Source organism: Poecilia mexicana, unplaced genomic scaffold (genome assembly GCF_051168715.1).
Source record: "Poecilia mexicana isolate PSO_F unplaced genomic scaffold, ASM5116871v1 scaffold_14, whole genome shotgun sequence".
NCBI lineage: Eukaryota > Metazoa > Chordata > Actinopteri > Cyprinodontiformes > Poeciliidae > Poecilia > Poecilia mexicana.
In genome coordinates, this window is record NW_028263383.1 from 25,446,203 (window position 1) to 25,586,900 (window position 140,698).

The window sequence follows — 140,698 nt, forward strand, 5'->3', positions numbered from 1 at the left end:
AACTAATACTATCTCAAGTGAACTGATTCTATCTGACCTGAACTGATTCAATGTGAACTGAACTGATTTCTCTCTGAACTGATTTTATCTGAACCGATTCTACCCCAATTCAGCTGATTCTATCTGAACTGATCATATATGAACTGATTTTATCTGAACTGAATTGATTCAATTTGAAGTGAACTGATTCTTTCTGAAGTGAACTGTTGAGGATGTCTCGCCGCCTGTCCTCTGTGGAGGTCGTCCTCTTCGTTGTCTCATCCCTCCTCTTCCTCTGCTGCGGTGGCCTCTGTGTCGTTTCTTGGCTCAGCCTGACTTCTGAAGGTAAGTGTTCCGGTTTCGCTCATGTGACGGCAGGTTCAGCGCTGATGATGCCATCAACGATGCGTCCAGGTGCAGATGAAGCCACGCAGCTGTCGGGTCGGTTGGTGATCACAGGAGTCAAGTTTTCTGAGGAGCTCCGAAACTCCAGTAGTCACCGGTTCAAATCCCTGGCCTTTGATATTCAGCAGCTGGTGAGGCTTTTATTTTGAAGGGTCACCTTAACACTTACCAGGGTATTTTATTTTGAAATCCTGGAGAAAGCATCCTGTTATAAAGTTGGCTTTTAATATAAAAACCAGGAAGTTTTGTTCAGCTTCAGGAGAGGTAAGCTGACGGCAGTGTGGCCTCTGATTGGTCGGCAGGTTTATGAGGCGTTCAGCATCAGCGACCTGTGGCGGTTCTACCAGTTCTGTTGGGTCCAAGACTTCAGGTCAGACTTACGATCAATCAATGACCAGTCACTGATCAATCAGTCAATCACTGATCAATCAATCACTGATCAATCAGCCAATCACTGATCAATCACTGATCAATAAATGAACCAACTTCTAATTTTTATGTATATAATGTTTTAAACAGGAACAGATGGAAACAATCTGTTCAGTTTCAGCAGAGTAAAATCTCACATTTACATCAAGCTAACCAAACTAAGCAGCATGGCAGTGTTTCCATGGTGACTGCAGGAAGCGGTCCAACAGATGGCGGGTCTTCCCCGAAGTGATGAGCTGTAAAACAGAGAAATAATTCATGGCAGGAAATCATTTCCAGCTTGGGCTTAGACATCAGAACAGAAAGAAATACACAATTCACAACATGAGGAACCTCAAAATACTATTTAATACATGAAAATAACATTTAATACATGACAATGCCATTTAATACCACAGTAGAAAACATAATCTTGGATAATCTTGGAAAGTCAAAGCATCTGAAGAATAAAACCCAGCAGAGAGACGAGTGCAGCCAGGAGGTTTGTGGGTTTTGTAGTCCATATTTGTAGCTATGGGCTCCAGGTTTCCAGCAACAGGTGAACAGGTACACATGGCCAAAACTATGGCATCATCAAGATAAATGTTTGAAACTAATCTGACCTCATTTTGAGGGAAACTTGAACATTTTTAGTTTGAACTTCTGACACACCCACAGAATGAATCCAGAATAATTTCAGCTGCTCATCAGAAAGAGATTAAAACAGGAAATGCGGAACTGGACAAATTCATTGATCATTGATTGTTTCATTCACTGTGATTATTAATCATCTGGTGTTTGGTTCTGACCTCCAGTCCTGGCAGCGTGGTGGTGACCTTTGAACTGAGGTTCAGTAAGCTGATTGACACTAAAGAGGTGGAGCAGCAGCTGAGGGCGGGGCTTCAGGTGGCTGGGGGTGGGGCCTTGGTGATTGACATCAACAGCATCCAGATTACAGGTAAGTCTGTGATGTCACATCCTGATCAGGGGTCAGGAGACACGGCAGTTTTCTGACCCATGAGACTGCCGTGATGTCATATCCTGATCAGGGGTCAGGATGTGACATCACAACATGAGCAGAACATTGGATTAGATTAGATTAGATTAGATGTAATCTGGCCATTCAGAAAGAAACACTCAGCTGATGTCCACCATGAGTTGATCCAGCGGCGGACCCAGCTGAAAGCAAACAGTAGGAACCAGAACCGGAACCATACCGGTAACAGCCAGATGATCCAGCCAGGAGGGGATGAAAACAAGAAGCTTTTAAACTGGGAGAACTGGAAACCAGTGAAGCTTTCTGGAGCTCCCAGTCGATCTGAAAGATTATGAAACAAACCAGAGTTGATCTGGTTTTTCTAGATCTGGACTGGACCGGGTTTGGAAGAGGACGGATGGACTCTGAATCAGATCAATAATTATCAATAGTTATCAATAAGGATCCTTATTGATTGGTATTGATGAATGTTGAGCAAAAGGCAGTTAACCCAGTCAGGTTTAATTGGATAATCTCTGTTAATCCGGTTTCACTTCTTTCAACCAACCGGCAGCTCTCTGTGTTCCTGCAGAGAAACTTGAGAAGACAACACCTACAGCAACCAGCAACAAGCCTGCAACAACCAGCAACAAGCCTACAACAACCAGCAACAAGCCTGCAACAACCAGCAACAAGCCTGCAGCAGGTCAGTTTTCCTCCAGGCAGAAGTTCAGTGCAGAGTAACCAGGTTCTGGTTAAAAGTCGACCTGCAGGTTCTGGACATTCTAACACTGACTGATCCATCTGATCCTGTCTCCACTTTCTATGAGCTCTCCTCAGATCGAGGTCCGATCAGGTTCAGAACCTGAGTGGGTTCAATCAAACTCAAAAACTCGTTTGGGTTTATTGCTCCAAGCGTTTAGCTGTGTTTCCTTTAACCATAAAATAACACAAATAGCAATTAACATAGGGTTCTTTCTGTCATGACCCAAAGCTCATGACCATAGATGAGGTTAGGAACATATATTTAAATGTAAATCAAGGGCTTCACTATTTGACTCAGCTCTCTCTTCACTATGATGGACCGGTACAGTGCCCTCTTCACTGTAGACGCTTCGTCAATCCATCTGTCAATCTCCTGCTCCATTTTTCCCTTATTCATGAATCCAGAGATACTTAAACTCCTGCACTTGGGGCAGGAGAAGGCACTCTACCCTTTTCTGGCTTTTTGGCTTCAGGGTGGGGCCCCGGTGACCCGCGTCCAGGCAAGGGTACACTGATTCCAGAGGTTTTATTCATCACAATGGGTCTTTGGGCTGCGCTTTGTCTGGTTCCTCCCCCTGTAAGCCTTGAATGATCCTACCAGGGGCATGAAGCCCCAGACAGCATAGCACAGGGATCACAGGGACACTCAAATCCCTCAACCATGATAAGGTGGCAGTCCACAGACAGATGGACACAGATCAGAAACAGAAAAATTGAAGGGGGTTAATAGGAGGAGACAATGGTTCCGATTGGGTTCTGATCAGAACCTGACTGGGTTCTGATGGTTCTGTCTCTAATGGGTCTGTGTTTTGCAGTGACGTGTCCTCCTGGTCAGACTGCGTGTTCTGACGGGTCCGGTTGTGTTCCAAGCAACTGGTTCTGTGATGGAGTCCCCCACTGTTTGGATTTGTCTGATGAATCTCCCTTCTCCTGCGGTCAGTGAAGAATCCCAAAGGGCAAATAAACCAATCAAAGCGGTGCATTTTTTAACCAAGAGGGGCAGGGTTTATTTGGGGATGGTCATGTTGCATTCAAGGACCTGTTAACTGCTAGGCACTCTCAGATAACAACAGGCTGCAGTGATTGGTTGATTTACCCTGAAGGGTTTTGGGTTTTGGCAAGAATATGATGCATTAGTTTCTGGAAATGAAAGGTGTTCTGGTAATGAAGGACTGTGATGTCTCTTCCTGTGTCTCCATAGCAACGCCATGTGATGGAAAGTTTGTGTTGGAGGGGCCGAGCGGATCCTTCAGGTCGTCACAGTCTGACGCCTACAACAACAACGTCTTCTGCCGTTGGATCATCAGGTCAAAACACGGTTCTGAAGGTTCTTCCTCACCCGGTTTCCTCTTTAGGTCCAATGTTTTCCTGTTGCGATGTGTTCAGGGTGAACAGGGAACTTTCGGCCCAGATAACCTTCCAGCAGTTTGAGACGGAGGCGAACATCGACGTCCTGAGGCTGTACGAAGGAGTCGGACCCAACAAGGTTCTAACAGGTCAGAACTTCTCGGTTCTAGAGGACCCTGAATGCCTCACGGTGTGTCCAACACATTTAACTTACAATTGGTGATTTTATTGGTAGCTGAGCTCTCAGGCTCCGCCCCCCCTGGTACCGTGTGGCTGCTGACCGACCAATCAACAGTGGAGTTTACATCGGACAGCTTCAACAGTCTGCCGGGCTTCAGAGCATCTTTCAGAGCTGCCGATACTGCTGGGCTGTCCAGTAAGAACCGGGCGGGGTCAGAACCCCATCCTACAGTCAGAACAGAGCTGGGTCAGAACTGGCTGCTTTCTGGTTCCAGACCCGGAGAAGCTCAGCTGTAGCTTCGAAGACGGAGTGTGTTTCTGGAGGCAGCAGCAGGACGATGAAGGAGACTGGATCAGAACCAGTGGCCCCACTTTCCCCTCATCAACAGGTCCAAATTCTGATCACACCCTGGGGAACAGTTCAGGTGAGTGGACCAGTTCATTTGAATTGACCCTTTAGAGCGGTTCTGACGGGTGAACACTGATCTCTGATAGGCTTCTACCTGGTCACCCCTATGAGTCCTGGCCAATGGGAGAAGAGATTCTGGCTGCAGAGCCTCCCTCTGACTCCGTCCCCTCACCCCACCTGCCTGAGCTTCTGGTAAACAACAAACATGTGAAGATCTGCTGTTTGATGCTGGGTACCAGGTGTGTGAGCATGTCACCTGTCTGCAGGTATCATATGTTTGGTGTGGACGTCCATCGTCTCAGAGTCGTCCTTCGTCCCTCACTGCCAGACGCTGATGCCATCGTGCTGTTCCAGAAAGACGGTAACTATGGTGACACCTGGAACTACGGACAGGTGACCCTAAACCTGACCTCAGACGCCATGGTCAGTGACATCACCAGGCAGTCCACATCCCAGACAGTGTCAGAGGTCACCTGACTGATCAAGCGGCCTGTGCAGGTGGAGTTCGAAGCTCTGAAGAAAGGAGGCACGTGGAATGACATCGCTCTGGATGACATCACACTGACACCTGAACCCTGTGGCCCTACCCCTCCGGAGCCAACCAATGTCCCACCTCCCACCACTATAGCACCCATACCACGTGAGTCAGCCATGCCCCCACACTACCTACAAATCAGGTCACACTCCCACGCTAGCTAAACATCAGGTCACACCCCTACGCTAGCTAAACATCAGGTCATGCCCCCAGGCTAGGTAAAAATCAGTCATGCCCCCATTCTGGGTAAATATCAGGCCATGCCCCCAGCCTAGGTAAACATCAGGTCACACCCCCATGCTAGATAGACATAGGCCACAGCCCCACATTGGGTAAACATCAGGCCACGCCTCCATGCTGGGTAAACATTTATAATCTATAATCTATAATCTAGTTGAACTCCAGTCAATCAGAACTCTGTACCTGAGGAAGGCCATGTTCACACCTGTACACCTGACCCCGTCCTTTTCTCTGATTGGTTCAGCTGACTGTGGTGGACCTTTTGATCTCTGGGAGTCTAATTCCACCTTTAGCTCTCCAAACTACCCCCATTCCTATGGAAACATGGCCAACTGTGAGTACATCTGTGTTTCCATCTGTGTTTCCGAGCCTCGTCTACCTGCTAACCTCACCTGTCTGCTCACCTCTGCAGGTTTGTGGACCCTGCATGCGTCAGCAGGTCAGAACATTCAGCTCCACTTCCTGGACTTTGATGTGGAGGCAACCTATGACATGGTAGAGGTGCGGGACGGGACGGGGTCTAACTCCACCTTACTGGGTAGGCTCCAAGTTCACCTGTACCGAGTCTCCAGGTGGGTTTGCTCTGACTCAGGTGACCTGTTACCGTTTCCTCCCAGCCGTCCTCACTGGCAGCGCTGGCCCTGCCCGCGACCTGTTCTCCACGACCAATCAGATGATGGTACGGTTCTTCACAGACAGCAGTGGTGACGGCCGAGGATTCAAAGCCAACTTCACCTGTGGGGTGGCACTGGGGTCTCCAGGTGAGAGCGGGCCTCAGAGGTCCAGAATCTGGCCCGGCTGGAGGCCCTGATCACCGTCTGCTTGTGAATAGCTCCGTGTGCGGTGGCTCAGTTCCAGTGTCAGACGGGAGCCTGTATCCCTGGCAACAGCCAATGTGACGGCGCACTGGACTGTCCCGACGGTTCTGATGAAGCCGACTGCGGTACGTAACCGGGTCAGAACGGGGAGGGGTCGGGTCCAGGGAATCCCAAAACTGAGCCTCGGACCTGGTTCCAGTAGGATTGGGTAGACGATCTGGTAGGAATCAGAACATCCCCCAGGCCCCACTCCCTAGTTTCAGGTGTTGGCACAAACAGGAACTGATGCGTTAACCCCTCCCCACCTGTTGCTGTGTCAGTCAAGCTGCAGGTAAACGGCTCCAGGCGGCTCCAGGTCCAGATAGGCTCCACTCCGCACACCGTGTGTTCTGACGGCTGGACCTCTCACCTGTCGGACTTCACCTGTCTGTACCTGGGACACAGGTACTCCTGATCTGCAGACAGGTCCGGTGGAACCAGAACCAGTTCTGAGTTCTGACTGCTTCCAGGTCCGGAGACGCATCTCTGCTACCAGCTCTGCCTCAGGACTCTCCGTTCGTATACATCAGCCTGACCAGAACCAGAACCGGTAACGGGTCACTGGAAACCAACGTGAGGTAAGCAGAAGCAGAACCAGATCTGGTTCAGAGGAATCTGCTGACCTCTGACCTATGACCTCCACAGTGAGACATGCAGCAGCGGGGAGGTGGTGTCTCTGAACTGCACCAACCAGCGTGAGTAAAGCCGAACCTGAAGCAGAGAAACGTTGTAGCCTGAGGCACTGACTGCTGCTGTTCACAGCCTGTGGGCGCCGGCAGGTAACCTGGGACCAATCAGAGGCTAACACACTGGACCAATCAGAGGGCCCCACAATGGACCAATCAGAGAGCAGAGGACCTGCAGATGGTGAGAACATGGATTCTGAGTTTAACCTCTACTTGACCTTGTCGGTGTCGTTGGGTTCAGTCTAACTGTTGCTGCCAGGTGAGCACAGAGTGGTGGGCGGAGTCAATGCAGCGAAGGGGTCGTGGCCTTGGATGGTGTCTCTGCATTGGAGGGGTCGCCATGTCTGCGGCGCCTCGTTGATCGGTAGCGACTGGCTGCTGACGGCGGCACACTGCGTCTATGGGTGAGAGACGCGGCTGAGGCTAGCAGCAGGTGAACCACTGGCCTGCAGGTGGCACCATGTCCCGTGTTCTTCTTCTCTATCTACAGGAAGAATCTTCACCTGGAGTCCTGGTCGGCTGTCCTGGGGCTGCACGCTCAGTCACAGATATACGCTGTGGAGGTTCAGACCAGACTAGTCGATCAGATCATCATCCACAGAGAATACAACCGGCTGACCAAACACGGCGACATCGCCATGATGCGTCTGCAGCAGCCAATCAACTTCACCCGTGAGTTACACATCAGAGTCCAAGTTCCCTCACCTGACACCTGCATATGACTGTAGACGTAGAGCTACAGCGCTCTGTAAACCCAGAGCTCTGTCAACCCAGACAGAGCCCTGACTGTTTTTACCATCAGCCAAACAGACAAGACTCAGGGTTTGCCATGAGTCTTATCTGTCAGGCTGATGGTGGCCCTTGGTGTGTTGCAGAGTGGGTTCAGCCTGTGTGTTTGGCTGCTGAAGGTCAGAATTTCGCTGCAGGAAGGAGATGCTTCATTGCCGGCTGGGGCCGAGAAGCAGAAGCAGGTTAGAGGCGCGAACGGCCAGCAGTTCTCACCTGTTACAACCCCCTCCTTCAACTGTCTCACCTGTTTGAGTTGCAGGTTCTCTTCCTGACGTCCTCCAGGAGGCGACGCTTCCTCTGGTGGAGCAGGCTGAGTGCCAGCTCCTCCTACCTGAGTACACAATCACCTCTAGCATTCTGTGTGCCGGTTACCCTGAGGGCGGAGTCGATAGCTGCCAGGTAAAGGCTCACCTGGTCTTACCTGGACATTCGGTGCAGAATCACCACAAGTTAAACTAGTTCAGGAAGCTGGTCCAATAACTGACTGAGGGTCAGAAAAGATCGTTCCAGCTTTTCACTGAACTGGGAATATTCTGTCTCTTTGCAGGGAGACTCTGGAGGTCCACTGATGTGTGAGGAGGACGGACACTGGACTCAGATTGGTTAGTCTCTCTCTCTCTCTCTCTCTCCCTCTCTCTCTGTCTTTCTCTGTAACTTGCTCTCTGATCTCCGGTGGCTCCTGACAGGTGTGATCTCATTCGGCGTTGGCTGTGCACGACCCCAGAAACCTGGAGGCTACGCCCGAGTGTCAGCCTTCGCCTCCTGGATTGCTCAGACCAGACGCTCTTCCTCTTCCTCCTCCTCATCTTCCTCTCCGTAACATGGAGGACTCGGGGGAAGTTTCTTGATCAGAGCAGTAAACTTTTGAAATGTGATTAAATCTCAAAAATGTAATTGAAAGAAATAAAAAAGTGTCGATATCTTATGAGTTGAGTTCTGATTTCTGACCTGGTCGTAACAGCTGACAGCACCAGGTTTCCTTCCTGGTTTCCCTGGGTTTCCATGATAACAGGTGGACTGGGGGAGAATCTGAGCTAAAATGGAAGCTGATTGGACCTGCTTCAGATAGTAATCATTTCCTGTTTATTAATATGCTTCATGGAAGCTCTGCCCACTGTGGGAGTGTGGCCAGGTGCGACATCATCATCTATGATGGGAAACTCTGGTTCAGTTAACTGCCGATTATTTCCACAGAGCTTCAGCCATGATGGAAACATTCACCGCAGCATGATGATGCCATTGGTTATGCTGCATCATGGACCTGATATGACCCGGTCCAGACCAGAAGCTTCATTAATCAATCAATCAATCCATAAATCTTTATTTATACTTCACACACCCAGAGAGACCAAAGTTCTCTACAAGACAATAAAATAAAACGTGACCAATAAAACTCTTACAATAAATAAACAAATAAATGGATCACTAAAGATCAGAACATCCTGATCATTTTAGATAATCTGGATTATGAAAGAAAAGAGGTTTTAAAACCAGGAATTGATGTGTTTTCAGTCACTAAAAGCAGGAAATGTCGGTGAATTGGAAAACTAAAAAAGCTGTTAATCAGATCAGGCTACACTTAAACAACATGATGTTATGTTTCTGTTTGCTTTATATAGACATGAACTGAAACAAGCAGCGGTCTGAGTGTTGAAAACTTAAAAACCAGAATTAAAACCTAAAATCAAATCAGAAGCATCCAGGCAGGTATATACTTAAATTAAATATTTAATTTACTACGTGTGCATCAGGTAAATTTAGATAGTAAAAATATTCACATTTTAGTTTGTTTTTTTGGAAAACAAAGATAATTAATAAAATATGATAATGTTTGTAGCCCTGCTGGACTGGCAACCTGTCCAGAGTGACCCTACCTCTCGCTTGGTGACCTCTGGAGACAGACACCAGCTGACCTCTTGACCCCACTGGGATGAAGGGGGGAAGAAAATGGATGGATGGATAATGTTTGTATAAATTCATGTCAGTAGGTGGCGGTAATTACCATTACGTTTCTTGCCAATAAAAAAATAAATCAAGAAGAAGAAGAACCCGGAAGTGACGTCAGCCTACCCGGCTGTCTGTGAGGTGTTTTCAGGTGAGACGGCGTAAAATCATCTGCTTTTAATATTTAATCGTGTGCCTTGCTGAGAGACGTTATGATGGCGTCACTCTGATCCGGATCGCTTCAGCCCACTGACGTCACAGGGTGGCTTTTCAGTAACAGCTAGCTCAGCAGCTAACTGTTAGCGTGTAGCTGATCTAAGATCTCCGACCTGCTGTATCACGTCATCACGCTCAGGATGATGAAGATGATGATAATGGAGGTTTAAACTGGTTGTGGTGTCTATCTGAGGTCCAGCTGGAGGGTCAGAAGGTCAGTGAACGTCTCATTTCAGCTTCAGGATGAGCACCCGAGGAGCTCAGAGGGAGGAAGAGGAGGAAGACTTCTACGACTGTCAGGATAGCATGGAGACGAAGGAGGAAGAGCTTCCGAAAACAGACAGAATATGTGGGAGAGGAGACGCAGAGAGGGAGCGATGGACAGAGGGAGAAGGGGAGGAAGAGGACCGTCAGGAGGAAGAGGAGCGTCAGGTCCTTCAGGATTCAGATGAAGAAACGTCCAGAGTGGAGTTTGACGATGACTACCTGAGGGAGGTGGAGAAGGAGCTGACGGAGGAGGAGAAGGAGGTAACACCAGTCTCTGCTCCACGGTTCCCCATAGTTTAAACCAGTTAAACCAATTCAAGCTAGTTTACACCATTACAACCAGTTCATAACAACTTAACCAGTTTAAACCAGTTCAGGTCAGTTCACACCAGTCTTGGAGCTTTCAGGCATCAGGTTCTGGGTAGTAAATCTGAGCTGTGTGTGTTTCTGTTTCAGAGTCGTCGGCAGCAGAGCATCGCTCTGAAGGAAACTGGAAACGGCCTATTCAAAGCCGGAGGTGAGTTAAGTTCTGCCCAGGGTTCAGGTCATGATGCGTTCAGGCGCCTTGTTCCCCTCCGTGTAACTGTGTTTGTGTTCCTGCAGACTGGAAAGAGGCGGAGCTAAGCTACACACAGGCCTTGGCTCTATGTCCGGTTAGCTGCAGCAGAGAGAGAGCGGTGTTGTTCTCCAACCGAGCGGCTGCCAGGCTGCACCTGGTAAGGCTAACGTTATGCTAACGCTATGCTGCTCCTGGTAAGGCTAATGAGATGCTAACGTTTTGCTACACCTGGTAAGGCTAACGTGATGCTAACGCTATGCTGCACCTGGTGAGGCTAACATGATGCTAACGCTATACTGCTCCTGGTGAGGCTAACGTGATGCTAACGTTATGCTACACCTGGTAAGGCTAACGTGATGCTGACGTTATGCTAATGCCATGCTGCTTCTGATTAGGCTAAGGTGATGCTAATGCTATGCTACTTCAATAAAGCCTGTTGGCCCCTATGTTTTTAAATATTCTAAATGTTGGTTTCTTTGAGCTTTCTTGGCTTTGTTGCTTTGCATCTAGTTTTTGATATGAGTGGACTCAGCTAACCCAACTCTCCTGTTAAATAACAATGTTAAGTGTATTAGCATTATGCCAACAGTTTGTACTAGCAGAATGCTAACAGCTTTGTGTCTTTTCAGGAGCTGAAGGACGAGGCCATCTCAGACTGCAGCAGAGGTGAGTCATCACATTATTTTATCATCTTTTACTTTAAATAAGCTAACCAATCAGCACACTGGCTCTGGTTACCATAGCAATAGACCTGGATCCAGAGTACCTGCGGGCGCTATTGAGGAGGGCGGAGCTTTATGAGAAGTCAGAGAAGCTTGATGAAGCTCTGGAGGACTACAAAAAGGTTCTGGAGCGAGATCCGAGCCACAGCGGAGCCCGGCAGGCCTGCATGGTGAGTTCACTGACTGCTGGGACCAACGAGTGCTGAAGTCTGGTTCCGACTCCATAAGGAAAATGGGTCAATAAATTCACTGTTTCAGATTCTGTACACCAAATTTGATCCAAACCCTCAGTTAAGCTTTCAGTTTAAAGTCCTTTTGTCCCCGTCTCACCTGTGCCCACCTCACCTGTGTGTTCCTCAGAGGCTGCCTCAGCAGATTCAGGAGCGAAACGAGAAGCTAAAGGAGGAGATGATGGGTACGTACTGCTCTTGAACGCACCGCATCTGTGCTATGAAGACCTGGTCCCTGAACGTGTCTCCTGTCCAGGTAAGCTGAAGGACCTGGGCAACCTGATCCTGCGGCCGTTCGGACTCTCCACCAGCAACTTCCAGGTCAATCAGGACCCGTCCAGCGGTTCCTACTCCATCAACTTCGTCCAGAACCCCAATAACAACCACACCGGATGATGTAATCATGACATCACAGAAACAGATTATCAAACCTATGGTTGAGGTTCCTGATTGGTTAAAGCTACAGGATACTTCAGGTACCCCAGGACATTGCATCGCCAGACTTCAGACCAATCAGGAGCTTGCTTTCTGATTACATAATGTGCTGTATCAGCTGTTAATAAAGCAAACAAGAAGTGATGCAAGCATGCTTTTGTGACATCATCAAACAGACGGGAAACGGGGCAGAGCTTAATGAGTTTATTATGAGTAGGAAGTGAGTCTGATTGGTCAGTGGGCTCGCCGGGACAGCAGCATCTCTCTGATGTTGTCCTCCGCTTCCTTGACACTGCGCTCCAGGTACACCTTCTTCTGCTGAACACACACAGGTCAGAGGTCAGAGAGGCCCATACAAACACAAACCAGGCTGAGTGTGATGATGTCTTGGCTTTGGAAGAACCTGATAGGCTAACAGTAAATCCTCCAATTTCTTTCAGAACAAATGTTAAAAAGTGAGTTTCTGCTTTTTGAGTAAATGATAACGTCTGAGCCGCCTCAGGATGATGAAGGTCACAACTCAGTTCTGCAGAACCAGACCTGCCGCGCCAGCTGGACCTGCAGCAGAACCGTGTTGTGTTCAGGGCGTGCAGTAAATCTCAGCTCTTTACCTCCAGCTCTTTGATCTTGTCGTCGACCGTCTTCTGTTTGTCCGTCAGCAGGTCGTCAATCTCCTCCTTGGACTGCAGGACAAACCTGAAATGGCAGACAGTAACCAACTGCCCCCTTTGCCAATGATGTCACGGCTCAGGGTGGAGCCACTCACATGCGGCCGACGCCCTCGTAGAGCCGTGTGTTGGCAGGCAGAGTGGAGATCTCGGCTTGCGTCAGCTTGGTGTGCTTCTGAACCCGACCGAGCTGCTCAATCTGCAGGTCGGCCAGCTTCACCTTCTGCTGCGTGTCGATCATCTTCACCTGCAGCTCCGAGAAGGCCTGCAACGACAGGAGGCGTCACTCTGAGCTAAAAAAAACAAAAAAAAAAAAACAGCCCCAACAACAGGACGGGACACTGTGAGCTAAAAAACAGCCCCATGACAGGAGACGTCACTCCATCTGCAGCTTCAGGGCCTGCAGTGGAGTCTTTGCTCCAGTCATTGAGGGACATGTCCTTCAACCTATGGATGTGTCCCTGGTCCAACACATCTGAGTCTCCTGCTGAGTTCTGCTGTTGACCTCATTATTCTTATGTGTGTTGAAGCAGAGAAGCCTAGAAGCTGCAGAAAACCTCCAGGCCTGGAGGACCTGGGGCCTCATGTATAAAGCGTGCGTATGCACAGAAAATGTGTGCTGCCATATTTTACGTACAAGTCGGCATGTATAAAAATGAACTTTGCGTCAAAGTTTGCGTAAATATTTCTGTTTTTCCCTGGCGTGAAAATGTGCGGCAGCCACGCAAATTTTTTCTACAAAACGTCAAAACTCATCTAAATACACTGAAATCTGACTACATTTAGTTATTTAGACCAAGAAGCATCAAACCTGATGTTTTTTTTTATTTGAATATGTTATAGTTTAAATGTAAACAATGAAACTGAACCGCATTTATCCTCAGGCAATAACACGCACACAAAATAAATAAGATAAAAATAAAAGGATGTGAAAACCCCACTCCAATGTAAATGGAACTTTTCCTCAGTTTTTGGCTCAAAGATGTAACGCATCAGTCTGTGCATCGAAGCGCATGAAATGCATCTATGGGGTAATTTCATTCTCACTAAAAAAAGAAAACGGGGTTGGATCAGCAGATTAACTCCAAACATGTTCTGGCGATGTTCTCCATCAGAGCACTTTGGCTCTGATGGAGAACATCGCCAATGGAAGGATTCAGAGGGAGTGTGCGTTCAGAGATCATATTGATCTGCCGGGAAATGTTGATGGTTTATACGCATTTAGATTGACCAGACTGATCATCCTGGAGCTCTGAGCAAAACTTAAAGAAGGAGGCATGCAGTCATCCTTCAGTCAGCCATGCCCGCTCTGTGAATGTGCCTTTATGGACAGAAAGCATCTCTATTCTGTAAATGTACAATTTATGCACATGATTCCACTATTTAGAATAAAGGTCCACATTCCCCATTCAAATGACTCTGACAGGCTGCCTGTCTTTAAATCCCGGCTGAACACTCTGCTATTCAAATAGGCATTTGCACAATCTCTTTATTGTCTTTTTAAGTTGAATTTTCTTCCTTTAAAATGCTTTATTTTTGTGAGGGAACTTAAGTGCCCTAAAAGCACCTTTTAAATAAATCTATAATTATTTTTATTATAAATGCTTGCTACAAACAAGGACCGTCGCCATGGTTATAACTTCACGTGGTGGCAGACTTCCGGGTATTTAAACTAATTTACATATGTATTTATGGGAGGCGACAGGGCGGACCAGCAGCTGCGCTCTATTTCCCGCAAATTGGGATTTATAAAGGCAAAGTGCGCAGCGTGCGCACAGCTTTACACATCCGGATTTTTTTTTTGTGCGCCACACTTTCCAAAATTTGTCCGTACGCCAAGTTTGTTTTAGTGTGACAACTGAGCACTCTTTTATGCACTCTCAACTATGATTCAGAGAAGAGGCTCTCTGGGTTCTGACCTTAACAGAGCGGCTGCATCATGAGGAGAGCGGGGCGGAATCTCGCAAAGAAAAGCGATAATGATCATCATCATCGGTTCAGAAACAGAAGAGTTCTCCGGGTTCTAAGGAAGGTCCAAACCCGACTGCAGAGGAACCTGGAACCGCTCTAACAGAACCCCGAACCTTCCACACTTATCCATAAATGAGGTTCTGGTTCCGGCTAGCTAGATGCTGCAGGCTAATTACTAGCTGTTAGCTTTCTGCATGGCCGGACCGGAAACAGGTGAGCGAAGAGAGTACCACTTAGTACCAGACAGAACCAGAATCAGAACCTCGGTACCTTCTTCAGTTCCAGATCCACGGGAGCTGCCATCATGCGCCTCTTCTTCTTCTCGGCTAGCAGCGGCGTGGAGGACATCCGGGTGCGTCACTGCCCCCGGCGGTGAACGGAGAATGTTTTTCAAACAAACATTGAACAGATGGAAACAAAACCAAGGCAGATGGAAACAAAACCAAGGCAGACATGTCTGAACACAAAACATGAACCGGATCATAAAGTTCAGAGTGGAAAGAAATGAGAACATAATGCAGGAATAATAAAACATTTAGATCCATCAAAGGTTTTCAACCATTCTGATTCACTCTTTAAACTGCTTTTATAAAATTTGGTTTAGATTTAAACAATGAAAAATTACCTGTTAAAATATTAATTAGAAAATGTTCTTGTTTATTGAAAATATAATGAATAAATATTCAAAATAAAACACCATATGTAATGATTACTCAGACTGAGGCCATACGATGTGAAACAGTTGTATGGATTACAGTTGTAATCCATTTAAATGGATTAAATCTCATTTTCAGCTGTCGACCTTTAACCTTCATCAGGTGGATTCGTGAGACCCAGATTCAGGATCGTCCTCTGGGTTTTTATGGTGGAGGAAACACACACACTAACCAGTATGTGGCGCCATATCGTTGCTTGCAACATCAATGAACCATGATCCTCAGTGGAATAACAGTCACATTGAGAAGAAGAAAATGTGTTTTTATGGAGGACTGGGCTGAAATACGTACAGGAAGATTTTAATGACAATATGGAGCTGAGAGTTCAAAGGAAGTAAAACAAATGACCTGGTCACTTGTCTATTGTTAAGGATAGGGGGTTGTTCTTTGCTAAAGGGGGCAGATAAGTTCTGGGTTGGGCAAGGACCTAGATAGTCTCCAGGATCAAGGACATCCCCTGCTGTTATATGGCACTGTGGAAGTCTATAGGAGAGCAGCTTGATCAATCTCATGATAAGATCATGCAGACACGTGATCTCATCATCTAAAGAACAAAAGGGGGTGAGGAGCACATCATAAAATTTTCCATTACAGTCCCCAGTTTTTAACATTATTTTATCTGAATTCCAGTTATATTTGAAATCTCTGAAATATATTGAAACATATGAAACACGCATGTTAATCCTAAAACGTTTATCTCCTTGTTGTAGTTCTCCGTAGTATTTTTATTATTATTTTTTAAATCAGCTATTCTTTTGCAGTCCCATGAGTCCGCCTCTGCAATGTCCTTTATAGAGCTACACTATTGTGATTTGGAATAATTATACTTGTTTTGATAAAGTTAAAAAATAGAAGAAGAAAAAGAAGATTTGATTTTTTGATTTTTAACAAAACATTTATTTATACAATCATTTAACAAGACACAATTAAATACATGATGAGGACATACTTACAGCATACATACTTATAAATAAATAAATAAATAAATACATAAATAAATAAATAAATATTTACATAAGCAGCTTATTATATAGTAGCTGTCTCTGATTACAAATGGTGCACAAAACCCTCTTAAAACCCCACAGTTGTAAAAAACCCTTAAAGTCCCCGGTGGCTCTGTGAAAGAAGAATTATTAAATTCCCTCTGAATATCATTGTAGACCACACTCCAGTCCGGTAGGTGGCTGTAAATGCACCTTAAGTTAGTTGTCATCAGCCAATAAAACACATAGGAAAATGAAGCCCCGCCCTGGAAGCAGAATGCTGTGAGCGCGGAATTTAACCTGTGAAGCGAGTCGCGCGGTTTTTCACAGTTTCAGCGCGCGCGCTCAGAGAAAGACCAGCTGGACAGATAAACATCCGCAGCCTGAAGAAATCCTCCCGTGATCACCGGTCAGACATGGCGACTCCTCCGAAGCGGCTCCGCGGAGCTCCGACCGGTTCCCCGCTCTCCGGCTCCCCGCTCTCCGGCTCCCGCAGACACAGGAAGATCTCCATCGAGGGAAACATTGGTGAGTTCCACCTCAGAAGCTCTGGACTCAAGAACAGAACCTGAGTCAACCAGAACCCGTCCGACCCGCCAGAACCGAAGCAGGTGGTTCTGCTTCGGTTCTGGCAGAACCACCAGCGGATCGAGGGTCCGGGCCGGACTGCGACAAAAAGGCGGCCCGGGCGTTTTGGACCGTTTTGGACCAGACAGGCCCACCAAATATAAAGCCTCCATATTTATGATTTTTAAACTTCTTTATTTTTGAAACATTGAGAAAATTACAAGAGCTTGATTGTAACCTAAAGGTCACAGTTACAGTCTGTGATAAATTTCAGAATTCCTTCTCTAACATTTTCATTTCCAAATAAATGGGAAGCATAAAAATAAAGACATTTCTTTTATATACATGTACCATCTCTTATTAATCAATCCCACATTGTTGCGTTGTTTGGACACCCATTGAGCCCAGAGGACGGTGAACTGGTTCAGCTGGACTTGGACTGAGAATCTTCTGATCCGTTTCATTAATGTTCTTCTGCAGCGTCTGCTCACAACTTCTTCAGGCTTAAGATTTGATAAAAAATATTTTGTAATGTCAGGTAGAGGTTCTGTGTTATCCAGAATAAAGGTGGTAGTTTTAAAAGTTAAGACTTTATTGATCCCTAGAGAGGGGAGTTGGTTTGTCCCAGCTTAGCACACAATAAAACATAAAATAAATAAAGTTATAAGAATAAACATACAACAATAACAAATAACAATGAGCAGTGATAGTCTTAAGGACACACATATTGCTCAGTACATTACTAAATGTATATTCAACATTTAAAACACTCTAGAGACTATGAATTATAAGGATCTTTGACCTCTCTGGATGTTTGACAGATAAAAATGTCCAAGATTAAACGGCAAAGTTAGGAGGGACGATGGCGTGTTTACGAAGAAGAGAAATGGTAGTCCGTTTTCCACTAAGCATCACATTGCACTTCATCACATCTCACTACATCACTCCCTGTGGCCGGCAGCTGAACTGTCGGCTGGATTCTTGTTTTTCGGTTTGTCGGGTTCAGTAGGAGAGGAGCTGATTGATGGGTCCTGGTTTAGTCAGTGGCTGCTGATCAGCTGATGAATCATTGCTGATCAAGTGCGTGTGTGTGTGTATGTGTGCGCAGCTGCAGGTAAATCCACCTTCGTCCGCCTCCTCCAGGCGTCTTCCTCAGACTGGGAGGTGATCCCAGAACCGATCGGGAAGTGGTGCAACGTTCAGAGCGACGGCGACGATGTCTACCAGGTGAGCAGCTGAGGCAGCCAATCAGAGGCTGTTCCAAAGTGGGAGGAGCTTCCTTTTGTAGATCTGTAGAGACCAGAATGGACTCTTTGTGATGTTTGCTTCATTTCATGTTGGTGGTTCTGGAGAGAAGTTATGAAGAAAGTTAAACGTTCATAAATTCATTAATGGGTTCAAGGATCAAACAATATGAAGCAGCAGGAAAAAACTGCAGCTGAAAAATAGAAAGTTATGTTGACATTTTGGTATTTTGAAGACTAATATGAAAGTTGAGCTTCAGACTCAAGGATGAAAGTTTCTCCAAACTGATCAGCAAGACAACCTGACCTCTGTCCATGCACCTAGGAGCTGAGCTCCTCCCAGAAGAGTGGAGGGAACCTCCTGCAGATGCTGTACGACAAGCCGAGCCGCTGGGCCTACACCTTCCAAGTAAGTGCAGCAGACTCCGCCCCCTGAGGCTGCGCTGCGCCTCACCTGTGTTTCACCTGTGTCTCATCTACTTCTCACCTGTACAGAGCTACGCCTGCCTCAGCAGAGTCCGGTCTCAGCTTCAGCCTCCATCAGCCAAGCTGCAGCAGGCGGAGAACCCGGTTCAGTTCTACGAACGCTCTGTCTACTCAGACAGGTACTGACCAGAACCAGAACCTGATCTGGATTTTCTAGACAAATCAAACTGTTAAGTTTCTGTGGCTGAGTGAAAGGTCATCGTCATGGCAACACCTGGCAGGTTCTGTCAGGGTTCTGGTTCAGCTCGAGATTCTGACTGAAACCCAACAGAACCGTTTCCCTCTCCACCTGTCTCAGGTACGTCTTTGCGTCCAACCTGTTTGAGAGCGGCAACCTGCTGGACACGGAGTGGAGCGTCTACCAGGACTGGCACACCTGGTTGCTGAACCAGTTTGAACCTGATATCGCCTTGGACGCCATCATCTACCTGAGAGCCCCTCCCCAGGTAAACGACCTCTTCCTAACCTCCCCCGCCAGGTGACCGTCCTGGTTCTGAGAGCAACACCGGGTCAGTTGCCTGGCTGGGTCTGAATAACTGATATAAACAGAGCAGCTCTTCAGAAGGCGGTGCCTTCAGGGTCCTCTGTGTGTGTGAACCTGCTGGCGGTGCCTTCAAGGTCCTCTGTGTGTTGCAGCGCTGCATGCAGCGGTTGCTGCACCGCGGCCGGCAGGAGGAGCAGGGGATCCCTCTGGAGTATCTGGAGCAGCTGCACTTCAAACACGAGGCATGGCTCTACGACAGGAACCTCAGGTAACTGAGCATGCTCAGACGGCTGCTGCTGCGTTCAGGGTCAGTGAGATAAAATATTTTTTCTGTGTGTGCAGGCTGGACTTTGAGTACCTCAGTGAGCTTCCTGTTCTGGTTCTGGACGTGAACGAAGACTTTCAGAACGATCGGATCAAACAAGAAGACATCGTTGATAAGGTGCTTTTATACTGAAAGTCTGATGGAGCTTTTATTCTGAAAGTCGAACACAGCTTTTATTCTGAAAGTCTGCTTACATGACATTCATTTGTCCTGCAGGTCAGGGAGTTTCTCAGCACGCTATGAAGCTTCTCCAATCACCTCACAGAATGTCAACAGCAAGGCAGCTGATTGGACAGCAGCTCGTTATGATGTCCCCCCTATTGCGACTTTGTAAAATTTTGTTAAATTTTTATAGTGAAAATGCTTCAGTGTGTGTGTGTGTGTGTGTGTGTGTGAGAGAGAGAGAGAGAGAATGTGTATTTATGCTTCAGGATTTTTTTATGGCTCTCAAACACTGGAAATGTTCCTGTTTCCTACACACTGAGGTGACAGTGAACACATCACTTCCTAGATTCTGTGAATAAATGAAATTGGACCCAAACTGCTCTGAGTCTGTTATTGGTTCTGGTTCTTGATGGAAACGGCCCGGTTCTGCGCCGTTCTGAATCCGGCTCTGAATAAGACGCTGATAGATCTTAAAAATCTGAACTTTTTTTGCCTTTTATGTTTATTAACCTGTATTTTCTGGTTGTCATGGAGGCATGAAGCTCTCCAGTCAGCGTTCCGATAATGGATCTGAATGTTTCAACAGTTCCAGACATTGCCGCTCAGAAATCGCTGAACCGAGTCTGATCTGGTTCTGGTTCTGGTTGGGTGGGTGGACCAGTAATCAGTAATGGACATCTGTCCAGAGTGGGTCCATCAGTTCTGGTCCTGTGCTGTAATCTAAAGCATCAACAAATTACTGTTGCTAAGGAAACTGGGTGAGACTGCTCCCCCGAATCCCCTAACCAGACCTGGATTTAAACTTTCACCAGTACTGGGTTAAAAATCCACAAAAAACTGAGTCATCCTGACTCACTGAGTCTGACCAGAACCCAGACAGCAGAGTCGTAGAGGTAACAGCAGAGGACACTCCAAGAGCAGAGGAACACAAACTGGTCCCTCTATGGGGCCCAGACCTCCAGCTCTCTGAAGAGGTGTGTGGCCCACTCTGACTCCATCAGGAAGTCCTTAATCCAGCAGCAGGTGGAGAAGGGACTTACCAGATCTTCCAGTTAGTACACCAGTCAGTCAGGAAGGGTGGTACTGGAAGCAGATCTGAAGTGGACCGAGTTGAGCTCCAAGTGGAACTCATCATGGAGGACAGAGGGAACCGCATCTCCAGCTGACCTGCTACAATCTGGTATCACAGATGTGACTGAACCAGTTTCAGAACATTTCCTCACCAATGAGGTGAGAGCCCCCATCACCTATCAGAAAGGTGATGGGGGATTTTACAGGAATGTGAATTAATGTGAACATGAGCCAGGAACAGACTAAAGATCTAAAGACCCAGCCATCAGGAACACCGTCAGATCCAGAAATGCCACCAGGTCCAAGAACGCCATCAGGTCCAGAAATGCCATGAAGTCCAGGACCACCGTCAGGTCCTGCTGCCTTTCTGGGTTGACGGACTGCAGTGAGCGTCTCGCCTCACATTGCATCACCTTGAGGATAGAGCTGCTTCCTTGCACTACATAGGCTGAGGGAGTGAGAGTGTAGGATGGACGCAGTCTGACGTTACATTTGTCATGGTTCAGCTTAGGAAAGGTTTGGTGGATGGAATGTAAAGGTGAAAGGTCTTCTGTATAGCAATGAAGATTGAGGCCGAAGGGAGATGCTTCCAAGAGGGAGAAGGTAGAGGATGACCAGAAGAGCACCGAGCCCTGGGGGATGCCTTTAGGCCGGAGCAGTAGAGGAAGAACTACTGTTGAGGTATGACCTAACCCAGGTTGGAGCAGAGCGGAGGTCACCTGTTGGTTCATCAGGTTCCCTAAGCTGGACTTCATGCTACTGTCCGGTCCCTGGGTGTCGGTGATCTTTATGAATAGAAAATATTTATATTCTTGTGATTCTCTCATGCGTCTCTGGACAGGTCATCAGTTCATTACGGAGACAGACAGGACGAACAACCACACACACACACAAACACACTTGAGGTGTGTGGGAGGAAGCTGGAGTACCCAGAGAGAATCCACCATGCAAACTGAGACCCGGCCCAGGTCTCAGAATCAAACCCAGGATCTTCTGGCTGCAAGGCAGCAATGCTACCATGAACTGATCATATTCTCTAAATTTTACTTTGTTTTTTCTTTTTTCTGTTATGTTTTGTAAGGAGATCCTGTGAGTCTAGAAAGATGTCTTTTTTAGTTTTTGGACTTTACTGGTACTCATGAGGGGAACATTGTGTGTATTTATGTATTTGTGGGCGGAGCCAGGGCGGTCCTCGCAGCACCTGCAGCTCTGCTTCATGCAGATCAGGATGAATGGAGGAACGCAATGCGACCTCATGCGGGTTCATGCTTCAGGATTCCCTCCATGCTTTGTGAGGGAAGCATGAAAACTCAAACTGTCAACTCTTACTCATGAGGCCCACGCTGAGCCTCCAGCAGCTTCATCATGTCTCCTCTTCTGCCTCCTGATTGGCTGAGCGGCTCTATGTGACAAACTATGTGACCGACCACAGATGCTGCGAGGCTCGGCCGAACTGCTGGGATGTTTGTTGTCTGGGACTCAGCTGGACCAAGAGGAGCCCAGCGAGGAGCCGGGTCAGTGAAACAGACGGAGGTGGGGGGGTGGGACAGAGTTGGGACACGGTGTTCTGGACCGACCAGGGTCAGAGCAGCAGGTGGACTGGTGAAGCTAGCCATAGGGTCAAAGGTTAACCTTCTGGACACTCATTGATTCGAGGCTGTTGGCATCAACCAGAGTGGCTCAGTGCTGGACTCAGTCCTGTTTCCTCGTCCAATCATTAACCTCCTGCAGTCGTCCTCTGCTGCTCCACTAAGCTCCGTCCTCCAGTCCTCCAGCAGCCTGCAGACGGTAAGTACAGCCAGAAAATCCTCTTTTCTTTTTCTGTAATCTTTCAGGAATTTCCCCAGACTGTTCAGATCTTTCAGGTTTTGGGTCCCAGGGAGACAGGGTTTTGGACGGTCTGGGATGCTAGCGGGTAGGTTTTGGGTTGTTGATGAGTTTTACTGTGACGGACCTGCAGTTCGGACCCTGACGTGTCCTGGCCACTCCTGACTGTCCCCATTGCGTTGCTGGGATGGGCTTCACCGACCTGCTGGACCAGGTGAGTCCGCTCTCTTCCTCTGTGGCGCTCCTATCACCTGATGAGTAACTTTCCTCTTCTCTGGCTGCCATGGTGAGGTGGGTGGCTTTGGCAGGTACCAGTGGATCCATGTGATCCTAATCAGTTTACCTGGTCTGATGACGGCGAGTCAGAACCTGCTCAACAACTTCGTCTCAGGAATCCCGGTCCACCACTGCAAACCAGTCACCAATCAGACTCTGCATGACCTGGGACGCATCTACCAGGTAACTGTCTCTCCTCCAGGTTCTGGAAGAGCCGCTCAGCCAATCAGGAGGCAGCAGAGGATACATGATGAAGCTGCTGGAGGCTCAGTGTGGGCCTCATCCATAAGAGTTCACAGTTTGAGTTTTCATGCTTTCCTCACAAGGCATGGGAGGAATCCTGAAACATTCAGCTGCATGAACCCACATGTCTTTCCAGGCTCACAGGGTCACCTTACAAAACATAACAGAAAAATAAAAAATAAATTATCAATTCCAGTGAAAATGTTTCTTCAAACTCAGCAGAGAATCCTCCGGAATGGTCGGGAGATCAATTATTGCTTCATATGTTTTTGTATATCAGGCTAAATGAGCTCCAGTTTCATTATCATTGACTGAAAAAGTTTGTGTGGCTGCTGCGCATTTCCACAGCAGGAAAAGTTTGCTCGTGTTTACGCAATATTCTCGTTTTTACATGCATGAAACATCGCAGTATTAATGAGTGACTGAGAGCTGATGCAGTCTGATTGGCTGTTCTAATGCGGGGCTCTGATTTGCTGCTTCAGGTGGACGAGCAGCAGCTCCTGAAGGTCTTCATCCCTCCAGATCCTTCAGGAAATAGACTCGACCGCTGCAGGAGGTAAACTGGTTTCTGCCCTTTGTTCTCCTTTGTGGTGACATCTCTGACATCACTTCCTGTCCTAACTCAGGTATGTGGAGCCTCAGTGGCAGATGTTGAGCCTGAACATGTCTCTGAACGCCAGCGAGCTGCAGACCGAAGGATGCGTGGATGGATGGATCTTCGACCAATCAGAGTTCTCAGCCACCACCGTCTCCGAGGTAACAGCTGTGATTGGCTGATGGAAAGCAGGAGATGATTGGTTTGGATTCAGCCTCTGGCGTCTGAATGACAACATTAATAACAACATTAACAGCATTAATAACATTACTAACTGAAATAATAGCATTAATAACATTGCTAATAGTATTAATAATAGCATTACATTCAAATTCAAGAACTTTATTAGTCCCAAAGTGAAATTAAAAGTTGTTGTAGATCGTAATGGCTGTTGGGAGGACAAATCTCCTGTAGCAGTCTGTGTTACAGCGAATCTCAGCGAAGAAGCCTCTGACTGAAAACACTCTGATGAAGAGGATGTTCAGGGTTGGCCAGAATTTACTTGGTTTTATGAAAAATCCTTCTTTGCATCGTCATCTATTCAGGTCCCTGGTTTAGGTTCCCATGGCGCTCTCACCAACAGACTGATGTTAGATTCAAACCTTGAAGGATCTTGTCTTCCTTCAGTCGCTCTGTTCTTCTTCTAGAGAACCGCATCTCCAATCTGTTCCTCTGGGTCTCTTACCAGTAGAACCTGAACTCCTCACCAGGGAGTCTCCATCCTAGCCAGATGCTGATTCACCTCAACTGGCTCCTCTCAGTGTGAAGGAGAGTGGCTCTACTCTGAGCCCTTACTGGATGACTGAGCGTTTCTCTCTAAGGGAAAGTCCAGACACCCTGCAAAGAAAACTCATATCAGCTGCTTGTATCCGTGACGTTTTCCTTTTCATTCATGACCCACGACTGCCTCACACTCGGCTGCGAACCGCTCCAGTGAAAGCTGTAGATCATGAATAGCCAATAGATATTGGCTTATCTATTGATAAGCCAATAGAATGACATCATTCGCAAAAAGCAGAGATGGGATCCTAAGGCCACCAAAGCAGATCTCCTCCACACCTTGGCTGATCTGGAAATCTGTCCATGAAAATAATGAACAGAATCGGTGACAAAGGGCAGCCTTGGCAGAGTCTCACTCTCACCGGAAACGAGCCCAACTTACTGCTGGCAATGCAGACCAGACTCTGACACCGGTCATACAGGGACCTAACAGCCCATATCAAAGGGCCCACAGGGCTCCCCAAGGGACGAGGGGTCGAACACCTTCTCCAAGACCACAATACACATGTGGACTGGTTGGGCGAACTCCCATGCAACCTCCAGGATCCTGTTGAGGGTCCTAGATCTAGTCCAGGGCCCTGCTACCAGGAAGCTTTTTAACCACCTTGGCGTCCCCAGAGATTGGAGAGCCCGACCGAGAGTCCCCAGTCTCCACTTCCTCAATGGAAGGCATGTTGGTGGGATTGCGGAGGTCTTTTAAGTATTCTGCCCACTGGCCCACAGCGTCACGAGTTGAGGTCAGCATAGCAGCACACCATCCCCACTATAAACAGTGTTGGTGCCGTACTGCTTCCCCCTCATGAGATGCTGGATGGTGGGGTAGAATCGCCTTGAAGCTATGCAGAAGTCTTTCTCCAGGGTCTCTCTGAACTCTTTCCACTCCCGAGTTTTTGCCTCAGCAACTATCCCTTGGACTGCCGGTACCCGTCAGCTGCTTCTAGGGTCCCGCAGGCCAAAAAGGCCCGATAGGACTCCTTCTTCAGCCTGACAGCATCTCTCACCGAAGGTGTCCACCAGCGGGTTGGAGGGTTGCTGTTGTGATAGGCACTGGCAACCTTGTGGCCACAGCTCTGATAAGCTCCCTCAACAATGGAGGCGTGAAAGTCCCCTGGAGGGGCACTCTCCAGTAGCCCTTCCAAGGACTCCAAAAAGGGAGGATAATTTGAACTGCTGTTCGGCGCATAAGCACAAACAAATTTCAGGGGTTCCTGAAATGTGCTTGTCTGCTTCATATTAAGGGTGACGTTTTAAGCAGAACCTGACTAGCTCACATACTTCATGGACTCCATCGTCTATCAGAGGTAGGTGGAGGAGAATTTGAGACCATCTGTCAAAATATTACAATTGAAGCCAAACTGGATCCTGCAGCATGACAATAACTCCATCCTCCTAACAGGAAGTTGACGCCTCCTTTTCAACTCCTCCGGGATTTCTGGCTTCAGCTGTGGTATTATTTCAGCTTTTACTCCAGAAAGGCAAGAATGAGAGTTTGAAAAAGAAAAAAATGTCAATGAAAGTTCAAAGCTACTCCAACATGCTGCCACTCTGAGTGGCCCAACTCTTATTAATAACATTAATACCAACATTAGAAACAGTTTTAATAACCACAGTAACATTAATGACCAAATTTATAACAACATTAATCTCATTAATTCACTTTAAGATAATAAATTGCTTCATGTTTCAGAGCTTCTAATGCACCATCCTGACGTTATCTCTAAACCTGTCTGTCTCAGTGGGACCTGGTGTGCTCTCTGCGTCCTCTGAAGCAGATGATCCAGACCATCTATATGGGTGGCGTTTTAACTGGAGCCATTGTGTTTGGTGGCCTGTCGGACAGGTGAGACTCACCTGGTCAGAGTTTCACCTGACCCATCAGGACTGTGGGAACCATCAGACACATGTTCTATATAAGTCTGAATTCATGTCATTTCTACCAGCCATGGGTATTTCTTAACACACTGTGTGTCTCTCAGGTTTGGCAGGAAGTCTGTCCTTATATGGTCATATCTACAGCTGGCTGTGCTTGGCTGTAGCTCCGCCCTCTCTCCATCATACACCGCCTATTGCATCTTCAGGTTTCTGAGCGGGATGGCCTTGTCTGGAATCATCCTCAACGGAGTCTCACTCAGTACACATTTACCTGTTTGCATGTCTGACTGGTTACCTGCTTGTTTGTCTCTTCAATAGTTTAGATATAGAGCTTAGAGGTGTAACAGCATTTTTCCCCACTAGGGGGTGTCAAAATGTTTTATGTGAAAACTTTTTCTGAAGAGCTCTTCTTCTTCTCCTTCGTTGAGAAAATTAAACCAAATTTTCAGTCATTTCTGTACTGCCCCCCTTTTAAATGTTAGATTATTGTCTAACATTTATTCTAATTATTGTCAGAAATGTGAACATTCTTTGTTTACTGTTGGATAAAACAGAACAGCTGCGATATCTGTGCTCACCTACTGACCGTCTTCCTTCCTGTGTCTCCTCAGAGGTGGAGTGGATCCCAACCAAAACACGGACAGTAGTGGGGACTCTCACCTCCTTCTTCTTCACCTTTGGTCAGATGATCTTGGCAGGCCTTGCCTATTGGCTGAGAGACTGGAGGAAGCTCCAACTGGTCGTCTGTGCGCCTCAGTTCCTGTTCTTCACCTACAGCTGGTCAGTGAAGCCCTGGTACAGTGGATCCCCGGATTCAGGGGGGTTAGGAACCACAGGCGCCCGCCAACTGCTAAAATCTGTAAATACTCGAGACCACGTCTGAAAATGCTTCTAGCTACTGCTCTTAATAGTTCGTACACCAAATATACCTTCGTACTAGGGATGGAGTCGAGACAGGTTCTTCCTACACCAGAACGGGGAAAAACAGGCCGAGACCCAGACCACTCTGGAGCGCTCACCCCCGCTCTAATACAGATGCTAACATCAACAGTCTCCCTTATGGTCGCTCTGGGGGGAACCACCAATCAACGCCGAGGAAAATGAAAGTCGCTCCTGGATTGGCTGCTCTGGATAGGATAGTTAGAGTATTTAAGATGTGATATATTCAGAAATCTGCAAATAATTTTAAGTTCTGAATTGGTGGGGCGAGGAGGGAGGTCCACTTTACCTTTCCCCAATTGGTCATGGTCTGTCCTTGATTGGTCAGGTGGTTGAATGTCTGTGCTGTGATTGATGTTATGGAAATTTCATTTATAAAAGACTGAGAATTTGTTTCAATAGTAAGAGAAAGATTAGTCTTTGTCTTCAGGTTTCTTTATTTGAAGGCAAAAACGTTAGAAGACCCGTCTCACTGAACGCAGTCAGGAGAAGAGCCCTGAATGCAGTCACATCACATCGTTATATAGTCATAGCAAGGAATAGACCCACACAATGTCTCTTATATTTATTGCCAGATGGACCACAAACACAATCCTTAACCCCACCTCATGAACTGTCCCTCGCCTCTTGGAGGGGAGGACTTTTTTGGCAGGAAAGAGAACCGATAAGGATTTCAAGTGAAACTTCTAATTCTTCTTTGTCAGTTAATCATGGGTGCAAGGTCAAACTACATTCCACACATGTCAGTCCTTTAAGACAATTCCCATTTTACACAAGATGTCTTCAGGTCTTTTATACTGTCACAGCTGCAGAAACCTCTAGGCATTATGTGGAAACTTCTTTAATGGAAAAAACACATCTTGCAGAAATACAAAAACACAACAGATATAATTAGTAAATAAATGGTAAAAAGTATCATGATTTCCATCAAAGATGAAATAAGGCTAAAAACTAAATTTTCTGTTACATTGATCAGGTGGTATGCAGAGTCAGCTCGTTGGCTGGTGCTGAACCGTCGGTCTGAGGAAGCCTTAAAGGGTCTCCACAGAGTCGCTCGGATCAATCGGAGACCAGAGGTCATCAACAAACTGACCTTAGAGGTAACCTCTGACTACATGTACAGGTGTACTCTGACCAATGAAGACCTGACTTTGGCACCATGTGAATACAGGTACTTCACTCTCACATGAGTAAAGAGATTGAGTCGAGCCACTCATCGTTTACAGCCTTCGATCTGCTGAAGACCAGAAGAATAAGACGCATCTCCATCTGTCTGACAGCCGTCTGGTGAGACATTCACCTGTTTTAATCAGTTTCACCTGTTTCTAGCCTTCATGTTGCTGTTCCTGTTGGGGTTAGGTGCTCATGGTGAATCTCTACCTGTGCAGGTGTTTACTTGTGTACCTGTCTGCAGGTTCTCCACCAGTTTTGCTTACTATGGTTTGGCGATGGACCTGCAGAAGTTTGGGGTGAGTTCTCTGATTTCTGCTCACCTGTCTGTCCTCTCACCTGTCTTCCTTGTTTCTGGAGTGAACTGCATTCTGATTGGCTGTGGGCCGTTCCAGGTAAGTATTTACCTGATGCAGATCATCTTTGGAGCCGTAGATATTCCTGCAAAGTTCTTGGCTCTGGGCATGCTCAGTTACCTGGGGAGGCGGGTCACCCAGGTGTCGTGCCTCTTCCTGTCAGCTATCATCATCTTTGCCAACATCTTTGTCCCCACAGGTACGGAGGTTCTGGTTCTGATTCTGATATAACCCTAAATCCAGCCCTGAAACTCACCCTGATTCCAGATCTGATCTCTACCCCATCTTTATTGGGTTTCCAGAATTATCTCCAGTTCTGGTTCTGATCCTGACTCCATCTCTAATCTTTGTTCAGATTATGTGTTAAATTCTAACTCGACTCACTGTGTGGTACTGATTCTGACCCAGGCTAAATCATTGGTTCTGATCTGGATCTAATCTCTAATCTGTGATTCTAACGCTGATCATTCTGTGATGTGTGTTTCTTTTTTTAACCCTGTCTGTTATCCTGATCTGGTTCTGGTTCTGGTCTCTGTCCTGCAGACATGCAGAGCCTCAGAACCACACTAGCCTGTCTGGGTAAAGCCTTCACATCGGCCTCCTTCACCACTGTCTACCTGTACACCGGAGAGCTCTATCCCACTGTCATCAGGTGGGTCCAACAGGCCCGGTTCCATCCTCATCAGAACCTCTGACCGGCTCACTTGAACATGTCATGTGCTGTACTTCCAGGCAGACGGGAATGGGCTTCGTCTCCACAATGGCGAGGATTGGCAGCATGGCGGCGCCTGCAGTTCTGATCCTGGACGAGGTGAGCCCGACTGGAACCAGAACCAAAATCAGAACCTTCTGGTACATTTTATGGCTAAATAGCAGCTGGTCCACTTGGACACGGAAGTATTTATTCAGCCTTGGTTCAACAGATTCAATTGAGATGATCTCTACCCCATCTTTATTGGGTTTCCAGAACTATCTCCAGTTCTGGTTTTGATCCTGACTCCATCTCTAGGTTCAGTTTTGGCAATCATAGTCCAGTTGTTAGGAAACTAACATCTGGTATTGATTAATTATTGATAATAAAGGTTCAATTAGAGCGAGGCTAATGTTAGATTTTTGGACCTCCCTGATTAAACATACAGTATCACATCATCACCCTAGCAACTGACCCACAAAGCTGTTCTTCACATTGCCAGGTGTTTCCTGCACTACCCAGTGTGGTCTATGGGGGCGCTGCAGTGCTGGCCAGCGGTTTTGCCTGCTTCCTGCCGGAGACGCTCAACAAGCCGCTGCCTGACACCATCAAGGATGTGGAGGAAAACAGGTGAGCTGTCTGCTGCGACTTCAGTGTTCTGACCCGAATCCTAAAACAGAGAGCGGCACCTCAGCCGGTTCTGATGAAACGACGCAAACATCATAAACAGAACAACTCAAATAGTGCTGAGGTAGGTCCCACTGCAGAAACCTGCAGTGGGATCCTGAGGTTAGAACCGGTATCTGGACCCTGTGATCGTGGTTCCTTCTTCCAGGTTCTGGGAGGTTCTGATGGACCGCATCCAGAGCGCTGCTCCTCCATAACCCTGGAGCTCACTGATTAGTTCTATCCTCTTATAAATAACCTGATTGGAATCGTTAATTATTCTGTGTGTTAAGGTCTGAAGGAAGCTGTGGCTCCCACCTGAAAGAGGGCGTGGCTCTGAAAGAGGGCGTGGTTTCTCCTGATGACTGGGACGTGGTCACAAAGGAAGGCGTGGCTTTAAAAGGACTGAATGAGAAAGAAGGGAGTGGCCTCAGTGCTCTCTAACTAATCACAGGATGCTACATCATAGTATCTGGACCCATCACAGTGTCTGGACCAATCACAGCAGGCCAATTAGACATATGGACAATTTTAACAGTAAAATTTAATCTATAATCAATAAGCAGGTGATTGTTTAGAGATGAGAAGAACATGAGCTGACCAGATGATGAATGACGTTTAATGTCTAGAGTTGAGATATGAATAAATTGACTGAAGACACTGATTATTGATCACTGGTTATTGATTACTGATTATTGTCCGAAGCACTTATTGGCTGCCGTCAATAAACATATTGATAAACTGAGTCTGATCTGTTTCTTTTCTCAGTCATTATAATAATAATAATTATTATTATTATTATTTATAATAAGAATAAGATTATTATGCTCCCCATTACATCTTGAGATATCAAAAGGGTACGTTGTGACACTGAAAGGCATCAGAAGAATTAATAAATCTGTTTTTTCATCAGGTTCTGGTCCATGTGAACAGAACTGTCCACTTACTGTCTAAGATTAGAATAAAGACTTTAGACCCTAAGCTTTGTTTTAAACTGAGCTGCAGTGACCCGGTTCAGGTTCTGTTCAGTCATCATCTGTGTTTTGATCCATTCAGGATTCATTCCCCTACAGTTAGCTGGTTGATGGCCCAGCTGGAATTGATATTGAGTGGTGTGGGAGGAGCTTGCTTTCTCAAACAAATTCCCTATCTACCTAGAGCCAGTTTCCAACAGCAATTCACCCCGAGAGACAAACAAACTCGTCTCTCGACGATGTACAAGAGTGCCAAAACACATCAAACAGACTGAAATTAATCCTGGTAACTTCACGTTACATCAAGTTCAGGTTATGATGGTGAGTAAACCAGACATTTACTGGCTTAAACAAGTGGCAGTAGAAAGAAGTAACTCCCATAAAACAGGAATAAAACCTCCTTCAGGACCAGAACCTGGATTAGCGCAAGCAAACATCTTCTACAACCAAAGCTTTGAGAAGTCAGATGCTGTCAGAGAAAACATTGACTTTCTATAGGGAGAAGCAATACATGAGTGACTCCTTCATAGTTGAGAAACAGTGAAGCAGATAAACTGTGAGACTGGAAGAACATATCTGGATGGAGAATAGAGAATATGTGGATGGTGGCAGCAGTGAAGGAGGAGTCACAACATCTTATCTGCTCAGATGAATCCAGCCTGATTGCATCAACAACAATTAATAAAGTGGAACATTTTAATATACAGATGAGATGTAGGTTTATGATCAGCCTGGAGTTCTTTATTCAGTTATTTAATCACATCAGTCACGTGATCCTGCTGCTGGATCCTAACGGGTCGTCCCGCCGGAGATCCGGTGGGTTTCATAGAGAGAAGCTCCGACCACAGGATGCGCCGCCTGTTTCACCGGCTGACAAACGATGCGAAGCCATAGAGTCTCGCTGAATCAGCCAATCACAGATGGCGCTCTGCCCCGCTGTTATTAACTGACAGGACATCGGACCAATCAGAGCAGCTCTAGGCGAGAGGCCGCGGAGCAGGAGGGCGGGGCTTCATCGCCACTCAGTAGATCAACGGAACAAAATGGCGGCCGTGGCTGCGGAGCCAGGAGCTGCGGTTCCGACCACAACACTGTCCGAGAGTCCGCCGGAACCCGGACCGTACAGCCCCGCACATCACGAGATTCCGGCGGAACCCACCGACGGCCCAGAATCAGGACCAGGCGGGAACCCAGACAACGGAGAATCCAGGGAGAGCCGCCATGTTGGTCCGGAGCAGAACCCCGGGGCGGGACCGGTTTTACCCGCGACAGACAGAACCACAGAGGGTCAGCTGGACCGGAGCGGGACCACAGAGGATGTGTTGAACCGGAGCGGCGTCCACCCGGACCAAACCGCGACCACAGGCCTTTCGAACCTCCCGGTGGACTGCAGCGGTTCTGAGAGGGTCTTTCCCGGACTGCCGAACTCAGACAGTACCAGTACCTATCAAACCATTCCCCTGGACCCGCAACCCCCCGCAGTTTTTCTGCACTCGGTTCCGGACCCCGCTCCGGTCTCTGAGGCCGGTCTATCTCTGGCCGAACCGGCAGAACCTACCGAGACCACGGAACTGGACCGGTGCTACACGATTCTGGAGCAGGAGGAGTTGGTACCTGGACCTGCGGAGGATTCAGTTTTGGATGAGAACTCAGAACCTGCCAACGGGTTCTGTAAGAGCTCATCGGGACCGAAGCACGAGGATAGCTCTGGGTCGGAACCGAGTTCTGTGTTGGACCTGAGTCCTGGTACCGAGGTCCGAGTTAGCCTGGAGCACGTGATCGATGACGCGCTGGTGGTGTCGTTCCGGCTGGGGGAGCAGGTCTTCTCTGGGGTTCTGATGGACGTGTCCAAAAGGTACTGATCACACCCACAACACCCACAGCAGGTTTCGTATTGTTGTGACCAGAACCCAACAGGGTCAGAACAGAACTTCTGATGCCATGTGGGTTTAGGATCAGTGGTCAGAACCGACCCGGTTAGTGGTTGGTCTTGAAAAGTTCTGTTGGTTTCTGACTGGATCCATCCATTCATCAGTGGAGGACCTTCTTCTTCTCTGGTGTTTTTCCAGTAGCTGAGCCAGTGTCGGGTTCTCCACATCATCTCCAAGTTGTTGTCTCTGCATGAGGATCTCCTCTGATAGAGCTGGTTCTGAGAGAACCGGATCGCCAGCATTGTTTTGGTTCTGGTTTCTACATGGGTTTAAAGGTCCAGAACCTTCATCAATTGTCCTCAGAGCTTACAAACAGAACCAACATGGTGTCCTGCTGAGTTTTGGGTCATATTTGATGTTCTTGAGCACCAGAGGCAGAACCTCCACAGCAGAGGTCTCCCAGTCCAGTCCTCAAGGGCTACCATCCTGCAACTTCTATATGCATCTCTGCTCCAAAATGTCTGAATTCCCTCAGCAGCGTTCATTCAGCTCTGCAATAGGCTGGGAACAAGCAGGTTATTTGATCCAGGTGTATTTGAGCAGAGATGCATCTAAAAGTTATATTTTGTAGCCCTTGTGGACTAGACTGGGAGACCCCTGATTGACAGAACCTCTACAGACCTTGGTCTCAGTAACAGCTCAGCCAGCGTGGTCTCCAGAGAGAGACTGGTTAAGGTCGGCCATCTATGGGTCAGAAAAGTTAGGTAGGTAGTTTATTGATCATGAAGGAAATTATCTGGCCCATTCATACAGACAATAAAATTAAAGAGCCACTAGATACAAATGAACTATTAAAAAATAAATGATGATGCCAGCTTTGGCTCTGATGGCTCTGGTTGGTTCTAGTTGGATTCCTCTCATCCAGCGCTGCAGGAATACTCGTTGGGTTAGGGTTTTGACCCTTCCAGACCAACTGATGACTCGGCAGGTTTTGGTTCAAAAGTTCTGGACCAAAAACGACAATCGGATTGGAAGAGAGCTGAGTCACAACCATTCAGACTCTTCAAAGCTTGGTGTTGCTTTCTCGGTTGTCATAGGGTTTTGACCCGGTTCTGATCCAGTCGATTCTATTGATCAGATGTTCTGGTACCAGCTGTTGTTCTGGTTCTAACAGTACTGCCCTGTCTCTGCAGGTTCGGACCTTTCGGGATTCCTGTCACCGTGTTTCCCAGACGAGACAACCGCTGCCGTCCCGCGGCGTCTCTGCAGACAGCTGCCACTAGCGATGGGCCGCATACTGAGCTGGATGAGGCAGCTGCCCCCCAGCCCTGCGGCCCCAAGCCACCGCCGCTGTTCCAGGAGGGGGCGCCGTACCCACCGCCTCTGTTCATCAGGGACACCTACCAGCAGGCCTTACCTCAGCCGCCGCCTCGCAAGATCAAGAGGCCGAAGCGGCGCTACCGCAGCGAGGAGCCCACCTCCATCATGAACGCCATCAAGCTCCGCCCCCGCCAGGTGCTCTGTGATAAGTGCAAAGGTGTGGTGGCGTCAGGCGGCCACCGGGAGGCGCGACGGGGGGAGGAGGCGACACGGCGGCGCCGACCAGCGGACGCTCCCATGTCCTCGGAGTTGAAGCGTCTGAAGATGGACGACAAGTCGGGGCGCAGTGCCGACAAGCGGTCGTCAGGGTTACCAGGGCCGCAGTCCTCGCGGCGCGTCCTGAGAGGCGTGGTCTCCTCCTCTTCCTCGACGGCGGCATCCGGCCGGATGCGACTGCAGCTGAACTCTAAGAAGGTTTTGACTCCGGCGCCAGACCGGCCCGACGCCCGCAAGGTCCTCCAGAAGTTGGCTCCACACCGCCGGCCCAAAGACCAGAACCAGGACCGTGGCAAGGCGGTGACCCGGGCTGCGGCACTGCAGAACCACGGCCAGAAGGTCCACTTCACTCGCCGCTTGCAGAACCCGGGCGGTGCCGCCGTCCCTGCGCCGCTGCCACCCAGAATGCGCCTCAAACCTCAAAGGTATCGTACCGACGACCCAGCGCCGAGCTCCGCCTCTGAGGCGTCGCCTCGACCTGCCGCAAGCCCCACCCCCTCGCCGCCAGCTCCTCCCACCCCGCCCCCGGCCGTTGTCGCCATAGAAACGAGTGACGGAGAGGCGCAGGAAGGAGCTGGCTGGCAGGAGGCGGAGCCTCCCCTGCCGTCCTCCTGCTCCCTAGACTCCTCCCACTCAGAGTGCAGCTCCACAGAGACCTTTGACCTCCCGCCCCCTGGGGACCCGCCCTCGTCTTCTTCTGCCCCTCCCCCAGCCCCTCCCTCCTCTTTCGTCCCTCTGTGCACCCCGCTGGCGGGCGAGGACGAGGAGGACGGCGACCTGAAGCGCCGCAGGAAGTCGTCCACGTCCTCCTCCTCCTCGTCTTCGTCCTCGTCGTCCGTCTTCTCCAAGTCCGTGTCCAAGTGTCTGCTGCCGGATGGCCGCACCGTGTGCGTCGGTGACATCGTCTGGGCCAAGATCTACGGCTTCCCCTGGTGGCCGGCACGCGTGCTGGGCATCACGGTGGCGCGCCGCGGCGACACGGGGCTGGCGGTGCGGCAGGAGGCGCGGGTCTCCTGGTTCGGCTCGCCCACCACTTCCTTCCTGCCGCTGGCGCAGCTCTCGCCCTTCCTCGAGACGTTCCAGTCGCGCTTCGACAAGAAGAGGAAGGGGCCGTACCGCCGCGCCATCGCCGAAGCCGCTAGCGCCGCCAAGCAGCTGACACCCGAGGTCCGCGCGCTGCTCACTCAGTTCGAGACGTAGCATAGGCCCCGCCCCTATTACACTTGGCCCGCCCCTTTCGTTCACTGGGAGGAGCCAACCCAGACTAATAAAGACTGTTTCCTGTGTGGAGAGGAGGGGAGGAGCCTCAGATGGCAGGGGGCGGTGCTTAATCTACCACCTGGTCAGGTGGCAGCATTTCAGCTCGCTGATGTCATCATTTATCAGGAGATTCAAAGCGATGATTGGCTCACCAGGCTGACATCATGATGACATCACTCCTACCTGACCTGTTGTAAACACTAATCTCTCATCAGGCTTCATAATGGTGAGGTCATCGATCAAAATGGCTCACAGTTTTATTTTTGTATCTTTTGATGACGCTCTGGCGCCCCCTTCAGGTCCTACTGGGGCTTGAAATGCTGACACACTGACATCACTTCCTGTCGAGTTTGACTGAAATTATTTGTACTTTATTTTGAAGTTCTGTTTAGACGTTTAACTGTGAAATTGAGTGTGGTCCAAACTGAGGCTGGGGGTCCAGAACATGGTCGGGAGTCACACACTCCAGTCCCTAGTGTGCTTACATCATCGCAGCTGCGTTTGATTGACTCCAACAGTCAGTTCAGTTCATTGGTAAACTGGGTCCCTTTAAACTGGATCTCAACTGGTTCCCAGTAAGGTGGGTTCCAGTAAACAGGAAGTAGTTTTAGCCAATCAGATTGTCCGATGTAGCTCTTGGGTCCTCCTGGTTTACGTTCAGAGACGTTTTGTTTTGACGTCTCACTCGTTCTGTGTTTGGAGCCCTGAGCCTGAGTTCATGGACCGGGGACAGGTGGGACATGTGGGACAGGTAGGACACACTGACTGTTAGCCAGACGAGGATGATGAAGGTGGATCTTCTCTCTGCTGTGACTGTCGGACTCTTTTTACCGTCTGTTTGCAGATCAGAGACTCTGACCAGTGTACATGTCTTTCTGTTTGAATCTGTTAATAAACTGTCCAACTGCTCTTTAACCATGGTGGGCGTCATCATTTCCGCGGGCGCCATTACTTCCGTGGGCGCCATTACGTTCCCCTCTGTTTGACTGCCGGTGCCTTGCTCATGGGCACGCCTCAGACTTTCTCACCTGCAAACAGATGTTGGGTAAACTGGTCTGCAGAGCGGCTTCAGAGTGAGAGAGTCCCAGCAGGCACTGGCTGAATCAGTCTGTAGAAAGTATTCATGCCTCTTCCATATACTTCTGAGGGTTTCAGATCATCAACTCATGTTAGCATCAGAGAACCTGAGAAATTAGCAGGTTTTCTGTGTGGAAAAGTATTCACACCCTGATTGCAGTCCCATCAAGTGTTTCCAATGGGAACGAGTTTCCCATTGGAAACTGGGTGAACTCTGAGCCCTGCTCTTCTGGAGGCTTTAATTCAGACACGAGGGTTTTCCAGCTGGAGGAACTTGTTGGGAGTCAGGCTGCAGCGTCTCTGGTTAAATACCAGGCTTTTACTAGGCCACCCCATATAAATATGTCATAGTTAGCTCTGTCTGTAGATTCCTGATGTCCCTCAGCTGATCCGCTGTAGATGTTCCAGACCTGCAACTCCTAGACATGTCCCTGGTCCAATTTTCCTGTGTCTTATTTACTATGTCAGTTCCAGCAACAGACGTTCCTCAGCGATGTAGCAGTTAGCACTTAGTTTAACTGTTAGAGGTTAGTTGTTAGTATTTAGCTGTTATTGTTTAGCTGTTATTGTTTAGCTGTTAGCTGTTATTGTTTAGCTGTTTGAGGTTAGCTGTTAGCTGTTAGGGGTTTTTCATGTTCTCTGGAGGTTTTGCATGTCAGAGCTGCTTCTGGAACTCTTGTGGCCTACTTCCTGTTGTCAGGCAGGTTCTGTGACCTCTGGGTTGCGGAGGTCAGGCTGGTTAACTGAACCTCAGGCCCAGGTTGGTTTTGAGCTTTTTCCTTCAGGGATGAAATCACGATTTAAAAACTTTTAGCTTTTATTCAGGTTGCTTTTGTCTGAGATGAGTTGATGATCTGAAACAGCAGCGAAGCTCACACCTGTGTCAGTGGGCGCAATTTATTGTGTGACCTGAGCACAGGATGGAGAGCAGCTTTACCTTCGGGAAGCACCTGGTTCAGACCGAGCCAATAATAAATGAATTGATGATGTGGATAAAGTGTAAACAGCCTTTCTGTGTCTCTGCAGCGCGCCGCTGAAGAGCTGCTGACGCTGGAGGCCGGCTTCACGCAGGGGGCGGGGTCTGAACACACATGGACATCAATAATCAATATTTAAGGCAGAGTTTATATTTATGAAGAAAAATCAATGTATTGATCTTACTGCTGTGTTTCCATGGATACTAGGTTCAGGTTATAGGTTCTTGCGTCCTTCAATCAGAAATTGATCAGTTGATCAATCAACCAGTGAATCAACTCAGCTCGGCCTGGATGGAGAGTTTCCTCACCTGCAGACACCATCTTCAGTTGGAACCAGCAGGTGAGGCTCCGCCCCCAACCCCTCACCTGGGTGTGGCTCCAGGTGAAGCGGTGGGCGGGCCGAGCAGCGGCTCCACGCTGCACAGGTCAGAGAAAACAGTCGAACGAAGTAATAAGTTTTTTGTTTTGGTTTTGAATCGGATACAAATTATTAAACTGTCGGACCAGATGTGATTTTCATCTTTATTGATCGGGTTTATGTGACCTAGAAATATTTCTGCTCGAAATGCCAGAGGCTTAGTGACATTGTGGAGGCGCTGGGGCCAAACACGGACCTGGCATGGTCAACAGCGATCTGAAACACGCAGACGCTTCCTTCCTGCTGCGGCTGAAGGATTTTCTGCTGCGGCAGAAGGACTGTCTGTTGTGGCTGAGGGACTTCCTGCTGCGGCTGAGGGACTTCCTGTTGCGGCTGAGGGACTTCCTGTTGCGGCTGAGGGACTTCCTGCTGCGGCTGAGGGACTTCCTGTTGCGGCTGAGGGACTTCCTGCTCAGAAATGAGCCGCAGAGAACAAGACGTCGAATGCTGGGTTTGGGTTGAAGTCAACACAGTCTGTGATGTACTGGGAACCAGCATTGGAACCAGTCTGGCAGGACCATCCCTCACTCCCCTGAATGATACCCTGGGCAGGAAGACCGCCTGCTTCCTGTTCCTCTCAGTTTCTGGTTCTGATTGGATGCTTCAGGCCACGTGACCAAGGAGTTTCTTCCTTCTTCACGTCCTCATCCTCGCTTCATCTGATTCTGCTGGTTGTTTTCAGCTCATTTCAGTCTCATGATGGTTCCTCTGGTCCAGTTTGGTCCAGTTTGCTTGTGCCTATTCTGTTCCTTTTCTCTGGTATGGTTGGATCTGGTCCATTCTGATCTGGTCCAGTCTGGTCTCTGTCCTCCAGCTCCTTGTCTGGAGGCGAGGCAAAGCGTTGGTGAATTTTGGTCCCATGAGTCAGTTCTCCAAATCAGCCTATCAGAGAACAGGTTTTCTAGCAGCTGATTCTCCCAGTTACTTGTCAGATCTGCCCAGTTCCTGGTCCAGTCAAAGTATTTCAGTGGGAATTTCAGAGTTAATGGATTTAATCGGGCCAGAACGGATATTTAAACTGGTTTGGTCTGAAATGGTTTCAGTGTCTGAATTTATTTCAATATTATCTGATTAAAGCTGCTATGTAGTTTCATCTGGTCTAACCTGGTTAAAACATGTTTAAATTGGTTTCAACTGGTCTGAACTGGGTATTAATGGTCTGAAATAGGTTAAATCAGTTGGAACTGGTTCCACAAAGTTTAACTGAACCAGTAAACAATCTTCTGAACTGGTGAGAAGTAGATTAAATGTGCCTGACATGGTCAGAACTGGTTAAAACCAGTTTGAACTGGTTTAACTGGTCATAACTGCCTGACCTTGTTAAAACTTGTATAAACTATTTTGAACTGGACTGAAGTATGTTGAGGTTAATACTGGTCTGACCTGGTCTCAACTGGTTTCCACAACGTCTAAAATGTTCTAAACATCTCAGCATCCTGTGATTGAACCAGTGGGAACTGGTCTGAACTGGTTTTAACTGGTTGTCTGATGACTTTTTTTGAAGGTTTGATTTTTTTCTTATTTTTGTTTGAGTTGAAAATGATGCAAAGAGGAAATTGTTTTAATATTGTTTACGGATGGAAATGCAATAAAAATGCTGCATGTGTGAAACATTTTCCTGTGTTGGTGGGTTATTGATCAGGGGTCAGAGGTCATATCCTGATGATGTTTCCCACCTGCTGTCCACGAGGTTTCAGACTCACTTTCGATAAAGAAAGAAATCAACTTAATTAACTTCACCAGGATGATGATGAAGATGCTGTCTGAGAGACATCAGCGCGACAGTTTCCTGTCCTTCACCGTGATGTCACACCGCCGTGGTGTCTCGGTGGAGTCGGCCATGATGAAGGGAGGCGGAACCAGTGAAGAACCAGTATAGAACCACCTGAAAGCTGCCTCCAACAGCTTCCACACCATTCCAACTCCAGCTGAATCCAAGTCCATCTTTTGTTCTTCATGTTGATCCAGGAGGAAGACCTCTCTGCCTGACGAGTTTCCTGGTCCGACTATCGGGCCATGACAGAACCCTAAGGTCAGAGGTCAACAGGAAGCCTTTTGTCTGCTGAAGCAGTTTCAGTCACAGCTTCCTTCCAGGTCTCACAGCGAGAGCGGCTGGTGATGAATGTGTGCTGCTCTCAGCTTCTTCCTGTCCTCGGGGCTGATGATTGGCCCCCCCAGGTGAGCTCAGGTGTGAGATGGGTAAAGGTTTCTGTGCTGATGGTTAATAATCTGTTAATAATCTGCTGGACTTTATCCTGAAGCCTAGAGTTCCTTCAGACGGACGACTGCAGCTCAGATGGAGGACGACACCAAGGTAAGGTATTCACGATTCTGATCCTGGTTCTGGTCCTGATTCTGGTCCAGGTTGGGTGAGTTCTCAGAACTTGAGGTGAGGCTTTCAGGGCTCAGAGTTAAACTTTGTTTAAGCCTTTCCAGTTTGATCAGATGACCACTCTCATTCAGAAACAGCTTCTGTGAAGAAATATTAAATCTGTGACAAACAAAACCTTCAAACCGTCCAGCTTCAGGTGTCAATGCACCTCTGGACACACAGGAACACAACACCTAAAGCAGGTGTTGTGTACCTGTCCATTCTCAGAAACACGTGCGCCTTCCTGGAAGTGGTACCGAAGTTTGTTTGCTCTGAATAGGGTCACAGTGACACAAACAGCGGTTTATAGTCCATGCCAATGATTTACACAGTTACTGCATTCCTCAGTCAGTTAGAATCACCTGGAATCACAATGAGAACCAATCATTTCCTTCTGTTAGGTGAATCACAACAAACAAGCATCTCCTTCCTGCTTTTAGTGAAGAGGTTGAGTCAGAACCAGGAGCTGCTAGTTAGCTACTAAGGGCTAACTGCTAGCCAGCAGGTCATCATCAGATTCCTGCTCTGCAGAATCAGGAGTTGTTAGCACAATGGTACAGTGGAAAAACTTAGCAGCAACTGTTGGTTCTCTAAGGGTCAAAGGTTATCTCCAAACAACCTAAAATCCATCGTTCTTCAGAGGAAAACACCTCTGTCAGTAATTCTTCTCTTCTGCAAAGGTTTGAACCAGCACCTTCCTGCAGTTGCTGTCGGTTTTATTCCGACATTTCTGTTCTTTCACAGGGAGCTTCTTGCTGTTTCTTGTCGTTTCTGTCCCCACAAAGGCGTTTCTGGACGTTTTTGGCCATTTCTCTTTGTTTCCTGCCGTTTCTGGGCATTTTTGTTATCACACAGGCCGTTTCTTTCTTTTTTTTTTTTGTTCCTGGCCTTTTCTGGCTGTTTCTTGTCGTTTCTGTTCCTGGCCATTTGTTGGCATTTCCTTCCTCAAACAAGTTGTGTTTGGCCATTTCTTTTTGTTTCTGGCTGTTTCTGTTTTCACACAGGCCATGTTTTTGTTTCTGACCCCTTCTGGCCTTTTCTGGCTGTTTCTTGCAGTTTCTGTCCGGCCACAGAAAGCTGCCAAGCTGATTTGGAGAACTGATTGTTTCCATTTTCTGCTCTTGCAGCAAGGCAGACTCTGGAAGAACTCTGGTCAGAACATCAACAGCGACTAAACGTTGTTCAATGTTTGATTGGCAAATAAAAACATAAAACGTATTAGTTGTGTTAGGAATGCATTCTTGTTTTCTTCTGTTTCTTGTTGGACACAGGTAGATTTTACCTGCAGCGCCATCTGCTGTGAGGGTTAGCTGAGACTGGCTGCTGATTGGCTACTGCCTCTCAGGCTGGGTTTTTATTGGTGAGGAGAACCAGCTAGTGGATTCATACTGATATGTTTATCCTGCAGGGTGAATTTAAAGGCAAAGTTCTGCTCATTCAGCTTCCCTGGGTTTCTCAGACAGGAAAAAACTCCTTACTTTTAAAAGTCTTCAAGGGAAGCTGAACAGAGAGGCAACTGCTCCTACTTTCCGAATTATCTGGCCTCAGTGTTTTGGACCTGGAACAAAACTCTGGACCATAAGAAGTGGATTCAAAACTGCTGATGTAGAAAAATCTGTTTTCTCAGAACTAAACCGTTTCTTCTGCAGTCAGCATTTTATTCTCACTAAATATTCCTGAACTCCATCTGTTAAACCTGAATACTTGGTCAGGCTGCTGCGTCTGTGTCCAAACAGAGCCGGGATCACCTGGAAGATGGACGAGGCCGCAGGCCGAGCAAGGCCGACTCATCCATAAACCAGCCAACCAGAGCAGAGAAGGCGGGACTAGACATGATTTACACCATTGAAGACGTCCCACCATGGTACCTGTGCATCCTGCTGGGACTACAGGTGAGAATCGGACTAAACCGGTCCAGTTCCACCCAGAACGGTTCTGTCAGAACTCTACAGACCATAAGGGGTCAGGTGGGATCTGACTGGATTATTCAGTTTACTTTGTCTTGTTCTTGATGAATCCGTCACAAAGCAAAGATGTTCTTCAAACAGCCTAAAAATGTTCAGTCCATTTAAATCCTGTTCAGGAGTCTGATCCAGTAAATCTGGAGGTTCTGACAGAATCCTGCTGGAGCCGGCTTTCCCTAAAATAACTTCTAATTATTCTTGGCAGCAATAATCAAATAACCAATGAAGTTGTGCAATATTGAAGAGTTTTAGGTTTTCCTCCCCCAGAGTTGATTTCCAATCAGTTTTATTTGGGGCGTTGCCAAGGAGACCCTGTGGTTGGGTAGCGGATCAGAAGTGCCTTCCTGTTCGCGAGGCTGAGTCCTTGATCCTTGACTGGGAAGCAGCTCCATCACAGTGGGTCAGAACCGAACTGTAGCACGGCCAAAACTACCAGCGGTTGATCAGTTTCTTGAGACCAGAGAAGTTTCTGAGTCTGACATTGGTTTGGCAACGTTGCACACCGGAGCAAAATTCATTTTAGAGACAGCTGGTTACTTGGATCAAAACTGCTCATCAACTGCCCATTGGGGGCGGAGCCACCATTTGGGTCGCTGAACTTTCTGCTGAGACTGAAGGGTGACTCTTTTCTCATTGGTTCACAGCATTACCTGACATGTTTTAGCGGCACCGTGGCAGTCCCATTCCTTCTGGCTGAAGCTATGTGTGTCGGACAAGACCAAAACACTGTGAGTCAGCTGATCGGAACCATTTTTACCACCGTTGGAATCACCACACTGATCCAGACCACCATTGGAGTCAGGTAGGTCTTTGCTGAAGCTTCAGGAGAATATGACAAGCTTAAGACTAAAGTGAGTCTGTGCTTCCAGGCTTCCTTTGTTTCAGGCCAGTGCTTTTGCCTTCCTGATTCCTGCTCAGGCCATCCTCGGCCTGGACCGCTGGGCGTGTCCCAGTGAAGGTGATGCTTCATTTCTGAGCACTGATGCTTTGTTTCTGTAAGTAAACATGGTGAGCCTGACATTTATGGGTTTTATTTCCAGATGTGATTTATGGGAACTGGAGTCTTCCCCTCAACACCTCCCATGTCTGGCACCCTCGGATCAGAGAGGTATGATGATAACCCAGGTGGTCAGGCATCTAGATGTGGGTCAGGATTAATGAAATTCCCGTTTTAAGGGTTCACACTGAGGCCAAGTTCACTTTTGACTCATACCTTGGTAGAATCTCTGCATCAGGAACCGTAAGAACAAAAACAAAACCCATCAAAACTCTGGTCTCTTCAGACAACTTCAACAAGTCCTTAAAGAAGACTAAAGTCTAAGGGCCTGAACCTGGTTCAGACAAGGTCATGACAAACTCTAGACTGGACCAGAACTGGACCTCTGCCTCTCTACTGGAGCCTGGTTCTCTTCTATTGATCAGAGTCAGAAGTCGCCAGGTTCTGCTGCAGGTCTGATAATAGAAGACATTACTCAATCTTGTCAGACTTCAGTTTAGTTTAACACTGCATTGTTAAGGTAGTTCTGATCCATTTAGTATTTTATGGCACAGACTCTTGGTGGAGTAGAATGTCACCTCTGAAACCCCACAATGCCCTCCTGGCCAGCCTGCATCTCCTCAGCTGGGTCAGAGGCAATTCAGTCTTCAGGGTCTGAAAGATTCTGTGATGTTTCTGTTTTCTATAGGAGATGTTTTGTTTTGTTTTGTCGTTTGCTTGTTTACAGATTCAGGGAGCCATTATCATGTCGAGTCTGGTGGAAGTTGTGATTGGTTTCTCTGGATTACCCGGTCTGCTATTGGAGTACATTGGTCCACTCACCATCACACCAACCGTCTCCCTGATCGGTCTGTCCGTATTCACCACCGCTGGAGACAGAGCTGGGGCCCACTGGGGCCTGTCTGCTTTGTAAGACACCTGTCCACCTATCAGCATCTCTCGACTTCTCAGTTTGAAACACGTAACCCTTAACAGACATGTCTGTTTCTCTCTACAGGTGTATGTTACTAATTGTGCTGTTTGCTCAGTACCTGAGGACAACATCAATTCCTGTTCCTGTTTACAGTAGAAGAAAAGGACTGACGTCCACCAGAGTCCAGATCTTCAAGATGTTTCCTGTAAATGAGACTCCACAGAGGCGGTGAAGTCAGCGATGACGTGATGTAGTGATATTATCCTCTGAATCTCGTCTCAGATCATCCTCGCCATAATGCTGGTCTGGCTCGTTTGTTACATTCTTACTTTGACTGACCTGCTCCCTAACGACCCGGATCGCTATGGACACAAAGGACGGACCGACGCTCGTGGGGACATCATGGCGTCAGCTCCCTGGTTCAGGATGCCCTACCCATGTAAGGGATTCGCCAAGGAAACGCCCCTGATGTAATGAAGACACAGGGCTGATGATGATGATGATGATGGTGATGTCCCATAGGTCAGTGGGGGTTGCCAGTGGTGACTGTTGCTGGCGTGTTGGGGATGCTGAGTGCCACCATGGCGGGGATTGTGGAGTCCATTGGAGATTATTACGCCTGCGCCCGTCTGTCAGGTGCCACGCCGCCACCAGTTCATGCTATCAACAGGTGAGTCTGGAAGTTGGTGGCTGACTCCGCTCCTTTGCTGTTCAGGTTGTTGATTTGCCTCATTTCTTGTTTCAGGGGGATCTTCACTGAGGGAATCTGCTGCGTCATTGCTGGTCTGTTAGGGACAGGAAATGGATCGACCTCCTCCAGTCCCAACATCGGAGTCCTTGGAATCACCAAGGTGAAAATCTTCACCAGGATAAATGAGGCCCTTCTTTATCTGGTCAGATTACTCCAAGTTTTACTGGTTCCAGATTAACTGGTGCAGGATTTACTGGTACTGGGTGGTACTGGCTACTGGTCCATTTATTACTTGTTCTGGGTTATTGATCATAGGGTTTAATGTTCTGCTCTATTTAAATGCATTTTGTTTATTTAGTGTCAATTGACGTCACGTCACCATGGGAGCAGAGTGTCTTGTAGTTTCTGGTCACCACTAGGGGGAGTGTCTTAGTTTCATGTGCTGATTCCAACAAAGGCAGCTATGCGGTTATTTAAGGCCAGTGGGTGTTGCTGATGAAAAGGGGAAACAATTTTGTATTGTGCTTAAACAGTTATCTGGCTTGTTCTTAATAGAAACGTAAAGATGAACGTTCTAGTCTTGGTCAAAAATAAGACTGAGGTTCTTTATTACTGGAGATGAGGTGAGTTTATGTTTTGTAAACTCTGGATCCACAGACATCTTCTGACTTCTTGAAACAGGTCGTTACTATTTAAATGCTCACATACTTGATTAACAACTATTTTCTCAAGAATTATAGATTAGAAAGGAAGATTAGATATAGGTCTCCAATTAAGCCATCTTAACTGAGAGAAGATTTCTAAGTAAAAGTTAAATTACAGCTAGCTTAAAAACTGGTGGTCCATGTACTAAGGAGAGGTTCATCATATCTAAAATAGTGGCTGGAATCAAAGAAAAACATTTTAAATAATTTAAAATGTGTGCAGGTGGGCAGCAGACGGGTGGTGCAATTTGGAGCCGGGATCATGTTCATCCTGGGAACGGTTGGGAAGTTCACGGCTCTGTTTGCCTCTCTGCCGGATCCCATCCTGGGAGGAATGTTCTGCACATTGTTTGGTGAGTCACAGGTTCTTTCAGCTCAGGTGAGTTGATGAGGTCATATTAATCCTTTTTTTTTTTTTTTTCTTCATCCGTAGGTATGATCACAGCTGTTGGTCTATCAAACCTGCAGCTGGTTGATTTGAACTCTTCCAGAAATCTTTTTGTTCTCGGGTTCTCAATGTTTTTCGGCCTCACGCTGCCAGCATACTTGGACGCACATCCGAAAGCCATCAGGACAGGTGAGTGTGTTTACCTGAGAATGTTGGTGTTCATTAGAGATTTTTTGTCATTGTTTTAATATTTTCCTTGATTTGCTGCTTTGAGTCCCTCAATTTAAAAGATAACTGCTGAGCTGACTCCCCCTGCTGGTGGATAATGAAATGACACCAGAGTTACACACTGCTAGCAGCTGCAGCTGCATCCATGACCTCCAGTCACCTGTCCTACTTGTTTTCGTTACCATGGCAGCTGCATCTTGTGGCTGGCCAGGCGGGTTCAACTGGACTTCCTGACCAATCAGTCGTTCTACAGACCAGAACTGGACCTCAAGCCAGTTCTGATTTGGAAACTGATTCAGTTTCAGTGTGAATAAAATCTGGAGTCCTCCTAACTGAACGTTAGAGATACTTTTGGTTGGCTGTACTGGTTTTCATCTGGAGCTGCTGATTGGTTTTCATCTGACTTTAACGATTCTCTCTCTTCTGGTTCAGGTGTTGTAGAACTGGATCAGATTCTGACAGTTCTTCTGTCCACTGAGATGTTCGTTGGAGGTTTTCTGGCTTTTTGTCTCGACAACACAATACCAGGTGAACAACAACCCAACCATCTGTTGCCAATAGCAGCAGCTGATCAGGAGCATTTTCAGCTCTAGTCTTCAAGGAGAACTTTCTACAGAATGTTTCACAGAATTTCAGTTTTTATATGAAGCCTCTACAAATACATAAAAGCATTAAGTGCCTTTGATTAAATTTATTTCTTAAGAAAACCAATCCAAAAATATTACAAGAATGGAACCCACAAAACCTAAATATTGTGGAAAGATGGAGCTGGAGTGATATCACACACCTGTTTTCTTCTTCTGTGTTCAGGAACGAGGGAGGAGCGAGGACTTGTGCAGTGGAGCTCCTCAAGCACCGCCCCCACATCAGGCCCCGCCCCCTCTCCAGGCTCCACCTCCTATGACTTCCCTGTGGGGATGGGCGTGGTCAGACGGACCCGCTGGCTCCGCCGGTTCCCCGTCTGCCCCACCTTCACAGGTTTCAGGGTGCGTGAGGAAGATCTGCCCCCGGAAGGGGAGGAGATAGCGGGTCAGGGAGAGGAGCTACCAGATGCCCCCCTGCCAAGCACCAAGGTGTGACAGTGATGTCATCATGCTAAGCCAATGAGGTTGAATTTAATCAGATTAAAAATGCAGGTTCTTCCGGATAATTGAGCAGAAGGTTCATCTATCAATATTATTGATTAAATTATGGTTCCTGGAGCTGGACTCATGACAGCTTCCTGTTTCCTTTCTGCTGTAGCTCCAACTCCTCCTCACCTTTATTGTCAGAACCGGTACTAAATGTTCGGGTCAGAAGATTGTTAGGTTTTCAAATAAAATGTATTGAACTGTGTTTCTGGTGATACTCTAATTGAACTTTACAAATAGCGCCCCCTACTGGTCAAAAGCAGCCAAGTTACTCAAGAATCAACAAGTTCTCATCAGGATCTACATGAGCCCGGTTCTGTTTGGACCGGCCATGTTGACAGTTCCATAGAGTTCTGATGCTTTAGTGGAACCCGGTTTCAGAGGTTAGGTCTACTTTCTGGAACCACGACTGAACTCTGACCTTTGGGCTTCCTAAAGGTCAGGAACCATAACCCTTGATTCACAGAGATTCAACTTTCACCATAAGAGCCTCTTCAGTTCTGATCGGTGGAACCAGACTGCCCACATATCCAAGAAACAACGAGTCCAGTTCCACTACCATGTTAACTTAAGAATGTGGCCATCTCAAACAAGATGATTATCAAATTTAAAACGTAAGAATCTTGAGCACAAATTTGATCACAATGGTTAATTTACTCAAACCTGCAACTTCAAAGATTGACATTGAAAGAATGAAAATCTGACATTTTTGATTTCAGCACAGATTTCACATTAAACAAAGTTTCAGGCTTATTTTATGAACTCCACTGCTTTTCATGTTGAAGTTTTATTGACATTTGATAGAAATGAAGGAGTCAGTAAAGCTCAGAAGCAAAGGGTTAACCCTAACCCTGAAGTCCTCCTCTGATCACATTACGGTTTGTCAACAGAACTTGTGATGAACTTTGACCTCCTGAGAAGGAAGCTGCTGCAGCAGAGACGGCCTATTTAAAGTCCTTTGGTTTCCAGTTTGTTCTTGTCACTGACATTAAACATTAATTAGAAAACTAAAATCTAGAGGAGCAGCTGGAGCTTCAGGTGTGATGAAGGATCATGGCGACATCATCATGAGGTGTTGTCATGGTAACAGGTAGGTAGGGGCCACCGTACAGCAAGGGCACGCCCATCACTGGAAACTGAATGACTGGCAGGACTGTTGGGTTGCCCCCCAACATGGGGGGGGCGGAGCCTGCAGGTAGGAACACCTGGACAAAGCGTCCAGTTTCCGGGTCCAGCAGCAACTTCCTCTGAGCTGCTGGACCGGCGTCCATGTAGAAGCCACGTTGACTGCTGGCGTCTAACACGAGGTGACAGGAAGCAGGCGCACTAAACAAGACTCCCGGTGCTGCAGTGGAAACCAGGTCCTTGCATACCTGGCCAAGTGTGAAAGTCTGTGAACTCACAGGTAAGGGCTGCTGTGGCGGTTGAACCTGTTCACATCTCCCAAAGCTCCTGCGGTCCGGATCTCCGCTGGTTTCAGTCCGATTTGAAGAGTTATCCCTGACTTTGATTGGACTTTTGTCAGGGTTCACCAACAGGTGGGGAGGAGCTGGGGGATGGTGGTGGGATGGCATGCAGGTCAGAGGAGGGTGAATAAAGGGGATGCTTCTCAGGTTGGGTTGCAGCCTGTAAAAACAGGGATGGAGGAGCTGGATGGGAGCCAAGGGAGAAGCTTCACATCGGGTGGAGCGCTGACTCTGGGTGGAGCATGGACGGAAGTGGAGCTCTGGGGCAGACTCAGAGGACTTCTGTTTCTGGAGATCGGGTGGTGAGCGCTGCAAGGGGGCAAAGGAGACTGCAGCTGTCTCTGATTGGTTCAGCTCTGAAGGGACATGGCGGACAGGTTGGACATGGTGGACGGGTTGGACATGACAGACGGGTTGGATGTGGCGAATGGATTGGACATGGTGGACGGGTTGGACATGGTGGACGGGTTGGATGTGGCGGACATGGTGGACGGGTTGGAAGTGGTGGACGGGTTGGACAGGGGGCGTGTCTTCAGACTTGTCCATTGGATGACTGTTTTGTTTCTCATTTGCTGCTGGACGGCTGTCAGCGTCGTCCTGTTGCCTGTTCTGTGATTTGCTGAGAGATGCCGTAACCATGGCAGTATGATGTTTACCCTCTGCAGCAGGGTGACGTGAGACGCTCTCCTCCTGGCCAATAGCGTTGCAGCTCATTGAGTTCATGCTAAAAGCTTTGCTGTTGTTGAGGCTGTTGAAACTCTTCACATCTCTGACCAGGTGCAGTGGAGCTTTGGATGCACCTGTCTTCCCCTGCTGTTCACCCTGCTGCCCTGCAAGGGGGGCAGGTGGAGCGGGTGGGGCAGGTGCTGCCTCCAGCTTCTTCAGGCTGTTAGTTGTGCTGCTCTGCTCCACCTGCATCTTCTTGGACAAGATGTTCATTAAGAGGCTTGACGCCATCTTTGTTTTACTTTCATCCAGAGAATAAGATTTCTGAAGGCATCGCCGGCTTCCTTCCAGCGGGAGACCTGAAAGATCAGAAAACTGGATCAGAACTCAGTCTGGCACCAGATCAGGTCACGTCTGAACAGGGAAGCAAGTTTAATCTAGTTTACATGAAATAATGAGCAGCAAAAGGCTTTGAGGACAAATGGCTGATCAGCTTCACAACTCAGCATGGAAACCTGATGACCAACCAACCAACCAACGAATCATCCAATCAACCAATCCATCCTAAGTCATTGTTGTATTTCTCCTATGTTTCAGTAATGACCTTGGATGAACTGCTGCTGTGTTTTAGGATTACATTGAAATTATTTTCTAAGTATCTGAACTCCATCAGTCTATAGACAGAGAAGCTTTTACCGCTATTGGCCCCTGCGATGCGGCCTTTGTAGACCCTGTAGCTGGCAGCCTCGCCGCTGGCTGTGGGATGCGTGTGCAGCGATGCAGGCATGCTGTTCTGGCGTAGAAATGAAAATGGACGGGAATGTCTTTCGGTAACTCCTCCCCTCTCAGGAGGGTCGTCCTTCTTCATCACCTGTTCAGGTAAGCAGACAGGAAGACAATTGTCATGGTGCAGGATCCAGTTTCTACAAAGACCGTATTGTAAGTTTTCTTTTTCAAAGCACCGGCTCTAAGGATCAGTTTCATCTGATCTGCTCTGCAGGAACTCCAGCAGACTTACCTGGATCTATAAACAAATACAATAAATCTAATCTAATCTAATCTATCTGATCTACATCTATGGCTGCCTTGCTAACAGACTGAAGGACTGAGGGTTGACCCAGGAGGCAGCAGGAGTTCCTCAGGGTTCTGGACTCTCACCATTCCTTTCTCTCTCTGCTCTTCAGACTTCCAGTAGTCTCTGGTTCAGAAATGGACCAGAGGACTGAGAGCTGCTGGACGCTTGGTGGCATGGAGGGAACAATCAAATAATCTCGGATGGAAACAAAACAAAAGAAATGATTTCAGAAGAAACAGGGTCAAAGGTCACATTCTGTTTCCATCACTGAGAAGAAGTGGAGGAATATAAAAACCTCGGAGTTCATTTGGACAGACAGGAGACGCAGCAGAGAAACGTCTAGAGGAACAGAACGTCTGCTGACAAACTAGTTTAAACCACGACATAAAGAAAATGTTGACAGATGGTCAACGTGTTCTAATTCAACCAAATATGATTTAATGTTTGACCACGACAGGCGAAAACCAAAACAATTACAGCTGTAAGTGCATGACTTTGGAGTAACTGTACCCGCTGGTCTCTTAAAGGGACAGTGACCACAAAATGACAGGGTGAACAGGAAAGTCAGGAACTTGAACAAATTATGGGAATGTAAAATAAACCTTGTGATGGACGGGTACATGTCCAGTTGTCCCTGCCTTTGGCCCAGTGACTACTGGAAATGGATGATGGATAAATATCTAAATGTTTGAATGTTTTGTCTTTTAACCTGTTTGGAATCAGTGTGGCCATAAAGAGGGAAATGGCAACAATGTGCATTCTACCTGAGATCTGCAGCTCTGCACTAAGACGTGTGTAAATATTCAGGCATTATTTCCATAAAACCACATGATTCTGTAAAACGTCCTCTGGACGGATTTTAATGAGAACAGCAGAGTGATAGGTACTTTTTCTCGAACCTATATAAAGAACCACAGACAACGTATATGAATTTTATGACAAAGCTTTTGCAAAAGGAGAAATCTCCATCAACAACTTCTTCAAGCCGTTCACAGAGAGTTCTGATCTCCTTCCACACGAGCCCCTGTTTTATTGTCCAAGCAGAACAGCCAAAAGGGGCAGTCAGGAAGAACAACAAAGGTCGTAAAACTTCTAACCTAAACAAACCAGCCAGGTGTGATATCTGATCTACGGTCTGAGCTCAGTTCAAATCTCGGTCAAGCTGTTAGCAAAACAAAATACAACTGCTCACAGGCAGTTAGGAGGTATTCTGATTGATAAGAATTTAGGGTCTGGGAAACACAGAGTTAACTGTTTCACATGAAGATGAAACAGACAGTCCTGACCTCCAGGTCAGTTCATACACACATAAGGAAGAGAACACTTTAATCTAAAAATTACAACGATCTATAGACTGAATGTGAACTAAAGTAATAACATAATGATAATACCGAAAATTCTCTAACACAGAGGGAACCTGAATCACTTCAGGGATCAAATCTGATGAAAGAATGTATTTATGTTCTGTTCTCGGGAAGATAAATCAGTGACATTGTCAGAAAAACTCACCTGTGTTTCCATGGTTACGCACGCACAATCTAAGCCACTCTCAGGCTCCGACTCTTCATCGTCCGATTGGAGAATAACGGAGGGAGAGAAGTGCAGAGACAGATCCTCCTCAGACCATTCGCTGCCTTCATCCGCCTCATCATCATCCCTGCTGAAGATGTCCAGGTACTCCACTTCCCTCTCACCTGTCCAGGTGACCTCCGACCTCTTGTCTGCAGGAACTAGCGAACAGGGAAGGATCTGTGGGCTGGAGCTGTGATGAGGCAGCAGGTCAGCCTCAGCGAGGCCATGTGCACCAAGGTCCTTCCTTGCTCCTCTTCCTCCCTCCAGGACGCTCATAGCTTGTTTCTGTGGAGGAAAAAGATTTTTTTAAAAACCCATTATGCTGGTGTTTGGTGTTAATGATGGGCTGGTGTTTGGTGTTAATGATGGGTTTACTAGAAACTTTAACTGATTTCTACAGAAATATTTAAACGGCTAAATTACCTTCCATGTTGTAACTATCTAGTTTATAGCATTAAGTCGATATTCCAGTTTAACTTTCTATATTTATTATTTTGTCTTTATAATTCTTCCCAGAAAGTTCTGCACTTCATCCTCATGTTGTCATGATTAATCACTAAGATTACCTTATTAGTAATTAATCATCTTATTGGTGTTAGTCATCACTAATAACACTGATTAGTCACTAATAACGCTGATTAATCAGTAATAAAACTGATTAATCAGTCTAATTACTGTGACTCCCTGCTGCTGACTTTACATACATTTCTTCAGAGTTTAAATCTCAGAGTTTCGGGTTCTGTGGCTCGGTATAACTTCAACTCAATGGGAAAAAGTTCTGAAGCTGAAATCATACATCAAAACATTTTCAAAGCTAAATGAGTTTATTGTTTAATTAAACTAAATAACATAATTAAACATCAACGGTTGAACCAATCAGATCTGTTTACCTGGGATCAGATCAGAGATCAGAACCAACTCGGATCATTCAGGTTCTGGACCCAGCAGAGTCCGGCTCCAGGTCCAGATAGAATATTACTATTACTATTACTATACAACCAATAGTCCAGGTTCCTGCTGCAGCTGGTTCCAGTTCTGGAGTCTCTGGGTTCAGAACCGGGCGATCCACACCAACACTGCAGGAGAGAGAGCTTTCTATTTGTGGAGCTGACTGACAGACGAGGCTGCTGCTCTCTCTCTCTCCCTGTTTCACTAAAGCTTGCTCGCCCATCTCCAGTCTGTCAGCAACTCTCTCTCTCTCCTGTCCACATTGGTGTTGTCTCCAGCAGTAACCCAGGTACGGAGCCATTGATTGGTCCAGGTGAGTTAGAGCAGGGATGTATCTAAAAGTTGCAGGTGAAAGTTTTAGAGGATGAAACTGGCCATTTCTGATTTAGACTTTATTTTCTGAAACTCACGGTTCTGATTTGAATTTTGGTCCAGCTCTCGGCTCCTGGCCATGCAGTGGCGGTAGTGGGCCACCTCGTTGCTTGCAACGCTATAAATAATCAGCAGCGGAAGAATTGCCACTTCCTTTGCCATATCGGGAGCTGCAGCTGGGTGGTTCTGGTTCTGCGGTTTCGTGGCGGTCCGCGTCAGATGCCTGGGTTCCAGTTCTCGGCTCTGCAGGTGGGTTCGCAACCGGTTCCGGTAGAAATCAGGAAATCAGCACTTGGCTACGAGTCATGCATTATGGACCCGCATCACAGTTCGGCTGGTCATTTCCGGTTAGCCGCCTGCTATCGCCAGAGCTGCTTTACGGCAATCAGCTGATCTGACCGGAAGTGAAGGAGCGAGTTGCGTAGCAAGTCCTCAGACAGAGATCAGTGACTGACACCAGAATCGGTACCGATCAGTGGACGGACATGAGCAGCGCATGCGCAGAACAGAGGCTGGTGTTCAGCCCCGGGCTCGTGCAGCTGGTCCAGGTACAGTTTACCTGTAAAAAACAGCTGGAGGCGTGGCTCCGGGTCTGCAGGTGGGAACAGGTGGGAGAGCTGGTTCGGGTGGGAACAGGTTGGGCCAGGCAGGTCTCGACAGGTAGCAGAAACAGGTGCGAACTCAGGTATGCCAGCGAGGTGGTCCCGTATTAGGAGCCAGAACCGAGCGTCTCCATGGAGACCGAGTAGCGCTGTCATCAAAGTGAGGCCTCCATGTTGTTTATAAATGTGCACTAGTTCTGGTCCTGGTTCCCTCTGGTTCGGGTTCCTACAGGTTCTGGTTCCCTCTGGTTCTGGATTCTTGCGGTTCTCTGGTGTTAATATTCAGTTCCTCTCGGTATTTCGGACCCTCCCTTCAGTTTGATACTGAACTTGCCGTTTCCATAGCAACAGGATACGCACCTTTCTAACCTGGCTTTCCGCTCATCCCCAGGATGAGGTCCTGCCCCAGGGCCCGAGGGTTGTGGTTACAGGAGCGACGGGCCTTCTGGGCCGGGCCGTCTGCAGGGAGTTCCAGAACCATGGCTGGACGGTGAGCGGAACCGGCCTGCGACGGGCCCGGCCCCGCTTCCTGCGCTGTGACCTGACCGACGAGGACGCCGTGCGCCGACTGTTGCAGGAGACCAAGGTACCAGAACCCGACCCCATATGAAAACTTTTGACCTCCTCTGCTCTGTGTGGGTATAAATGCATCCTGTCGCTGCATGTTATTGGCTGCAGCCGCTATGATGATTGGTTGACTGAACCGCCCCTTCCACCAATAGCAGACAACAGACTTCCTGAATGTTTGTACTAGACCAAACTGAGGCTCTTTAATGCTTGGACTAGACCAGACTGAGGTTGACTTTATTGATCTCAGAACAAATGAAATGTTTTCACTCGTCATCACCTTTGAGTTTAAGATCAGATTTAATTTCTGTAAATTTACTCAAATACTGATTCTAAAATATGAATGAATGAACATGGAAGATCTGAACATCCAGTAGAATCCAGATTCTTCTGGATCAGAGTTGGATTGGATCTTTCAGCACAGCCTGACAACCCGCAGCATCCTCTTCATCAGTCCATCATACAGTGTCTTCAGTCAGAGGACTCTTTAGATTGGCTGTTACACAGACTGCTACAGCAGATCTCCCCCAATTAATAATACTTTTAAACTGGATTATAAATAATACTTTGGGATCAGATTATTATTGATCTCAATAACAACTTATTGGGATCAATAAGTTATGATTGAACTGAATTGTTCCATCTCACTGTTAAGCCATTTAAGTAATGGCGGCTAATAACTAATTAATTTGCTGCATTAATTTGAATGTTCCTCAATTTTCAAAATGTTTGTAGCGTCTCTCTCCTTGGACAGCCAGACGGGGTCAAAGGTCAAGGGGGCAGCAATGTCGCTTTCAGAGAGATTAATTTTCTGTAAATCAGACATTTTGTGGATTCACTTTTAGCAGCAGAGAAACAACAGGAAGTACCATCGATGATGTCACTGATCCTCTGACATTATCGGTTTTAGTTTTAGTAAAGAGAAATAAACTGGTCTGCTCAGGTTCTGGTGCTGATTGACTTCAGTCGTCATGGTAACCTGAGGATTTCTGTTCCAGCCCGATGTTCTGGTCCACTGCGCCGCAGAACGCCGTCCGGACGTCATGGAGAGAAACGCGGACGCGGCAGTCAGCCTGAACGTCCACGCCTCCAGCACCGTCTCCAGGGAGACAGGTAAGTGGTCACATGACGCCGCGGAGCCAGACTTCAGGTTTAGACCACAGACTTTTATGTGGGAGGGGGGGTCAGAGGTCAAGGCAGGGTCCATGCTGGAACTCAGCGGTGCATTATGGGAAAGTAGAAGCAATAAAAACCAAAAATCTATTTAATGGCTCCATGTTCCTTGGCAGAAAACTAAGAAAGGTTTTTGGTATAAATGTTATTTAGTTATTTTCTATTTACTCATTTGTATAATTTTTCAAACGTTGGTCTTAAAAAACAGAATTTTGGCAATTTTCTACTTTTACTGTTTCTAAAGATGAAATCAGGCGTTAGTGTTGATCTTTTTATCTGCTGAGTCGCTTCTCTTACTTTTTAATTTCACCTCAGCAAAATGAAATCGACTCAGTTTGGTCTGACTCCAGGTTCATTGAACTCGTCTCTTTAAACGTTTTCCAGTTTAATTTTCATAACATGAATAGTTTTAATTACAGAGTCTCCGCAGTTAGAGCAGCATGCTGCGGATCTAGAGAGAATGATCTATGATTTCACTGTAAAACTTGTTTGCTGTTTGGAAATGATTGAATGGATTCATGCGTCATCTTTGCTTCTTCATATATAAAACAAAGTGGCATTTAAATAATGCGATGCAGTTTCACTGCATTTCTGTGTCATTTGCTTCATATTTCACATAATTAGTGATGAATTGATAACATTTGTAAAGCATGTTAATATCTACTGTCTGCACAGGGATTTCTACAGAGAATTAAGACATTAATGTCATTAATATCATCTAACGTTGGTTTTGTCTCCATTTTAAAATTTAGTGGCCTCCTGTTGCCCCCCCTGTAGATCTGCCCCTGGTTCAGACCCAGACCCACTCTGGTTCTTTATGACCTGGTCCAATCAGGTCTGGTACCACAACCCAGTTGGTTCAGATAAATCTAGAAATCCAAAAAAAGGAAGTGTGTTTTTGCTCCAACAGCAGAAACCTGTGACAGAAACCTTCTGGTTCTACAGAACCAGTCTGACTGGACACCCAGTAAACCGGGTCAGAACTTGTTCAGGTTCCGCTCCAAACCAGGGGATTGTGTTTTGGTTCTGATCACAAGGAAAATGGATTTTAACAATCCTGGCGTTCATGTGCCAGGAGGACCACGGTCGTGTACGTTTCCTGTAACCTTTGACCTTTGACCCTTCTGACCACAGCCGCCTGCGGTGCCCTGCTCATCTACATCAGCACCGACTACGTGTTCGACGGCCGGAACCCTCCGTACGGCGAGGACGACTGTCCCAACCCACTCAACCTGTACGGGCGGAGCAAGCTGGAGGGAGAGAGGGAGGCGCTCAGACACTGTCCAGGTAAATGACTGGCAGACAACAGGTGGCCTGTGTTGTTGTCCAGGTGACTCACCTGTGGGGGCCAGCAGGTTTCGCTGACGGCTTAAAGTTACCCGATGGTGTAGCATCATGACTACGGAGGCAGCTGAGGATGACCTCGTGGTTCATTAGTTGACTGACCGCTCCCGTTTCAGGCGCGGTGATCCTGCGTGTTCCCGTCCTGTTCGGGGAGGTGGAGTCTGTGACGGAGAGCGCCGTGACGTCGCTATGGCAACAGGTCCAGGAGGCGACGGAGGAGCGGCGGGCGCTGGACCACTGCCTGCAGCGCTTCCCCACCGACGCTCGAAACGTCGCCGCCGTCTGCAGGAAGCTGGCTGAGAGAGCGAGACAGGTGGGAGTTCAGAGTGCCGCCGCTCCTACTACTGATGAAGAAGAAGAAGATGATGATGTCAGATCAGTTTGAACTGTGGGTGTGTGAAACCAGGTTCATCTAAATGAGTTTTGGCTGGCACATCCTCCAAAACATGTAAGAAAACAGGAAATGACTCAGAATGATTTTGAGTGATGCTATATATTAAATATTACATATTAATTCTATACTCCAGGAATGCAGAGTGCAAAAGTATTTGCTCCCTTCCTGCTTCCTGATGTTTTGCATGTTTGGCGCTCTTCAGTGTTTTAGGACATCAAACCTGGTTAAATGTTGGTGTAAGATGACAGCAGAGTAGAGCTACGATTGCTTTGTATTCCAGAAAGATCTCTGCTGTCAGAAATGATCCTGTTTCTTTATTATTTTTATTGGGGCCTTCTCTGAAGAATCGCCGTCGTTCCAAGTATTGGCACCGTCTGAAAAATAAAGATCTGGGCCCTCATGTATAAAGCGTGCGTACACACCAAAAATGTGCGGCGCCCTATTTTACGCACAAGTCGGCATGTATAAAAATGGATTAGGCGTGAAAGTTTACGTAAATAAGCGCAAACCTTTGACCTGTGAAACTGTGCTTCGGCCACGCAAACTTTTTCTGTGGATAATAACAAACTGCCAGGTGTCAAAATTCACCTAAATACACTGAAACTTGAAATCTGACTTCATTCAGTTATTTAGAAGCATCAAACTCGATGTTTATCATGACTGTAATATTTCATTGTTTAAACTGAACCACATTTATCCAACCGCACTTTTCTAAATTTGTCTGTACGCCAGGTTTTATTGTGAGAACTGCACAGTGTTATATACGTGAGGCCCTTGATGTTTGATAAGTCAAACCTCAGCTGACTCAATACAGATCAGTTCTGTAGTTACATTAATGTTGCTTCACTTACTGAGGATGAAGCCTTCATGTTCAAGTCATTTTATGTTTAATAGAATCAATTTTATTTAAGGAGAAATCATGAAGTTGTTACTGCTGAGAGCTGGAGTCGATGGATCAACAAAGCCGTGACTCTGAGGAAGTTTGGCAACTGGACTGAGATAAAACTTGAGATTATTACTATTCTCCTCTGTTAGTCCTCTGTTCTCGCTCGGTGCAGGGTCTGAGATTTAACAAAGAACTATGAGGCAATACGTCCGTGTGTCAACACAAGATCAGGAGTTTGATGACAGGAGTGTGTCGGTCTGTTAATGTTTTGAATAAAATGCTCTGACGCTGAATGTCCTCCAATACAAACTACAAACTGAAGTGATTTTAACGCTTTGGAACAAAAAACTAAGTTATTTGAATGAATTACTGGTATTAATGACTGCATTCCCCGAGGGCCGAATGCAGTCGGCCCCCGATGGAAAACAGCTGGGTTTTCCATCTAACCCAACTGTTCCTCCACTGTTGGGTTAGATGGAAAAACTGCCTCACTAGCCTGCAGTCACATCTACACAGCTCTGCTGATATGCTAATGAGCTATTACGCTAATGAGCCAATATGCTAATGAGCTGATATTGGAGCCAGGTGAAGTTGTGAAAATGTCAAATAACGAGGAGTTCCCAGACCGGTCTCTGAAACCAAATCGGTTTCTCTCAGCAGGATCCGTCCATCCGAGGAATCTTCCATTTCTCTGGTAAAGAGCAGATGACCAAATATGAGATGGCTGTTGCCATGGCGCAGGCCTTCAACCTGCCATCCAATCACCTCGTACCTGTGAGTCAGCTCATCGTTTCATTGGAACAGCAATCAGCTGTAGCTGATCATGTTTTCCTAAGACATTCATTATTACCTGCTGCCAATAGATGAAGTGGTAATGACTGGAGATCTGCTGGTGGTTCCGTTGTTTCATCTCATGCCGTCTCTCCGCCTGTCCACAGCTGACGGAGCTGCCGGCCGGGTCTGCTCCTCGTCCAGTCAACAGCCAGTTGAACTGTTCCCGCCTGGAGCAGCTGAACCTGAGCGTGGAGCCGCGAGCGTTCTCCGTCGCCATCAGCGAGTGTCTGTGGCCGTTCACGGCCGACAAACGCTGGAGACAGACCGTCTTCCACTGAACCCGTCCTGCTGAAACGGCACCAATCCAATTCAAGCTTCACAATGAATGTTTTAGTCTTTTTTTTTTTTTTTTTTCCTTTTTGAAGAGTGAAACACTGGGAGGGAGGGAGAAAGGGAGGGGAACACCGGCGTCTCCAGATGATCTGCTGTGGACCCTGAAGTGATGCTGTCAGTGGAAACAGGTTGAGCTGAATATTTCCCCTCAGGCCTTGATTTTAAGTTTAGCTCTGGTTTAGTTTCTGTTAATGAATCTGATTACACTGACAAAATAATATTACTGCTTGGACTCGAGCTCTACGGTGTCCCACAGAGGACAGGAAATGACAATAAAGAAAGTCATTCTGATTTTTGTCTGAATGTCATCTAAGGTTAAGATTGAGTTCTGGAGTCCTGACGGCTTCTGACTGGAGGTATGAGGGCAGGTTATGTGTCCAATTATAAAGTCATGAAGTTTAACTCGAATTATGTTGGTGTTGGGTTTTATTTTCAACAGCAAAGCGTGTCGTCCATCAGCGTTCCTGATGTTTGTGCCCAAAACGGGAAACATGGGACAGGATTTAGTGTTTGGAAAGACAAAAGTGATAATCCAGTTTTAATCCAGCTGTGAGAGAAGGAGCCTTGATGCCTCGGGTGTTTAATAATCTGACATCAAGGTTTAACATGTCTATGTTTCAGGAAAACACCAGTCAGGTTTTAGATCCAGTCCAAAAACTGCTGAACATTCAGATGTTGGAACATCTGGAATATAAATATGTAGCTTTTAGGTAGTGATTTATGCACGTGGGTGGTCACGTTTTTGTTTTTTTTTTAGTTTTTTTTTTACCAGTTACTTTGATGGTCACTTCACCCATTCAGTCCATCAGTCAGTGAACAGGTGAGATAATCAGAGCAAGTGGCAACAGAAGCAGCAGTCCTGTGAAGCCTGTAACTCCAAAACATCTGCATTTTTAACAGATTTTTTGGAACTGCATAAGCCAGAAACCCATGGTGCATCAAGTGGATATTTGAATTGAATTCACCTGCAAGTCTCAAGTTTTTGATTTTTTTTTTTTATTTATTTTGAGTTGTTGGACAAATAGTCACTACAATGACTTTGATCAATTTGGTTGAAGGCGGAGAAAATGTGGTGACGAAAGGCAGGAGAGATGACGTTCAATGGGCTTACGTAATTTACAAGAATGATTTGAAGCATTTCCTTAGGAAAGAGCGACAGCACCCTCTGCTGGCCAAAGTGGAGAACGACGTTTTAGTTGCTTCTCTGAAGTCAGCCTGCTGACTACAGATCCAATGACATAGCAAAAATATGTTTGGGGTGAAAACTTGTCTTAAACAGTAAAGCATGGGTATCTCTAGGCCGAAACAATACTTTAATATCCAAAATGTGGCTATGTTGAAAATTTGGTCTTGTAGGTGGTTATATTTAAAAGATTAATGGCGATCTTATTGATAGTCTGGTTCAATTTAATTGAGGTATTGTGCTTGTCCTTAAAAACTCCTCAAAATCCTCTTCAGAATATGACTAAACGACCCAAATATCATCTAGAAATCGGAAGTAATGTATGGGTTTCTTTGAACATTGTTTTAGGGCTGAGGTCTCCCTCTGGGCCATAAAAATATCTGTGTAAGCAGGGCGAATTTTTTGCCCTGCAGAAAAAAAAAATTCTCCATTGAACTCAAAGTCGTTCCTGGTGAGGTTTATTTCTAACAGCTGTAAGAGCTCAGACATCTGTCTGGATGTCCTTTGAAGATCTGCATCAATTATTTTCCTTAATGTCAATATTTGTGCGAAGACTATCGATGTCGAGTGAAAATAGAAAGGAATCTTCAGGAATAATTAACATTTTCCATAAAATCATACGTGATGTTAAGCTTGTATTCTTAGTGGATAAAAGCTCTAAAAAGTAATCCAGATACTCTGCCGACTATCACAGTCGGAAACAATTGGTCTCCCTGTTTTTTGTTTGTTTTTTTTTTAATATTTGATATCACTGAGTTGTCTATACCTCTCTTGTAAATATTGTCCGCAGGTTTTATAATGTCTTTATTTCTCTTTAATTCCTAAAGACCTTTAAATTCTTCAGAACTCATGTTAGACTTGATATGAATTGGATGGAAATGATTTAGGAAAAAAATCTTGATCAGTAGTAAGAAGGGTGAGCGTCTGAGGTGGAAGTTCACCCCTAGGGGGCGTCCAATCTGATTTTGGAGTGAAGGGTTGAGGCTCTGAAGTGGATTTATCTGCATAGTAGAGAGCTAATTTGACTCTGTGATGATATTGCTGCATGTCATATTTACATTGAAACCATAAGTCTTTACTGTAACCTGCAGTAAGTCCTTTACTAAGTAAGGTAAACTGCACATCCAAAAGTTGGAACGTTTTGGACAGATTAACACTTTTCACCCCTCCGGTTCCCGTAGGCTTGTGGGGATGTTTACATAATCACTCCAATGCTTAGTGTTTTTAGTCCAATGAGCATGCTCTCTTTCTGTACTGAAATGATCACCTGGTAGAGCAGGAATGTGGTCCTCCTAACCTGTGATGAAGCTGTTCAGATGCTGAAGCACGCCCTGCTCTCTGTGGGGTGGACCTGAGGAAAAGTTGATGGCTGGGATGAAGATGTGCGCCTCAGGAAACCGTTCTGGGGCTATTTTCAATGGTTCTCTGTGGGAGGGACGAGGTTGTGGAGGGTTTGTGGCCGGCTGTGGCAGTTCCCTTGGCAGGTAGAGGTGCATGGAGTGGCCCCTCGTTCTTTTGGTTCTCCAGACTGGCCCTGATGACTCTGGACGTTTATCCTCCAGCTGCTCCGGAGGCCTCAGCAGAGCACCGGGCGGGGTCTCCCTCGCAGCTCCAGAGCAGTGCTGAGTTGTATTTTTTGACTTTTAGTAGTTTTATTTTCATCATTTAGCTTTGTAGTTTTAGTTGTGTGTTTAAGAAACTTTGGAAAGTTTTAGAAAAAAGTTTTAACTGGAAAATTAATTTCGCTTTGTTAATGAGCTCACCAAAGAGAAATAAAATAGGCACTCCTAATTACGATCTCGTTATTATGAGAAAAGGTTTCATAATTATGAGACAACTGGACTGCACCAGGAGTGTTGGATCAAAACAACCTGGATGGGAAACTGAATGAGCTGGGCTTCCTAAACCTCTTTGGTAAAAACAAATATGGGATATAAATGTTGCATAGCTTAAATTTATTCAGAATAATTCTGCCCAGAAGCACAGTCATAACAGATAAAATAAACATAAAATTTGGAAATGTATGCAGCATCCAAAAGGACGGGTGAATTCAAATAATTTCTAATGCATTTTATCAAAGCAAGAAATCGCAAATGGTCCTAATTTTCTTGCTTTTATTTTTACCAGTTGAACGTTCAGTTTGCATGTCTGCTCATTTGTATACAGACTCTAGCAGGTTGCTTTATGCCCGAGGATATACGAGATTTGTCTTATTCCCACACATTATTATCACCGCAGAGTTTTGATCTTATGAGCTCTCCTCAGTACACCTATTGACATAAACTGAGGCAGCAGGATTTTTGAAATCCCACCTTGTGCGATCGCTTTCCCATCAGATTTTTTGTGATCATTACCATGCCAAACACCTACTCAAATAAATGTCAGTAAAAGTCAAGACATTCATCTGACTCCCTAAGGCATGAGCGTCATTTACCATAAAAAAAAAAAAAAAAAAAAATCACTATGACTCCAAACTGCTCAAGCATATAAAACCGAGGACCGCATCCAAGTCAAATGCACACCAGCAGATGAGATGTTTGTTACTGGTTTGTGTCTGCAACAGTAAGAAAGCATTTATCTGATAAAGAAAAAAAAAACATTCTAAATGTAAAATCAATAAATTCCAATCAGGTCCCAGCTTGTTTAAAGCCCTAAAGCAGTATATATATACACACACAAACAGAAACCTTGGCTTTCTGGACTCATTTGTGTGTCACTGTGCATTACCGATGCAACAGAATGGACAAGCATTAACATTTGGATTGATAAGAATACGGTGTTGCTTTTGTATGCAAAAAGAATAGTTGCTGGTGACGGATGAAAATTCATGAAGCTTATGGCATTATACATGCTGTTCTCCTCTCAGTTTCTCACAGACGGACCCTCTGGCATCTTTAGTTGATTTTCTCACTGCTCGTGACAAAGCACTGTTAAAAACCTCCCGTCTCTCTCTCTGTCTCACTCTCTGCCTCTAGAGAGGAAAATGCATCACCTGAGCTTTCAGAATATGGCTTCTTCCAACCCAGCAAATATTTTGTCACATCACAAGATAAAGTGAAAATGGCACATGACAGAAAGTCAGGTTTTTATTCAATGTTCTTGTACAGGTACAGGTTGATCATTTTATGATGCTGTAATTCAGTAATCCATTTATCATAAGGAACATCCCGTCCAGGAGTGATGCTGACGAACCATGATTCAGGTTTGTCTCATCACTCCAGCCTTATGTGGATTGATGAGACAAAAGTCTGGAAAGTGTGGGTCCTGTTACATCTGGTATAAAAGTAACAGCATTTAAGAACCAGAACATCACACCAACAGTCAAACATGGTGGTGTGATGGTCTGGAGCTGCTTTGCTGCCTCATAACTGGAAAAATGAGTTCTGCTCTCCAGCAGAACCCTGGAAAGCGAATGTCTGACCATCAGTTTGCGATCTGAAGTTCAAGAGCACCTCGGTTCTGCAGATGGGCAATGATTTGAAGATCGCCGGCAGGTTCAAGTCTGAATGGCTCAAAACAAAGCCAACTTAAAATTTTGGAGCGGTCCAATCATAATCTGGACTTTAATCCGACTGAGATGCTGTGTGGCCTGAACTGAAATAGGTTGATTTTGCTGCCAAGGGAGTGCAACAGAATAGATATTGGACATAGCTACACCGCTTCGTTTATTTTGTTTTAATTGAAGACGGTTCTGTTGTAATATGGAAATTATTCATCAAGCTGTATTTCTCATGTTTGCACTGAGGGTGGCAGTAAGCATGTAGTTGCAGACGTTCGCCACCAGAGGGCATATCGAACACAATAGTGAAAACCTTTGACTCCGCGAGCCAACGGTAAGCAAACGGCAGAAAGGGCTGTTGATAAGCGGAGACACTAATTTTTGCTCCAATACCTGTGTGGTAACAGGTAAATATAAATTAGTAACTGAATTAAAGCAATGTATTAAGTGTGCTAGAAGTTCCTGCTATTGTGGGGAAAGTTGGCCGTTTATCCCTGAGCAGAGGTAGAGTACCCACAAGTCGTAGCAAGTAAAAGTAAAAAGTAGCCACCTAAGAAATGACTCAAGAGTAAAAATGTATTTGATGAAAATGTTACTCAAGTACTGAGTAACTTCTCAAATGATCAATTATATAATATTTAAAAATTACATAACCAGATGGACCAAAATATAAAGTGGACATTCTTAACTGTGACAATAATTCATATAAGTAACAAAAATTGATAAACTCAGGCAAAAGAAAAATATTTCCATATCAACTTCTTTCAATATAAAACTTATGAAACTTTAACAAAAACTGTCGGTTTTTGTCTGGTAAATTTTTGGTTGAAACATATTTGTTTTCTTCCAGTGGGTAGAGACTCCAGAAATGTAACTCTTGTAAGAGTATCAATACTTCATAATAACATACTCCTAAAAGTATTTTTTTATTTTCATAAATGTCACTCAATTAAATATAAATGAGTAAATATAGTTACTGCACAACTCTGTCCCTGATTATGTAGTGGTTAAATATTATTTATTTGTTAGTTTGACTAATCTGGCAGCTTATAATTAACCATTACCCGTGATGTTAGACTTAAATGATAATGGTTCTATAATTGTTTATGTGCTGGGAGAAGTGAGCTAAGGTGGAATAATTTATTAGTTGAGCAAAGTTGTAAAGATTTATTTGTGGAGCAAGTCAATGGCAATTGAGCAATGCAATGGCTGCTGGAGGGAAATGGTCTTTGATGCTCTCATACTTGTCTTCTACAATAGAAACGCAAAACCACACTGACTGATTATTTAGTGTGCAACAGGAGAACCAGTCGGGTTTAAGGGACAATTACTTTTTCAAACAGAGTCAGGTTGGTTTGGATAGATTTAATAAAATCATTTTATATTTTGTATTTATTCAGGTTGACTTTGTGTTTGATAGAGAAAAAAAAATCTCGATGAACCGAATGACTAAAAAGCAGAAACAATTAAAATCTGTAAGGGGGGGAAAATGTGTTTTTACACAAAGGCTTGTATCAATGCAGCCAAATCAATAAGAGCTTCCCTTAAGTCATTCCTCAAAGGCTGGAGCTCTGCAACTCTTAGATATATCTCTGTTTCAAGGGTAAGGTTGAACCAGAAATAAAACAGAGCGCAGAAACAACCAGTGGAGCCACGGAAAAACAAAAAGCAAGCTGAGAACGGCTGTGATCAAACAAGCAAAGGAGCTGATTAAACTCAGCTTCTGAGTTTAATCAGCTTGTAGTTAAGCAAAAAACAACCGCCAACATGACAGAAAAAGAAATTACTTACCTGTTGAAGAATAAACAACACCCGTGCAAGAGTTAGCTTGCACAGCCTCTGAAGGTGAGACAATGTACGATGTAAGTCACGAGTCTATCAGCCTCAAGCATGACAGCATTACGAGACGAATCATCTGCACTAAGCAACTTGTGCGCAAGAAGATAAAAAGAGACGGAGCTCCTGATGGCATGTAGACTCACCGGTACCACCGGGGCATGTGGGGGGGTTCCATGTGACTTTGTTGGCATAAAATAATTCATATGTGCAAGGCTTTAAAATAATAATGTTATTTAAATGTTTACAATATATGCATTTTTTTTTTTGCTAGTTTCAGAACAGTATATGTAAAGCTCCTGATTTACTTCCACTGAAAAAGGCAAAAAAAAAATTCCCCTTAAAAAAGAAAAGAGAAAGGCAAAGTTGTCAGAACTTACAACTCGAATTCTGCAGTTGGACGAACTATACGCAGCTTCCCCCTCACCCGAGGCATACAATGTTAGGTTGTCTTTACAGGCAGAGTTTGACCGATTGGCATCAGTACAAGTGGAGGAGATGCTTTTGAAGTCGCAGCATGCCCAATATGAATATGGTGACAAGGCCAGTAAACTACTTTCTCACCAACTTCGTAACGCGTCAGCAACACATTTTATCCCACAGATCCAAACTCACAATGGCATTTCTTCGGATCCACAAATAATTAATAACCAGTTCCAAGAATTTTATTCGTCATTATACGTGTCTGAATGTCCATTTGATATTTTGTCTCTGGACTCTTTCTGTGATAACCTTGTTTTTCCTGTACTAGACCGAACTTATAGTCTTAAAATGGAAGAGCCCTTGGCTGTAGAAGAAGTTCTACGTGCTCTTAATAATATGCAAAATTCAAAATGCCCAGGACAGGATGGATTTCCTGTCGAATTTTATAAAAAGTTCAGTCTTAAATTGGCTCCCCTCTTACTGAACATGTTTAGGCACTCATTTGAAACTGGAACTCTCCCTACATCCTTGTTACAGGCTTCTATTTCTTTGATCCTGAAGAAGGATAAAGATCCTTTATCTTGTGGCTCCTATCGCCCAATTTCTCTCTTAAATGTAGACTATAAAATTCTCGCCAAACTTTTAGCCCTCCGTTTAGAAACTGTCTTGCCATCGTTGATCAGTCCTGACCAGACTGGATTTATTAAGGGGAGATATGCCTTCTCCAATGTTAGACGGTTATTTAATGTGCTCTATAACCCCACAGATTCTTGTGAAGCTGAATTTGTGATTAGTCTGGATGCGGAGAAGGCGTTTGACAGAGTGGAGTGGGGTTACCTTTTTTATGTACTTCATCGTTTTGGATTTGGTAATAAGTTTGTTTCATGGATAAAGCTCTTGTACACTTCCCCACTTGCCTCTGTCAAAACAAATTCCATCTACTCTAAATACTTTCCTCTCTTCAGAGGCACTAGACAGGGGTGCCCCATGTCCCCACTACTTTTTGCAATAGCTATAGAGCCATTGGCCATCTCACTTAGATCCAATACACATTTAAGTGGGGTCACAAGATCAGGCATCGAACAGCGGCTCTCCTTGTACGCCGACGACTTGCTTCTCTATATTTCTAAACCAGCCTCTTCAGTCCCTGTTGTACTTTCAACTCTTGATCAATTTAGCCGCATCTCTGGCTATAAACTTAACCTTGGCAAAAGTGAAATTTTTCCATTAAACTCGGTGGCTCGAAAATATTCACTTGCTTCTCTTCCATTTAGAGTTGCCCTTGATGGTTTTACATATTTAGGGGTTAAGGTCAAATGTAAATTTTGCGACCTTTTTAAATTTAACTTTGAGCCGTTGGTGGACAAGGTCAAACAAGACGTAGATAGATGGTCTTTGCTTCATTTATCCGTTGCTGGGAGAATTAATACGATTAAAATGAATGTGCTTCCCAAGTTTTCTTTTCTCTTTCAGTGTGTCCCTGTCTTTATCCCCGTTTCTTTTTTTAGCAAATTGGACCAAATCATCACTGGATTTATCTGGGATCATAAACCTTCTAGAATTCGTAAATCATATCTTAAGAGACCAAAAAGTGTGGGTGGAATGGCATGGCCGGACTTTATGTTTTATTATTGGGCATCCAATATTAGAATTCTTATTTATTGGCTAAAGGCAAATGATTTGGACGGTGCCCCGGCTTGGTTGGATTTGGAAGCCTCATCCTGTATACGATCGTCTTTGTCTGCTTTAGTTTATGCTCCCAAATTGCTATCAGGAGCTGAAATTCCGAACAACAAAATGGTGAGAGTGACTCTGAAAATTTGGTTTCAGTTCCGCCGCTATTTTAAATTAAACTTTTTTTCTTTACAATCTCCTATCTTCAAGAACCCTTTATTCCGGCCCTCTATGATCGATAGTGCTTTCTCCGTTTGGTTCTCTCATGGTATCAAAAGCTTTAGTGACCTCTATGAGGAGGGTACATTCGTCTCCTTTGATCAGCTTTCTGCAAAATTCGACCTCCCAAAGAGCCACTTTTTTCGTTACCTACAGGTCCGAAGTTATGTCAAGGCAAAAACTTCTCTCTTTCCCTTTAAACCTCCTGTTAATGATTTGGATAATCTTCTGTCACCTCCCCCACCGAAAAAGGGTCCTATTTCATGTTTATATGAGAGATTGTGCTGTTTTCGTGAGTCCCCAATTCTCTCAATCAAAGCGGCATGGGAGGAGGACTTTGGCTTTCTGTTTCCAGATGACTTGTGGGACAGAATTCTTTACCGTGTACATGGTTCGTCACTGTGTGCCAGACATGGACTACTTCAGTGTAAGGTCTTGCATCGTACTTACTGGACTAAGGCCAGGCTTTCAAAAATATACCCAGACGTTAGTCCGGAATGCGATCGTTGCCATCAAACACCGGCCTCACTGATCCATATGTTTTGGTCATGCCCATCACTAAAGCATTATTGGACAAACATTTTTGCAGCCTTGTCTGAAGTAGCTCATATGTCCATCCAGCCTGATCCACTAACTGCATTGTTTGGTGTACTTTCTGAGACGGTTTCTTTGTCAAGACTTGAGGCTGATCTGGTTTCATTTCTCACTTTGTTGGCGAGGCGTAGAATATTGCTGTGCTGGAAATCAGCTTTGCCTCCCTCATTTGAAATCTGGATTAAAGATGCTTTACACTTTAGTAAACTTGATAAGATTAAATTTACCCTACGAGGTTCCACAACCAAATTTTTAAAGATTTGGCAGCCGTTTTTTGATTTTGTTCAGACATTACCGTCCCGTATGGTGCCCAACTAAATTTTTGCTTTTACCTGACCCTTTTTTATTTACATTATCATATTATTTATCAAATTATTTATTTTGTCATTAATACCCATTGATGTACCTTTTTCTTAAATCCTTCCCCCCCCCCCTTTTTTTTTTTTTTTTTTTTTTTTTTTTTCCTTTCTTTCACTATTAAGACCTAGATTTATATCATTGTACTTTGCACACAAGACTAATGTATTTTTTATTTCTTCTTCTAACGTATCTACTTTCTGTTTTTTCTTGTTTTCTTTTCTTAGTCCTCTGGATTTTATTTGGGAAGGCTTATTCATGTGTTCTGTACGACTTTTGTTCGGTTCTGTTATGGAAAAAAAAAAAAAAAGTCTTCATATCTTGTTCATATACTTTTGTACATTTTGTATTTTGTTGTTAAAACCTAATAAAAAAAAAAAAAAAAAAAAAAAAAAGAAAAGTAGAATCAAGATCACTTTTTAAAAATTATTATTAATTATTTTACTTGTATAAAAGCAAGTACGTACCTTTTTTTTTCTTTTTCTTTTTTTTATTTTTTTTTTATAAAACACAAAGTATTGAAAGTAGAAGTACTTCCTGAATGTATTTCCTAATACAATGCTCTCACTGAGTGTGCCCCTTGCACATATTTCCTTTTGATACATTAACGGTGTGCCATTTTAATGAACAGTGCTGCAGAGGATGCATATTTTTATAGTGTTTACTCTCTGTGACCCAGTTTACGCTCGGAGCCGCGATTCTGTGCATCCGGATTTCAGGCATGACCTGCACAGTTAAATGCTATTAAGCAAAGTAAGAAAGGGGATTGATTGTAACTTTCAGATTTTTTTAGTCAACACAAAGCAAAACCAACGTTTTGTTTTAACTGCAGTAAAAACATTGAATTGGTTTGTTACATAAAATCTGAATAAAACCTAAATAAAATACACTGCTTGTAAAATGTGAAAAAAAAAAAAATCATGTAGGGGAAATATTTGTACCAGTATTTCAATATTGACCAATGACGCCTTTTGCACCCGAGTGTTGAGCCACATGGAGTCGTTTATTGAACCAGTTTACTTGAATAGATCATTGATTGGGTCAGGTTGACAATGTTTGTGTCTGTCTGTTTTCCTTTGGTTTGTTTCCGGGTTTTTGTGTTCAGATGAGAAGCATGCCGCTTCAGGTGGTGATTTGATTCAAGACTTTGTGATGGAACCTCTAAAACTGTTTGCTGGCTTCTGACTGGTTTGAACTATTAGCTTGGACGTAATTCCAGTAAAGTCAAGGAGTGGCTTTTGTGTTCAAATCAAAGATCACGTGAGCAGTAAATGCTACGTTGTTTCAGCGATGGTCCTGTTAGAAAAGTTTGAATGCATCTGTGTCATTACAGTAACAAGATTGATCACAGGCTGCAATCACTTCACGCTACGAATAAAAACCCAGAGAGGGAATCTGTTTACGCCTAACAGGATGAGTTCTTAACTGATTTGGTTTATGAAATGGCCTTAATTTTTATATTCTTTTTATTATTTTGAGAGAGCAAAACCTTTGAAAAACATGTTGCTGAACCAGACAAGTAGCTTTTTACTATGCGTAGTATTTGCTCATTCATCCTAGCATATTTCAGTCGTTGAAACATAATGCAAACTGATTTTCTGACATGATGGTAAAGTTTTTATTCCTACAGTCTGACAAAAGCATTCAAACTAACAAAAACTAACAAAAACAAAACAAGAACAACAACAAAAAAAAAAACACTAATCGTTGCGACTCTGTCACAGCTTTCGGTCAAGGTAACATTAGGCAGAACAAGTTTAATCCTGATCCTCCCCGGAAGATATTCGTCTTGACTAAAATGTCCAGAATTTGAAAGACACTGTGGCTCCTTCCGTCGTCCTGCTTTGTTTAATGAGGTTTTCCCCGAAATCTAATATTTAAAAGGTTCTGTTCAACATGTTTTAGAACACGGGAAGCTTACGTCTCTATTTATTGAGCTGGTTGCAAAAAGGCCAACAATGGCTAAATAACATCAGCTGCACTGCCACAAAAAGTGATTATTAGCGCCGCTTCAGCTAATTCAGACAAATTAAAACCGGAGGTGGGTTGATTAGCGCTTCAAAATAAAAGCGCCAGACCAACAGTCGGCCGGTGAGCACAAGGCTGCCCACCGGGTGTCTCTTATTTGATGAAAACTGGCCGGAAGTGGCTGCCGTGTTTGCCGGTAGCTTCCCCCCCCCCCCCTCTACTCGCCTCCCGGATCCTCACTGTTGAAGGTGGGAGTTTTGTTGCGCGCTGCAATCAGTGGATGTTTTCCAGTCAGCTCGGAGGACTGCGAGAACTGGGAGAACTGGACTTTTGTGGATTTTCAGAAGATTTCCGACTTATTTGCGAGTCGACACCCCCCCCCCCCCCGGCCCCCTCCTCCAACCTGCCAGCGTAGTCAGCCGACCGATGGGCAGCATGAAGAACCCGCTGTACTGGGCTGTGCTGATCGGAATGACCATCCTGTTGATGGAGCAAGGTAAAAATGTTGGAGCGCTTCTTCTAGTCGCGTCTGTGCTTTGCATGCTGTCGGGTTGTTGGCAATTAGCGGGACGCTTTGCTGATGTCTCCGCCGGTTTTTTGCTCCTTGCTGACCGCATCATGACTGCCGGCTAAGCTTCTACTTCGGTAAAGCGATTAGTGAGATGCGGCTGAGCGCTCCTGGCTGTCTCGGAAGTATTTTTACACCAGTAATGTTGGACTGCATCCTGTGACCGTCTCCTCTTTGAAAGTTTAATCCTGCGTCCGGATGATCCCAAGCAGTCGGGTTGTTGATGTCTATTTCACGTTGTTTAATTTTTAATTTATTTTTGGTCGCATGTCGGTAATCGGTGCAAAAGCGAGAGGAGGTGAAGTGTTTCTGCAGCGTCTTTGTGATACACCTGCGCGGTGCGGCTGGCTGCCCCCTTCCCCCCCCCCCCCCCCACCCTGTTGTTCTTTCTCCCGGCTTCTCTGCGCTGCAAAGTTGATTGCGCATTAGTTTTTTTTAATTCGCATCGACAGCGCGGTCAGGTCACACAAGTTAAGCCGTGTATTCTTCTCCAGGGCTGGAGGGAGGCGATGGGCTGTTGGAACAGCTCGGTGTCTCTAACCTTGTCAGACTTGAGGTGCCGCTGATTCGGAGCTCTTGCCTGAAACGACCCAAATGTGAAAATCGGTCCCCGATTTAAACGTTATGGATTCATTTCTTTTTTTTCTTCTACTTTCAAACTCTTATCGCCGGTTTACAATTATTCTGTAATTCCTCTTTGTCCTTCCATAATTACCCTTGGAGTCAGGATGGAATAGTTGAATCCACCAGCGAGTTGATGAATCAGTGAAATAATTAAATCAATAAAAAGGGGGGTGAAAGAGAGATGTTGTAGGCAGCCAGTGAACATTTTGTCCTCAAAGCTAATGTGTTGGAAGCGGAGAAATGAGTTTGTGTTTAAGCATTTAAGTTTGACAAGGGCTTGTCATGGCCTGAGCAGCGAGTGTCAGAGTTGGGGTTTGAACCCCTTCATGGAGCCGTGAGTCAGTCAGCAATGGCTCCCGAGGGCCTTGGAAACCAAAGTGAGCAGCAACAACAAAAAAAGATACACGTACATTAATTATACACATTTTACAGTAGATGCAAGTTCTTCCAAACAAATTCAAGTTATACTTTGGGTTGTTATTATACCCCTAATTTAGCCATTTCAAATGCTTGTATTCTACGCCCTATAGAATATTATTTAAAATCTGAAATGGGGAAGTTTACACTGCAAACTTAATTCAGTTGGTTGGGGCTCGTCGCTCCGACAGCTGAATGCGACGCTGACGTCTCCTGTGACGGCTGATGCCGAAATACATTTCTCATGTAACTGTTTACAATCGATTGCTGCTTTCGTCTTTAATAACTTTTCGCACACAAGCTGATTGTAATTTAATTTCTTCTTTAACGGAAACACTATAATTGCAAAATGGTGTTCGTTCGAGATAATCTGAGTCTAGATGGAGATTTGCGCCCGTTTGTAACGGAACCGCAGCTGGTGCCTATCAAAAGTTGTCCGAGGAAGAACCAATCGTCCACGGGGTCGTATGGGGAGGGAATGCTTGGTCATGTGGTCCCGTCCAACAAATAAAGCTACTGGAGCTCAGGTTTCTGAAGAACTTGTCCAGACACGGATATACAGACATGCACTGTGCATCACAGGTTGCTGTTGCGCATCTGCAGACCAGTCAGGGTGCCAGCACTGGGCAAATGAGTGTCAGCCGGACCGATTTAAGGCACTGACACTGTGTGCATCTTCCCCTGATCTCAGTCCAGATCAAATCCATCTGAAGCACCTTTACAGACTCGGATTATTGCACACAGAGTGAGATAAGCATAATTATTGAGTTAGTAGCACACTTGGCAGTAAAGCATCAAGAAATTAGCTGATGACTGGAATCTGAGAAGATCACTGAACACATCGCGTTCATGCGCTACCAGGACAACACCACCCTTAGACGATCTTGCGGTTTTGATCGTGACTGTTTTAAAATGCTCTTTGCTCTGAGAGCAAAGCGGATCCTGTGGGTGGGTTTACATAAGTCTGCGTTCCATTTTATTCTGTGCAGGTTCTAAAAAAGTTGAATGAATGTTTGTAGTCTCTGTAGGAAATGTGGATATAAAATGTTCAATATTTAGTTTTGTAAAAAAAATAAATAAAAAAAATCTGCGCTCGGCAGAGAAATTTCCATTAATCATGAACAGCAAGGAGATATTTCATGTTTATCTGAAGAGATATTTTAATTAAGTTATACACATAGATGAATGGAACCCATTAAAAAAAAATAAATGTGTGATCTTCTGTGGTTAACGAGAGCAAATGTAAACGAGTGGAGAAACTCCGGCTCAGTGGCAGTGGGACTTCTATCCCCCACTGCTATGCAAAACAGTTTCACATAGGATTTGCTGATATAAACCCTCTGGTAGAGAACGGAGTGTGGATGCATTCCTGCAGCCATTGCTCTGATTCAGATATTACAACATCCACTGAAACGCTGTTGGATTTTTTTGTTTGTGTGTGAATTTTTAAAGGGAATTAACTTCATGACTGATCTATCTGAAGCTGCCATGTGTCTACCTCATTCCGGTGGATGTTTTTTTTTTTTTTTTTTTTTTTAATTTGACTGACAGTCCACCGTGCATCTTATTACAACCCCCACATGTTCAGCCATGCATCTTGGTGCCGCTCCTGACTTTCCATCTTCGACTACAAAAGCATCTGTTCTGCTGTGGATTGTAGAGTGAAGATGCGTCTCAGAGTAAAGTGAAAGAGTTGGGACAAAGGGAAGAGAGGGGACACGATTATGCGCCAAACAGTGTTTCACTCAACTTTTTCCAGTGTGCATTGATTGAAACGTATTTTCACATGAGGATCCAGTTTTTCAAAAACCTCGCCTGCTGTAATCTGGAGCACTTCAGGTGTCCCGATACATTGGTTAAGAAGCAGAGATGCACCAATCAGACTTTAACTAAACCCTTTTTGGATTTCTGTTTCCCATTTTGGATGTTAAAAATGTGTTGGGTTCTGCAGTATGGGACAAAACGCATAAGAATGTTAAAGAAGAATGTTGTAGAAGAAAAAATATGAGTATCATTTTATATCAGGACAAAACTGGTGAGGTGATTAAAGGGTAAAAGGCAGGATAAGGGGAAAACAAAGTACACCAACTTGCAAAAAAGCAGAGGAAGCGTTGGATTGAAGTGTTGGGCTGGCAGACAGAGGACGTACCTGTGGAGTTATGTGAATGACAGCTGGAGTGAATTATGGATGGGCATTGAATTATGAATCTTCCAGTGGTCATTATGCTGTATGCGAACCGTAAAGGTTCAGCGGAAGTCTGTTTGATACATCACCGTCTTGTTTTAATTCAATACGTTTCCATTACCACAAATAAATGCGTAGTGTTTAATTAAATTTGGTAAGAAGAAGGTTCACTCTTAATAAGACAGAGGCTATATCTTATTATTATTATTATGTGGGCGCCTCAAGGTCAAAGGTCAACCCTTGAGCAAAAGCTAAAAATATTCTGTGTGGAAGTCTTTTATCAGATTACCTGAACTGAAACCAAATGCAAACAATGCAAGATTAAATTAGCACGTCATTAATCTACGACAACACTCTGAGATCAAAGCGTTCATAGATGGAATATTTTCATTAAGATTAAGTAATTGGCATCATTACAAAACCCAGCAAAGAGTGCATACCCATACTGCAAACATGTGATATAAAACAGTAGTGGAACAATAACATGCCATAAAGCTAAATAATGCATTAGAAAGTTGACACTTGCTGCTGACCATTTACTGATCATCTATTTAAGATTTTATAAACGACCTTTAGAAAAAAGAAAATTCAGAACAGGAGAGGAAAAATACTAAAAAAAAAAAAAAAAAAATACAACCTTTTGAGTAGTAATTGCATTTTTTTCAAGTTTATGGCGTGATGTATTTTCCACTCACCCAGATTTTGAAGGTGATGTGTTTCGTTTCAGATGAAGTAAAATTCACCATGAAGCCAACAAACACGGAGGCTAAAACAGACCTCGGAGTTCAGGTACTCCACAGGTCACACCAGATGACACACACACACACACAAGTATGTGTGTTGTTTTGTGTATTCCGGTAACTATTATGTACCCCAACGTGTTTCAAAACACTTGACCAAGGTACATCCTTGAAAATTTTCTTTAACAAAACTAAAACATGTTTACTGATTGCTGACTCATTCAGATGTTAAATGGAGAGGATGAAACATTCAGCTGTAGTCTCATCCACTAACGACTCTTCTATGACAAACCATCAATACAAAAGTAGAGAAGAAAATGGTATGCTACCAGAATTGAAAAATTGTCATTGACCATGGAATTATGGAGAGTGCTCACATATGTACATATATGTTATTCCTAACCAGGATTCCTCACTAGTCAGCCAAAGTGGTTGTGCTGATCACTGGCATGAAAAACACGCCACCAAACCTGATCCCACAAGTTTTCCACAAGTCAAGCCTTCAAGCCTGCTGAAGGTTTGACTACAGGCATCTTTTTAATATCTTTTTATCTTTTTCCCCCTCAGACTTTGTGGAGATATTCTCCATGCATGAAGCTGTTGCTGAGCTGAACGGCTCCTTCGGTGACAGACTTCTACATCCTAAATGCTCAAAGGAGATTATTGCAGATATTTCCTCCCAGCTGCTGAAAGACTTTATCACCATTACTTCTCCCAACAAATAAATGTGTTTAAATATATTCTGCTTTATTCAGTTTTACTCATTTTGTGAGGGAAAAATTCTGCTGGTATTTTTGCACCCCTCTGCTGTCACACAATTTTTATCGTCACTTATTATTTAAAATTTTTTAAACTATTTTATTACTTTCTTTTTTTTTAAAGGTTTCATTGACTCCAGTGGCCTTTATTTAATGATTGTCAGACAGGAAAGCGGGTTGTGAGAGAGAGAGAGGGAAGAGGCGGCAAAGGTCATCGGGTTGGGACTCGAACCCAAGAGGGAGGCGTTGAGAACTGAGGCCTCTGTTTATGGGTTGCCTGCTTTTTATTGTGCTTTTATAAATTTCACATTCTTACATTTGTGTGAATCTACTTACTTTGCCTGTCTCTTCACTACTGTTGCACCAGGATTTCCCCATTATTATAAATTATATTTCTATTCTTTCACATTAATGACGTAAAAGTCGGATAAGATGCAAAATGACCATTCTGATTGCAGGCGCACCTGACTTGGCCGGGGTGGACATCGGGATCGGGCCGTTCGGACTGTGGTAAAAAAATGTCTGATTTGGGGAAAAAGGAAAGAAAAGGCTTTGGGTCACATTTTCCTGCCATGTTGATGTTACAAAATTCTTCCAGCAGCAGTGGTCAGATATCCAACCTGACTCATGACAGAAACTTGTTGAAGGTCGGTGTTCAAATTGTTTATGGATGTAAATCTAACCCTGTTTGGTTTAGAGCAAGATCCCGATAAATTCGACCAAAATTGTACAATCATTCCCACCCTGAAAATACAAATAGAACTCATTTGAATGCATCACTGAAATATTATGGCAAAGTTTGTAGTCCTGTTGTCTTGAAACTAGAAGGTGTTCATTTTGAATCCCAACCCTGGATCCTTCTGCGTGGATCTTGCAGGTTTATACGATTAAAAGAAATTTTTTTTGGGGTACTCTGGCTCCTCATCACAGCCCAAAAACTTACTGTTGGGTTAAAACTGTACTTAAGACAACCTGAATGCCGTGACGGTCCTTGTACTCAAAGTGTGTGTGAGTTGAAGCAGACCGTTCGGACGGCCTGCAGCAGCTCCTCCGCTCTGCTGTAGAGAAGTTTCTTTGCTCCAGAGAACTTCTCCTCCTCTGAGGCTGCATGTGAGGTGGAGCAGCTTTCAAGATGTACTCCGCCTTGCGCACAGTCTCTTAAGAACATGGGGGCCTCAGTTCAAATAATAACATTGCTGCCTGCCATTCAGAAATCCTTGCTCAAGGAGTTGCAACTGATCAGAGGCTTCCCGTTAGTAAAGTTGAGTCTTGCTTAACTCCTCTGAAGTCTGACTCCTGCAGGGTTTTGGTGAGCGCTCAGCCGCAGCAGCGCACGGCATGTACAGATGTGGCCCTACATGCATCCAAAGATGAGATTGATTTCTGAAAACATGAAATATTAATGAAGATATTTAACATTTTGCTTTGCATGGATGCCTTAGTGTTTGAAACAGTTTAACTGAAAGGTTATGAGTGGTGATTTCAATGTTCTGAGATTTGTCAACTTGGAAATAAGGATAGAATAAACAAATGCCACAGCAGATGCAACATGGAGTACACACACACACACACACACACATACACACACACACACTTTATGCCATTGTAGGGTTGTCATGATGCAAACATGTCTGACTTGGTAGTTGTACTACAAAAAAAGAGATAATACTCTATCATTTTCAATACATTTGCAATTGTTTTTCAAGAAACTGGTAATGTCTTTTAAAAAAAAACAGTTAAAAGTTGGAGATATTTTTCTCATCTCAACTATGGGAAAGTCTGCATAGAAGGCTATTTGGCTCCTATTAAGAAAATAATAATTTGAAAGTGTTTTGCTATATATCATAACACTTGTATTAGGATTTATAACCTTTGTCAAAGTTTATACCTTTAAGTTGTACAATTAGCTATAAAAGAGATTTAACACTGTTCATGGTTCATGTCCATGCAAAACGTTTACGGTGCAAAGAACTGGTCCACAAAATTTTTTTTCAGCAGCAGTTTGTGTGTTTCTGGTAATTTTGCATAATATATTCTTTGATGATCAAGAGTCAGCAGGGACGGTTCCATCTGGTTCTCAAAGGTTTCTGCTCTGTCAGTTTCAGTCTGGATCCACTGAATACATAATGACGATCCCTTATGGATCACTTAAAATGGGAATGCAGATTGTCAACAAACCAAAGTTTTGTGTATTTTCAATGTGCCACAAAAGGCCATTGTAATTAGTTGTGCTTTATTTTTTACTAACTTCCTTCATCTTGTTATGATCTTGTGACACTGACAACTCCAGAATAACTTTAAAATCTTAAACGGCAGCATCCCTCGTTACATCCTTATTGCGTTGCTGCTGTTCCTCTTCTGCGCATGCAGGTCGCTGTGCATTTATAAACTGCTCACACAGAAATCTACCAATAATATGAGTATCTCAGTTTCTCAAAGGTTTCTGCTGTGTGTGTGCATATATATATATATATATATATATGAGAGAAAGATCTCTATATATATAGAGAGATCTATATATAGATAGAGATCTCTTTATCTCTCTCTCTCTCTCTCTCTCTCTATATATATATATATATATATATATATATATATATATATATATATATATATATATATATATATATATATATATATATATATATATATATATATACCGTGTTTCCCCGAAAGTAAGACAGTGTTATCCCCAAAAGCCCCACTATGTCTTACTTTTGGGGTATGTCTTATATTGGGGGACGGTGCGGGGTGACGTATGGAGAGGGGGACGGCGTGGGCAGGAGGCGGCGCTCATTAAGATCAGAGGGAGGTGGCAGACGCGGCGACGTATGGAGAGGGGGACGGTGCGGACGTGGGCAGGAGGCGGCGCGCAGCTAGATGAGAGGTGTTTCCCCGAAAAGTAAGACATATGTCTTACTTTCGGGGTACGGCTTATATTAGCCGACCCCCATGAAACCCCCGATACGTCTTACAATCGGGGAAACACGGTATATATATATATGTGTGTGTGTATATATATATATAGAGATCTATATATATAGAGAGATCTATATATAGATACACATAGCAAGAGAGATCTGTATATAGAGATTCTGTCTCGCCCAGAAAGATTAATAGTTTTCTAAATTTTTTCCCAATTTGTAAAGGGTTAGACTTCGAAAATTCTTTTTGTTCCTCGTTATTTACTTTTTCTTTTTCTAAATCTCTCTTTAGCTAATAAATGTGGCTGTCTGATTTTCTGTTTAGAATTTGAATTAAACATCTTATAATGATGAACATGAGTACTAATGTCCTGGCTTTTTAATATAATTTAAAATGTCCAATTAACAACAATATTAGCTCTTTTTCCCGCCAATCACTCATCCCATTTGTGGCCCCACCCTGTTGACTTCCTGTCTTGTCTTTGCTCTGACAGTACTTTCCTCAACAGATCTTTCTGGTATTTGAGTTTAGCACTCAGTTTGCGATTTACATCGAACATCTCATCAAGCTGTCTCATAAGTATTTCTGTAGTTCGATACTTCCCAATTCAGGTTCCTTAAACTTTGCTTGACGTGGTGGAAATCACAGTGTCCTTGGAATAACGCTGCTTTTCCAAGGAGGCTACCTGTTCTCCTGCAGTACGGAGATCTTTTCCTGTTTGGTAACCAGTGAATCGTCTTCCATTCCAGTACTTTCAGATGACGTCCTTATATTAGTGGGGGCATGTTTCTCCAACCAGATATGAAACGGTATCTTTTTTCTTCTTGATGCGCTTAGTCTTTGGCGGCTGCTCCCCCTCTGTCCCACCCAGTGTCTTCTGTGTTTTGGATATGAAATCCTGCTCAGTTACCAATGGTGTTTCCTTGGCGCAAATCTCCTTTTTTAAGAAACCTTCAGGCAGAGAAGTGTCCTGCTTAACATTTTCAGCACAAGACTTAAAGATCGATTGTCTCCTGCAGTACGGAGATCGATGCTTTTTCAGGAACTGGTGAATTACCTTCCGTTCCAGTTCTTTCAGCTGAAGTCCTTAGATCAGCGGGGGCATGTTTCTCCAACCAGATGTGAAACGGTATCGTTTTCTTGTTGCGCATCGTCTTTGGCGGCTGTTCTTCAGACTTAGAGAGCTGTTCTTTCTCTGCTATGTCGACTGTCTCTTGCACTCCAGCGATGGACTCTTCTACACTGACCAGTGAATTGTTCTTCTTTTCGATATTTCCTGCAGGAATATGACTGCTGACTGGTGTAGCAGTCAGCAGCAGCTCTAACCCACGTCCCTCCTGACCTGCCCTCTCCTAAGTGAAATTAAAGCTGCAGTATGTAACTTAAAAATGTATTTATTTTTTTTACATATTTGTTAAAACTGTCATTATGTTTTGACAGTATGGTATGGGAGGTAATCTGTGAAAAATCTATATCCTCTACCTTCTCCCAGTGCTAAAAACAACCAGTCAGTGGCAGGAGAGTTTTAGTGCTGTCAATCACAATCTCATGTGGCTGCTCATCCCTATGCTGTAGCTAGTGCAGCCTGTTGTGAATGCTCAGTCTGGTTAGCATAGTTACCAATGATGGCAGATAAACATTTTTCCTGTAATAAGTTGTTTATCCTCCATTAGCATATTTAGCAGTGAGTGAATGAGGTTGATTGACAACACCAAGACCCTCCTCCAGCTTCTGATTGGTTGTTTTTGGTCGGAACGTTGCATTACTTTCGCTAACAATAGTAGTTCAGGGAGGAGATTGATTGTTTTCACAGATTATTTGTCTCATAACAGACTGGCACAACATGGTGACAGCTTTAACAAATATGGAGAATTTTTTTTTTAATTAAAATTACATACTGCAGCTTGAATAAAATATAACTACATAGCATTCTTTTGAGAAGTCTGGATTGCTTTTGCACATTGCCTATGACTGTTGCTTGTGGGGAAAGCCATTTCAGTAATAGAAAAAAAATGTAAGCAATGTATTTGCATACTGTATGTAAACTGTTGTATGTAAAATTCATGAGCAGTGAATATTGTCCTAGTAAGAAAGGCAGTTGCAAGCCTTTAAAATTGTGACGCTTTTTGTGGGTCATATAGACTCAAAAAATTGTAACAGTAATTTTTTTTGTCATGGGGCCCAAGATTCCTGGCGACGCCCCTGCTGCTGGGTGAGATCCAGTCTTGTATCCCAACGCAGTGAGGGAGCAGCACACACACGTAGCATCTGAACCACCATCAACGTTGATAAAAGTAGTTGTAGTGTTGCCAGCCTGGTGTGGGAGGGACCAGGTTTGCCTTTACAGGAGGTCAGCATAGTCAGTTCTGCTTCAGATTCTCCAACCAGCCCATGGTGGTGCATGCAGACCACAGGTTATGCATACGCTACCAGAGCTTCTAACTGGCTCCTCCAGGCTTCAGCCAGGATGTTTAATGCATGTTCGGAACAGTCGGGGAACTGGCAGAATACGTAATCGGGAACTTTCTAGTTTTCTGTCTTTGAAGGTGTCTTTTCTTCATAAACAGAAATTTAGATTAATCGACAAAATCAATTAATCTCCCAGCCCTAGTTTTAGATTATACAGAAATATAATTTTGCCTAAATACCTGAGTGAATAGGGATTTCGACGTCTTTTTTTTTTTTTTTTTTGATTTTACGATATCTACACATGGACCAAAAGAGAACAAACATTCTACACAGTCAAGTTAATTTAACATGAAGCTCAAAGTCAAAAGTGACTCATTTCATTGAGTCTACCGTAACCTCTGTGGTGCTAAAAGGAAAACACAAATGGCCTGTTCATCCACAGCAGGGCACGGTGCAAAAGAAGCAGAGTGTTTCAAAGAACAACTAGCTAGATGTCGAAGTTTTACCTCGTTGATTTTTGGGAGAATGACCTGTGGTTTGATAAAACTGAAACTAAACGGTTCAAATAAAAATCAATTTGCTTAGCTTTTCCTAAAAACACCATTGAAGTGTACGGCCTCGACAGCAGCTCGTTGTGTCAGTTCTCAGCTGCAGAAGGGACCTGGGGCACGAAGTAGATGACAACACCAAGAAAGAACATTATGTAGAAATATTGAAAAAATATCTCTAGGCGTCAGTCAGGGAGTTAAAGCTCGGGTACAAATGGGCCGTAACAAAGCCCTAATCTTGGTCTCATAGAAAATCTGTAGGCAGAGCTGAAAAAGTGCATTTTAAAACTGACTCTGTTACGCCTGTGCTCTATAAGCAGCAAACTGTTGTGAGAAGCTTCTGGGAAAGTTGTAGCCAACGAACTCGGAGGCTTGTTTTTAAATGGAGTCGTTCTCACCGCAGTCTGACGTCCCTCTGTCATTTTTGGGATGCAGTTGCGACTTCAAACATTTTGGGGTTGCTGAAAAGCTTAAAGCCACATACATACAACCATCTTGTATTCAGTCATTAAATGAAAAATTTATCATTTTTCCTCTTTCTGTTTCCACCTTCCTAGTTACGTGGATGGTAGCATGTGGAGCAAAAAGTAAAATTTAGTTTAATGTCTTAAATAGAGCAACACTGCCCTGACACTCATCTCACTATGCTCCAATGTGCTGCTTGTGCACAGATATGTGGAATCAAAACAATGCCACAGGTCCATAGGAGCAGTAAAATATCACACAACCTCCCTCTTCATTTAAAACATGCCACAATGCAGAGAAACCCACAGCGCTTAAAATAAACCTCATGGTATAAAAACTCTTCTCTTCCCTTATAACCAAATCCATTTATACCCATTTAGTCCTTTAACCCACTACACCAATTTCAATCATCTACCCTTAGATATTTAGAATAAGTACTTTCACCTTGAACAACAAAGCATTAGTTTCAGATGATCTATGCCTTTTACAGAAGACATCCTAGAGGCACAGAGGAGTGATCCAGAAAGCAGAATCCTCGCGGATCGCCCAGCTCCGGTTGGAAGGTGAAGACAGTTCTGCGTCGGGGCCAGTTCTCTGAAAATCCTCTGTGATCTTTTACTGGAACGTCCTTTCTTTTCAGCTCGCCTGCAGCCAAGAAAACGGCCGCCGTGCGTTTCTTCTGCTGGCAACTTCACAATCTATATTTTTCTTCCCAATTATGTGCTTCAGACATGAAAGGCAAAAACAAAGGCTCAAACGCATGCCTTTTGTGTATTCATCTAATTCTCTGTAGGAGACTAACAGAAGTCTTTGTGTCCTCGCTTTAGCAGCTCTGCTTGTTGCTGTATTAATGCTGATTGGCTGACGGCTTCGAGTTCTCCGATTTCCTCCCACCGTACGCCTGCACTCATGTTTTCTGTCGACCGAAGCCCATTCAGAGATGAACATGCTGCGCGTCGGGATGTGGTTGCGTCGGGTCTTTTTCTTGACTTGTGAACGCCCTCCCACACACACACACACACACACACACAGCCAATACAGGGTACAAACACACTGGTGTACTCGATGTGAAGGTAAACCTACAGTGGGATCATCAGTAGCCTGACTCACTTATGGGTGGGATAGAGGAGCTAAAATGTTATCTAAATATGTAAATTGTGGGGATTGAGAATGAATCGGTTCTGTGTCAAAGCTCCATCTACTTCACCTCTTTGAAGATCCTGACAGACTCTATCTATCTCAGCAGATGGTGGAAGTTGTTTTGCACAGGCAATCTTTTTGCCATACAACGTGGTAACGGGGAGATAATTTTGCCATTAGTATGCAAAAATATTCTCGGATCAGAAACCTGAAACTGTTGCTTGGGATTTCAGCCGAAAAGTTTGCGGTTTGATCCCCAACTTCCAGAGCCGACGGGATCTGAGGAAGGATTTTGAACTCAACATTTCGCACGATGCATTCATTTAATGCATGTGAGAAAACTGAGCAAGCATTTATGTAAACACACTTTTTTTTTTTTAAAGTACCATAGTTGTTTGTTGTTCTGTACTCTGTGATGACAGACAAAACTATTTGTTTCAAAAGAAAATCTGTTATGGTTCACACACTACCGCATTAAAAACAAAGATGTGTAAAATCTGCATGCATAATATCCTGTAGCGGTCTGTACTGCAACGAATTCGAACAAGCCTCTGGCTGAAGATGTAGTTTTTTCAATCTCTGTCTCGTGCAGAAGATGGTCAGGGTTGTCCATAATTTGTTTGATTTTTTTTAATGTAAAATCCTTCTTTGCACCATCATCTCCAGAGATCTCAGGTTGTTGATGCTGCTGCCCCAACAGATGACGGCGCTGCATCACATTATGGTCCACAGCAGAGGAGTCTGACATCCGACTGCTCTGCTTTTGGAACATAAAGGAAATTAAAACAAAATCGCTAATGAGCCTACTTGGAAAGTTTTTCTTAAAAGTCATATAATTAATGGAAAGACGACTCGGGCCAGTGATCTACACGAATGTTACCTTGTATTACTGATCCTTCATGCACCATAACCGTTTACTTTTGCAGTGAAATGGCCAAGTACCTGCAAGGTACAGGATGGTAATGACTCAGAGGTCAGAGGTGAAAGCATGTGACTGAGGGTGCAGCTACATTTGTCGCACCCATGAACCTCTGAGGTTATTGATTTACACCACGAGGCATCGGGAAGTAATTACCTGGTTATATATGAGGTGATTTCTCTGCGCAGGGGATAACCTTTTCACTTCAGTATAGCATCCTCGACTCACCCTGGAAAGTAATAGAGGACATGAGGGACTTCACATTCAGGAGGAAGGAGTGATCGGTCAGTTTATTCATCACCGCTGCAGACGGATGTTCTCTGTAGATGTTTGGACTCGTAGGTTTCTGTTTTATGGTTTTAATGCTCGGTTGTTGAGATCTTATTTCAGTTGTTCCCTTGTGTTAGCTAGTTCTCATTATTTGTGCTTTGTTTTGTCTTTTAGATTATTTTATGTTTTTGTCTCTTTCCCCTTTTTGTCCTCTCTGCTTTAGTCATCTTGTCTCCTCTGCCTGCCAGCTTGTTGATCTGCTCAGCTGTTTCTCATTTCTTAATTTCTCTTTCCCAGCTGCCTTCATTTGCCTCTGATTTGTCCTTCTGATCAGGCAGGTTACTGGACACCATTTCTTTTCCCTCAGTTTTAAGCTTTATAGTTTGCATTGCTCTCCACTGGCTCCTTCCGTTGCACTCCATTATTTTCATGGTTCCTTGCATTTTAGTGTCCACCATTATTTCTATCTGTAAGTTTCCCGTCTTCATTTATGTTTGTTTTTTTTCATCCACTCTACACTCGGGTTCTCTTTACTACCAAACACGACAAAGGAAGGACATTGCTCGACTTACTAAGGGATAAAAAGGGAATGTTATGCTCAGGAGCTATCATACGCCATACTTTTCATGCAAAATTGTTTGTCCCTCTCAGCGGACGCAACAACGTATTCATCCGTAAGATAAAGCTGCTTTTATTTGTCTGCCTTCAGCAGAAAAAGAGGGCAAAGAGACCAAAAACCATCCACCAACTGTGAGCTGAGTGAGCGGGGGGTAAATCAGAGAGAAATAGAAAGCGTGGCGTACTGGAGGTAAGGAGTACAGCTGGGGAAAAGAGGGAGAGAAGAAGGTAAGGAGGCAGCGAGAGAATGAAGAGAGAAAATAGGATGTGGATGAGAGAAACGAGAACTGCTCCACGTTGTGCTGGACGGCTCCTCTTCCCAACAGTCTTAGCAACCAGGGCACAAATTTAAGTTGCCAAGAAAATGGATATCAGCGTTCCTTTGAGCCCTCTTCCTCCTTTCCCCACTAACCAGACTTCACACATGCTGCTTTTATCAACTATGAATGTTTTGAAGTGAGAGCTGTGTGATGCTCCTTGAGTGTTTTTTAAATTCACTTTGCTGGCTAAAGCTGTGGCGTTGTGTGCTAAAATAACGTTGCTGTGGGTAAGAATGTGTTTATAGTTTGAAATGAAAAGTACCGAATACTACTCTTGTTAGTTGTAGTTCTAATTATTAATTTTTTTTCTAAATTATGACCCATTAACTTACTACTTTGTAATAATCTTGTTGTTGGACCTCTGAGAAATATCCCACAAAACTCAGAAGTATTGTAGTTATTACCTTATTCATTTCTTTTTTTGTGCCACTTGTATAATGCCTTTTTAAAATTATGCAAATCAAAGTCTCTATTTATCTATACTATGTTCTTGTACAGTGATAAACTCACAACAGTGGGTCAACTAGATCAATACTAAGAATGACGCTAATGTGCTGTGTTTCTACTATTCACACGTTAAACTTCAAATACCGTTTTCATTTTTTTTTTCTTTGCTCCATAACGACACACTACAACTTCTCCTGTTCCAGTGAAATCCCAGAGGTTTTTCCTTTTAGCATGCCCAGCCAGATATGTCAAATGAGGATTTATTCTTGGGACCAAGAATAAAGAAGAAAAAGTCAAGAAAGAATAAAGCTCTAAAACTCTGAACCATTAAGCTGCACGTCTGCCTCTTGAGCTGACGTGTTCTCTGCTGCGCTGTTGGCTCCAGAAACATAGCCTTATTTATTTTATTTGACGTGTCGCGCTGCTGTACATTCATCATCATCACATGTAGTTTTACCAGGCCTGTGTGAAATTTTCACCCTTATCCAAACTCTGCTTACCTTGGGATTTCAGAGTTACGACCTCCTGGTCCATAATATGGAGCAGAAAAAGCTTCGTGGTGTTGAAGTGATTTTTATTGTCAGTGATTTGGCACTAAAATATCGGTGCTCTGTCTTTTTAAAGACAGAGTACTGATTAAAAGTCTCTTTATTTTTACTGTAATAAAAATGAGGATGGGCTTTTCATGTTTAGCAGTTTATGAGATTGAGGTTGCTGATAGGGGGAATATAGAGTTTAAAGCCTTGAAGTGCAGAATTTGCTTCAATCATTTTTCAGGATTGTTGGGGAAAAAACTATTCAGATTAGTAAAAAAAAAAAAGTTTGAGTTTCCAGACTTTACAGCTAAAATATTTTAATAAAATCTGTATTTCTAAACAATGACATTCTCTTTCTTTGATTTAGATTGAATTAATAATTTAATCTGAAATACAGCATCTCAACTTAATTTTTTATTTATTTTTGGCAAATCTTTTGATCAGTTTGGCTTTCCAGCAGTCGATAACTCCATAACTTTTTATCTCCGTTTTGAATTTGAAAATGTAATCACGTTTCTTCAAAATTAAATAATAAAATAAATGCTGGTGGGGTGGTGGGGGGAATGAAGGCAAAATAAATGACACGCACTCAAAATACAAGTGATTTTTAAATGTCTCTAGTTATTAATTATTGAAGAAAATCCACCAAAACACATAGAAAAAATGAAAAGGGGCCATTTATCTGGGTTCTTTTTTTTATCTACTCATCCTTAGATCAGAGTTGTAGACTAAAACTTTGTGGCTTTTGCAAAATCTCTTTAAACCCCCCCTGCCAAACTAAGCTCGAGTACAAATGGTACTCTCTTTATATCCAAGTCTTCCTTGAGACGCACCAATAAAAACGGTAACATCCGGCAGTAGTTGGGGTTTGTCAGATAACAGACAGTGTTCGCCTGCAGGAGTGCAGATGAAGTGCCAGACCTCGTCTCTGAGATGATAAAGACATGCTCCTCGTCAGCTTTGTTGACTGCAAATGTTTTTTTTTTTTTTTTTGAGTCAGAGGGAAGTTGCTCAGCATGAATTTGCCAGAAATGGAAAAATGCTGACATCTAATAGGGGAACAGTACTCGCTGAGATGCAGTTTGTGCTGATTTTTAACCAACTAGAATATATAATTATTTATACTGTTAAATAATAATTATTTAACAGTAATGATAATATTTAGAAATGTATGACTTAAAAATATAGTTGTTTTTGTCAGAACATATTAGATGTTGAAATATGTTGAATTTTTTTTTTGCAATATTGCAACATAATGCATCTGATACACTTTGTAAAAAAAAAAAATACAGTTTAACAAATAAACATTGTTTTTTTGGAGATACGAAAACCTCAGGGATCAGCACCTCAGCTCTGAGACTCAACATATAACAGGTGCCACTGCTACAGCATTGACAGACAAGATGTCTCTATATTAACCTACTACTAAATATTATAGCTAAAGATCTTTAGTCTGCAGTGAGGATGACGGAGACGTCACAGTAATAAAAATTGAACCCCATCCCGACAAACGACACGTATGCGTTAAAGGTACGGACGTATCTCAAAACTTTGACGGTGTCCGGCTCCAGACTCGTACGTCTGAGCTCAGACAATCTGCCGTCCCTTCCGGCGAAACAAAGGCCATCATTGAGTCCAACATGTCGCTCGTGTTTAGGACTCGCTCAAGTCTAGGAGAAAATATATTTCTATGAACGTGTGGACTGAAAAAGACCCGACGGGGATACGATGTGAAATCGGTGCCTTCAGCCATGCCTCCAGAAACGTTGCATTGGGACATTTTTTAAAGGTAGAGGCAGCATTTGACCCTGCCATTAACTTCCTGTCCCTCTGCCACTGTGACAACAAACTCCTGTTGTGAAGAATTAGCATATTTATCTTCCTCCTGCACATTTGAATACGCACTCGTAATGTTAAAACATATTTATTCTGTCTCCTAAACTCAAATTGGTTTGCTTTTTCCACACGTCTTTCTCTCTTTCTTATTATGAGCTCACATCCCCTGAGGATTCCAATTTTCCACCGCAAAACTTTGTTCTTCACCGTCAATTACGGCAGGCCAATGTTTCCTCTCACCCTATTATTACAAATCAGAAAACAATTACATATCACTCTGACTGCGTGATTGCCTCCTGTCACTCGAGCCTTCTCTTCCATAATTTAATATTTTGCTCAATGATCACTCAGAGCGCTAATAAAAGAGGCTCCCGTTTACAGCGCATTTCCTCGTCGTCGGCCACGCTGCTTCTGTTGCTCGATAGATGTTCGGCAGAGGAGAACTCCTCGCTTTGATGTGTGATTGAGCTAGGCACAGGACGGGCCTTCACATTCTGAGTGATGAATATCTGTTTCTGAGTATTTAGCCTTTCAGCAAAGAACCTGAAATACGTCTTCTCTCCTCAGTGCCAAAGACGCTGACGCTTTGCGTAAAGCAAACGGCAGAAATGGTCTGAAGTGAAAGTGTTGGTGGGAAATCTTCCTCAAGTCATAGTTCTCTACCAATAGAAGCACCACTGTGCTGCCTTGACGGTTACTGGCATATTTATTTGTTGTTTTTATATTTTCAGTTATTTCCTTGAAATTACCAGAAAGAGAAGCTTGGTGGAAAAGAAGTCCTAGAACTCCGAGTATAAACAACACCGAACCAGAAACGACTCCTGAATATTTTCAATGACCAGAATATCTATGAAGTAGAACCGGCATCAAGTTTAAGAGCAATGCATTTCTTTTTAAAGCAAAAGACTAAACGAGATCAAAGTGTCTCTAGTGATGGCAAAGATTGATATGCATATTTTATTGTCAGGTTGGAGTTCGTGAGAAACCATTTTCTTCTCCAGTGTCAGTCCTGACCTCTTTATTGTTTTTTTTTTTATTGCAAAGTTGAAATTTGTGACATCAATATCATTCCTAATACTTGCTATTCTCTGTAGGTTAGAAAATTAATCTGTAACAATAATAATGGCTAAAGACACTTTAAATGTATGCTTAAGTATTTAGTTAACATATTTATCTTCACTTATTAGACGAACTCACTTTGCATTTTATAGCCGTTGTGTCCATGTGTTTCATGCCTCATTCACTTCGTACCGTCCTGTAGGCCGAAGCTCCCAGGATGATAACAGAACGGCCGTCATGACATTCATAGCGCCAGTCAAGTTGAGGATGCCATGAAAAAAACTGACATTTTCATCAACCGATGAAATCCCCTCGGATGCTCTGGACAAAACGTGGAAATCTGACATGTCTGGGGAAAAAGTATGTTTGGTTACTCCGTTATGCCAAATCATCGACGACGCATTGGTGGAAGTGAGAGCGTTGCAAAACACAAATGATTATCCGACCCGAATGAATGGCGCTAAATGGTTAGACATAATTTAATGAAGCTTCGTAGGAAATGATCTGCGTTACCATCAGGTTACTCTACTCATTCGATGAATTGTTGCAGCCCCATATTCGAGAAATAAGTTCAATTTGATATACAGTTCTGTACTAAAATGATTGGCCTTTTAGCTATAGAGTAAGTAAAAAATAAATAAATAAATATATATATATATATATATATATATATATATATATATATATATATATTATTTTGGAAAGTTACAACAAATGAGTTAATTGCATTATAGCTTATAAAGAAACCTTGTTTCAAACTGTTTAGGTTTGAATATCAAATTTTTTTAATGCATGTAAATGGTCCAAAGGTGAGACAAAATTGCTGTTTCTCCAAGTGAAATGACTAAAACACACATTCCCTGTGGATTTAAATCTCAAGTTGCTTATCATCTCGACCATATGTGGATAGTCTATCTGGGTTCACCTGTTCGTTGTTACCGTTTACTTCTTTTTGCATAAATGGCAATATGATGTTCCAGCTACTGAAGGTTGTCAATTCTCAAAAATCTTCCAGTAAGGATTTTAGCGGTTCAGTCACCGGCTTTCTCAGCGCACTGGCAAAATGTCTTCAGTGCATTAATTTGCTGTTTGTACTGACATGAGTGTGTGTTGGACAGAGATAAGGCACCGAATAGACCAACAAATGAACATCCAGTGAGAATTTGTGCTCTTCGTTCTGCAAAAACGGTTTTCAGCGCGAGACGACTGAGCGGTCAGCAAGACTATAGGAAAGCCTTTTAAAACCGAATTCTTCCCTCCAATCGGCCAAATGTAATCCACTTCCGTACGTGACGTGACATTTAGCACATGTTTTATCTCAAAAACAAACTGGCAGGAAGGCACATGTGCTGTCACGAATGAAAAATGACGGCAATACAAACTATAAATCTCACAGCTTGGAAAATCCTTTTTCTGACATCCTACAAAAAAAGATATGTTGTGCATTAAACTCCTATTTCCAATTACTCCACAGATAAAATAAGAAAAGATATTGTACCAATTCATTCACATTCTTCTTGTGGAATAATTCCAATTTAGTCTTCGTTACAACAACTTGCAATCCAGAAGCTTTTTCTCGGAAATGTGACTTTCATTGTTGACCAAATAATGTTGTCTGGGTTGTGATTTTGGAATAATAATAAAAAGAGACAGAAACAAGCAAGAGATGCAATCAGCTTTAAATTCAGATCAGATGTAGCCCATCTCTGCACAGGTAGAAAACTAAAAAGTAAAACAGAAATACAGCAGGTTGAAAATGGTTTTCTGCGCTCCTTCATCACATCACTTCACTTTGTGCTGTGATGGATGCATAGCCTTTAGATTTGTCTTTCTTCATTACAGCTTGATGATGGAATATTGGCTATTTTTGGACCGTTGAATAATTTTTACACTCGGCTCTAAACATGCTTCGCACACAAAGGTAAAACCGTTTCTGAAGGTGGAGGATGCCAGGAAGGATAAATCCTGGAATGATGCCTACTTTCAACACGGGAGAAAATAATGTATGCAGACGTTTACCGTTGTCACAGGTTACCATGTGTAGATGCATCAAAACCATTTGAATATTGAGAAAACTTTTCTATATTTTTATGCCACAGATAAATAATTATAGACTGAAAACCACTAAATCAGCTCTGGTGAAGCTCCTTCAAGTTCTTGTGTGAATTTTGCTTGACAATTCTCTCATTGCTGCAGGTAACCTGGTTTCTTCTATTCCCTACCATAGTTTTTCCTTCTGCTCAACTTTCTGTGCTTAAATGCAGTACTGTGTGAACAGCCGCGTTCTTTAGCGATGGCCTTCTGTGGCTTACCCTCCTCGTGGAGAGAGTAGACCGTCTTTTGGATATTTAATTCCCAGGGGGAAATGAAATGTTGTGACTCATTTAGTTAGTTATTGTAGATGTTGATGGCTGTGGGCAGGAAGTATCTCCTGTTGCAGTCTGTGAAGAAACCTCTGACTGAAGACTCGTCAAGAGGACGGTCAGGGTTGTCCGTAATTTTCTTGATTTTCATGCAAAATGCTTCCAGAGGTTCGAACAGAACCGGCCGTCTTTATCAGGCTGTTGAGCCTTTTAGGTCCCTGGCTCTGATGCTGCTGCCCCAGCAGCATGATGCTCTCAATAAGAGTTATTGAAGATCTGCAGCTTCTTGCTGCAAACATTGAAGGATCTTGGCTTCCTCAAAAAGCTCAGTCTGCTCTGACCCTTCTTATAGACGGCTTCACTGTTGCGTCTCCAGTCCAGTCTGTTGTCCAGATAATTTTTCTTAACCACCTCCACTTCTTTTCCCATGGTGCTTTTTTTATTTTCATATTCAAGATGATAAAATCATCCTCACACCAGGCCACAGTGGGCATCTGATCGGTCAGGAGTATTCCCCATGACTGTGTAGTCTTCTGACCCAGCCCGACGGCCCGTTCAAGGGGTCAGGAAACCTTTGCAGGTACTTTGAGTGATTTAGCTGTAACAGATATTCACAAAATGAGCTTGACTTTCTTAAAGGAAAAATATTGAATTTTTTTGTTGTTCAGATATTCAGATTTTTTTCTTTGGTTGTACCTGTATGATGGTCCGTGTAACGACAAAACGTACATGTCCAGTTGGAGTCAGAGCCACATGGAGGTCGCACTGCTAACCTGCTGCACATTTTCATAACATATTCTTCCTTTGAGGATGGATCCGTATGGAGAGAAATGACAGAGTTTCCCATGCAGCCGCCTCAGGGCTGCTGCATTGTGAGCCCTGGTGTGCTGAAATTAACTGCCAGCATTGGCGTAATCCAATATAGAGCGAGATCCAAGTGGAGAGGAGAGGGGGGCAAGAAATATTCAACTTTAATATGAAGCTGAAACTCCAAACTGTGTAAAATACAAAGCAGATGACTTGGTAAGAAAACCATGACATTAACAAGTTCAGGAGGGAAACCCCAACATCCCTCCCTCCGGCTCATTTTGGGGAATCTTGAGGTGTTTGAAGGCCAGAAGGATTTCCGTATGCTGCCTGTCCAAAAAAGAAATCATGTCCATGTCAGAAGTTGTCAGTTTGAGAAGTCGTTACGTTTCGACGTCCAAGGAGATTGCTGAAATCCTCTTTAGATGGGAATGAGCAAATGACGAATAAACTACAAGAAATCAGGTAAACTAATTGCTGAGCAAGATGAGCGCTGCACTGAGACCCTGGCCTTGAACCGCAGAGCAGGATCAGCGGCTTATCAAGCCGACTCTTGGTTCAGGTCAGGATCTGCTTCATTTCTTACCTTGACTATTCAAAACAGGTGCAGAAAAAGTTTCCAGATTGGAGAGCAGGACCATGAAAGCTCTGCCTTCCAACCAATCAATAACTGAAACAAATGAAAGAAACTAAGAGGACAGCAGTTGGTGAATTGCCTTTATTCTCTTTGCTGAGTTATATCGTTAGGTTTTCCTTTCGATGGAAAATCTCTTGAGACGTTGCAGAGTCTGGATGAGAGGAAATGAATGTAGATATTTACAATACCTCCATCTGGTGGACTAAAGTTCACCTCTAACAGGGTAAACTTTTTATTAGGAGCAGTTAATGCAAAAGCAAAAATATTACAGGCATGCTCATTTGACTGTAATATTAATAATCAAATTTGTTTTTTCTTTTGCAGGTTAATTCCTGAGTTACACTGACTCACCTAGTGGACAACCAGTAAAAAAAGCCTTTAGTATTCAGTTAGCAGGATCTCTCATTCATGGTCCTCTAGAGGACAAACAGAAAGAAAAGAAAACATAAATCACTACATGAATAATCTCTAAAATATGAAACCCACACAGTGCCACAAAACTTAAACTAAGTCTTTGACGATGCTTGGAAGTTAAATGTAGGTCATAAAAAAACAAACCAAAATGTATTAAGTATCAAGTTGATTTTAGTTAATTTTGTTCAACAAAGACAATTTAAACAGATGCCTTTCTGCAGCGCCTTCATTAAGCCATTACCAGTCCGGACCTGATCAACTGGGCTTGCTAACACAAACAAAAAATCTCTGAAAGAATCATTCTGTCACACAGTAAAGGCTGAAGGGAAAAACGAATTTAAATATGACGGCAGATAAATTCTCCCGGCTGTCCAATACTGTCTTTCCCATTCTAAGTTCAAAAGACATCAACAGTGGACTCACTGCTGCAGGCACAACCAATTTAACATCAACATGATAACAATTGTGCTGCTGGAGAGACGAGAAGGTCTCGCTGTAGTCGTGTCGCCGTGGCCTCACCTACCTGGGAAGTCTGCAGCAGTTTGTTGGTGAAGGAGGGAAATCACGTCCAGCTTTTTCAGAGCAGGAAATGACAGCAGGCAGATGCGGCCTCGTCACGTATTCGGCCTCATCTCGCATTCACTGATCAAGCATGAAGATTTGACGGCTCCACGCCTTTCCCTCTGGTTTCAATCTGCAATCGGGTGACAAAAGGTTCGGCGGGAGATGATGAATCTGTTCAAGCCGTCATTTTCTACATGTATTAAAACAAAAAAGTAGAAGACGGAGAGCACTTGGGAAAATTATGACTTTCATTCAGAGGACCGTAACGAGAAGGACGTCCGTCTCTGGATTGGACCTCACAGACATAAAGTGCTTTGCTACTCCTGATATTTGAACTTGAGGGTTTGATTGGTCTCAATAGCTCTCCTATTAAGAGCCGGTGTTGACCTGTGTGGAATCATTCCTGCTCTGTAAGGACAACAAATGGACACCCTTCAAAAGTAAAGCACCCTAGCAAATAACCAGCTATTTCTTTTATAAGAACTGAGATCTGTGGATGTCTCTTTTGCTATAAAGGCTAATTTTAAATGGCTTCATAATGGCATTTTAATCTCTCTGCTATTGGCTCTACATCCATGCAGCTTCTGTTTCTACACCTCTGTGATGTGGGGTCTTATTTCAGGCAATATTTAAGCTGCTTGATGCTTTACCTGTCTGCTTCTTTTAGCTAAAGATGCGTTGAAAAGCCAGACTTACATGACCTTACATAACAGTGTTACATGACGAGCTTAAACAGGTCATTTAATTTTTTTTTAGCTTATTTTTGTATTGTCACTGATGCAGAGTGATGGAAGAACAAAAGACAACAAAGCAGAACTTATTGAACAGAACAGTATCGCTTTTTGACATTCTGCTGAGGAACACCGAGTCTAACCACCTGATGTTAGCTGGTTAATTAGCACGCCTATCTTATAGTCTGCCAGGTTAGAAGACATGCTGCTCAGGCCTCATACAAATCCAACGCTCGTAGATGGTGGTGCTCCGTTTGGTTTCCAAATCATGCCTTCCTAAGTATTTGACTTTCTCTCTTTTAAATGTTTCATGGTGTTGAAAAAGAAATGGGCTGAAAACAGACGGAGAAAATTCCAGCCCCTTCTGGATTTTCTGACATCTTTTTGTCAGAAGGGTTTGCATATATTAGTGAGTCACTAGTGACGTTTGATTTTTAAAGAAAACAAATTGTTTTTGTTGCTTTTGAGAAATTTTTTTTTTGGCTCTATTCATAGGTTCTCTGTGTTGCCTGGATTATTCCTGTCAAGAAAAATGTCCTCAGAAGTTTGCTATGTCTGATTTTATACCACATACAAAAAACAAAACTTTGAACAACAGAGTAAAGTTCTACTTAATTTTTTAAAAATTCAGTACGTGCCAATTCCCAGCAAATGTCATCTCGGGGCTCTGTGGTAATAGAAGATTTCCTGTCGTAGGAGTCTGTGCTGATTGCATCAAGTCTTTGACTTTGCAGCAATCCCTCCTCCTGAGCAAGCATGTAGTGCGAGTTGAAAGGACTACAGGAGGAAACTTCCTACAGAACCAGGCTCAGTAATAATGTGAATGACTTGGGTGGTTGGGAAGACAAAGCAGTCGCACAAAAACAGAGTTACTGGTCCAAAAATACTCTTCCTGGTAAAGAAAAAGGTGAGATTCATCTCAATCCTGGTGAGAAATGGCTAAACAGAAAGGCTCTAATAAAATCTATAGGATGGAGAACAGATACTGTTCTATAGCAACAGTAGCGTCTCCAGTGGCTATTTTCAAAAGGGAGACAAGGTTACAGAGAGAGAGAAATGGGCCAAAGTGTGCCATCTATAATACGACGCTACTGGCAGCAGTAGCTCAGCTGATTAAACACAGAGATGCTGGGGCAGGCGCAGCTTCTTTGGAGAGAAAAACGAGTCGTGAACATAAAGACAGTGACCGGACACACCGTGTCCAGTCTTCTGTCGGCGTGCGTGCGTCCTCCGTAAACGCATTCCTTTTGCTGAAATGTTCATTAAAAACACTTTGTGATAGTTTCATGAAGAAAAGTGGAAACTGTTGATTTATGCTGAAAATGAGCATTTGTGGTAGAGGCGGTTTGCACAAGAAAGATGGTACAGGAAAAGTTTAAACATGCATTTTAAATGCAATAAGGCGACTTTAAAAAAATGATCCAGACTCACTGCCTTACAATTTATTTTAATTTTGAAATAAAAAATGTTAGTTTAATGGTACTAACTGGATCATGTTGAGTAAGTTCAACTGATAATACAGTACATGAGACACATTCATTCCCTGTAACTTAATTTATTTTTACTTGGATATATGTAAACTACATGCGCTGTAAAACATAATTAGTTATTCTTACTTGGAAAAAATAGAATACTCGGTGCCTCAAAAGGTTTTACTTTTCATTAAATTAACTGCTGGAGTAAAATAAACTCCTATAATTATTTGTTGTGTAACTTAAGCTAATTTAATAAATCTGAACTTGTTGCAATTGCTTAAAAGGCATCCAAAGCTTAATTTTCTTGTGTATGTAAATAATCTTCAAGGCTTTCCGAAGGCACATTTTTATAACTTGAAGCTTCTTGTATTTAAAAATTACTTTCGTGAAACAGTTCATGGCTCCTGCTTTTTGTTCGTTTCCCTACTCAAACTTTGACAGAAAATACAGAAAGCAGTGATGGTTTGCTCAGTTTATTTCAGTAAAACGAACACAATGTGCAGCTGCACCATCAGGCAGAGATGGAGATGAACATGCAACTCACTCATGGTGTTCAAATGTAAATGCCAACGAAAGCCATTCAGAGCTGTGCTGCTTTGAAAACGGACTCATTCTTGATGAAGCGACTGCATAGATGAAGTTACGCTTTTCACCCTAAACATCCATCCATCCGGTTTCTTAAAACCCTCATCCCACTGGGGTCGGACGGTTGCTGCTGAATATCTCCAGTTTTCAACGGGCGAGAGGCGGGGTCAACCATGGCGGGTCGCCAGACCATCGCTGCACCTTAAACATTTTAAAACAAGTTTTTGACGAATAAGAACATGGTTTAAATTGCACAAGAAGGCTCTCAACTTATTCAAATCGAGTTCTTAGTACAACTATGCAAATAATAATAAAAAAAATTTAATCCACTTAATCAATTTGATCAAAGTCAACATTGTAATTCAATAAACACCCAAAATTTGTGCTAGCAAGAACCTGACAGAAGTCGAGCCGTGATCACTCATCTTTTTCAAGATGGTTTCTGATGAAACCACCACCGCCTGCGCTTGAACAAAAAAAGTTTAAATTACATTCAGTCACCGCTGCACCTCATGTGTACTGCTTATGTGACTATAATTACAGTCACAGTTGGTAAACAGGACTTGTTTAACTCTGCATTCAAATCGTTTATTATGTGTCACACATGGCAGGTTGTAAGGAAGGAGGCATCAGATGACACATTTCAGCCCTTCATCTAGTTATTAATGCTTCATTTGCAGCTTCTTTCTTTCACTTAAAATGTGCGCAACACAGCCTTTTGGGTCAACTTCAATGCAACCACAGATATGGACAATTCTCACCATCGCAGTCCATCACATCATGATTTTCCTCATTGCATGGCTGTCAGCACACATAAATGACTAAACAACGGCACAATATCTCTCCCAACGAGCTGAAAAAAACCTTAAAAATTGAATTTACACAAACAAATTTGACGATGGTCCCCTATCCTATCAAGACGACACATTTCCAGGGTAACTTTCATCCACTCTGGTCTTGTGGGAACTCTCTTGGCCAAATGAATCAATGAACGCTTTGGGAATAACTCATAATAATCCTTTGATTTTGTCCTTTACATAGCAACCCATCACTTCCTCTGCTCCCAGCTATGCAATAACTGGAAGTAGAGGAAGTGGAAAAATTAGTTTATTATACATCAGTGCTTTCACACAAGGTCGCTGTTCAATAGGTAAACTAACTAAAGTGTCCTACATGGACCACATCAGGATCCGTACATCTGCTGCTGATGAACTAATCACTTCTCCTGATTAGGGGCAAACATGAACAAATCTTTAATCAAAGGTGCAATCAGTCCATAAAAAAATAAAAACCCTGAAAAATGCCAACAAAAGAAAATGACAAAACAAATTTATATTTAAAAACCCAGTTTAATCAGAAATTATATTTCCATATTCAACATGACTGCTCTATGTGATGCAGAATAACTTAAACCAACTGATTGCAGTTTAACGTCTCGATGTCGTTTAATACAGTTGCAGTCAAAATGAAAACGCACCATATGCCAATTGTATATGGGGTTCTTGAGTCATCTAAATAGAAATAAGTACACCCTAAATCCACAAAATATGTACAAAATACACAAAATCCTTAAAATTAAACAGGTGTACTCTTGTTTTACCATGATTGCATGATGAACTAAATCGTTAATCTTCGTGAACGCCAATAGTAGGCTGTGAAAAAGTTGTTCTGCTAAAGTCAATACAAAGTTAATACTTCTACAAAGTAAAAATGTTTCATTCTTTAAAAGAAACGTGGCTGTTTCAACCATGTTCTTTCAGATGACAATATTTGATTTCAACAAAACTGTAATGTAATGTCTCTTTTTTTAATTGTATTATGGTTTTATCATGTGAACCACTGCCAGCTGCCCTGCCGATAAAATGTCAATCAACTTGACTTTGTTCACCACTGCAGGTTTGTAAAGCTCCACTTGTTTTGCATAAATAATGTAAAATGATAAATAACTTGGTTTGACACATGATGCTTTGCTGGACCGCAGTAAGGATTCTCATGACGATGAGTTGTAATACGTTTAGTAACAAAGGCTATTGCAACCACAGCAGTAATTGCCACTCTAAACAGACATCCCCTTTAATAGCTGGAGTTGGTGATTTAGGTGGTGCAAAGAAACGGATAAATGGAGACCTATAAAAGCTCTCTCTGAAGCTTAATGTCTCTCCGACGTTTAAGGACATCCAGCAAGGCCTTTCCCAGTCTATCTGCAGCGAATCATAAAAATCTCACCGCTCACTTCAAAGTACAGCCTATACACGAAATCGTTTGAAGGATCTCTGAGGATAAGTGAATCTCAAAGAAGAGAAACTTTTCCATCTAAGTGTATCCATTGGTTATCTTAAGGCGCAGCTTTACAGAACAAAGACGAGTGGAATGGTCTTCCTTGGTGAAATCCAACAGTATAGTGCAATAGACTTTACATTTTAGTTGATTACTCTGGTATTACCACAGGCGTGGTGAATGTAAGAAAGATGGAAAACCTAGGGTGATTTTTCTGTTATTATTCCTGATATGTTCCTATCGCCTTCCTTCTGTGATCATGGTGAGGCCTTCCTTTTTAGTAAAGATTGAACTTTTGTTTCTGATTTTTGCAAATGCGGTGCATTAGTCTTATATAAGAATATTGGATTGTGTATTTTAATTCAGTCTGGCATTTGCTTTTCACATTTTTTAAGTTTTATCTTCTCGGATAGAACGTCTCTTTGGCCCTCTTTCTATTTCTGAGCTAGCTGCGATTGATTTGTCATTCATGCATCTAAATTAAGAGCACATTTCCATTATACAGTTCCTCCTCCATACTTAAAAAATCCTCCCTGGTTGGAAATCTTCCTTAATTTGCTTCAAAACCGTTTCTAACCCTACATTTTCTACAACCTATACTAATATAGGTATCCTCCTCTTTCTGCCAATAAAATGACGGGGGGATCGTTGGGATGTCACTTCTTGTTTGTGGATTTGTTTTAGTTTTCTTCTCAGATTTCTTACAAAATAGGAATCTGTTCTGTTTCAGTTTTTCACAGTTGCCTGCACAGAGCAGTTTTTCTAAAGCTAGAGCTGCCTCAGTGTGAAAGATGCTTCATTTGGCCAGCACCTTTAGTGCATGCAGGTAAATAAGAAGAGACTCCCCAGTGAAGCAGTCTGCAGCTTGAAGAAGCTGTAAACAGATTTGTCAGCTGCACATCCGTGATGCAAACCTCTTCATTCCACCACACGTTGATCTGATTTGAGTTCTGCTGAATACATTGGAGTACAGCGACATCTTTGTCATGTTCTTGAGACCAGTTGGACTGTGAGACATGGTGCAATACTGTCCTTGAAGTGGCCGTCATGCCCTCCAAGGATTAAAGGTGTAAAGAAAATGGATGCAGCTGGTGTGAATTGAAAGCCCGGCTCCTGTGTGGTGGTGTTGTGGTGTTCTGCTTGCTTCAAGGTTCTACGTGTTGAAGGTTTAGAGCTCGTTCGTCAACCGAGGCGTGCGACTAGCTGAGCTCCTATGATCTCAACCCGATATGCAAATTCTCTTAACAATTCCTAACAAACTTGAGATACAGTTAAAACTGAGTAGATCAGCCGATCCCGACCAGCCCGACTGGGACCAACAACGAGGTAAAATTCTCTGGAATCCTCCCCAGCTGCCTCCTTTAGTTGGGTCTGCCAGAGGTCTCGTCCTAATGCGATATTCCAGGAACACTTTGTAAGAAACGCGCCTTTACAAGCTGTCCAAACCACTTCCGTTCCTGCTCTCTCTCTCTCTCTCTTTCTCTCTCTCCATTAAGAGGAGCCAAAGTTGTGATCCCCTCTGAAAGGGGAGATCAGCCCCCGTCCCAATGAAGCTTATTCTGGTTGCTTGTCTTTGTCACCTCATTCTTTCAATCTTTACCCACGGCTGCAGTATTGAAAGTAGATAATTTGATAAATGAAACGTGAACTGCCTTTCGTTTCAGCCCTTTCTTAACCACAGACCAGTGCGGCATTTACTCCACTGCTGAAGCTGCTGTAAAATTGACCCAGAGACTGTGAAATTTTCACGGCACAATGTGACTTTGACTGTCGCCGTTACCTTGAAGCAAAAAAGGGTTGTTGCTTTTTTTGTTGGCTGCTCATCAGTCCGAGCGTGTGCCTGAGTGGCTAGAAATGACCGCACTACGGCAAAGACAATTAAATGGTTTACGGAAGAGAGAAGAGGATCTGTGAATTGCTGATGACCTGTTGGAGAGACTCGGAGTCTGGGTTCTGTCTGAAGAAATCTATTCCCCGAGCTCACTAACAACCGCTGCTACAGGTGCTGCCTGAAGCTGATGAGAAGGAGCTAATGAAGGAGCAGGGGAATGAGGCATGCGATGTACTAGTTGTGAATGAAGTAGCTGTAAGGACGAGGCTAAGTAGGTATAATCCGTTTGTGTATTTGTAGGCGTACAGTTGGAGCCATGCTTTGATGCATTGTGTAAAAAAAATACTTTTTCAAGACTTTTACTGTTCTAAGATGGTTAGGATTTCTAAAATTATTCTGACTTCCTGGCTGATGTCTTAAAGTGTTGCTTCACATTTCTCCAAATGTCTTTCTGTATAACTCTATATCTCCACCCCAACAACACAATTTTGAGTGAACTTAGTTTGGATGGTTTGATTCTCAAGCCTGTTTTGTTCCATACGTTATGATGGTCAAGCTCAGTTTTAATTTTCTGTTAACACATGACAAAAATGACTCTTTCTTTTATTAATGCTTTTGATACGATCTCTCCAGTAGGAGAATTTACAGCCGTGAAGAAAGGTAAAATGACCACACCCTTAGGTGCTAGCGGACTTTACTGACAGCTACCAAACGGGAAGCAGGCAGGAAGATGGGGGAAGACCTGCACCAAAAGTCTCGAGGTCAGGAATCGAACCCAGTTAAAGTTTGTAGCCTCTGTACGCGTGGCGCCCGCTCTGCCACAGCGTCCCACACACCCAGCTGCATCTCTCCTAGAAACAGCATCCTGGTGATTAGACTGTACTTCTGCACACACACGCATGGTGAGAAAGCGGCAAAGGGAAGCAAAATGGGATAAGAAAAAAAAAATCCTTACAATGTACTCTGCACACAATAAAAATAAAGATACAAGCAGAGTTCTCTGTAAAACTATGATCTGTTTGAAATATTCCTATAACACTGATGGTTATCGTTGCAGTATTAACCGCTTGATGACTGTTTGTCTCAGGCTGTTTGCTTCGCCCACTCTTGTTTCAGTGTGGCACTTTATTGAAGAAATAAATGGAACTGCATATGCCGTCTACTTTATCCATTGGGCTTTGGCTGAGGGAATTATTGAAGCATATTGGATTCATAGATCATTGTTACCAGCCGGGGGCTTCAAGTATCATTAATATTCCGACTGTAAAGATCACTGAAGTGTTCCCCTGTTCCTTCTGGGTTATTACAGTGTTTTTCTCAGCTTCAAGATTTTTTTTTCCTTTTGTTTGCTGGCTTTGAAAAAATAGTGTAAAGTTAATATTTTCTTTTTTTCAGTTCGCAGAATTACATTAGTCTTTGGCTACCGGTAGGCGTTGACTGCAAAGTGATTAAAAGTTTTTATCAAGGTCTCTCTCCTTTATATACAGTCAGTTTAGTAAAATGCACTTATGATGAGAAACTGGAAATACTGTATGTTCTTGGAGAGCATGTGGCATTTATGTTAAAGTTTTTATGGAGTATATTTTTATTGAGTGTATTGAACGGTAAGACTTTTAGTTATAAAAATGATCTGATCTGACTTTGCACAGTTTCTATTGCAGACCTTACACACTTCCATCCTTTAATCCGCCATCAGTGCTACATGAAAACATTTGATAACTTAATCATTTTTTGACATCATGGGCAGCTTTTTTTCTGTTGTGCCAAACCACTTTCAGTTTTAAACTGTGAAATTGAACAGATTTTCAGACTCTGTGCAAATCACTGTGTTCATTTGCATGTTTTTTTTCTTAATTTTTTTTAGACTTCACCCTCATCTAAGGGAATTTCAGGATTTATAAACTGAGAAGAATGACTTTGGCCATGTTAAGTCTTGAGGCAAAATCATCCTTTCAAAGAGAATATAAGAGATGAAAATGAACTGCAAGGATTGATAGGAATTTGCCTTTCAAACAGAATGAAGCTGAGATGAAAAAGGAGGAGCGTTTGGGGAAACAACTTCTGGTTTTTGTGAAACTTCAGTCTTTTGTGTCAGGAGAGTCTCTGTCCTCTTACTGTACAGAGAGTCTTTAGATGCATTTTGTAGTGCAGGTCAATGGACTGAACATTTAATAGTGCTATGACCCATTTTTAGTTCAAACAGGTTTCCTGCCAATATATAAAATAGTAGTGTTGTAAATCTACTGTAACCACAGCAGCTTGAATGGTGACAGAAATATTTGATGCTTGTTGACCTTGGATTGGGTTTTCCCTGCACAGTGCAACACTTCTAACATATGCAAGGAATTAGGGCTGTAGTGACACACTAATCTCACAATACGATATGTGATAGTCTGCTCACTATACGATATATATCACGATATTCAGCAAATGATACGATTCGATACGATTCAGTACAGAGTGATTTTGGTGACATTTTGTAACTGTTCCATAGACGTGGATTGAATTAATTGAACTGACGGTGTAATACTGGTGTAATAAATGTTGTATTTGTTATACATTTGCTTTGTTTAAATTGTAATTGTGTGGCTTTGTGTATTTGGTTATGCAGAAAAGGAACCTTTTTTTGTCTTATTCACTTATATTAGATAATATTGTAATGTTTCATTACATGTCATTTTTCATGTACATGTGCAACTGGGTAGAAAATGCCAGGTCTGATAGCCGTCATTTAATTCATGTGGATTTGACATAAAACTTATTGATACTCGAGGATGAAAAATTGATACTTACTGAGGAAAAAAATATCGACGCATATCGTAGAATCGATAAAATTACACAACCCTACAAGTAATTCAGTGTTCTTATATGAGAACGTTGAATTCCTGCTAATTCCTTCCCAGCACTTCAGCAACCTGCTCTGAGTGAGAACGAGACACGAGCTGAACGCGTTGATGCCGAATAAACTCCTATGGTTTTGGTTCAGTGATGTGTTCCAAACTGTAGAAGATGAAAGATGTTTTGTTCATGTTCTGAACAAGATGAAAAACATATACAAATAGTTTAATAAAATCCATTAAACATAAAAACGGTGATGTGTCTCTGTGTGTGTGTGTATGTGTGTTGCGAAACATGAAAGGTGCAAAGTGTGTACATGGCAGGAAAACACGAAAATACACAGCCTGAGTGAAAACCTTGTTATCTACACTACCCTACAGCTTTTTCTCTTTCTTTCTGTTTAATAGTGAGATCAGAAAGGAGGAGGTTCAGGCAATTACTGGCAGCCCAGGCTGTCTCCACAGTCTCACTTTCAGCTGTACTGTGAAAATATGAGCCCCTATTTCAAATGTATGCAAATTTGATGCAATACGGAGTTAAACAAACTGACACGAATTAACCAGCGGAGTAAATATTTAGAAAAGGAAAAAGAGTACAATGAGGTCTAAAGCCTTTCTGTATGATCAGGGCTTCACAGTCTCAGCAGGACATCAGAAGCATTTGATACCATTCCTAAATATTGAGATGACAATATGAATTAAAGCTCCGCGGAGCCTCAAGCGGCCCTCGCAGCTAGCGCTGCTCCGGCCTATAGCCACCGCGGGGGTACCAGCACCGCCCCCCGCCCGCCACCGCCGACGCTCGCGCGCCCTCATCCACGCTATCCGCTTTTACGGCTTCGGCAGAGCTCCCTGGCGATGAACCAAAAATCTGGAGCACATCGGGCCATGTAGAGAGGAGATACAGCTGTTTGATTAACCTAGGGGGCGCAGTGGAGTCAAATCACAATTAAACTCTATTGGGCTCCTTAGAGGTTCACAAGTGTCACTCATACAATGTCTGGTGCAAATCGGATGATGCGTTTGTGAATACGAGACGAACGTATGCATATTACGAGGGACAGCCATTTTGCCACGCCCCCACGGGTCAGTAGAGTTCATCATCAATGAGTTCATCATCAATAAGTTCATCATCATTTCATTTTATGTCAGTCTGCACAGGATGAAACCCATAAGAATTAGAGAGAAAAAGTAAGACATACAGTAGAAAAAACAGGTGACTTCCTGTCGGAAGTGTGCGGGGCTAATGTTATGTCATCAATCGACCACCTAACTGTCATGATGGCTGGTCTATAATGACACATAGAAAGTCTGATGCATCTGTGACCTGGCATTAGGAAGTAATTTCACATTCATGTTTCATGATGTATAATCAAAGTTTGGGACTTAGCCACGCCCCCACGGGTCAGTAGAGTTCATCACGGCAGAGTTCATCATCATTTCATTTCATGTCAGTCTGCACAGGATGAAACCCATAAGAATTAGAGAGAAAAAGTAAGACATACAGTAGAAAAAACAGGTCACTTCCTGTCGGAAGTGGGCGGGGCAAGGGTGATGTCATCAATCGACCACATAACTGTGATGAGGGCTTATCTATAATGAGACATAGAAAGTCTGATGCAGCTCTGACCTGGCATTTGGAAGTTATTTCACATTCATGTTTCATGGTGTATAGTCAAAGTTTGGGACTTAGCCACGCCCCCACGGGTCAGTAGAGTTCATCATGGGAGAGTTCATCATCATGTCATTTCATGTCAGCCTGCACAGGATGAAACCCATAAGAATTAGAGAGTAAAAGTAAGACATACAATTGAAGAAAGAGGTTACTTCCTGTCGGAAGTGGGCGGGGCTAGGGTGATGTCATCAATCGACCACCTAACTATGATGAAGGCTGGTCTATAATGAGACATAGAAAGTCTGATGCAGCTGTGACCTGGCATTTGGAAGTTATTTCACATTCATGTTTCATGCTGTATAGTCAAAGTTTGGGACTTAGCCACGCCCCCACGGGTCAGTCGAGTTCATCATGGGAGAGTTCATCATCATGTAATTTCATGTCAGCCTGCACAGGATGAATCCCATATGATTTAGAGAGTAAAAGTAAGACATACAATAGAAAAAACAGGTGATTTCCTGTCGGAAGTGGGCGGGGTTAAGGTGATGTCATCAACTGACCATCTCAATGTGATGAGGGGTGGTCTGTAGTCAGATATAGGAAGTCTGATGCAGCTGTGACCTTCTATGTGGAAGTTATTGTATCTTGATGTTTCATGGCGAATAGTCAAAGTTTGGGACTTAGCCACGCCCACATGCTTTGACATAGAAAAATTCCTACGATAACTTTTCATCTTTAATGTCTCAAGTCTCTGCTGACTGAGTTTGAAGTCTCTATCTCAAAAGCTGCAGGAGGAGATAGATCAGATGCGATGTCTATGAAAAAGAGGAAATGGCTGATTTTGATCCAAAATGGCCGACTTCCTGTTGGGTTTGCACCATGGCTCCAAGAGACTTTTTTGTAGGTCCTGACATGATACACATGTGTACCAAGTTTCATAATTCTAGGTTAAAGAATGGCTTGGGGCTGATCATTTAAAAAATTCTAGGGGGCGCTGTAGAGAAATTAGGCCACGCCCATCAACGACTGTTATGGATTCCTGTTCGGGGATGGATAAGGATGCATCCTAGTGAGTTTGGTGCAGCTGGGCTGAACGATGTGGAATCTAGAGCCAAACGTATGGCGGCGGCGTTACCTCTGCTTCGCCGCGGTCCCACGGCCACGCCCTCTACAGAAGACTCTTGGCGCTTTAAAGCAAGTGACACTAACATGTTATCTGTCATCCAACACAGAATCATGTTGATTAGGTGCAGTGAGCCAGAAAGGCAGCTTTCCATGGAAAAAAAAGCACTTCCTGTTCTGAGGGGCGGGGCTTAGATGACGTCAGACTATGACAACATAGGTTCGTAGGGGACCCTACCAGGATCAGTCATGTCAAGTTTGGTGCAGCTGGCCTCAAAATTGTGGAATCCACAGCCAAACGTAAGGACACGGCGTTTAGGGTCACTTCGCCACGCCGCCACGCCCACCTGCTGGATTCAAATGAGCTTGGCTTGGAATCCTCAACACACCAACATGTTTTCTGTCTGTGGACACAGTTTCACCTCGATTAGGTCAAAGGGGTCAGATAGCGACCGTTCAGCGTAAAAAATGACACTTCCTGTTCTCAGGGGGCGTGGCCTAAGTGACGTCATCATTTGACCGTTGGGTATTGTAGAGCATCCCATGATGATCAATCACTGAAAGTTTGGTGCTTCTATGAGTTTTTTTCAAAGAGTTATAACAGTTTGATGTTTCATGGCGAATCGGTGACCTTTGACCCCCGGAAAGACCCCTTCAGCAAGCCCGAAAACACAAACGTACGATAACTTTGGATCGGCCATGCCTTTTGAACGATCTGACCGAGTTTGAAGCCGATCGATCGAAATCCCTAGGACAAGTTCGATCAAATGCGAACCCTGCAAACGCCCAAAATCGGTTCAAAATCGGAACTTTAATCCAAAATGGCCGACAATCTGTGATACTTGCACTATGACATTAATTGTAAATTCAGAGTGTTTTGGGGAGCTCTACAAGTGTACCAAATTTCAAGTCTCTACGATAAAGTAAGTGAATAGGAAAGGGTCTTTTGAAAGTTGCTAGGTGGCGCCCTTGAGCCGTTTCTTGTGCGATTTTTCTGAGGACCTTAAAATACGTAATTTTCACACAGACCTGACGCGTCCGCCAAGTTTGGTGAGTTTTTGAATATGATAAAGCCCCCTAAAAGCCAATTTATTTGGCGGAAGCATAATAATAATAATAATAATAAGAATTAAAGCTCCGCGGAGCCTCAAGCGGCCCTCGCAGCTAGCGCTGCTCCGGCCTATAGCCACCGCGGGGGTACCAGCACCGCCACCCGCCCGCCACCGCCGACGCTCGCGCGCCCTCATCCACGCTATCCGCTTTTACGGCTTCGGCAGAGCTCCCTGGCGATGAACCAAAAATCTGGAGCACATCGGGCCATGTAGAGAGGAGATACAGCTGTTTGATTAACCTAGGGGGCGCAGTGGAGTCAAATCACAATTAAACTCTATTGGGCTCCTTAGAGGTTCACAAGTGTCACTCATACAATGTCTGGTGCAAATCGGATGATGCGTTTGTGAATACGAGACGAACGTATGCATATTACGAGGGACAGCCATTTTGCCACGCCCCCACGGGTCAGTAGAGTTCATCATCAATGAGTTCATCATCAATAAGTTCATCATCATTTCATTTTATGTCAGTCTGCACAGGATTAAACCCATATGAATTAGACTGTAAGACATACATTTGAAAAAACATGTTACTTCCTTTCGGAAGTGGGCGGGGCAAAGGTTACGTCATCAATCGACCACCTAACTGTGATGAGGGCTTATCTATAATGAGACATAGAAAGTCTGATGCAGCTCTGACCTGGCATTTGGAAGTTATTTCACATTCATGTTTCATGGTGTATAGTCAAAGTTTGGGACTTAGACACGCCCCCACGGGTCAGTAGAGTTCATCACGGCAGAGTTCTTCATCATTTAATTTCATGTCAGTCAGCACAGGATGAAACCCATAAGAATTAGAGAGAAAAAGTAAGACATACAGTAGAAAAAACAGGTGACTTCCTGTCGGAAGTGGGCGGGGCTAAGGTGACGTCATCAATCAACCACCTAACTGTGATGATTGCTGATCTATAATGAGACACAGAAAGTCTGATGCAGCTGTGACCTGGCATTTGGAAGTTATTTCACATTCATGTTTCATGGTGTATAGTCAAAGTTTGGGACTTAGCCACGCCCCCACGGGTCAGTAGAGTTCATCATGGGAGAGTTCATCATCATTTAATTTCATGTCAGTCAGGACAGGATGAAACCCATAAGAATTAGAGAGAAAAAGTAAGACATACAGTAGAACAAACAGGTGACTTCCTGTCGGAAGTGGGCGGGGCTAATTTTATGTCATCAATCGACCACCTAACTGTCATGATGGCTGGTCTATAATGACACATAGAAAGTCTGATGCATCTGTGACCTGGCATTAGGAAGTAATTTCACATTCATGTTTCATGATGTATATTCAAAGTTTGGGACTTAGCCACGCCCCCACGGGTCAGTCGAGTTCATCATGGGAGAGTTCATCATCATATCATGTCATGTCAGCCTACACCGGATGAAACCCATATGACTTAGAGAGTAAAAGTAAGACATACAATAGAAAAAACAGGTGACTTCCTGTCGGAAGTGGGCGGGGTTAAGGTGATGTCATCAACTGACCATCTCAATGTGATGAGGGGTGGTCTGTAGTCAGATATAGGAAGTCTGATGCAGCTGTGACCTTCTATGTGGAAGTTATTGCATCTTGATGTTTCATGGCGAATAGTCAAAGTTTGGGACTTAGCCACGCCCACATGCTTTGACATAGAAAAATTCCTACGATAACTTTTCATCTTTAATGTCTCAAGTCTCTGCTGACTGAGTTTGAAGTCTCTATCTCAAAAGCTGCAGGAGGAGATAGATCAGATGCGATGTCTATGAAAAAGAGGAAATGGCTGATTTTGATCCAAAATGGCCGACTTCCTGTTGGGTTTGCACCATGGCTCCAAGAGACTTTTTTGTAGGTCCTGACATGATACACGTGTACCAAGTTTCATAATTCTAGGTTAAAGCATGGCTTGGGGCTGATCATTTAAAAATTTCTAGGGGGCGCTGTAGAGAAATTAGGCCACGCCCATCAACGACTGTTATGGATTCCTGTTCGGGGATGGATAAGGATGCATCCTAGTGAGTTTGGTGCAGCTGGGCTGAACGATGTGGAATCTAGAGCCAAACGTATGGCGGCGGCGTTACCTCTGCTTCGCCGCGGTCCCACGGCCACGCCCTCTACAGAAGACTCTTGGCGCTTTAAAGCAAGTGAGACCAACATGTTATCTGTCATCCAACACAGAATCATGTTGATTAGGTGCAGTGAGCCAGAAAGGCAGCTTTCCATGGAAAAAAAAGCACTTCCTGTTCTGAGGGGGCGGGGCTTAGATGACGTCAGACTATGACAACATAGGATCGTAGGGGACCCTACCAGGATCACTCATGTCAAGTTTGGTGCAGCTGGCCTCAAAATTGTGGAATCCACAGCCAAACGTAAGGACACGGCGTTTAGGGTCACTTCGCCACGCCGCCACGCCCACCTGCTGGATTCAAATGAGCTTGGCTTGGAATCCTCAACACACCAACATGTTTTCTGTCTGTGGACACAGTTTCACCTCGATTAGGTCAAAGGGGTCAGATAGCGACCGTTCAGCGTAAAAAATGACACTTCCTGTTCTCAGGGGGCGTGGCCTAAGTGACGTCATCATTTGACCGTTGGGTATTGTAGAGCATCCCATGATGATCAATCACTGAAAGTTTGGTGCTTCTATGAGTTTTTTTCAAAGAGTTATAACAGTTTGATGTTTCATGGCGAATCGGTGACCTTTGACCCCCGGAAAGACCCCTTCAGCAAGCCCGAAAACGCAAACCTACGATAACTTTGGATCGGCCATGCCTTATGAACGATCTGACCGAGTTTGAAGCCGATCGATCGAAATCCCTAGGACAAGTTCGATCAAATGCGAACCCTGTAAACGGCCAAAATCGGGTCAAAATCGGAACTTCAATCCAAAATGGCCGACAATCTGTGATACTTGCACTATGACATTAATTGTAAATTCAGAGTGTCTTGGGGAGCTCTACAAGTGTACCAAGTTTCAAGTCTCTACGATAAAGTAAGTGAATAGGAAAGGGTCTTTTGAATGTTGCTAGGTGGCGCCACTGAGCCGTTTCTTTTGCGATTTTTCCGGGGACCTTAAAATACGTAAATTTTACACGGGCTCTATGCCCCCGCCAAGTTTGGTGAGTTTTTGAATATGATAAAGCCCCCAAAAAGCCAATTCATTTGGCACAAGAACTATAATAAACAGTACAGTTTCAATAGGCTCTCGCAGCGCTTAGCTGCTCGGGCCTAATGATGATTTTCCTGATTCTTTTATGCTTTTGCTTGGTTTAGAATGACCTCTCTCTCTCTGTGAGCTTTTATCCTCCCGGCCACTAAATGTGGTTGTCAACGGCAATGAAAGTAAAATATATCGCTTGCATAATTTGCAGGCAGGAGAATTAAAATGTAACAAGTTTTACATCAAAGCAGCCGTTTGCGTTTGTGATATTAAATACAGTAAAATTGTGATGAGGTCTGCGAGCCAATTCACAATATGGTGATAAAGCATTTTACATAAAAACCTCTAATTTATATATAAGAAAATATATAGTCCTGTCAGTCCAATCACACAGATTCCAATTCCAGAGAATGGATGTAAGTTATAAAACAGTCGGGTTCAGTTTATCGCACCAAATGCTCAAAAGTTTTCCGAGGAACTCCAATTTCTGTGGCTCTGCGGGAATCGGTCCTGCAGAGTGAACGTGTAGTGGCAGTGGAAAGTCGACTGGACTATCAAGTCTTCAACTTTGCAGAAATCCCTCATGTATGCATGAGGCAACGGCAGGAAAGTAAACTCCACATGAACGTGAAGAAACCTCCAACAGAACCTGGCTTGGTGCGAGCAGCCATCTGCCACGACCCTCTGGAGATCTGAAAAGACGGAGCAGACACGCACACACACACACACGCGCCACTAAAATACACAGAGCAGCAGCGGTGCAGGAGTCCTATGGTAAAGAAAGAGTAAAGCGATATTCGTACGAGTAGCTACTTTATTCATGGCTTCATCTAGGATAGTCTGCCAGATGGCTCTAAGGTTTGATTTTGAGCATTTCATACGTTTTTCACACATTTCAAATTAAATTTTCAGAAATGCATCAAGTTTATGTAAAGCGTCAGTATTTACAGTGTTAGAGTGGATTTCCACTTCTAAGTGAAATCCCAATGGATGGCGACTCGTTCTGGCTTCACCGGGCCGCGGACCTGATCCCTCAGTTAAATCCTTTCCCTTGGGATCCCTGAATGCGTCTTCACAGCACTTGAAGCATTTACCTCTCTCCTCGAAACTTATAAGGAGCAATATACCTGGCTGTGACGCCCCTTTGATGCAAAGCGGTAACGGCATGATGAGTTTCCTTGGAGGTAACTGTTTGACAGAAGAAATGATTATTTCATGCTCCACTCTTTCTATAAAGCAACAATCTGCTCTGTCAAAGTGATGTTTTCTGTCCTGATGTTATTCTAGGCTTTTTATTGACTCTTTATTAACACTGAATATCTGAATTTTTATCTCCATCTATTTATGTTTTCCATAATGGAATTTAGATTTTCACCGTGACTGAATAAAATATGTACAACCTTATAATATTATGAATAAAAGAGCTTTGTAAGATATTAGTCCCAAAGCTGTGCCAGTGTCTTGGTGAAGATGAGTGACATTAAAGTATTATCGCATGATTTACAGGACATGACAGCCTGGAGTGGACTCCTGACTAACTTGTGGAAGAGACTGGGGCCTTTCAGGGGGCAAGAAGAAGCTCACCTGAAGAGTGAACCCTTTTATGGACCGGTCTGCTCAGAAGTTTATTTGACCCGTTTATTGTGCGTTGTCTTATATTTCAAGAACTGGATCAGTAGACCTTGAAATGTTGCCTGTAAACATAAGACATTTAATTTCTGGTCATTTTTAAACTGTCTGGCATGGATATTTCAGTTTTATCCAAATGTTGCAGCCTTCCTGCTGCTGAGATCAGCCTGGTGCGTTTCACAGTCAGGTATTGAAAACGACGTGCTTCAGACTGATGTCCCTGAAGTAAACAATCTGCCTGTCTGCTGTGTGGAGAGCTGAAGCCAAAGAACGGTTTTAATCCTGCTACCGGATTCGGGCAGGTAGTGTTGTCGGTTCAACTCAACTCGGTTCAATACAATCTGGTTTTATGGAATCAAATTACAACAAATGCTACATAAATGCACTTTTCCAGACTGTCAGGTCTAATTATTATCTTACTATATAGGTCACAGTTAAATATACAACCAGTCAATCTCCTTCCAGTCCAAACAAATCAAACGAGTGTGTTTAGATCCAGACGGGCCGAACAAAACAAAGACGCATCTCTGAGACGACTCAAAACCGACTGAAGCACACAATGACTTCCCCAAAGACTGACACGTAGCACAAAACCAGACTTGTTTTATAATCCTTGACTGAGTTCAATATTTCATCAAATCAAAACGGATGGAAATGACATGGACCAAAAAAAAAAAAAAAAAAAGATGAAACCCCTTTTTTATTCTATGACGGCAATTCCTGCCAACATGTAGCCGCTGTTGCCAGGCTCAGCAAAGCCTTCCCAAAATAAGTCGAGCCACTTCCATGGTTCGCAGCAGGCTTGGTGTGGTTTTCTTTGAAAGCTTGTTTTTTTTTTCTTTTCTTCTGTGAACATAGAGTTGATAAGTCAGGCCAAAGAGCTCCAGTTTCGTCTCATCAGTTCAAAGGATTTTCTCCCAGAAGCTTTGGGGCTTGTCAACATGCATTTTAGTTAAATCCAGTCTGTTTTGTGTACGTGTGTGTGTGTGTGTGTTTTTTTTTTTCTTTTTCCCCGTCAACCGTGAAGCTCTTCTGGCTCTCCCACTATGGAGCAGCCTTAAGCTTCCAAACGAAACGGATAGAAGATTGTCGTAGGTCGAATGTATTTTTTTGGTTTCTTTCGCTGTTTTTCTACCACCCGAGTCATCTGATGGTCTTTTTGGTCACATCTTCTGGCTTCCATGTCCCAGGAGCTTCACTGCAGTTCAAAAAAACCTTATATGTTTTAACAACATAGAAAGTTGTGGCCAAAAGAAAAAAAAAACACACATGGAGCAGCTTTGGAGGAGATCTTATAGCCTTCATCTGCAACATGCATGTCTATAATCTTCGTCCTGAGCTCCACAGACGGCTCCTGCTTTTTACTTTCTCTGTTCCCTGTGTGGTGGACGCTCTGGCACAAAACTAGCCAGCAGCAGCATGTTCGCTTTAATTGGGCTGAATCAAAAGCCATGATCAATGGCCTCTTTAGATTCACTATTAAATCTGGCTGTGCTCCTTCAGTAGGTGTTTGCTGAATACATAGTGAATCCCTTTTGGTTCATGACATGCTAATGGATCTGCGGTACAGGCTAGACGGTTACTTTTAACCGAGTCGTTTGTCAGAGGTTTTAATGAGCGCGAAGGGTCTCTGAGTGTATATTTACATATTTGAAATCGTCTGCAGCCGTGCCTTCGCTCAGATTGAAGTTTCCCCGAGAAGCAAACTTTGAGACGTCTCCTGCCGTAAGAGTAATTTTGAGAAGCAGATTTTCAAAAAGAACTATAAGAAACAGGATTTTTTAAAAAGAGCATAAGATATCAGGCAGTGGCCTGTTTACGGAGGCGGAAACTAAGTTTAAAGTGCTCCACATGTTACACTGTCGATGTCATTTGATTGCCTTTCCGAGTCGTCTGAGGACAAACCGAGCGGCAAATGGGAAGCATCTTTCATTAACTGTGCATGAATGTTGACAGATGACAAAATATTTGGTTTACTACATTTTATTTAGGCCAGGGTTGATGGCATTGAACAATTTTATATTTACATGTATACTTTAAGCGAGGACAGTTTGGTTTAAACCCAAAGCTGTCCAAACACTCGCAAGGCTCTGTCCTGAAATTATTTTCAAGTTTGTTTCTCAAAGAAACTGCAGCATTCCTCTTTAAAACAATGTTAAAGGAATATCAGTTAAGAATTGCGTGTAACTTACAATTGTTTTTATTTACGTTTTATTCATAAGATGTATGTCAAAAAGTGTTTTTGCTCCTCTTAATAAATCAGGAGGAAAATCTTTGACATTCTTACAAACTGTGAGCAGCTTCCACCTGTATTTTGATATTTTGTGTTGATGGATTTCACTTTTTAGGTTGCAAAGCCTCCTTGCCATTACCTTAATCACTTTGCAATTCTTCATCAAATTCAAAGACTCTTCTGCCAGTGCTATGAACTATCTTGTATGTTGGCAGAGCGTGAGGACTGAACAGTACAACAAAAACCTGCCATCATATTTGGAATATCAGTGTGTGCAAAATCAATATCACAGAGAACTCCATGAACAACATATGCAGGTATTAGATGTTGTTGATGTCTGTGGAGTATTTGGTCATACTTGTCGATTAAATCTGAAAAAAGTTTTACAGGCTCGTGAAAATGTAAGTGTGTTCATGAATGTGGCGTAAAGTTGCCACGCAAGTCCGTTTTTCATTGTTGATGCAGAAGACATGGTCAGATGCTGCTTTTTTTTTTTTTTTTTACATTTGTCCAGTATTGGTACAGTCCAGTAACTGTCTCAGGACTAAATTTGTAGCAACCCAAATGTACTGTAAAAAATTGAAAAACTTTGTGTAGTGGTTTTGATGACGGAGACGAGAGTCGGCCAATTCCTCTCTGGACTTTTATTAGAAGCAGGTAGTCGAAGCTCAAACAGAGACCAGCTCCAGACTGGAGGAAGCCAGCTTCACCGTCAGGTCTTCGTTTTATACCTAATGATGCCCTTCATTATCAGTAAACATTGTGTGGGCACTGGTTTCAACAATATGCACTGAGGATGCCATCTTCTCTCTGCGCCTGCTAATGTGTGAATACAAGCCGGCCAGTTATCTGCTGAAGTCCCGTCCAGTCGGACCCGGCTGGTCGTGGTCATCTGAACCACATATTCCTGTCCTCTTAAACTGGAACTTAGAAAAGTATTCATACCGTCCACGAGCATCTGGACTCGCCTTCTGAACAATACATTTTCTACCTCAACAGATTGAAAATTTAAAGCTGTAGTATGCAACTTTTACAAAACTACGTCTTCTCCATATTTGTTAAAACTGCCACCGTGTTAAGACGGTATGTAATATAAATCACCAAAATCAGATCATCTGTTTTACGCTTTCGCAACATCAGGCACGTGCAGAGGGGGGGGCTGGGGGTGCTTGAGCACCTGCCCTTTTTGCTCCTTGCCCCAAAGTGCCCTTTTGGTCAATGTTTTTTTTTTTTTTTAATTAATTAATTAATTAATTTTTTTGGTATTATTATTTTCAAAGCCCTCTTCTGACACATAATAACATGTACTAAAATTATTTTATTTATTTATTTTTTTTGTACACCATAATAAGCCTTCCGGTCACCTTGTTACCTTTGACCTTTTGCCCGTGACGCATGACGCAGTTGCCTCTCGCGCAGCGAGATAAGGCGGCTAACTGGAGCTCAGCATAGCGAACGTTCCAGATTACAGAACAGTTTTTGGTGAATTATATATATAAAAAAACGTTTTTGGTGAATAAAGTGGAGTAGACTTGCTACTTCTACTTTAAAGGATTCCTGGCATCGATATCAGCTAATAGTGAAAGACACCAAACGGGAGCACTTGTCAAATATAATTTTACTTAATCGTCACAAGCCTCGCTTATTATTTCATATTGTTGATAGTGTTTTGAATGTTCCGCATTATACGGGCTTTGAGCCATCTCTGGAGGTATGTGAGAAATTTCGCGTTTTTTTCGAGGACAAAGTGGCTGGTGTTGGGGCCAATATTATGTGTTCGGCTTCTGACCCTTCAGTTGCTGTCAAATGCTCCACTGCTTTGTCTCAGTTTGAACCTGTTACTTTGTCTTTAATACATGAGACTGTAGGTCATCTTAAGGCCTCAGGTTCTGCAGCTGACATTTTACCCCCACGACTTTTTAAAGAGGTTCTTCCTGTTTTAGGGATTTCTATTACGGCTATTATAAATAGTAGCATGATCACTGGTGTGGTTCCAAAACCTTTTAAACAGGCATCAGTTCAACCGCTGATCAAAAAACCTGGCTTAGACCCTTTTCTGTTATCTAATTTTAGGCCTATTTCAAAGCTTCCATTTATGTCTAAAATTTTAGAGAAAGTTGTTTATAATCAACTAAAGGCCTATCTCGATGTAAATAACATTCTTGAAGATTTTCAGTCTGGTTTTAAAACTTTACACAGCACAGAATCTGCATTGTTGAGGGTGTTTAATGATATCCTTTTGGCTACTGATGCTGGAGATCCAGTGATTTTAGTTCTTTTAGATTTGACTGCAGCCTTTGATACGGTGGACCATGATGTTTTACTTTCCCGTTTAGAGCATTATGTAGGTCTCAAAGGCACAGTCTTAGTGTGGCTTAGGTCGTATTTGACGGATAGGTCTTTCTGTGTTGACATAGATGATTTTAGATCATCGCCTGCTCCTTTATTGTGTGGAGTACCGCAGGGCTCGATACTTGGACCTCTTTTGTTTTCTCTATATTTGCTTCCCCTTGGGTCAATATTTAGGAAACATAATATTGCTTTTCATTGCTATGCGGATGATACACAAATTTATGTGCCTCTCAATCGTAAGGGAGTCAATACAGTACCAATTTTAATGGAGTGCCTTGATGACATAAAAACTTGGATGGCTCTGAATTTTCTGAATTTTAATGAAAGAAAGACGGAAGTTATTATTTTTGACCCTGGTACTACCTGCAAGTCCACTCCTGTGGATTTGGGTCCGCTATCACATTACGTAAAGCCATTTGTTACAAATTTGGGCTTTGTAATGGACGCAAATTTTAAGTTGGATAAACAAATCAGTGCCGTTGTGAAAACGAGCTTTTTCCATTTGAGGCGGCTTGCTAAGATTAGGAATATTGTACCAGTGGATTATTTTGAAATATTAGTCCATGCGTTTATTACAACACGACTGGATTACTGTAACTCCTTATATGTGGGTGTTAGCCAGTCTTCCTTGTCCCGTCTTCAGCTGGTCCAGAATGCGGCTGCTCGGCTTTTAACTGGATCGCGGAAGAGAGAACATGTTACCCCGATTTTATATTCTCTGCACTGGCTGCCGGTACATTTCAGAGTGCATTTTAAGATTCTTTTATTTGTATTTAAATCTTTAAATGGCCTTGCTCCCTCCTATCTCTCTGAGCTGCTACATATACACTGTCCTCCTCGAGCTCTTAGATCAGCGAGCCAAATGAACCTGGAGGTGCTGAGGACTTCCAGGAGGCAGAGAGGAGACAGGGCGTTTGCTGTTGCAGCTCCCAAACTTTGGAATTCTTTACCTATGTTGGTAAAACAGGCCCCCTCTTTAGCAATTTTTAAATCTGCTCTTAAGACTTACCTTTTTCGGTTGGCCTTTGATTCAGTTTGAGATGCTGCTTTTCTGTATTAATCTGGGTATGTTTATGTATTATATAGAGTGTTTTACGTCACTGCATTGTTGGTTTTGATGTGTTTTAATTTTGATTTTTATTTGTTTAATCTTGTGATTGTACAGCACTTTGGTCAGTGGTACTGTTTTAAAGTGCTATATAAATAAACTTGCCTTGCCTTGCCTTGCCTTACTTGTCAGATGACGGAAAACGTTGAAGTCTCGTTTCTGCTTCAGCGGTTTAAGCAGAGAGGTAATGAAATACAGCAGACACTGACAGGCCTCTGTCTGCCTTTCTCTGAAGAACGACTGAGGGGAGGAGACAGCCAGGTGAGGAGAAACTGTTCTTATCCATCGATTCAGTATTTTTATCATACAGACAGTAGGCTGTTGTTGTGCTATTAGCTAGCTGCTAGCTACGACTTTGCTAGCAAAGCTATATAACTGAAAAGCTTCTTCCCTGTGTACGAGGCACATCGCCCCTCCAAAACTTATCATCTCCATAATGGATAAATGTCCGTTAATGTCCGTCAGTTAAGTAAAATAAAATTGTAATCAAAACTTTTGGAATTGCAATGATTTCTTTTTTATAAACAAATTATTTTGTTTAAAAAACTTTTTTTTTTATTTAAAAAACTAATTTTTGTCTTGTCAACTTAAAAAGTTATTTGCCAAACATAAACTTTTATTTGCACACATCAGAAATCTCTTGTTGTAATTTTAGGTCCTGCCCACGACGTCATGTGAGAATCACAAGCAAAACTTTGAGTCAAACAAAAACTTAGAATATCAAGAAAAGATTTCTGACATGCACAAATAAGTTTGTTTTGAAAAAAAGTTCCCTTCATGAGACAAATGTGTGATTTAAATGTTTAAAAAAGTTGTAAGCAAAACTCAGTAGGCTTTTCCCATAGTGACATGCATTAACAATTCAATTTTTGCTTTTGTTTTTTTCTTTTTTTCTGCAGTTCCACCTTAAAGTTTGATGCAGCTCTGCTTTCCTGAATGGACCATCTTCATCTCCACTGCAGCAACCAGGCAGCTCTGTTTATAGATTACAGTCACTAAAAGGTTGCATTGTGCCCTTGTTTATATTTTTAATAGTGTAATTCTGTAAAGACAAAATATGTAAATCAGAACTAAACCTCCAGCTTTGATTTACATATCTTGCTAAATTGCGGGTTTGAATATCGCAATACTTTCTATAACAAAATAGACCTGCAGAAAGAAACTACTAATAAAATATCTTACATATGCATAGTTGTATGTTCTGTATAGAGATTTTCCTTAGCTTTGATTATATATTTCACAATTTTGTAATTTATCATTGTTTATTAAACAATGAAAGTTGTGTGGCTTTGTCAATATTCTGTCCTAGAATACGGTAAGATGTGCCCTTTTTTTTTTTTTGAGCACCTGCCCTCTTAGTGGTCTCTGCACGGCCCTGCGCAACATAATAATGATTTTAACATGTAAAACGTATTTTTAAGTTCTACACTGCAGCTTTAATACTGTATACTTAAACATTTATTTACAGCAAACCCTATCATCAGTGCAAAAGCCAACAAGGTGGTTTTCTGATATTTCTGGGAAAAAAGTGCTTTTTGTTGGAGGGAATTCTATGAAACATTCAAATAAAAATGATATTGTCTCTTTCTTTGACTGATATTAAAGACACACTTGTGTTATTTAATAACTCGTGTACCTCTTGGTACCACTTGAGCCTAATTAGAACCTAAAAATAGAGATGAGTAACACTCGGCACAAAGAAGAGGAGATGAGAAGCAGCTTTTCAAGAGTAACTCATGTCTGAAGCCTGCGGCTTTTTTCTCTTTATGTATTTAGGGTAACGGCAACGAGGAATGTTTCAGAAGAACGGCGTGTCTCAGGAGAAGTGAAAACAGAAGTGGGTGACTCCATGGTTTGTAGCATTGTTCTCACACACCAATGATTAAAGAACATTATTAGGGATAAACTTTTTGTAAATGTGAATTCCACTTGAATGTTGTGGGTTATGTATTATTCAGATGCAGGCTTTTCCTCACTTAGCAGTCGGAAGCAGCAACATGCGAACGCATTCAGGTGCCGTTCTTGTCAAATGCAATAAAGCTCCCTGCCATGTGTAAAGAAAAATCCCAATCAGCATTCTCTGGCTAAGACCAGAGTTGAGCTTTTTTTTTTTTTTTTAATAGGCTTAATAATTCAGGAGAGCTGAGACAACAGAAACAAACAAAAAAAAAAAAAATGGGGAAAGTTGTATTTGGGATTTTCTGCATCTAAGCGACCAATACGTGTGTGTCATCGTAATCGTACATATACACAAATATATAAATAAGTTTCATTTTTTTCATTTGCTGTTGGTTAAAGCGTTTAGGTACAGGAAGGGCTTTGCATGCAGATGGAGGTTCCTCCCTTGCCTGTGAATAAATTGGTAGCGAAACCAAAGATAAAGTTGCTTCTTGTTGCTTCAGTCACAAAGAAAAAAAAAAAGAGATTATTCTAGAACAGTCCTGGGCCGTCGGGTCTAAACTCTATCAGAATCAACTGAAATTATAATCTTTATTTAAATTAATGTTTACTCCCAACAGTCTCTTCTCTTTATTGTAGTTTCTCTTGACTGCACCGTCTCCCGTACACGTCTCAGTCCACTATTAATGTTTCAATCAGATTTCAGTCTCTATGTGCTGCCAGGGTCAATCTAATCTGCCCAGCACCTTCACAATCAGTAGATGAGGCATAAAATCAGCAAATAATACAGCAGTTGAAAAGTTTGGTTTTACCTTATCAGCTTTCAAATTGGTGTCACAGAGCTAACTGGAAGACCCACCATGATGTCAGAGGTGTTTTGCCGTCTGGTCAGAGTGACTTTATCAGCCCCAGGTTTTGCTAGATAAGCACAACCGCAGCAACATGCGCTGTGCACATTAACACTTATGAATTTGCAGTATTTCATACCTACAATGGCTGATGGAGAAGGTCACAGGAAAGGTCTTAAAAAATTCCCAGGGTGACTTTTTCCGTAGAACTTGACATTGTAAACTTGGACCAGTATTAGCCACCTGGAAAAGTGTTAGTTAGTTCTGGGTGGTACCACAGGCTTACAACATCTGAGGAGCATTGCAAATTGTATTGGTGGAAAAACCTATTTTGCAAATGATCAACTTTGTTTGGAATAACGGAGGGAAAGTTGTCTTGCCAAGGCAGCAGATCGACATCAAAATGGTTTGTGTTGTAGGAAACCCCTCAACATGAAGCAGAACAATAATTCATTATTATGTCACTTATAGCTACACGTTAAGTTTCCTGACAGTTACAGGAAACTTAACTCAGAGGACATCTATGATCTTAAATTCATGTGGTTATGATAAACTTACAAGTAAATACTAACTTTACTGGAGGAATGCATCCATTGACTAAACTACTCCAGATTCAGTCACCAAATTCGGCCAAACGGCACCACTGTGATCTGAAAATTACAGGATGGAAATCAGTTTATTTTAGCTCAGTTTCTTCACATAGACTAGATGTTACATTTGCTTTAGAGGTTTCTTTTTTTTTTGGTAAAACCCATGTAGTGCAACACAGGAAATTGCTATTGCGGAAACATGACCCTTGTTTACACCCACTGCCCCTTTGTCTCTGTTGCAGTCCAATGCGAGATTGTAGAAAGTACCCTGACTTCATCTGAAAGATTGACTGTGTGACACTTTGCTGACCTTTCTCCATCCCATTCCAGTTGCCAGCCATTTATTTCTTGTATACCCCCAAAGCAGACTAAATGTGTGCCTCACTTAGGGAAGCGACCACAGGAGGAGAACATTCTCTTTCCCCCCGTCAAGCCGCAGAAGATAAAAGACACTCTTCATTTTCGATCCGTCTTCGCTCCTCCACTAACTCTGTGTTGTGGTCAGACTTGGGAATGGAGGGAGAGGAGATCAGTGAAGGAGGAAGGTGCGGAATACAGATCAGCCGCAGAGAGAACTCATGCCCAGATTATTCAGCATGCCTAATTGACCTCTGGCTCAGAAACGCCGTGTGCTGCTGCACGGTCTGCCCTTCCCCAGGACCCGCCACCTCAGACCCCCCCGTCCGCCATAATATTATTATACGTGTTTTGTACGTGCCGTTGCAAATTGGAACTCTTGGGAGCCATCTGTGTGTTTTTTAGACTCGCTCCCTCTGTAGTCTTAGGATGGCAAGACAAAATAATCAAAGTCGATTCTTGATCTTTCCAGCGTAGGCAGAACCGTTCAGTCCCCAAACCATGCTTTACATGCTTAGTGGAAGTAAGAGATAACATGCTTTACTTAGATTAGGCTTCTGCTGCTGTTTCTGATGTGTTTAATAAGCCAGGATGTGTTTCCATTCAAACTCACTGGCTTAAATGAATGATTAGATTCATTCAATGTTATGCTCAATGAAAAGATGAAAAGCTGGGCGGTGTTTCACCAACGTTACTGCACTCTCTCACATGGCTCTGGCACTTTGAAGGGGTTTCCCCAGCAGATCTATAAAAATATGAACTCTTTAAGTAGCCGCTCAGTCTAGATAAGTGCGGTAAGATTTTGTTTAAAGCTGTTTGGAGAAAATAAAAGTGACAGCCGTAATACCAGGCATTTAGTACAAGTTTTGTTTTGGTATTATAAGAACTCTCATGCCTAAGAAACTCGATGTACATACTGTCCAACATGGTTGTCTGTTTTGGACTCATGCGCACACACATACTCCACACTAGCCTTATGGTTTATTTGTCAGGTCAATGGCAGTCTTCCACTCAGATACACTGTTCTTACTTGAACCTCATGCGGGGCAGTAATACACACATTTTCCAATTGTCTCCTTGAATGTGAAAGAGAGAGAGAGAAAAAAAGCGATGTTCTCTATGAAGAATTGCTGCATTTTTTGCTCATTGGTTGTTTGCCGTTATATTTACATTTGGATCACAAATGGCATGTGGAAGTACTACAAGTGTCAGTAGATGCTAATACTCTAGTATCACTCACTCTTCAGGTTTGAATACACCACTGAGTTGAGGTTTCTCAGTTTGTGCAAGAATCCAAGGCTTCCTATTCGAGCCTTGGCACGATGAAGTAAGATGGGTTAATATACACTAGATGTGAAAGGAAAGTCATCTTCACAATATTTACAGGAATCTGAACATAGAGGAAGGTTTTGACCTGCAGTTCAATTCAGTCAGAAAAGAGAAAATCAGTTTAGAAATTTGCAGTTATATGTTGATTTACCACCTATTTTCTCACATTATGTCAGCAGCAGTAGGTTGGGACTGTTTGCGTTTTTTCCTTCAGCGCAAATATTAACAGAGTCAGAAATCAAACTGTGGCCTGGAATGATCTCACTGGCATCTACTGCAAATGTTTTCCGACTAAAGTGTCTCCAGTGCCATGGAAGAAGAATCTGCCTCGCCACTTGTAGCCCTCATTTGGTCTTTGGCAGATAATGTGCAGATTGTCGTTTGGTGGAGGTCACGAGTCTGTAATAAAGAAAAGGAGCTCCTGATATGCAATCAGCCCCTGAGTGTACATCATAAAATCCCTTCTCTTTAGTTAAAACCTCATTTTCTAACAGAGAATTAACTAAACAAACCTTCACCCCACCAAACACACACACACACACGCACACACACACACACACACACACACACACACACCGACAATCGTATAATCCAAACGGTTGAAAGTCAGAAACCCACAGTTTATTATGTTAATGTGGCCTGCCCACTTGGATGTTTTGCATCAGGTGCGATCAGGATTACAATATGAAGAGTTACTTTTTGTAAAGCAACTCTGTCTCTAGCCTGTGGGGCTATCACCTTCTCCATATTGCAGACTTGGATTGCCAAGATGGGACGGTTGCAAAATAAAAAACAAACTAAAAATAAAAAAGGAGAGTGTTTCTGACTGAGAAGTCAATTGACCACAATAGTGTAGAGCGAAACATTTGTCTGTGCCAGGGCTAATGGATGCTGTTTTTATGGCTGTTGGATATAGAAACTGCTATGGAGGTTGGACACATTCCCATTTCAATTATAGCAGAGATCTACAGTGTTGAACAATGGCGACGGTAATAACCAAGGTTGTTTCTAATTCACAACACAGTTTCTAGATCGTGTCATTTGACAGAACTGGTGCTGTATAGACACCGTATGAATAGATGATACCAAAGTAACACCACCTTCAAAAAAAGAAACTATTTTACCTTCACCTTTCTTTTCTCAATTCAGCTCCTCTGAGCCATGTGTTCTGCAGCACAAGCCTGTAATACACCACCTGGCTTTCCCTGTCAAAGAGACCGAGTGTCTACAAAAGGGTCTGAACAATTCTCCTTCCTAGCTAGGAGACTGTCCCTGGAGCTCAGAAAGAATTCTTTTCATTCGGACCAAATGCTTCTAATGCCCACCTAGTTAAAGTTTTTTTTATTCTGCCCACACTTTGTCCTTGTAAATTAAACAGAAATAATAAAGTGAAAAGAATTAAATGCCCATTCATAGCTAATGACGCAGCCTTTATTCAAAATGTTATGGCTGTTTCAAATGACTGAAAGTTGCTTGATCACCTTGATCTGCATGAGAATGCTTTTGATTACTGTGAGCATCTTGTTTGGATGGTGTCAACACATATAAATAAAATAGTTCTCCTAAGACGCGCCTGCTAGTCACAGCAACAAAGACCAGTTTGTCTGAGTTTCCTTGGGGGAGTTTAATTACTGGGGTAAACTGGAGTTTACCGGTTTTAATAATTACCACGATTAACTTTACTTCCTGTAATTTTTCAAAATAAAAGCTACAATGAAAATATGGTGCACTGTGAACATTAAATAACATGCTTTATGAATACTGATTGGTTTGGGTGTTTGGATTGCACAGTGCAATTTGTCCTTGTAGCTTTGGTAACGTTTAGAGCGTAATAAAAGACGCACTGCAGACGGAAATGGACCAGCTGCTAAACTAAATGTGTTGTTGGACTTCTCGTAAATGTTGTAAAAATATTATCTTTAGCATAATCTTTTTTTACTGCTCTGTTTTTAAGTTTATTCAGATAATCTAAGTAGTTGTTCTTATTTTCAAAACAAAACTTTACAGTTGAAAACCAACGCACTGACCTGCTGTTTTTTTTTGTGAGAAAGTCAATATACATCGCACCACATCATATACCAGCCAGATCTTAGAGTAAGATGATGGATGGATGGATGAGCATTCAAAGTGGTATTTTGTTACTTTTTTATCTTGAACTCTTTCCATGTTTCACGCACTATAAACTTGAAGCCTATCCATATACATTATTCACTAAATCTGAATAGATTTTATTTCTACAGCAGTAAAGGTGCTTTTCCACTACAAATCACAATACACACTGACACAAGCTGAGCTATGTCTTCACATTGACTAGTTGCATAGATAAGTGTTTGTAGAGTATACACGTTTGAGTTTTTTCCGCCTGCAGTTTGGCTCAGTTTTTTTGCTCCAAGGTTGAATCTTAGCACTACATTGTTTGCATTGCATTTGCTTCGTCATTCAAGACAAACGTATGACAAATGTCAAGTTTCAGAACCAGACTGGTGATACTTCAACAACCCATTCAACAGAAGATTGGAGGAGGGCTTTATGATTGAAACCTTTTCAGATTCATAAAAAAGTCCAGGTCCATCCCATCTTTAGCCCTTATTTCTGTGGTGTAGGTGGAGGGCAAAGTGTCTTCCTAGCATTTAAAACTAAGCTTCTGCTGCAGCACACTTTGAAATATGAAGACATATGAGATCACAACCATTCACAAATAACTGTCAAATACTTTTAGAGGCAAATTAATCATTGTAATCTAGTTTCAGAGGTTTCAACATATATTGCATCTGACCATTACTTATGCATATGCATAATGGCAAACCTGTTTGTCCACTTAAAGCAAAACGCATTTGTATGGTTTAGGGGTATACGGAGCCTTTGTTCTGTCCACATCGGCTCGAGCAGGAGTGGCTAATGGACGACTCGCCAGGCTCATACATATTTTCTCTCTTCCGTGCGGCTCTCTGAGACTTGACTGGTGCGTTGAGATTCCCATGCAGTTTGTAGTGTATTTAATTTTGAAAATATTTTGAAAAATGTCAACTTCAGCCTCCGCTTTGACTTCTTTCCAGCAAAGACGCTTTACACATCTGCGGTCCAATCATCTTCCTCTAATGCAGTTACTGCAACTGAGCCACTAGCACCATTAAACGAGGAAGTTCTGTTTCTGGCACAAGTCATGTTCGCCGTTTGGCAGAGCACACGCGTACGTCGTAAACCCGCCTGGCGGTGTGGTTCAGCTTGGAGGACGCGGTGAGGTGAGTTGCTGTAGGTAACCAGGGAAACCTGAAGTTGAATTTTAACAATATGCCTATTCTCCTGGGAGGTAATATTTTATTGTAAATGTGTGTGTGGGGTCCATGCGACTTTACTTGTTTGTAAGGAAAAATAAAAAGTAAAAGAAACCAGCAGTTTTGCATTTCCCTGTTTGTCATGAACAGAAATTTTGAAAATGTTTTGATTTACACATTTATCAACCAGCACATAGGGTCAAGTTAAGTCATGTTTGTTTACTGACAAAAAGATGCGAGAACTGATTGTCCATCAGGTCCTCAATGTCCCACTTCTCTGTGGACTTTTTTTAAAAAACCATAATCTAAATACCTGCTGCAGAGGGAGGGTGGCAATCCGATTACATCACTAAACTCACAAGCTTCTAGATTTATTCACTTTCTCAGTTTCAAAAGGACTGTATGAGACTCTGTTAGATTTTGTTTAGTTTTTTTTTTTACCAGAAAAAGCCTTTATCGTGAGTCCTATCGCTGAATTTTTATCCTCAGTTTGTCAAGATTCAGCCTGACAAAATTTCCTCCAACGCGGGAGAGGTTACATAGATTGTGTTTGATCGACCTGTTGTTTTTCTTTTGTCTTTCAAGAAAAGTTTCTTACTTCTCTTCTGTCAAGTTTATGTGGAGACAAAAGAGAATGTTGGGAAATATAAGGCCGTACAATAAAAAAACTCAGTGCAAGTTAAAAATATCAGGTTGAGTTATGGGGAATATAGATCTGTTTATGTGCTACACATTCAAACTTAAGGTGAGCAGCAAATACTGAGTTCTAATGTGATTATCTGCAATGTAACGCACATTAATTGGAAAACACTGGAAGGTTAGCTTGTTCAAATGTAAGATTGCTGCAGAGCAATTTGTGTAGCACTAAATCATAATTTCAATACTTTAATAAGAGGGAAACTTTTTCCTTATTGACGTAAACATGAAGCACTTTTACAGTCGGACTGTAAAAATTTGATCTGCTGTACAGCATCCTGAAGAACTTGTCGTTACACTGGAGCCAGCATTAACAACCTTTTATTTGAATCTACTTTCTTTTATGATGGGAAGATAAAAATAAACAAAAAAATTCCTTAAGATCGCCAAACTGCTGATGTACAATCCTTTGTTCACAGGATGAAAGTGCAGTTAAGTGTTTGGCTAAGAACTGACTATTTTAGGGAACAACACTAATTTACTTAATTGTTAGCAGGGGACAATTAAGCATTGAATTTGCATTCGTAATTCAATGCAAAGGTAATTTATTTATTACCTCAGACTTAAGAATCTGTCATGACGTGAAGGAGTACAGGCCTTTTTTCATTCTGAAGGGCTTTTTCTTTAGCAATATTTATGTTTTATTCTCTGGTTTACTTTATGTGCCATTGGACAGGAGAGTGAGTGACACAGCTTAGTTTTCTTCATTATAAGATGCAAACCTTATTTGGGCTAAAGAATATTGAACATGCATTCTTTAGCCCAAACAGTTTTCTTAACACTTAACAAATGCTAACTAATATTAACAGTTAAAAGTGAATGTAATGTAATGTACTTTACAGGCTCATAGGCACAAATGGCACAATCAGGTATCTGTTATCTTCATTTGTTCTGTTGTTTGTTAAAAGGTATTTGACTTTGCATCATAGCCGTAACTGACAGCTGTTTATTTATTTTTTTTTTTTTATGGGCAGCCTCTCATACTTGATGAGCCAATTAAACAGACTGCCTTCCTTCTACTCATTTGTCTCTTTTGTTGTTTTTCACCAGTAATAACATCCGGCTGTTGATCCTGTGCATGTTTCCAATAAGCAAATTCATTTTCGTAATTTCTATTCTACGGTTAATGAAAACTGATTTTGACAGTTCGGCTCGACCACACAGAGAGTCCTTTAGCGTGATAAGCTGAGTACCCCAAGTGTTTGCCAACTGCTGCTGCTGCTGCTAGTCTGAAGGAGCTGAGTGGGTGAGGAACAGGAGACGGGCGCTCTGCGAGGCAAAAGCTTGTCTGGAGACTGATAGTCCAAGGAGAAGTTTCGGTTACATTGCAGAAGCAACCGTTTAGCCTCTGCTGAATGAGTAAAGGCAACACTCCAGGTATGTGTTTACTCAAAAAGGGTTAATTTACATAATGTCTTTAAAAAACAGAAAATTCAAAAATAGTTTTACAGTTACATATCATTCGCTTCTCAGTTATATTTTACTTCAAAGCTTTTGATTTAAAAAAAGGGCAAATTAGTATATGATCCTATTATAGACTTTACTGTAACTGATATGTCTTCATTGATGATTTTTAATATGTGACTATTATGAGCTTTCACAAATGAAACATTGCTTTAAAGTGGACTCATGATGGATGATATGATTTTTTACACACAGAAAAGTGTTTATTTATTTTCTGTGTGAGAACTTGCATGTGTGGAGAGAGAGAAACACACAGAGAGAGAGTTTGAGACACACTGTGGTTTGGGAGAGTATTTCAGATATGTCTCTCAAGCATACTGTATTATTCAGAAACTCAGTGAATTAATGAGATAAGTTTAATGTGCAAACTAATTTCTGTTGTCGTTAATCTATTGAAAGTGAATTTCATGTGCATTATCTTGATGTATCGGAGGAAATCCATATCCATTACGTTTGTATTTTTTTTCCTTGATTTATGTGTGTTGGTAACAGAGGGACGTTCAACCGTGCTGCTGCCTCACAAGAACCATAAGTTTAGGTTCCTCCAGACAAGCTTGTACAACTCAGTTTGAAAAGTTTATCTCTTTGCTAAGTAAGGCAAGCAAACTTGTTAGTTCAAATCATTCCACATTCAGACTGGAAGTCCAGTTTTTTAGCTTTAGAGGCAGCATGTTTTTTTTTTTTTCTGCTAAATGATTTTTAGCTGCTGTTTCGGCACTTGCAGTGTCTTCATGTCAGAGACACTACTATATTTTATGCCAGATCTCCCAAGTTTAGATGTTTTTTTTTTGAAGTGATGTACAATGAAGTTATTTTAATAAATTATAATTGTATGTAATGTAAAGTGTACTTCCAGGTCATCTGTGTAATCGTCACCTGAAATAGGAAACGGTTCCACGCTAATTGTCAGGGAAAAGTTTTGATCCTTGAGTATTTATGCTTCCTGTACTGCCTGGTTATATGACAGGGTGGTAGAGCTTTGATTAACTGTGTTACAGGAAAAGGTGAGTGTGATTTCTACGCCACAAATTCTTTCTACTGGCTGTAGGCGCAGAGTGTCAGGACTGTTTCAGTGATTAGACTCGGTTTGAAGCTCAGTATGGATTTGGATTGCTTCCCTTGACGATAAAAAGGTCTGAGGTGGGCTCCGAATCCAACATTAGGATATACATACCCAACTTTAATATAGTTAACCCATATCAGAGGTGCCTGCAGGATATTATCGGAGGGTACCCACAACACCATCACTGCACCTGACCCGCAAGAGCACAACCACATCTCCGACGTGCATCATGTGCATGTCACACAAAACCAGTACAAACCTAAACCATATGCAGGCGTAACACGTATGGCCCGCATTTTATTTTATTTTTTACAAATTATGCGAAATAAGGACATGAAAGTAAAGCAAACCCTTTTGTCCCAGAGAAGGGGGAGGACAGATGGTGGTGGTGTCCATACAGCTGCAGGCCCCCCTGACCCATATACAACTAACTAAAAATTACTTAGGAAATATATAATTGTTTGGGCTACATAAAAATAATACAATATGCCAAACTTAATTTTAATGAGCCTGGAAACCAAGCGTCTTGCTCTTTATTACGGTCTTCTTGACAACTTACAATTCTTGACAATTTTACGTTTGAAAAGCTCAGAGAAATAATTCAAACAAAATAAATTTTCTTTATGGAAAATAAATGCACCAAAAAGTACTAGAAAATATACAGAAGCGTTAACCTTAGCTGTTACTAATAAACTGTCATTTTAGCGATCTTTTCATACGCTAATTAAGTCGTTAGCATCGCTGCTATGCTAATATACAGTACACAAGCGAAACAAGCTGTTGGGATAAGGCTAATTCCTGGTATAAACACATAATCACAAAACAATCTCTAAATTAGCTTTTTTAAAACAAATAATGTCAAACAGAACAAAAATTAGACTTTCAGCATTGCTTTCGAAGGTGTAAATAAATGTTAAGGATACGGGAGGTGAAGTTTATACATGGAAAGGCAGGTTTTCTCTGTAAAACACGTGTGAGTCGCACAGCTTCTCATTCATGACCAGGACATCACCAGCTGTGCTCACACAGCTCCCTCCAGTGGTTCCACCGATGGTAAAGCAGGTTTTTGACTTTATTCAGCAAGTGTGCGTGCAGTTTCTGCGGTTCCCCGATTTCCTTGAGAAGCGTAGCCAGTCGTGTAACGATGACCTCTCTCCCACGCCTTGCAGCAAGAGTTGTGCTGGGTCTTCCCATAGTAGAGGTTGCAATGGGGACATCTGTGTAAACATCTGTGTAAACCGGGACTACGCACGTTTAGAGCCAGTTGTAGTATATTCTAATTGAGGTGAAGGTGGATCCATCTTCTTCGCTAGATGAAAAAAAAATTCCATCTTTGGAGGATCTGAAATGACCATCAGAATCTAACAACTTTGTACCTCTGTCGATCACTAAAAAAGAACAACCTGAAATGGATAAAAATAAATACAAAATTACTCAAATTTATTTATTTATTTATTTTTGCAACAACTGAGAATAATTCTCAATGCTACCGAGAGCAACAGAAAGTCGTTGTACATTTGTGGCTGATGGTCGTCCTTGAAGAACCACTGGGCCATCATACAACAGAAATTGTCTGAATTCGGTTGTCTTCCGTTGACTGTATTCCATCAGTGACCGTGGTTTCGAGAAACATTTCTTGGAAGATTACCTCTGGTTCATTTCAAGTGATTAGAATAGACATGGTAATTCAGATAGACATCACCTTAAAGCGTCCCTTGATCCACAAACTTATAACTTTTTTTAACACGCCAAGCACATAGCTCGACACCATTCCTACGCCAAGCCGAATCAAGGGTGAAACTTGTTTCGGCTTGGTGGTCTTCATCTATGAAAAGTTCAAAAGTTTCATCTGTTCGTAGAGGTGCTGTACAATCAGGAAACACAACCTTGTTCTCCATGTAAAGGCTGTGCTCTGCACAGCGTTCACAGGAGCTGCAGCCAGAAGGACATTTGTTACATTTCAAACTGTGCATCACAGATACGGGCACCTGGAAGTAAAACATTAAAATGTTTTCATTTGTACTGCAAACCCTCTTGAGTTACTGACTTCAGGTCTTCAATAAAGTCTTCTAAGTATTCTTTGACAGAGTCAGGTTTGGACAAGCCTGCAAACAAGCCAATAACAATAACACCACTCTTTGGAAACTAATTAATCATGGCCAAAATAGGCCATAACTCAGTTTTTGAGCTGCTGAAGAATTGTAACCCATCAATGTTCATACGTAGAGGTAAAGTGTCAGCTGAAGGATGAAGTTGTAGCTTTTGCCACTCCAAAATGATAGAAAATACTATCTCCCATTTCTTCACTTCAAAGGTTTTAGGAGTTGTCAAAAGACTAATTGAATCCTTGGGTAAATCCAAACTATAGTGCGCTCAAATATGTAGTAGCTCTGTCGGTGCACTTTGTGAAATATTTCAACTTGCTGCCTTTTCAGCTAGCAAAATTTTAAGTTAAGTGTGGGATCAGTTTCTTTGCAGGTGCTGTCCAAATCTTCTTCAATGCTACTGCCAGTATATTTTGTTCCAGTTGTTGTTCATTTTCATCTTCAAATTCTGTATCAGACTCTTTCATTTCCACTCAGACCAGCTTCACAACTCCTCTCCTCTCTGGGCATTTGGTCGTCCCACTTCAGAAGCACAATCCAAATCAGAGAATGCACCACTTTTGGCCTTGAAGTCTTCCAAAAGCTTTAACTCTGAACTTTAGTCCTTCCTGTGGCTCTTATCCACCTCTGTCTCGTTATATAAGCTCATAGTTTCTAATTGTTTTTTACTGGTTTCTCGACCCTTTTTATCTAAATGTTTCGTTTCTGTTGCCTTACCTGCATTCCACGTTTTGCTACGCCGTAATTTTGACGTTGATATCGTCAGATTTCTTCATGTTGGATCTTTTCTACTGCTCTAAAGAGTGCCTCAGTTAAACCCCATAAAAAGACACATAACCTAAATCCCTGTGTGCTTAATCACTACAAGCTACATTATTTTTTATAATTTTCTGAAAACTTATATTTTTAGACAAACTGCTGTTAAGAAGCAGCTAGTTGAAGTTTGAAGTTCCTGACATTTTTTCACAAAGGTTTATTAATTTACAGAGCGAAAACACTAACAATGTTTAACTAACCTTGTAAAGCTTTAGTTACATTTCTCAATAGGTTTCAGTGACAGTCTGCCTGTGCTCCAGCGAAGGGTCGAGCTGCTTTTAACACTGTCACAGTGCTTCTTGTCATGTTTTTATTAATCCTTTTTTTACTCTGTAATAAAAAGTTACATTTTAAATGCGAAAATGAGTGTTACAATTGTTCTTTTCAGGGCTTTGGGACTAATTACATTTGCATTTTCAACTGGATTTGGGCCCCAAGTAGTCATAAATCAACATAATTTGCAAAAAAAAAAATCCCTTTTTTGTCCCATTCGTAGTTGTTGTAGTCTCATCGATAAAGGATTGCTTCGGATTAATACTAACAATGTAGGTACGCCCAAAAAGCAAAAAGGTCATACGCAAAAAAAAAAAAATCAAATTTATAAAACCATGTGTAAGCGAAACAGCACGTAATTTTCCTTTTATAAATCACAGATGTACCTCAAACATCCCACCTCAGGTTTTGCCCTCTTCATGCCCACATTCAACCAAAAATAGTCAACATCAGTTCATTTAAATGAGCCAGCTGATCAATGTTATTTCATGATTAACGGGAGACAAAAAAGGAAAGAAAACAATTTCACGGAGGCAGAAAGTGATGTGAACGAGGTGGCGGGTTGAAGAAGACATCATTTCCAGTTGCCACGGTGATGTGAAATAAACTTTATAAACCTCCACCTGTATGCTAGGAGCCGCGCTCAGTCGTTGGGCGCTCACAGTGTCAGTGGATCCGTCACGTTACGGACGGGAGTCACGACGGTATTGAGATGTTTACAGGAATCACTGTGAATGTTGATCACCTCGTCATGATTTATACTTAAAAAAAAAGACCTAAAATAAAATAAAGCTGAAAGATAATCATTGGGAAAAGAAATGGGATGGTGACGAAATGTTTAAATATTCTGTAGATTTTGGTTTAGGATTGAGGCTGCCTTATAAACCTTTTTGTTTGAAAGGTTTTCATGCTCAAGCACATATCAAATTACATTTTTAAATGCTTATGATGAAGGCGGTCTATGGTTTAAGTTCAATATGTAATTAAATGTATTAGGGGATCATGAAGTGTGGTTTCAGTTCCCCATCTCACCATCGGTGTCATTTTCACCCTGTTTCCAGAACAGTGAAGGACCGCTCACTTTCACGTCATAGTTATCGATTGTAAAAGTCCTACTATTTTGTTGCTTATTAAGTAAAATAAATAATCAGTCCAGTAAATGCAGAGTTTTCCCAACTTCCTGGCTTATTCTAGTACATAATTGACCAGAGTAATTTTATTTTGCCTATATTCTAGCAGCACAGCTTCCTTGGTTATTTCTAATGCTGGGATTTTCTAATACATATTTTTCCCCCCCATTTCTACAGACACACTGAACCAGAAGACTTTAAAAGGATTAATAAGTCCTTCCACACATATCGGGTTCACCAGGCTGCTCTCTTTTGGCAAACATTTAATTTCATTCCTTTTGTGAATGTTCATATTGAAACCACACATCTGACTCCTGAAGCACTGGCTTTATGCATCCAACCAAACTCAAACCTGCTTTAAATCCACAGAACATTAAAGCCATGTAAAAAAAAACAAAAAAAAAAAAACAAAACAAAGAAAGTACTCTTTTTTTTTTGTCTGACTGTGACCAAATTGGATAAAGACGATTTTTTTTATTTGGCTGGTTTTTGGTCAGAGTTCCATTTGAACATTTTCTTCCGTTTCAGCCCTTTGTGACGGCGCTGAAATAGGAAAAGCTCTGGACCGAATTATCATCTGACTGCCTCCTCTGTCAGAGCTGTGCAGCAGGTTAAAGGGTACGCTGAGGGAGCACAAACACCTGACCAGCGGCGCTTCCCGAAGACACCGCATGGAATCAATGTCTCTGCACCAACCACTTCTTTTTTTTTTTTTCCATGGACCTGTAAAATACTTCAATCGGAATGGAAAATCTTTTCTCGGCATGTCGTTGAAATACCCTTTTGGGGTTTTATCTCTGGGAATTTATTGTATGTTATTGGCACTGGGCTTTTCTTTGAAGCTGTTGGCACCAGTGATGATATTTGTCAGCTACATATTGGTTCATTTGTTGTAAAAGTTTAAAAATGCTTCCATTTTATTAGTAACTATTTTACTACCCGTTCACACAGTTTATAACTGTATGTCAGAATACTTCAGCATCGTTCCTCTGTTGGTTTTCCAACAGATTTTCCACAATGAGACAACTGAAACAAAAAAAGACATCAGCTATCCAAACTAAAGTTTTATTTTTTTCCCTTTTCCATTGAAAATAGGATTTGAAAAACAAGCAGCATTCGAACCAACTGAACGTTTCCACATTTTGCCATTGTAATGCACATCTCTATTTTTTTTTTTTGGGAGGGGGGGTGGATTTATGTGGTAGACCAGCTAATTAATTTAGCCTTTAATCGTCCACCCGTCTGTCCAACCTTCCCTCTCTCCCATGAGTTGAGAACTGGGTGAGCCGTATTTGTTTTGAAACAGACTGAAGTCCTGCACAAAACACATCAGTACATTTCAATAGCAAGCTTTGGGTTTTTACTCAACAGCCAACATCTACTGTCAGTGCTTGCATCAAGCGACTGACAGGTAAGTTTTGTTCTCGTATGTTTCCTCTCTGATGCCACCCCGGGTAACGTCCATCGACTGTCTATACACGCCTTATCCACGTAGGGAGGGAGGATGGTGCAGAAAGGAGGTGCCGACTTCCAGAGATTAAAAGAATGCACATTTTTCCAAGTTAAATACAACCGCAAAAAAAAAAAAAGAAGTGAAAAACGGGCATTCTTTTGTATTCAGGCCCCTTGATTTAATTCTCAGCAGAATCCCCTTTTCCTGTTATGTCTGCGAACAACTGGAGACTGAAGAAAATGGCTCACGGCCAGTTAGTGGTGCAACAGATTTTCAGTGAGATTTGGGACTGGGCTTTAATTTGGCAATTCCAACTCATGAATATGCTTTGATTTAAATCATATTCAATGTTCAGCCAAAGCCTGTTATTCGCAGACATAACAGGCTTTGGCTGTACATTTAGATCTTTGTACCACTGAAAGGTGAATCAAGCCGTCCGCAGCCTCTGACAGGTGATTGCCTTGTTTTTAACTCCACCAGCTTCCAATCAACTCTCTTCAGCTTTCTTGTTCTTGCTGAAGAAAATTATCCTGACATGTTACACCAGGTTTTCCAGTGGAGTGCGTTTTCATGGTGATGTGCATTTTTTTTATTATTCTTCAAACTCGTATGAAACTGGCATAGAGGAAAAAATAGTTGTATGGTTATTTGTTATTGCTACATTTTTATGTTTGGGTAATGGGTTTTCTTTACCCACATACTTTGATAATTAAACTGCTTATCCAACATTTAACTTGTGTGCAAGTTCAATGTAGGATATAAGACGGAGACTTTACAAGAGGTACTGTAGATGACTGATGGTTTTTTTTTTTTAAATGTCAATCGAAAAATTAACTTTTAAATATGAGACAACTTTAATGTAGTTTTTCTGCTCTGCCATCAGTTTCATCAACTTCTGAGATGTTGAGAAACTGCCTTCACAGATGAAAACATGATCATGTTAATCAGCTTCTGTACATGCTGCACTGATGTAGCACAGATGCATATTCAATTTGTCATATAAGATATTTTATGTTTAGAGTTAATTATGTTTTTGACTTTCAGTCAGTCTGTAAAAAGGTTTTCGGTCTATATCCATACATGTCCATATCTAAATCCTGACTTTGAAGTTTCCACACTGTTAACTAAATCTATAAATTTATTACACCTTAGAGGTCGATGCTTTGCTTTAACAAGCACAAAAAAAAAAAAGCTCACACATGACACATTTTCAGCTCAACAACCTGTCTTTAGTCATGCTGAGCCTGTAGTGGATCTGAAGTGAGGACATGTGTGAAGCCACGTGGTCCGAGGAGCGGCTGCAGCTGACTGAGTCGTACCTGCTCAGTCAGAAGACTGGCTTTTTCAGCCACACTGTCAAGGCGTCCTTGAGCGACACACTTACTCCCACGTTGCCTCTGAGTTGGTCATAGCAAGAGGCGTCCATCTTTGAACGCAATTGCTGTATGATTATTCTGGGAATGATTTCACAGTGAAAAACACTTTATTTGACAGGGTGTGCAGAGGACTGACATGACGCTGTCATAAACATGATGGCACCTGAAATGAACATGACGGAGTCTTTATGAATGTCTATGACTGGTGTCATTCGGTTATTATTGACACTTTTAATGCAAAGTTGCTTTAAAAGTTCGATTAAAAGTCCATTAGAAGTGCCAATTTTGGATTATTTTGTAAATATTGACACTTTAATGTAAAGTTGGCACTTTTAATGGACTTTCAAGGCAAGTTTCAGAGCAGCTTTGGATTAAAAGTCTCTTTATTCACCGAATGACACTTCATGACAACAGTCATAGACATTAATAAAGACTCCTTCATGTTCATGACAGATGCTATGTAAAGTTTATGACAGTGTCATGTCAGTCTTATGCACACCCTGTCAAATAGTGACAGAGTTAAGAGATGATATATATATATATATATATATATATATATATATATATATATATATATATATGGGACAAATATTACAGTCTGCATGATGTTTTTTCCCCTTGCTTGTTAGAATGGACTGCCTACTGACTGACTTTGTTCATCTAAATGTTTAGATGAACAAGAATTTTCTGAGTCTGTTCTATCGGATTACAACAGATTAAATTTTGTTTTCTGTGCTACATATACATTTAGACACATTTATCCATATAGCTCAGACTGAGCCTTGTTTCTGTTTGTCTTGTTTTTAAAGAATTATAACTTAGATTTTTATGTTATTGGGTGACCTCACGTTTTTCTTTCTTTTTGTAATTAAAGAGTTTTGTCTCAAATAAAGGATTTTTATTGTCAAACAATAAGATTATATAAAAACAACATTCTTAATAAACATCCTCCAAGGGAGGCAGTTCCATTATTTATATATTGGAATAAATAAATACATTTATTTATTTATTTATGTTTTGCCAAAGCTGGTACACGTTGCTAAGCTCTTACCCATGATTGTTTGGAAAGGGCAGCAGAATAATTAGTTTGACAAATGAATTGGACAAATCAGATCATTTGTCAAACTAACTGCAGAAATTGAACATTTTATGAGCTGTCAGAGTTAACCACATATTCCTGAGACGTGGCAGATGGCTGTACAGTCAAACATAAGAGATTGTGACTGTTTTGCATAAAAGCTTCCAACCAAAATTTCTACCTAATGTAACTGAATGTTTAATAATTCAGGCACCAGCTGGAACTGCCACAATTTTTCCTCGGATGAGCATGATTCACCACGATACTTTCTACCAGTGCAGTTTATGTGCTTAAGCATGAATCAGTTTCTTACTGACTCTATAGATTCACTGCGTTTCGTTTTCAGAGCCAGACATTCGGCCGAGTGCTTTACGTCAGTAAAAATGTTTGGCATTTCCCCCTTTGGACCATTTCTGTAGATTACCCCATTGCAGGAGTTTTTATACAAGGATTAGAATATTTATCTAAGCTTTCTGGCACATGCATTTTTTAAAATTCAGCAGCCTACCCGATCTAACAGCGTTTTAAACATGCAGCGTTTATGAACGCAACACAATCACGAACAGATCGGTCCCAGCAACGCTGCAGCCCGGCGTTTAGAAGAGAATTTATTTACACCGCAGAACGGGATTAAACCGTTTCCCTTGAACCGAGTTAGAAATGCTGTAATTGAATACAACTGCTGAAAGTGACACCAGGATTTCCACGTATCAAAATGAATTTGACCAAAACAAAGAGGCCATTGAAAAGTATCAGAGTAAAAAAAATGTCTTGTGGTGCGACCTAATTTAATTTTTTTTTGTTTTGTTGTGTTGAGTACAAGTCCATCTCCTAAAAATCCTGTGAATTTATCTAATTTAGTTTTATGTGCGAGTGGAACCTGAGGTGTGTTGCTCACTGTGCATTTAAAACGTTTTCCTTTTTCCAACTCGATTTAAATATCTTGGGATGAATATTACTCAAGAACATAATGGCCCCTTTAAGCAACTTTTAAAAATTATATTATAAAACTAAACCGAACATAGATAACTGCATAAATCCGCCAGTCTCATTAGAGATTTGATTTTAATGTATCCCAAAAAACAAAGGCATTTTTTAATAAAGTGCCTTAGTACATTTTGTTAATGTACTAATGTGGTTGTTTGTGTAATGTTGGTGGTTAGTGGGTTTCCACTTGTATAAGCAGCTAATTTCTGTCCTTGCCGAGTCGGACATCATCCTCCATAGAGGCATGTTTATTAAAAAGGATTAATAATCCCAGAAAGACGCAGCACCTGCATTAGACCCTCCTAAAAGGGCTTGGCAGGAGGTTCTAGGCGTGATTATTACAGATAGCCGACGATATAAAGCCCAACATCACATGTTGGCCACGGTCTCTTGTAGTTCAAGGTCCTACTGCATTTATCTGAACTGGAAATAAGGATGTTTCCCTTTGATTCTTCCTGTGACAGATGCATGCTAGAACTGTCCAAAAATTACACCCCATTGGAGTACTGGTTTTCAAATTTTTTCCAAAACTTAGAAAAAAAGAAAAGAAAAAAAAATCAAGCCTGACTCACTTTGACTCTATTTGGGCGGATTTTATCGTGTTGGAAACAGAACAGAACTTGCCTTTAACGAAGAATATTTTTGATACATTTAAAGTCAGAGAAAATTAAACATTTGTTGAAGAGGAAATGTGATGTTTTTTACTCAACTTGGCAGTCCTTTATGAATTATTACAACACAAATATATGATTAGTTTG

At 42.9% G+C, this 140,698-nt stretch overlaps 9 protein-coding genes, 2 long non-coding RNA genes and 1 pseudogene across 16 annotated transcripts in view; 7 read left to right on the forward strand and 5 right to left on the reverse strand.

Annotated features, from left to right (window-relative positions):
* The first annotated feature begins 212 nt into the window (after window positions 1-212).
* On the forward strand, window positions 213-8,501 carry tmprss15 (transmembrane serine protease 15). Its single transcript, XM_088012641.1, has 27 exons — window positions 213-324; window positions 394-515; window positions 687-754; window positions 1,608-1,750; window positions 2,361-2,414; window positions 3,349-3,468; window positions 3,735-3,840; window positions 3,920-4,029; window positions 4,116-4,256; window positions 4,336-4,485; window positions 4,556-4,661; window positions 4,736-4,892; window positions 4,968-5,109; window positions 5,489-5,578; window positions 5,657-5,782; window positions 5,862-6,005; window positions 6,077-6,187; window positions 6,383-6,506; window positions 6,572-6,679; window positions 6,747-6,796; window positions 6,849-6,968; window positions 7,047-7,191; window positions 7,278-7,459; window positions 7,663-7,758; window positions 7,836-7,975; window positions 8,124-8,178; window positions 8,263-8,501. Exons 1-27 carry the CDS (start codon window positions 213-215, stop codon window positions 8,394-8,396), a joined length of 3,156 nt encoding a protein of 1,051 aa, XP_087868767.1. The 3' UTR covers window positions 8,397-8,501.
* Window positions 8,502-9,577: 1,076 nt separating this feature from the next.
* On the forward strand, window positions 9,578-12,093 carry ttc1 (tetratricopeptide repeat domain 1). Its single transcript, XM_014988404.2, has 8 exons — window positions 9,578-9,671; window positions 9,973-10,264; window positions 10,460-10,520; window positions 10,607-10,719; window positions 11,192-11,228; window positions 11,306-11,454; window positions 11,645-11,699; window positions 11,771-12,093. Exons 2-8 carry the CDS (start codon window positions 9,980-9,982, stop codon window positions 11,908-11,910), a joined length of 840 nt encoding a protein of 279 aa, XP_014843890.1. The 5' UTR covers window positions 9,578-9,671; window positions 9,973-9,979; the 3' UTR covers window positions 11,911-12,093.
* A 45-nt stretch (window positions 12,094-12,138) lies between these two features.
* Window positions 12,139-14,975, reverse strand: pfdn1 (prefoldin subunit 1). Of its 2 annotated transcripts, none has more exons than XM_014988407.2 (4): window positions 14,859-14,975; window positions 12,716-12,882; window positions 12,561-12,645; window positions 12,139-12,264 (listed from the first exon to the last, which is right to left on the reverse strand). In XM_014988407.2, exons 1-4 carry the CDS (start codon window positions 14,934-14,936, stop codon window positions 12,184-12,186), a joined length of 411 nt encoding a protein of 136 aa, XP_014843893.1. In that variant the 5' UTR covers window positions 14,937-14,975; the 3' UTR covers window positions 12,139-12,183. The 2 variants fall into 2 exon arrangements, with proteins under 2 accessions (XP_014843893.1, XP_014843892.1); XM_014988406.2 differs by having other exon boundaries at window positions 12,139-12,267.
* A 1,578-nt stretch (window positions 14,976-16,553) lies between these two features.
* Window positions 16,554-19,934, forward strand: LOC106918549 (deoxycytidine kinase 2-like). Its single transcript, XM_014988405.2, has 8 exons — window positions 16,554-16,815; window positions 17,963-18,081; window positions 18,424-18,507; window positions 18,594-18,703; window positions 18,883-19,030; window positions 19,221-19,336; window positions 19,411-19,510; window positions 19,610-19,934. The coding sequence occupies exons 1-8, from the start codon at window positions 16,704-16,706 to the stop codon at window positions 19,634-19,636; spliced, it is 816 nt and encodes a 271-aa protein (XP_014843891.1). The 5' UTR covers window positions 16,554-16,703; the 3' UTR covers window positions 19,637-19,934.
* A 2,630-nt stretch (window positions 19,935-22,564) lies between these two features.
* On the forward strand, window positions 22,565-30,789 carry oatx (organic anion transporter X). Its single transcript, XM_014988400.2, has 15 exons — window positions 22,565-22,670; window positions 22,748-22,915; window positions 23,458-23,531; window positions 23,602-23,731; window positions 26,087-26,190; window positions 26,327-26,481; window positions 26,834-27,002; window positions 28,138-28,261; window positions 28,333-28,448; window positions 28,576-28,630; window positions 28,727-28,886; window positions 29,231-29,339; window positions 29,420-29,498; window positions 29,881-30,008; window positions 30,338-30,789. The coding sequence occupies exons 1-15, from the start codon at window positions 22,644-22,646 to the stop codon at window positions 30,486-30,488; spliced, it is 1,749 nt and encodes a 582-aa protein (XP_014843886.2). The 5' UTR covers window positions 22,565-22,643; the 3' UTR covers window positions 30,489-30,789.
* Window positions 30,790-32,058: 1,269 nt separating this feature from the next.
* pwwp2a (PWWP domain containing 2A) lies at window positions 32,059-39,830 on the forward strand. Of its 2 annotated transcripts, XR_015765255.1 has the most exons (3): window positions 32,059-32,873; window positions 34,083-35,971; window positions 37,849-39,830. XR_015765255.1 is itself a non-coding variant. In XM_014988391.2 (2 exons), the coding sequence occupies exons 1-2, from the start codon at window positions 32,062-32,064 to the stop codon at window positions 35,683-35,685; spliced, it is 2,415 nt and encodes an 804-aa protein (XP_014843877.2). In that variant the 5' UTR covers window positions 32,059-32,061; the 3' UTR covers window positions 35,686-36,660. The 2 variants fall into 2 exon arrangements, 1 of the variants encoding a protein (XP_014843877.2); XM_014988391.2 differs by lacking the exon at window positions 37,849-39,830 and having other exon boundaries at window positions 34,083-36,660.
* Window positions 39,831-40,472: 642 nt separating this feature from the next.
* On the forward strand, window positions 40,473-47,808 carry slc23a1 (solute carrier family 23 member 1). Its single transcript, XM_014988394.2, has 14 exons — window positions 40,473-40,531; window positions 42,325-42,480; window positions 43,197-43,354; window positions 43,422-43,510; window positions 43,593-43,660; window positions 44,277-44,458; window positions 44,547-44,667; window positions 44,745-44,901; window positions 44,985-45,132; window positions 45,208-45,313; window positions 46,081-46,210; window positions 46,291-46,434; window positions 46,906-47,001; window positions 47,284-47,808. Exons 1-14 carry the CDS (start codon window positions 40,514-40,516, stop codon window positions 47,550-47,552), a joined length of 1,842 nt encoding a protein of 613 aa, XP_014843880.2. The 5' UTR covers window positions 40,473-40,513; the 3' UTR covers window positions 47,553-47,808.
* Window positions 47,809-48,237: 429 nt separating this feature from the next.
* LOC106918542 (uncharacterized) lies at window positions 48,238-52,885 on the reverse strand. Its single transcript, XM_088012541.1, has 3 exons — window positions 52,320-52,885; window positions 50,432-50,606; window positions 48,238-50,094 (listed from the first exon to the last, which is right to left on the reverse strand). The coding sequence occupies exons 1-3, from the start codon at window positions 52,656-52,658 to the stop codon at window positions 48,638-48,640; spliced, it is 1,971 nt and encodes a 656-aa protein (XP_087868667.1). The 5' UTR covers window positions 52,659-52,885; the 3' UTR covers window positions 48,238-48,637.
* A 302-nt stretch (window positions 52,886-53,187) lies between these two features.
* Window positions 53,188-53,822, reverse strand: LOC148155608 (uncharacterized). Its single transcript, XR_015765256.1, has 2 exons — window positions 53,741-53,822; window positions 53,188-53,665 (listed from the first exon to the last, which is right to left on the reverse strand). It is a non-coding gene; the product is annotated as an uncharacterized LOC148155608 (long non-coding RNA).
* Window positions 53,823-60,243, forward strand: mat2b (methionine adenosyltransferase 2 non-catalytic beta subunit methionine). Of its 4 annotated transcripts, none has more exons than XM_014988398.2 (7): window positions 53,823-53,951; window positions 54,696-54,890; window positions 55,870-55,984; window positions 57,179-57,331; window positions 57,505-57,701; window positions 59,326-59,442; window positions 59,607-60,243. In XM_014988398.2, exons 1-7 carry the CDS (start codon window positions 53,922-53,924, stop codon window positions 59,778-59,780), a joined length of 981 nt encoding a protein of 326 aa, XP_014843884.1. In that variant the 5' UTR covers window positions 53,823-53,921; the 3' UTR covers window positions 59,781-60,243. The 4 variants fall into 4 exon arrangements, with proteins under 4 accessions (XP_014843884.1, XP_087868558.1, XP_014843882.1 ...); XM_088012432.1 differs by having other exon boundaries at window positions 53,824-53,951; window positions 59,329-59,442; XM_014988396.2 differs by lacking the exon at window positions 53,823-53,951 and adding an exon at window positions 54,097-54,250.
* Window positions 60,244-94,242: 33,999 nt separating this feature from the next.
* LOC148155609 (uncharacterized) overlaps window positions 94,243-140,698 on the reverse strand; it is a 50,900-nt gene continuing 4,444 nt past the window's right edge. The window contains exons 2-4 of the long non-coding RNA XR_015765257.1: window positions 95,114-95,284; window positions 94,528-94,592; window positions 94,243-94,327 (exon numbers count right to left, since the gene is read on the reverse strand). This is a non-coding gene — a long non-coding RNA (uncharacterized LOC148155609). The remainder of the gene's footprint in view (window positions 94,328-94,527; window positions 94,593-95,113; window positions 95,285-140,698) is intronic.
* LOC148155610 (uncharacterized) lies at window positions 131,213-133,400 on the reverse strand (annotated as a pseudogene).

Coding starts and splice junctions, on each gene's coding strand:
- tmprss15 (XM_088012641.1), top strand. CDS start 213: ATGTCTCGCCGCCTGTCCTCTGTGGAGGTCGTCCTCTTCGTTGTCTCA. Junction 6,797..6,848: donor TCTGAACTGCACCAACCAGC/GTGAGTAAAGCC, acceptor TGAGGCACTGAC/TGCTGCTGTTCACAGCCTGT. Junction 7,460..7,662: donor GCAGCCAATCAACTTCACCC/GTGAGTTACACA, acceptor GGTGTGTTGCAG/AGTGGGTTCAGCCTGTGTGT.
- ttc1 (XM_014988404.2), top strand. CDS start 9,980: ATGAGCACCCGAGGAGCTCAGAGGGAGGAAGAGGAGGAAGACTTCTAC. Junction 10,521..10,606: donor CGGCCTATTCAAAGCCGGAG/GTGAGTTAAGTT, acceptor GTGTTCCTGCAG/ACTGGAAAGAGGCGGAGCTA. Junction 10,720..11,191: donor CGGCTGCCAGGCTGCACCTG/GTAAGGCTAACG, acceptor GTGTCTTTTCAG/GAGCTGAAGGACGAGGCCAT.
- pfdn1 (XM_014988406.2), bottom strand. CDS start 14,936: ATGTCCTCCACGCCGCTGCTAGCCGAGAAGAAGAAGAGGCGCATGATG. Junction 12,883..14,858: donor TGGATCTGGAACTGAAGAAG/GTACCGAGGTTC, acceptor CTGTCGTTGCAG/GCCTTCTCGGAGCTGCAGGT. Junction 12,646..12,715: donor TACGAGGGCGTCGGCCGCAT/GTGAGTGGCTCC, acceptor CTGCCATTTCAG/GTTTGTCCTGCAGTCCAAGG.
- LOC106918549 (XM_014988405.2), top strand. CDS start 16,704: ATGGCGACTCCTCCGAAGCGGCTCCGCGGAGCTCCGACCGGTTCCCCG. Junction 18,082..18,423: donor ACGGCGACGATGTCTACCAG/GTGAGCAGCTGA, acceptor CCATGCACCTAG/GAGCTGAGCTCCTCCCAGAA. Junction 18,508..18,593: donor GCTGGGCCTACACCTTCCAA/GTAAGTGCAGCA, acceptor TCACCTGTACAG/AGCTACGCCTGCCTCAGCAG.
- oatx (XM_014988400.2), top strand. CDS start 22,644: ATGGGCTTCACCGACCTGCTGGACCAG. Junction 23,532..23,601: donor AGACTCGACCGCTGCAGGAG/GTAAACTGGTTT, acceptor GTCCTAACTCAG/GTATGTGGAGCCTCAGTGGC. Junction 29,499..29,880: donor CAGTTCTGATCCTGGACGAG/GTGAGCCCGACT, acceptor TCACATTGCCAG/GTGTTTCCTGCACTACCCAG.
- pwwp2a (XM_014988391.2), top strand. CDS start 32,062: ATGGCGGCCGTGGCTGCGGAGCCAGGAGCTGCGGTTCCGACCACAACA. Junction 32,874..34,082: donor CTGATGGACGTGTCCAAAAG/GTACTGATCACA, acceptor CTGTCTCTGCAG/GTTCGGACCTTTCGGGATTC.
- slc23a1 (XM_014988394.2), top strand. Junction 44,668..44,744: donor AGATCTTCAAGATGTTTCCT/GTAAATGAGACT, acceptor ATCTCGTCTCAG/ATCATCCTCGCCATAATGCT. Junction 46,211..46,290: donor AATGTTCTGCACATTGTTTG/GTGAGTCACAGG, acceptor CTTCATCCGTAG/GTATGATCACAGCTGTTGGT.
- LOC106918542 (XM_088012541.1), bottom strand. CDS start 52,658: ATGAGCGTCCTGGAGGGAGGAAGAGGAGCAAGGAAGGACCTTGGTGCA. Junction 50,607..52,319: donor GCGTAACCATGGAAACACAG/GTGAGTTTTTCT, acceptor TTACCTGAACAG/GTGATGAAGAAGGACGACCC. Junction 50,095..50,431: donor CATCGCAGGGGCCAATAGCG/GTAAAAGCTTCT, acceptor CTGATCTTTCAG/GTCTCCCGCTGGAAGGAAGC.
- mat2b (XM_014988396.2), top strand. CDS start 54,188: ATGAGCAGCGCATGCGCAGAACAGAGGCTGGTGTTCAGCCCCGGGCTC. Junction 54,891..55,869: donor GACTGTTGCAGGAGACCAAG/GTACCAGAACCC, acceptor TTTCTGTTCCAG/CCCGATGTTCTGGTCCACTG. Junction 57,702..59,325: donor TGGCTGAGAGAGCGAGACAG/GTGGGAGTTCAG, acceptor GGTTTCTCTCAG/CAGGATCCGTCCATCCGAGG.